Below are 138,247 nucleotides of genomic sequence, written 5' to 3'. Positions count from 1 at the left end.
TTAGAGCAATTAAAAATAATTTAGGGGCGCCTGGGTGGCTCAGTCGGTTGAGCGCCTGACTTCGGCTCAGGTCATGATCTCGCGGTTTGTGGGTTCCAGCCCCGCGTCGGGCTCTGTGCTGACAGCTCAGAGCCTGGAGCCTGCTTCGGATTCTGTGTCTCCCTTTTTCTGTACCCCTCCCCTGCTCATGCTCTGTCTCTCTCTGTCTCAAAAATAAATAAAAACATTAAAAAAATTAAAAAATAATTTAAAAGTGAATGCTATATTTACCTTAATTTATGCATTTCTAGTGATGTTCCTTTATTTGTGTAAATTTAAGTTTCTGTCTGCTGTCATCCTGATTAGAGAACTTCCTTTAGCATTTCTTGTAGTGCATGGCCGCTAGTAATGATTGCTCTCATTTTTCCTTCTCTGAAAAAAAATCTTTATGTTTTTCTTTATTTTTGGATAGTATTTTCCCTGTGTAGAACTCTGGATTAATTTTCTTAAGGATGTTAAGGGTGACACTCCAGTGTCTTCTAGCTTGCATAGTTTCAGATGAGAAGTCTGCTGTTACATATGTCTTTTTTTCTTTGTCAAGTTTCTTTTGTCTCTGGCTGCCTTTAAGGGTTTCCCTGTTTTGGGTCTTCAGCAGTTTGAATACAATGTGTTTAAGTTGTTGCAGCTTGTTTGTTTTTGTTTTTGTTCCTGATAACTTCTGAACTTTTTGGATGTGTGCTTTGGTATCTTTTATTACTTTTGGAAAAATTTGCCACCATCTCTTGAGATATTTCTTCCATTACATTCTTTCTGTCTTCTCCTTCTAGTATTCCAGTTACACATACGTTAGACATTCGGTATTGTCTCACAGCTTGTGAATGCTCTGTTCTCTTTCGTTCCATTCTTTATCTTTGTTTTTTATTTTGGGCAATTTTTATTGATTCATCTTCCAGTTCGTTAATTCTTTCCACCACTGTTTCAAGTCTACTGATGAGCCTTCAAAGAATATTTTTCATCTCTTTACTGGCATTAAAACTTTTTATTCCAGCACTTTTAAAATTCCTAATATTTTCACTTGATTCTTTCTTATGCTTTTAATTTTTCTGATAAAATTTCTCATCTGGTCATGTATGTTGCCAATCTTTTCCAGTAGAGATAGGGAAGGATCTGAACGCAGCTTTGTGCCTTTCCTGTAGTGCAGCCATTTTCCTATGCAAGTTCTACACCATGAAGAACGCTTTCCCTGGCCTTTTGCTCTGTCCTCAATCTTTCTAGTGAGCACCTGGTGAAATATGTGGAGAAGACCTGTGAACAGGTGAAAATTCTCATGTCTGTTGTTCCTGTGGATTCTATACTCTCAGACTGCCTCAAATTCAGCTTTTCACAATCCATTAAAATTTTAGCTGAATTATTCTTACCAACTTGTATAGTGTCTGGGTTCTAACTCAGGTAAGAAAGTTACTGGCATGCTTATCTCTCTTTACATTTCAATTAAGTTGGTTCCACTGTAACCTCAGTACTCTGATGGGTTAAAGGAAAATTGTGATTTCTGCAGATATTCAGCTTTCGTTTTGTTAGGATGGGAGTGATGCTCCTTCCAGTTTGGTACATACTAAGCTGAATCCAGAAGTTTGGGCCATCAACTATTACTTGATTATGTTTAATTTCATGTCATCATGAAAGTTAGATCACCATATCTCTACCCTGACACACTTATGAATCTCAAGGGTAGAGATTTCGTTAATCATTAATCTTGGTTCATCGCATTCTCATTGATCAGCGCATGGTCTGCTTTTATTTAGTGACTTTTAATAATGCAATAAGCAACTGTGAACCTATCCCCAAAACAATATCTTGAAAATAAGCTATATCAAATCACATTGTTTAATACCTTCAACCCATCCTCCCTCCCTTTCCTGTATTCCGGATACCCATCCTGCTGATCATGCATATGATTTCTCTACTTTCCTTTTTATGTAGTTTTTTTGTAATTACGTGTCTCCCTAAAACTTGTGTTTAATTTTCGAATGAGTACATTAGGCTACATATAATCTTTTTGGAATTGTAATATTGTATTAATATTTTTAGTATCATATTGCCAACATTCTTATGTATTGTTGACCATCACTGTGGTTTATTTTATTCTTCACTTTTTAAAAGTGAAGTAAAGTGTGGAAAAATATCCACACTTCTGGAAATAAAACAACTTGAGCCTGGATTTTCCCACTTTTTGTTACGATAAATTCGTATGTTCCAGATTCTCTTCTAGGCCCTGGAGGAATAGAAGCAAACAAAAGATGTAAAAATCCCTGTCTTCAGGGGAAGAGAGATAATACACAAAATACAAAAATAAACATCAAAAAAAAAAAGTGCTATGGAGAAGAATAAAGGAGATGAAGGTGTGTGTCAAGGGATGCAGTGTTAGGTAGGGAGCTGAAGGGAAGGCCTCACATAGAAGGTAACATTTACGTAAAAACCTAAGTAAGGAATATATGCAGATATATGAGGAAAGACCCTAAGAGCATTCTACATAGAGGCCAGTGCCCCAAGGCTGAAGAACAGAGGGGGCAAAAAACAGGTCCAGTGGAGTGAGTGAGAGTGAGTAGGAGGAGGAGATAAGGTGAGAGGGTGACAGAGGCCAGATTGCGTTGTGCTACTTTGAGGACTTTCCTTCTCTTCAGAGTTAGAGGAAAAACTGCTGAACAGTTTTGAGCAGAGGATTGATATGAACCAAGTAACATTTAACAGAACAACCTTGGCACCTGTTTTGAGCATGGACTGAGAGGAAGCAAGGGCCCTTTTACCTTATATGGGTCAGTGAGGGATGAGTTTTCCTCAGTTCTTTAATATAAACATAAAAAAGTCAAGCAAGTAGAACTTCTCTGCAAAAAGGAACTTTTCATGGGAAATTTGCAAATTCTCTAAGTTTTCATTCCTTGCCGACGTATAGAGTTCATATTCTGAGAGGGACGCTCACATCCTTGTTGCACTTTGTTTAGGAAAAACAGGTATATAAAAAATGCTACACATCATTAATCGTCAGGGAAGTGCAAATAAAAACCACAATGAGATACCACCTCACACCTGTTAGAATAGCTAAAATTCAAAAAGATAAAAGATAACAACTGTTGGTGAGCATAGGGAGAAAAAGTAACCCCTGTGCACTTTTGGTGGGAACGTTAATTGATACAGCGATTATGGAAAACAGTATGAAGTTTCCTCAAAAAGTTATAAATAGAACTACCGTATGATCCTGCAATCCCACTTCTGGGTATACATCCAAAGGGAAAGGAATCGGTGTCTCAAAGAGATATCTGTCCTCTCGTGTTCACTGCAGCATTACTCACTATAGCCAAGGTATAGAATCAACCTTTGTTCATCAAGGGATGAATGGATAAAAAAATGTGATAATGTGATACACGTATATATATGTATGTATACAGTTGATCTTTGAACAGCATGGTTTTTAACTGCATAGGTCCACTTACACACTGATTTTTTTTTATTAATATGGTACAGTACTGTAAATGTATTTTCTTGTCCTCATAATTTTCCCAACATTTTCTTTTCTCTAGCTTATTTACCATGAGCATATAGTCTGTAATACAAATAACATACAAAATATTGCTACTTGACTGTTTATGTTGTCAGTAAGGCTTCTGGTCAATAGTAGACCATTAGTACAGTAGTTTCGGGGGAGTCAAAAGTTATACGTAGATTTTGGACTGCTTGGGGGATCAGTGCCCCAATCCCTGCATTGTCCGAGGGTCAGCTGTGTGTATAATCACACACACATGGAATATTATACACAAGGAAATCCTGTCATTTATAGAAACATGATTAAACCTGGAGGACATAAGGCTAAATGATTAAACCAGGCACAGAAAGCCGAATACTGCATAATCTCATTTATATATGAAATCTAAAGGAGTTGAACTCATAGAAGCCACGAGTAGAATGATAGTTGCCAGGGGCTGGGAGTGGGGGAAATGGAGAGGTGCTGGTTAAAAGGTATGAAATTTGAGAGATGATTCAGTTTGCTGTTACGCAAAATGAATATGTTCTGGAAATCTAATGTATAGCATGGTGACTTTGGTAATAATACTGTACTGTATATTTGAAATTTGCTAAGAGAGTAGATCTTAAATGTCCTCACCACACATACAGAAGAGTGGTAACTGTATGATGTGATGGATATGTTAGTTAGTTTGATTGTGGTGATCATGTCACAATGTATACACATATTAACACATTGTACACCTTAAATATTTACAATACTTATTAGTTACATCTCACTAAAGTTGGAAGAAAAAATAGTAAAAGATATTTACAGTCTATAAATCCTCTCTGGTGTGTCAGAGAGGAATAAAAGGAATTTTCCACGAAGTGTTCCATAACGCCCAGTAAACTTACACTCAACTATTTGATTTCACCATGTTTGCTGACTTACCTTACTAAAAAAAAAAAAAAAAAATGCTGTTGTTTAGAAAAGTTTGTTTCCTAGAACTCAGTAGAGTTTTCTCTAACAGAAAATTACTCATTTCCCTCCATTGGTTTAGAAATAACATTTATTTTATTTTTATTTTATAATGCTTATTTTTGAGAGAGAGTGCAAGTAGGGGAGGGGCAGAGAGAGAGAGGGGGACAGAGGATCCGAAGCAGGCTCCACACTGACAGCACAGAGCCTGACGCGGGGCTCAAATTCACAAACCGGGAGATCATGACCTGAGCCGAAGCCCACCGCTTAACTGACTGAGCCACCCAGGTGCCCCTAAATCACATGTTTTGAGAGAGATGAGCAAAGAAGTGTTGAGATAAGAATGAAAATCCACGAAAATTTCATCCAGAAAAATATCCATAAACATTTTTATATCTTTCAGTCTTTTTTACTGAAATATATTTGACACATAACATTGTGTAAATTTAAGGTGTACAACATGTTAATTTGATGCATTTACCTATGGTAATATGATTGCCACTATGGCAATAATTAGCACCTCTGTCACATTTCATAATTATTCTTTCTTAATGTTTATTTATTTTTGTTTTTTTTTTTTAATTTTTTTTTTCAACGTTTATTTATTTTTGGGACAGAGAGAGACAGAGCATGAACGGGGGAGGGGCAGAGAGAGAGGGAGACACAGAATCGGAAACAGGCTCCAGGCTCTGAGCCATCAGCCCAGAGCCTGACGCGGGGCTCGAACTCACGGACTGCAAGATCGTGACCTGGCTGAAGTCGGACGCTTAACCGACTGCGCCACCCAGGCGCCCCTGTTTATTTATTTTTGAAAGAGAGACAGAGACAGAGCATGAGTGGGGGAGGGGCAGAGAGCGAAGGAGACAGAGAATCTGAAGCAGGCTCCAGGTTCCGAGCTGTCAGCACAGAGCCCAACGCGGGGCTTGAACCCACAAACTGTGAGATCATGACCTGAGCCAAAGTCGGGTACTTAACTGACTGAGCCACCCTGGCACCCCATATTCTTTCTTTTTAGTAGTTGGTATTCAGCCTTTATATTTTCACAGAGTCAAAATCATAATGTCTCTATAATTTTGAGTACTCTTTTTACTCAACATTATAAACATTTCCCATGTTACTTAATATTCTATGACATTTTAATGACTGCATAACAATATTTCATCATATGATGTGGACCATCTACCTCCTGGTTATTGATATTTAGGTTGGAAGAACTCAATCCCTACTCTCATTAAGCCATATTTACACAAATAATCATAAAAAGTTTTAAGAACAGTAGGTATTTCGACATAAAAAACAGTCTTATGGGAGCCAAGAGGAGTCAAATATAGTCTGAGGTCTCAGGGGAGACTTCTCTGATGAAGTCATTTTTAAGTGACTCTGAAGAATTTTAAGAAATTATTACAGGAATGGGAAAGAGCACTCCCTGAAGAGGAAGCCATAGAAGATACATCATGTGGAAAGTCTCTGGATTGGGAAGGCGTGTGTTTGGGGAGTCAGGGAAGCTGGAGCATAGCTGTAAGGGGAAGAGTGGCAGGGGTGAAACTTGTGGAATAGACAGAGGACAAACCATAAAGAGCCTTTCAGGCTAAGTTTGAGATGTTGGACTTTATCTTTAAGGAGGAGGAGGAGGAGAGGGAGGAGTGGGGGGGGGGAGGAGCAGGAGATGAAGAAGAAAAGCCTCTGAAGAGTTCTAAGTAAGGAAATAAAATTACTAGACTTTCATTTTACAGAAATTGCTTGGACTACAGTATAACGAATAGATTGGTGGGGAGGAAAATACAGTTGCCAGAAAACTTGTTAGATGGGGAGACAGGATGGATTCAGGAGTCATGGAAATAGAAGGGTGGGCCGATGTGAGATGTATTTTGGAGGGAGGATGGTCAGGAGCCGGTGACTGGATGTAGGAATGAGGAATAAGATGTCAAGAAATCCTCGGTTTTTTGGTCGGATAATGGATGAATGATGGTGCAATTCACCACGAGGCAACACGGGAGGAACAGGTTTGAGGGGAGAGATCAGGAGTTTCGTTTTGGACATGTTGTGGTTCAAGTGCCTGTGAACCATTGAAATGGAAATGTCAAGGAAAAGAGTTGTATGTATGCGTCTGGAGTCCAGAAGAAATCTCTCTGCTTGAGACAAACATTTAGGAGTTATTGGTTTATGAAGGATATTTGAAGCCACAGGTTGTGACTGTCGAATGAGGGAGCGCGAGGACAGCCTAGGACAGAGCCTGTGGTGGATGCCATGCTGCGCAGTTAGATCCCCCTTCAGGACTGAAAGTCTTTTGCCCCTCAGGTGTTGGCTGACAGCCTTAGCTTCTAGCCCTCTCCAAGAACTGCCCTTGGCTGAAGAAAGCCACATTGCCCAAGGTCTTGCCCTCTCGGAGAAGGGTGCCCATCTGCATCTGAACTCAGGACAACTGAGAAAGACCATCATAGGTACTTGTGAGATTGTCTGAGGGCTTTGTTGAGATTGTATCACAGTTCAGGTTCTCCCCTGGTTCAGGTCCTGCTTCCTTCCCCCTTCCCTTCTTCATTGTGAGAACATTCTCTAAAATGTTTCATGCATTCAGAGCTCTCAGAATTGGATTTTGGGGGAGCCTCTTCTACAACCAAAACTTTCCACTCAACTGTGACTCATTTTACAACATAGACTGAGAAAACTTTTGTTGGAAGGCACAGGTGAATGGATCATTTAACAGGAAAAATTTCCTTGGAATGCATTTTAAAGACGTATACTTCTAGACAAAATTTGAAACTTTTAAAAGGTTTTATTCTTATCAACTTATCTCTAGGTGGATCCCCAGACTTAATTGGAAGGGTTCTTCATAAGTCATCCTGCTTGAGTTAAGCTGATGTCAATTTCCACCCCCAAGACTTGCCTCCTTTATTTAGAAATCCTTCTTCTGCATCTATTTCTAGCCAATCCGAGAGGAAATGTGGACTGGCCTTTCTGTCATTTGCCTTTCTGCCTCTCTATTGTCCATTTTTCCTTTAAATCAAAAGTAGGCAATGCCCTCTTCCCTTTTTTAAGAAGAAAGAGAATCTCATGCTTTTCATAGCTTTCTGACTGCTGTTGTTTGAAATTTAAATATAGAGCTCCTAGCAATAGTATGAGCATAGCTTCCTTTTATGCTGGCCTCTGGGAGATTCTTAGAACAGATTTCTAAAAAGCTTATATTCCTACCACACCATTAAATTTTGAATAACATTCTTAAACTGACAACTTAACAAGATTTATAATGAGACATTTAAATTGCTTTTATCATCTCTTTCATTGGAGATATATCTTATACATGGAAACAAAACAAAACATTAAATACTAAGATGTAATGAAAACCTATCACAGAAGCTCACAGATCCTTTGAAACTTATGTATGTAACATAATTATTTTCAGATACAGTCTCATTGAGCCCTTTGGGAAAAGACTCACACTGTATTCACTTTTCTCCCACTCTGAATCTTGACAAGCGTGTCTCAGGAAATGGAAATACAATGGGAAAATATGCATCAGGGAAAGTAAAGACTTGGGTTTAATATCTGAAAAATGTGGGAGAAATGAGAGGCAGGAAAAGGAGGAGAAAAAAATGTATGCTAATCATCTCACTTTACATGGGAGGAGATCAAAGGATTTTGTTCTATTCTTGAAGCTGGGAGATGAATGTTGATTCAAATATGTTTTTGGTATATTAAAAAATAACTGAAGACATAATTTTAAAACATTATGTGTGCCCTTCAAATTAGTAAAGAAAAAAATGTATGTAGAAAACCATGAAAGAAATAGCAAGGAACCATGAAGATTATGACAAGTATAAGACAATACATGTCTTCATAAGAGTTCATTTTAAGGAGTTAAGTTCCCATATTAAAAAGACGACTTGTAATGACCTAGGCAAGAAGTAAAGTCCAAGTTCAATCCTAAAACTGGGAAGAACAAATACAAACCATAGAAAGAGGAGTTTGTATTTGTAGTTTAGATAGAGAGGAATTAAAATCACGAAGCACTAAAAAGGAATAATAGGTCATTTTACATCCATAAAAGCAAAATTTACAAGAAGATGTGACATCATGAAGCTGTATGTCAGATAACATAACTTTACTTCAAGGAGAAATACCACAACAGTGATCAAAATAGCATCACCTATCTCTAATTTCCTGATAGATCAAGCAAGTGAGAAATCAGTTGGGGTACAGAAGATTTAAATGTTTTATGTAACAGATTTGACTTAATAGTTATATATAAAGAAATCTGTATTTGTACAGAAAATGATTTATTTTCTTATGCTCAGAAAATTTTAACAGAAATAGTTCATATGTTAGGCCACAAAGAAAACTTAATACATTCTGCAAATCAGAAAATTTCCAGAAAACACTCTTGGACTACAAACCATAAAACTGGAAATGGATCTCAAAATATACAAATTAGCAACAATGAAAAGTAAGCATTTGAAATGGAGCACCTGGGTGGCTCAGTCAGTTCAGCATCTGACTTTTGATTTTGGCTCAGGTCATGATCCCAGGGTTGTGGTACAGAGCCCCAAGTTACACTCTGTGTGAACATGGAGCCTGCTTAAGATTCTCTTTCTCTCTCTCCCTCAAAAATAAAAAAAGAGGGGCGCCTGGGTGGCGCAGTCGGTTAAGCGTCCGACTTCAGCCAGGTCACGATCTCGCGGTCCGTGAGTTCGAGCCCCGCGTCGGGCTCTGGGCTGATGGCTCGGAGCCTGGAGCCTGTTTCCGATTCTGTGTCTCCCTCTCTCTCTGCCCCTCCCCCGTTCATGCTCTGTCTTTCTCTGTCCCAAAAATAAATAAACGTTGAAAAAAAAATTAAAAAAAAAATAAAAATAAATAAAAAAAGAAACGTAAGCATTTATAAATAAAAATAAAGCTATTTACTGAGTGACTCTTGCGTCAGAGAAACAAATCTTTAGTTATGAAATAGTTGAAGAATGATAATGAAAGAACAGCAATAACCAGAGGTAAATTAAAATAATAACATTAATTTCTCATTTTCAAACAGGAAGAAAGCAAACCAAGAAACTAGATATTTGTTCCAGGAAGTTCAAAAGAGAAAAATAAAATATACTTAAGGAAATCAAGAAGAAGAAAACATTTAAGAAGTATAAATTAGAAAACTAAAAATAAAACTGATTAATATAGGAGCTAGGTCTAAAACAATGTGTATCTAATTATTGAATAAGTTGAGTAAATACTCACAAGTGTTGTTCTAAGCATCTTACAGATATTAACTCCTTATAGTGACCCTACACAGTAAGTATTAGTAGTGTCCTGTATTTATGATAAGGAAACTGAGGCACAAAGAGGTTAAGAAACTTACCCGAGACCAGAAGTCTAGCAAGTGGCAAGGCTGGGTTTTGACCCCAGACAGTCTGGCTCTAAAGACTGTATCTTTAATTTCCATAATATGCGCACAATTATTAAGGAAAATGATTGAAAACTCATAGAAACAATGAATAACAACTTAAAAATTTATAAGTGAAAAAATGCCTATGACATGCTAAACACATGGGTGATTTAAAAATATTCTTTGTAGGTAATTTATGGTGCAAGCCACCTACAATTGTCAGATAATATTTAAAGAATAATTATTTCTGTTTCATCCAGGAATGCCAATACATTGTCTTAAGAGTATACTGTTAGTTAAGGGTGATGTTGATAAAGTTTAAACTTTTCAGCATGCTACTGTGGTATTTATTTATTTATTTATTTATTTATTTAAAGCATCTATTCACCTTTGAGAGACAGAGACAGACAGAGCGCAAGCAAGGGAGGGGCAAAGAGAGAGGGAGACAGAGAATTTGAAGCAGGCTCCAGGTTCCGAGCTATCAGCACAGAGCTCGATGCGAGGCTCGAACCCACAAACTGTAAGATCGTGACTTGAGCCGAAGTCGGACGCTTAACCGACTGAGCCACCCAGGCGCCCCACTACTGTGGTATTTAGATATCTGTTATTTTGAGTGATCAACCCTCCTTCCCACTTTTTGGAAACACCCCCTTCCTTTTTTTCCAAGAAGCGCTTTTGTCCACTTCAACCATGTGGTTTGAATGGAAGTTGTGATCTTTTTCAAATTTTGTTTCCCTTGTCAAAAGTGGTCGCTGGACTCAACTAGGGCCCATCGGAGCCCTTCTCTGGGAATTTTGAACTTAGGACCTGAGAGGGTAAGTCCCAAATTCTTGTTTGGCATGATGGAGAAGCTTGGCAATACTTCTAAACTGAGAACAACTAACGTTTTGGCTAAAATAGAAACAGCCATTTGAAACAATGAGATACAGCTTTGGATTGGCTGAAATCCAAAACACTAACAACGCTAAATGCTAGTAAGGTGTGGAGCAGCAGGAACTCTCATTCACTGCTGTTGGGGCGGCAAAATAATACAAATACTTTGGAAGAGTGTGGCAGTCTTTTACAAAACTACACATACCCTTAGCATACGATCTAGCATTCCCTTTTCTTGGTATTTACCCAAATGAGTTGAAAACTTACGTTTACACAAAAACCTGCACACAAATGTTTAATGTAGCCTTATTCATAGTTGCTAAAACTTGGAAGTGATCAAGATGTCTTTCCCTGCGTGAACGGATAAATAAATTGTGCTATATCCAAACAATGGAATACTATTCAGTGGTAAAAACTAATGAGCTATTAAGCCATGAAAAGACATAGAGGACCCTCAAATGCATATTGCTAAGTGAAAGGAGCCAATCTGAAAAGGCGAACATACTGTATGATTCCAACTATATGGCATTCTGAAAAAGGCAAATTTATGGTCAGTCCTTGCGAGGGTTTTGGGGGGAAGGAGGGAGAGGCGAAAAGGTAGAGTACAAGGGATTTTTAGGGCAGTGAAACTCTTCTGTACGATGCTGTAGTGATGAATGTATTATATACATGTAATGGTAGATACATTATACATTTGCCAAAACTCACAGAGTGTACAATACAAAGTAAATCCTAATTTAAATAATGGATTTTAGTTAATAATAATAATATATCAATATCGGCTCATCCAATTTGAACCAATTTATCAATTGTGATAAACGTTCCACACTAATGTCAGATGTCAGTAACAGAAGAAACTGGATGTGTGTTTGCACAGGGTGGGTGGTGGCAGGAGAGGGTGTATGTGGGAACTCTGTATACTTCCTGCTCAATTTTTCTGTAAACCTGAACCTGCTTTAAAAAAAATAAAGTTTGTTGGAGCACCTGGGTGGCTCAGCTGGTTGAGTGTCCAACTTTGGCTCCGGTCGTGATCTCACGGTTTGTGAGTTCAAGCCCCACATCAGGCTCACTGCTGTTAGCCTGTCAGCACAGAGCCCTCTTAGGATCCTCTGTCCCCCTCTCTCTGCATCTCCCCTGCTCACACTGTGGCCCCAATTAAATAAATATTAGAAAAAAACCTTTGTTAATTAAAACTGAAACAAACAAAACAGCTGTTTGAAGGAGAAGAAGCAAGGACCCAGGGAGCTAAGGTTCTGAAAAGAAATTAATAATGGACTGGGGCAAACGCTCAATTCTCACTGCTTTTCCCCTTCACACTGCCAGTGCTTGATGATATGCCTAGAAACTTAGCAGAAAGACGTGGCCAAGAACTTTCATCAGTCTCTTGGGGCTAGAGAGCCAAACTTTGGAATTCGTGGCTACCAAGCTATCCAGGACTGGAAGGGACAAGACCCTAGAGAAAAGGGAACTGCTGGAAAGTGAGCCCAAACTTCTCTACCATATTTTCCCTCAAGGTGTTTTTTGATTTCAACGTCATCCTTGAAGCTGATAACCCAAATAGGGAATGGATATGAAGAGACTTAAATTGAACCTTTGAGGTTTCATGGTGCCACAGAGAAACAACAATTGGAGTTCAGTGTCTGCCATGGAGGAGGAGTTTTGATGAACACCCTGGGTTATCATTTGAGACCCCCAAGGGACTGTTCAAACCAAAAGTAGATCAGATTTTACAAGAACCGAAACCTGGCCTCTAACTCAATCCCTAATTGGATCCAAATGAATTTGCCCCTATTTAACTACCTGTCAGAATAAAATTAAATGGTCTTTTTAGGAAAATAATAGAATCTAGAGCCCACATATATTTTTCATACACAGTGTGAAATAATCAATAAAAAAATTAATAGGCATGTCAGGGTCAACCAAGGGATAATAAAAAGGTAATAGACCTGGGTCCATGTGTGATCTGGACGCTAGAATGATCAGACACGGACTTTGAAATATTTGTGAATAGTGTAATTAAGAAAACAGGTGATAAAATGCAAAACGTCAAAGACCTGACATCTACAAAAGGAACTATAAAGACTATCTTTAAATAACTAAAATTAAAACTCAATAGACAATTTGCCAGGAAATTGGGCAAGTTAAACGAAAAAAGCCCATAAAAATCCTATGAGCCAATTAGAAAAGTGGAAGATAGTTCAAACAGAAAATATCTAGATTAAAGCATGAAGAGGAAAAAGAAAAACACATGGACAATAGAGAAAACACATGGACACTTTCCCTTAAGAGATGTTGGGAAAAGGTCTGACATACATGTAATTAGCATCCCAGAAAATAAGAAGGAGGAAAACAGGGCCAATACATATCTGAAGAAGTAAGTAAAAGGAAATCAATAGAGAAAATCAACAAAACCAAAAGCTGCTTCTTGAAAAGATTAATAAAATTAATAAGCTTCTGACCAGGCTACCTGAAAAGAAAATGAAGGACACAAATTACTAATATCAGAAATACAAAAGGAGACATCATTACAATTCCATATACCCTAAAAGTATAATAAAACATACTATGATATGCCCGCAAATTTAATCATGTAGATAAAATGGACCAATTGCTTGAAAGACACACTCTACCAAAATTCACACGAGAAGAAACAGTCTAAGTGATCTATATCTCTTAAAGAAATAGAATCAACAATAACCTTTTTTTTTTTTAATTTAAATTCAAGTTAGTTAACATATACTGTAGTATTGATTTCAGGAGCAGAATTCAGTGATTCATCACTTACATATTACACCCAGGGCTCATCCCAATAAGTGCCTTCCTTAATGCCCATCGCCCATGTAGCCCATCCCTTTCAAAACAGAAAGCACCAGGCCCAGATGGATTCAATGGTGGTTTCTACCAAACAGTAAAGGAAGAAATTATACCAATTAACTGCAATCTTTTCCAGAAGATAGGAACAGAGAGAATACTTCCTAACTTATTCTGTGAGTCCAACATTGCCCTAATACCAAAATCAGACAAAGAGTTTACAAAAGAAGAAAACTACAGATGAATATCTTTCATGAACATAGATGCAAAAATCCTCAACAAATTATTAGCAGATTGAATCCAATAATGTATAAAAATAATTATACACACAACCAATTATACACACAACCATTTATCCCAGGTATGCAAAACTGGTTCAACATTTGGAAATCAACAGGCTAAAGAGGAAAAATTGCATGTTCATTTCAACAGATGCAGAAAAAGCATTTGACAAAATCCATCATTCATTTATGATAAAAACTTTTAGTAAGAGGGGAGGGAACCTCTTAACTTCATAAAGAACATCATCACAAAAACCTACAGGTAGTATCATACCTAATGTTAGAAAACTGCCCACTAAGACCAAGAACAAGGCAAGGATGTCTTATTACTGTGTTTTCAACATCATACTATAAGTCCTATAAAATGCAATAAGGCATGAAAGGCAATAAAAGGTATACAGATTGGGAAGGAAGAAATAAAACTATATTTATTTATAGATGACTTGATAGTCTCCGTAGGAAACCTGAGAGAATCAGCAACAAAACTCCTAGATCTAATAAGCAGTTATAGCAAAGTTGCAGGATACAAGGTTAGTATACAAAACTTAATTGTTTTCCTGTGCACCACCAATTAACAAGTAGAATTTGAAATTAAAAACACAATACCAGGGTGCCTGGGTGGCTCAGTTGATTTAACATCCACCTCTTGGTTTTGGCTCAGGTCATGATCTCACGGTTCATGAGATCGAGCCCCTCATCAGGCTCTGTGCTGACAGCATGAAGCCTACTCGAGATTCTCTCTCTCTGCCCCTTCCCCACTTGTGCTCTCTCTCTCCCTTTCTTTCTGTCTCTCTCTCAAAATAAACATTTTTAAAGAAACCCACAATATCATTTAGAGTATCACCAAAAAATGAAATGCTTAGGTATAAACTAACAAACTATATGGAATGTATGAGAAAAATAAAAATATAATGAATGAAATCAAAGGAGATCTAAATAAATGGAGAGATATTCCATGTTTATGGATACAAAGACTCAATATTATAAATGTCTCAGTTTTTCCCAAGACGCCAGATTTTCTATTGATCTATAGATTCAATGCAATCCCAATCAAAATCCTAGCAAGTTATTTTCTGGATATCAACGAACTAACTCTTAAGTTTGTGTGGAGAGGCAAAAGATCCAGAATAGCCAATACAATATTGAAAAAGAAGAACAAAGTTGGAAGACTGACACTATATGACTTCAAGACTTACTATAAATCTACAGTAATCTAAACAGTGTTTTACTGGAGAAAGAATAGGCAAATAGACCAATAAAACAAAATAGAGAGCCCAGAAGTAAGCCTAAATAAATATAGTCAACTGAGGGGCGCCTGGGTGGCGCAGTCGGTTAAGCGTCCGACTTCAGCCAGGTCACGATCTCGCGGTCCGCGAGGTCGAGCCCCGCGTCGGGCTCTGGGCTGATGGCTCAGAGCCTGGAGCCTGTTTCCGATTCTGTGTCTCCCTCTCTCTCTGCCCCTCCCCCGTTCATGCTCTGTCTCTCTCTGTCCCAAAAATAAATAAACGTTGAAAAAAAAAAATATAGTCAACTGATCTTTGATAATGGTGCTGGAACAACTGGATGTCCATATGCAAAATAATTAATCTAGATGAAGACCTTACACACTTCCCAAAGATGAACTCAAAATGGCTCACAGACGTAAACGTAAAACGCAAAACTATAAAATCTCTGGAAGTTAGCATAGGAGAAAATCTAGATGACCTTGGGTTTGGTGGTAATGTTTTAAATACAACACCAAAGGCATGAACCATGGAAGAAATAATTGATAAGCTGGACATCAGCAAAACTAAAAAATTCTGCTTCGCAGAAGATACTGTCAAGAGAATGAAAAGATAGGCCACAGACTGGGAGAAAATATTTGCAAAAGACATATTTGATAAGGAACTGTTATCCAATATACACAGAAATTCTCAAAACTCAACAATAAGAAAACAACAATAAGAAATAAAAACAATAAGAATAACAATAGAATAAGAATGACAATAGAATAACAACAGTAAGAAATAAGAAAAGAAAACTCAACAATTAGAAAACAAAGAAAAAAAACTGAACAATAGGAAAACTCTCATTCATTCCTCCTGGGAATGCACAATGGTACAGACACTTTGGAAGTTAGTTTGGCAGTTTCTTACCAAACTAAACGTACTCTTATCATATGATCCAGGAATTGCACTTGTTGGTTTTTACCTAAAGGAGTTGAAAACTTACGCCCACACAGAAGCGTGTAGAGCAGCCACATTCATAATTGCTAAAATGCGGAGGCAACCATGATGTCCTTTAGTAGGTGAATGGATAAACTGTGGTACACCCAGACAGTGGAATCTTACACAGTGCCAAAAAAAAAAAAAAAAAAAAAGATGATCTATCTAGCCATGAAAAGACATGGAAGACACATAAATGCATTTTATGATGTGAAAGGACCAATCTAAAAAGTCAACTTATTGATTCCAACTATATGACATTCTGGAAAGGCAAAATCACGGAGACAGTAAAAAGATCAGTGGTTGCCAAGCATTAGGGGAGAGGGAGGGATAAATAGGTGTAGCACAGAGAATTTTTAGGGCAGTGAAACTATTCTGTATGATAGTTTGATGGTAGATACATGTCATTACACATTTGTCCAAATCCATAGAATATACAACACCAAGATTAAACTGTAAACTGTCAACTCTGGATGACAATGCTAAGTTTGGATTTAAGACTATTATTTCATTATTTGTTTCTTGTTTTTTTTGTTGTTGTTGTTCCTCTTTTTTTCTTTCCTGCCTTTTTTGGGGTTATTTGAATTTTTTAGTATTCCATTTAAATTTCCTTATTGCAGTTTTGACCTTATCTTTGTATATTTTTGGTAATGCTAGGGATTAAAATAGACATAGCTAACTTCACTGTTTAGTGGGGATCAATACTTTACCACTTAGAGTATAGAAACGTTACCACCATAGTGGTCCCTTTATCCTCCCTTCTTTATGTTGCATTTATCTTATATATTACATCTGTACATATGGAAAACCTCATAAAGATGTCATATTTTTGTTTTCAACTGTCAAACATATTTTTCAGAACTCAATAGGAGAATAATAGTCTATAGACTATTACAGTAATAGTCTATAGTCTATAGACTAATAGAGTTATATTAAAGGGTTTCCTTGAGCACAATCTTGTCTTATTCACAACCACTCTGCAAGGGAGGAATTATTATTCCCACATCCAAGATAAAGAAATGGAGGCGGGGAGTGAATACAAATGTCCAAGATCCTCACAGTCAGAACTTTAGAGACCTTGAAGTCTAGGACTTTGCCTTCCCTGATTCCAGACACCAACCTGGAAAGTATACGTGTGGACTGCATACAAACATCTGTGGCCATGGATCAGGGCTCAACTTTCAGTTCCTGGTACTATACCAGCTATGCGACCTTAGCTGACCTGTGTGTTTATAGTGGCATTGTGAGTATAGTAGCTTCTCACATGCAGTGCTCACCATGTTACCTGCTCTGAGCTCCCTTCCTGTTGTTATCACATTCACACCTCATACTAACCCCATCATGTTTTGCAAATGAGGGAAATAGTCTGAAAGAGACTGGAAAAGTGCCCACTGCATGGGAAATACCCAATAAATATTAGTTCCCCTTCACTCCTTACCCCAGGTCAGAGCACAGTGTAGGTCCTGTACCATTTGGGTTTTCAGAATATTGCTCTGGAAGATCTTAAAAGGTGGTCCCTCCTCCTAATGAATATGTCTCCTTTCGTTTTTCTAAAGACTCAAGGATTGCTTGTTATATGGTTATTATTATTATTACTACTATGATTATAGCCAGAATCCCTCCCACTTCTTGAAACCATTTTGTCCCATGCCCTGGTTGTGGCCATGCATGAGAAACAGCAGGTGGTGCCAGATGACAGATGGTGTGGGAGCCCGTTCCCCGGTGGGAGGGGGCGCGAGTGAGGGAGCAGGCAGGCAGCTGCCAGGAGCTCTTCCCCTCTCGCTCGCGCCTCGCTCTCAGAAACTCCCAATCCAGACACAGGCAAGGCGCTGTCCTTTCAGCACCACGAGCTCGGGCTGAGGAGGGAGGACTCCTGGCCGTCCTCCTCCTCTTCAAATTGGCTTGAATCTGCTCTGACCCCCCAAGAGTGCATCACAGTAAGTAGGCATTTGTTTTTGCTATAACCACTGCTCAATATCCTCCGACCCTTTACCATCCCTTTCACCTCCACAACAACCCTATTTTGTCTAATAATGTTCCATCATCAGGATTGACAAGAGAAATTCAGTTGTCTGGGCTTCTAGGGTTGGGGTGGGAGTACCGTTTGACTTCCAAAGGAGCTTGAGAGAAATATATGCGATTTGTTTATTTAGTTGGCAATCTTGCAATGTGGGGGTTGCTAACTTTCCATGGAAGCAAAAAAAAAAAAAAAAATGGCCCTTCGCTATTGAGGAAATGGAGGCATTCCATGGTTAAATAAGAGGATCAGGTTCAAGCCAGTCCTTTTTTGTTTTAGGAAATTGTACCTCCTGTATAACCTACATATCATGTGAAAGGGTGCAGTATACATAGAGACATTGAATGTACTTATTGTATTTTAGGGAGATTGCTGAAGCAAAGCCAACATAATAAAATAGCAAGGTGGTAAGGTGTGGTGGTAAGGTGAAATTTATCATACTGCAGAGTGACCCAGAATTATGGGATTTAATTTTGCAGTACAAATAAGCTTTTCACTGAGATTATATGACTGTATTAGCTCTAGTGTCTTGGATTTTTTTTTTTAAAGCTTGTATATTGTTTGTGTAAGTCTGGGATTTTCCTTGAGTTTCCCGAATTTTAAGGCTGTTGAACCCCATGGGTGGGTGGCATATTTTGATGATTAAAGAAGTTTTACTGGATAATGAGAATCATGTCAGGAAATCTAGCAAAAGATAGATAGATGACTGATCTCTATATTGAAAGCCGAGTGGAGCTGTTGAGGACAGCGCTTTTTCTCTGTCGTCAGCCCTCTTTTTCCCTGCCTCACCTCCTACTGTAACTAGAACCCCACTGCTTGCCTTAGGTCTGGGAAGAAAGGTGTAAGGATGGTGAAGCTGAACAGTAACCCCAGTGAGAAGGGAACCAAGCCGCCTTCGGTTGAGGATGGCTTCCAGACCGTCCCTCTCATCACTCCCTTGGAGGTTAACCACTTACAGCTGCCTGCTCCGGAAAAGGTAAAGCAGATACTCCTCTCTCCATCGGTCCCTCATGCTTCCCCCACCTCAGGAAATAAAGCAGCAAAAAAAATCCCACCTCTCCAAACCTTTCATTCCCTCAGCCAAATATGTCCCCTTTCTTGTAAAAGGTAGTTATTCCTTTCAGAGACATGACATTTCTCATGTTATTTCAGGTTTATGGTAAGTGTTTACTCATTTTTTGTTCACATATACATACATGGGCAAGAAAATTAATCTTTCTTTTTTAAAGTTGTATCGTAGCAGATGAGTGCTAATAAGCTTGTAGATGGTGACAGAGAAAATTGTCTTGATTATTTGGGGGAGGTGTTTCAAAAATTCACTGGTATAGATTTGAGGACAGAGAATTGGATGCAGTCCAACAAGCATTTAGTTTGCACCTGCTGAGGCCCTATCCCTGCGCTACAAGTTGGTTACGAAAAGACAAATTACAAAATCCCCATCTAGTAAAATACTTAATATAATGCATCAGGGTAAATGCTATACCTGAGAATTTCACAGGTTGTGAGAGCACAGGGGCGGAAGCAATTAAATTCTGTTGGGGAGGAAGGGGGCTGGAAGGACAGATTAGGTAAACTGCAGAGGAGAACATTTGAATTTGGCTTGTAAAGGTGAGTAAAAATCTTCCAGATAGACTACAGGAGGAAAAGACATTTAAGACATAGGCAAAGCATGGAGAGCTTTGGAGAAATAGCATGACTAGAGTAGAGCCTCTTTGGGGGAGGCGTGGCTGGAAATGAATGACTGGCTGATGGCACATCTCCTGACATGGGAGTAGTCCATGAAGAATGGAGGTGGGCATTTGTACAAAGGTGGGCACTGATACAAAAGTCATTCCGTGGACAGAGGTGGGAGAAACATTATTGTTTAAGATCCAGTTGAGAGAACTTGGGGTTTTACAATGTGAGCTTTTGCACACTGTGAGAGTTAGATTTGGAGGTAAATGATATAGTTCCCTGGCTGAAGAGCAAACAATGGATCATTCCATCTGTTTGATTTTCTCATTGGCATCTCCAGGAGGGCATTGTGTGTCTTAACCAATTGGCTCTAGCCAATGAACAGAAGAGGAGCCAAAGCTAGATAAAGGGCCTGGCTGATTGGCTGGGGGTTGAGTCATCTGTTTTGAAAGTGCAGAGGTTGTCAATCTGAGAATGTACATGGGGGTGGCAGAGATAAAGGATCCTTGAGCCATCATGAGAGACTGATAAGGCTTTTAAAAATAAAATGTGAACAGGCACTTAACACGAAAGAAATGTGAAAGAACAGTATTAGCTAGGCATCTGCTGCAGGTATAGCAGAGGTTCTCAGTTTTTGACTGCGTATTAGAATCATCTGGGCGGGGGGGGGGGGCTTTGAAAATCCTGATACCTGGGCTACATACCAGAACAATTATATCAGAAGCTCTGGGCGTGAGACCCAGGCATCAGTATTAATGAAATCCCCCCAAGTGACTCCTGTGTGCAGCCAAAGTTGAGCATCACTGTGGTAGGTGCACATCTCCCCATGGGAGTCAGGGATTATGCACACAAATTTATAGGTGAAAAGGCGAAGGCTCAGAGAAATTTGGTTAGTTATCCAACCTTACAGACAGGAGTAAGCAGCAATGCTGGAATCCGAACCCAGATATGATGGAAATTAGAGAGGGAAAAGGAGATATTTTCTCAAGGTTTTGTGAGGCTTCGGGAAGAATCTTTACCCTTCTGCCAACAGCTATAGCCTGGAAGACCTGTATGTCCCTTAAAGGTGTGCAAGGAAAACGGATTGTGGTGAGGCCACCCCTCCCGCAATGCCTATAAACACCTGCAAATCATCCAGAGATACCATGGGCTCTGTCTCCCTTTACTCCAACACCATTCCATCCTCTCACTTTTGGGGGCTTTCTTCTCTGGTTTAGAGAGGAAAAGGAATAATAACCATTGAGTGTCCAATCCAGATGTACCGAAAAGCTGTCCCAAAGCCTGAAGGACAAATACATTGGGGACCTGAATGCATAGAAAGGGAAAGCAATGCATTCTGGAAGATGCAAATCCCTAGAGGGACACATCCTAACAGGGGCTCGTCACAGACATTTACGACAAAGTTTTCCTACCAGGCACCTCAATTTCCTCCTTTGTGAAGTGGGGAGGATCATCCCTACCTCACAATTGTCAGAACAAAGTTAGATATGGCCTCATATGTAAAGTACCTGGCATAAAAGTAACTATACAAGAATAATAATACTAATTTTCAAGTGCTTCCTAAATACTAGGTTCTGTTCTAAGCTGTATGTAAACACACACACACACACACACACACACACACACACACACACACTTTTCTTTCACCCTTTAAATAGTTCATAGGACCGAATAAGGGAATTGTTACTTTAATCTAATTTTTGAAGATGACAAAATTCAAGCATGGAGCGGTAAAGTAACTTCCCAAAGCACATAGTTAAGGGAGCATCCTGGCAATGTCTAGAGAACCCGGAACCCAAGCAGTGTTGTTCCAGAAGCTTCCACTTCAGCAGAAACCAGGAGCCAGCTGGCCTGAGAGTCCACCGACTTGGGCTTTGGCTTGAGCTCAGTTGCCAATCTAACAATGTGACTCATGTGACTTTTTTCTCCTCCCTTAGACCTCTGTCTTCTCTTCTCTGAGCAGGAAATTATCGTAGCGGTTGTCCATGCTGGCGCTTTGATTTGATAATATTCGCAGGAGTAAACACATTTCCCCCCGACGTGACAACGGATGCGTTAGGAGTGAAATTGCACTTGGGGTCCTCCACGTGCTGAGCTGGCAGCAGAGATGCTGAAGCCCGGCCCTGTCCCACCTTTTACTATTTTGCCCTGGCTGATGTCTTGCAGCAAGTTTCTTAAGCTCCCTCAGCCTCTTCATTGTAAAGCGGGGATACGGGTATCGGGGCTCAAGTCACAGGACTGTAGGGAAGGTGAAGCGAGTCCTGATGCAGTTTTTAGTTCTTTGGTTAGGTTCCAGTCAGATGGTGAGTGTTCGAAAATGGGCACATCAGAAGGAAGTATATTTAACCCTCATGTTGAATGACGTTGTTTTTTTTTCTTTTGAAAATGTAAAATGCAGAGTGTGCTTGGTGTGTGATAGTGAGAATCGTCTTTAGGTTTGTTCACTAAATGTGCTTTAGTATGAAGACGGAGTTTCAGGAGGAAACCTTTCGGAGGCTAACTGGAGAAACGAGCATGTCTGAAGCCCTGTCTCTGGGCTGGGAATGGGCCTCACAAGGCATTCACATCCATTATTTCAGTTAATCTTCCCAATGGCTCTGTTGGGGGGTGGAGAGTGCACCCATTTCACTGATGGGGAAACTGAGGTTCAGGCCAATAGAGTGACTTGCCCAAGCCTCAAAGACAGAGTGGGAGAGCTGGGGTCGGAATCCCGGTGCACCTGAAACCCCGATTTTTCCCTCTGCACTGTGCTGCCCTCAATAACAAGAAGCCTCCCACCCCCAAGAATGCTTCCTCAAACTCTCATCTGTGGCCCTGCTCCTCCTTGTGCTCCCTGGATCAGCAGGTGAGGTCTGGGCACCATCCTCCAGAGAGAATCCCAGCCTCTAGTGCTCCCTCTCTGCCCAATACTGGAGGGATTGGTGCCTGCCTCAGGAGGGGAGATGGGCCAGCATCCCACCTCCACACTGCACCTGAGGGAGCCTCCCTGGAGATGGGACCGGGCCCTTCTCCCACGGGAACGCTTTTCAGTCATCTCCACAGTCTACACTCCTCAAATCCTGGCCTTGGCAAATCCTTCTCTGCCCACTGGCTTCCGTTCCCACCACTCCTACTTTGCACTTTGAACCACCAGCAGGTCAGACCTACCTAGAGCAGTGGAGGGTGATTTTCCCCTCAGTGGGACATTTGGCAATGTCTGGAGACATTTTTGGTTGTGAAAACTGTAGGTGGGGGGTCACTATTGGCATCTAGTGGGTGGAGGCCAAGACTGCTGCTAAGTATCCTACAGTGCATGTGATGCACCCCCAAATGTCAACAGTGGCAGGGTTGAGAAACCCTACCCTCGAGTTTTCCACACTCTTCAGAGTGGTTCCTGCTTCCTCCTCCTTGCACAGGCCATTCTTTCTGCCCAGAATGCCCTTCTCACCCCTTTGCCTAATAAGCCAGAACTCATCTTCCTAAACCCAGCTCAGATGGCAGCTCTTCTGGGCACCTTGCCTAGCCACCCATACTTATAGCTATGGTTTTACTTATCAACATGGAAGGTGTTCACTCACTCAGTCACTCCCTCGTCCAGCACATCTTCTTGGGCACCTTCCATGTGCCAGGCACTGTGCTAAGCTACGCATAGCCAGCCATGAAAAGTCAGGCGGGACCACTGCTTTCACGGAGTTTCCAGTCCAATGGGGCAGACTTCAAGCAAGCCATCATACAAACAGCTGTGCAGGGACGCAAGCAGCAGGAAGGGCTCTTAAGGAAGGAATATGGGGCTGTGATGTGAGAAAGGATAAGGCGCAAGAGACCTGATTGTGATGCAGGCTGGTCAAGGGAGGTCCTCCTGGGGAAGGTCCCTGCTTGACACCTGGGGGATGGGTGGTAAGGGGAGTAGAGGCAGAGGGTCATGCATGTGGATAGGCACTGAGGGAGTTGGAGGAATAGGCAGGAGGCCAGGTTGGCTGGGCATTCTGAGTGAGGGAGAGAGATTTGAGAGATGAGGTGAGGTGGGCCCAAGTTCATGGGGGGCTCAGTGTATTTTCTGAAGGGGTTTAAAGTAGGAGAATAATAGGATCAGGTTTCTATTTGAGGAAGATTCCTCTGGCTGCTGTGGGCCACCCTAAGGACGAGGGACCCATGCTGGGTCTCCTGGTCTCCTCTTCCTTGTCCCTTCTCACGGATCCCTCTTACAAAACCAGAGTAGTTTTCCCAAGACAGAGGTGACTGGGTTTCCTGCACCATGCCTCCCATGAGTGGTGGAAGAAGAGAAGTGAGTGGCAGGCAGGAAGTCAGCTAGAAGGCCACTGCCACGTTCATGAGGGAGGTGGTGGTGGCACGCACTAGGGCAGTGGCAGTGGGAATGGGGAGGGGGGCGGACTTAGGTTGACTTGGTGTCTGGTTGGCACTGAGGGTATTTGCCCACTAGGGCCTGAGGGCCCTGGCTCTGCCTCATCGTGCAGCCTGGCATGCAACGGGCAGTGGGAAATGCTGGCTGAGCAAGGTCCCCTGTCCCTTGCATAGCCTAAAGCTGGGCTTTAGTTTCTCCACTTGACAGATGTAGGAATAGACTTGAATCCAAGCAGTTGGGTGGCTTCTGCAGCCCATGAGCACAAGCTTTCTAGAGGCTGGAACATCCGTCTGCAGATACCATATTGTAGGACATGCCTTTAGGGCCCTGCTGCCTTTGGTGTATCTAAGTGACCACAGTAACTCGGATGTCCCCACAACCCATCTGTGAGGTTGCAAGCATTATGGCCATTTTACAGATGCAAAAACAGACTCAGAGAGGTGAAATGCTGTCCTAGGACACCCAAAGGATCAATGCACCAAGACCTGCACACAGGTGTGCTAAGAGATGCCAACGAATGGGCGGCAGGTCTGCAGAAAGCGAGCCACAAATGAACACAACTCCACCTTGGCAAAGCCCCAGATGAATCATGTATTTGGCAAGCTAGCAACCAGGCTGTGGGCAAACGTTCCTTTCCTTTCTACTGATTTAGTAATCAGTAGTCTTTATATGTCCTGGACGAGGCTGGCTCACCTGCTTGTGGGAGGAAAGGAATGCAGACTTTTGGAGATCCAGTATTGATGTTTGGTACACTTTGTATTTTGCGTGGTAAACCACAGGTGCTTTGTAGCCCCAGAGGCCTGGGTTTGGGTCTCAGCTAAGCTATTTACTTACCGTGTGGCTTTAGGCAAGTTGCTTGGCATCTCTGGGCTGTGTGTGTGTGTGTGTGTGTGTGTGTGTGTGTGTGTCCTATAGTAAAATGAGCATAATTCCTACCTAACAGGGCTATTGTGGGGAAAAAGCATGAAAATGGTCTAATGGCACACAGATAGCTTCCTACCTTTCACTGGACATCCTGACTGTGTTTCCTGAAGTTCACATTTTTGGACGATGACTATAAAGATAAAAGATGCTGAGAAGGATGGGGTTTTCAAGGTGAGGGTACAGGGGGGCCCAACAGGGTGGACCTGGACGAATGTGGCCAAAGAAAATGCCTCTCCTGTCACTGAGTCCTGTGTGCTTTCTTGGCCTCTCTTGTGGCTTTATCAGAGGATTCTTCTTCTCTCTGCAACACAGGATCACGGAACCGTCAGCCTTTCCTTAGGGAGCAGCAGAAGTGCACGTCTCTGCAGATTTGAGGTTCACAGAGCCCCCTTATTCTATTCTTCAGACACTCTCAAGAAACAGTTTATAAATCACCCCGAATTGGGGCAAAGGCTCTGACCAGGCAATTCCATCAAATAGATATAAAATGACCCCTAAGCATATTTAAAATTACAATTTAAAAATATAATTTTAGGGGCGCCTGGGTGGCTCCGTCGGTTAAGCGTCCGACTTCGGCTCAGGTCATGATCTCACGGTCCGTGGGTTCGAGCCCCGCGTCGGGCTCTGTGCTGACGGCTCGGAGCCTGGAGCCTGCTTGGGATTCTCTGTCTCCCTGGCTCTCTGCCCCTCCCCCACTCGTGCTCTGTCTCTCAAAAATAAACATTAAAAAACGAAAAAAAAATAATTTTAAGCAAAATATAACTTTTTACCTATTAGATTGGCAAAAAAGAAAAAAATCCCCAAATGACAACGTTTGGTAACGTCTGGTGCTGTTAGCACGGGGCTAAGCAGAGCTTCTCGGCACACTCTCGTTGGTTACATAATGTGGTGCAGTGTTCTGCAGAGGGTGTGTTGACATCGCTTATAAAATTTAAACTATAGATACCACTTGATTGGTATGCTTCTTACCGGAAGGTAGTGACCTTAGGGGTATATTTTTTTCAAGTACGCCAAGGCTTATGTATTTAAAAAAAGGCCTGTGAACAACTGGAATGTTCCACGCGCTTGGACGGGTGGGATGAACTTGAGTGCACGGCTGTGGAAGGCTAAGTGGCTGTTGTGAGAACGAAGCATCCTTGCTTGTGTGATGTGGAAGGAGTGACAGACATCGCTCTGTTAAAACAGCTTTAAGGAGCACGGTATGGAGTCATCCTATTTGTGGAAACACATCTGTGTGTATGTTTTGCCCTTAATTTCACAAAACAGGTTTGGAGAGACTCACAAGACACCATTCAATGTTGAGGGAGTAGGGATAGGGGTTGGAAGGTGGCCCGTTTGAAGGCTTTCATTCTCTATTTTTCATACTCTTTTTTTTTTTTTTTTTTTACCATGAGCATGTACCAGATTTTCTGCTTCTAGAAAGTCACCCCCATTCTCCCAGATGGTGAGACAGTCTTGGAGCATGGAAGTGACTCGCACACTCACACAAGGAGCAAACCGGTGTCCCAGCATGTGGCGGAAGGCATTATAGCAGTGTGCTTTGAATCTGAACCCTAACTCTGTCACCTACTTGCTGTGCGACCCTGGGCAAGTTTATTAGCCACTCCGTACCTCTGTTTCCTCGCTGTTAAAAATGAGGACAATCATCTCTTCCCGTGAGAACTGTTTTAAGGGCGAAATGAGCCAATGTAAGTCGAATGTTCACCCGGCTGTCCAGCGCAGAGTAAATGCGAATGCAAGGCTATCGTTCTTGTTGCTGTTGCTATTCTTATCGTTCTCAGCAGCTGAGTCCCAGAATCAAGATCATCGTGGAGAGCACAGGGCTGGCCTCAGACCACAAGCAGTGCTGAGCGGTGAAGTGGGCTGGGCCTCTGGACCACAGAGGACAGGCTCAGAGGCAGACCTGCGGACCTCTACTCTAAGGATTCTGGCCCAGGCAGCTAGTTTCTGCTCGTAACAGGAGCTGGAAGCCTCCCCTTTCCCCGCAGAGGACTGGGTGGAGGGTCCGTCATCTGGCCACGTGCTATGCACTGCCACGGAGTTGGACACACGTAGTCTTATTGGACTACAGCTGGTGCATCTGAGGCCAAAGTGGCCCAGCCTCCATTCTGCCTCTGAGCAAGGAAAGGAGACCTGATCCTGTGGAAAGAGCCCTAGACTGGGAGTGACGAGACCCATACTAGAGTCCTGCTTCTGACCCAATCTTTCTGTGTCAGAAGGGGCAGCAAATCCCTTTCCCCCCTCTGGGCTCCCATCTCCCCTGTGAGAGAGGGGGTTGGACAATACTACCGCTAATGTCCTCTGAGCACTAACATTTTACTCTGTTCTGAGCCCTCGCCAAGCTTTGAGGGCCCAGAGAAAGAGACTCAAACCCCAAAAGACGGAGTATGGGTTAAGAGGTGAGCGGGGGAGCTGGGAAAAGGTTCCCAGCGAAGTACTCAGGCCCCATCTGATCAACTTCACCTTGTCTCTTTAGAGGTAGGACTCATTCATTCAACAGTAATTCATGGAGCTCCTAATGTGTGTCAGGTGCCATGAAAGCAGAATCGGAAGGTGATAATTCTTGAATGGTGACGTTCTTAGCGGGTGGTACTTGGAGCTGAGCCAAAAGCTTACATTCAAGGTCTGGCCCTGCTTTTTAGTAGCCGTGTGTGAGGTGGTGAGGTCATTTCTGCTCTCTAGGACTCAGGTCCCTCATCTGTAGAATGGGGATAATCACTCCTACTTCAGACTGACTGAGAGGGTTTCCTGAGAAATATTTGGCACAGTGGCAGAGGGTACCCACTTTAAGTCAACGATAGGAAAGAGTACGGGGATCTTGATTTTGAACCACCAGTTTAGCCACTTACCAGTCATTTGGTCATAGGCAAGTGGCTGACGTCTCTGAGGCTAAATTCTCTCATCTGAAAATAAATGGGAACACTAATGATTTTAAAGGGGTTACATGAAGATTGGGGAGAACGTTGTAAGGAGAGTTAAGGAGAATTAACCAACTACACATCACTAGGGCCCCTAGCAATAGTGCCCGGCACACGGTAGGTGCTCAGCAGATTCATTGTCCTGCTCTGAACTTCTCTCTTAGCTGCAGAGACGAGCTTCGGGGTGCAGCTTCGATCTATTTTCAGCCCGTGCAAGTCCAGCTCATAAAAATACAATCTTGCTCCTTGTCAACACTTCTGCACTTTTATTTATTGTTCTTGCCAATCCTGGGGCCTCTCCATGTGGGAACCTCTTCATTATTGATAATCCCAGGAAGTAGTATTTTAAATTTTTATGATCTGTACTTTGTGCCATCTGAACCACCATGTATTATCTGGCCTTGCCAGTGAAGGGGGAATATATCCAGACGAGGGGTCCTTTCGGGATGAATAATTTATCCCGTTTTCACAATGCCAATTATGTTAAATTATGTTCTTCATATCAGCCGCTGACAGGACAATGGGGACTGATGTAAAATATGAAAAGAAAACAAACTTGTATCGGTGCCCAAATCCACAATGGTATTTGAAAATCTGGAGGTTCATTTTTTCCCAAATATTTGTAAAACCCTACTTTAAATAATAAGAAAGAATTTGTCCTCTTCTCTCTCCATCTCCCCACCCTCCCGTCCCCATTTCTGTTATTAATCAAGGAGCTCAGGGCTCCGGGTTTTTTTTTACCATTTTTTTTTTCAACTGCAGAGAATAGAGCCTTTCTTTGCAAATTTATTTTCTCTTCTCTCTTTCTTTGCTTATGTAAGCTGATTCCTCCAAGGTACAATTAATGATTGGCTCACATTTCTTATGCTTTCCCCTTCATAGTACTAAAAAAAAAAGGCGACTGTTGCCATATCTTCTTTTACAGAAGGGAAGTGTTTCTGGCTTCCCTCCACGGGAACAGAACATCAAATTTCATGACACGCCCAATAGCCAGTTGATTCCAATAACTCTGTAGGGTTGTATTTCTCTTGTTCTCCACATCTTTTTAGTGTATCTCACTGTGGCCAGAGGCTTCTCCATTATTTGTATGATACATCTGGAAAGCCACTCTCTGGTTTTTAATCCTTCCTTGGCTTTTCACTGCTTTCAAGTTAACCTTCAAGATGCTTGGTGGCATTCAGAGCTCTGTTTCCCCCTCACTTCACCTGCTCTATGTTCTGGCCACTCAAAACCGCTCATTGTGGCTGCTCCGTGTGCCAGCCTCCTGAGTGTTTTCTGAACTTACAGTGGTATCTTCTGTTCCCTCGATCTAGAAAACTCTTTTCCCTAAGTTTGGGGAGGCAAGCATGGAAACAAGAAGCTGGCCAGAGAAACCATTCATGGAGAGATGATGATGCTCTGGACTAGGGTGGCGGCAATGTAACTGGACAGGTGGATTGATTTGAGAGAAATGCTTGAGAAGCCGGAGCTGGTGCTGAAATGGATTTGGGGAGTGAAGGCAAGGGAGGAGTCATGGGAGAATTCCTGCATTTGGTTTGACATGAGCACTAGCCTGGATAATACTGCTGTTTGGGGGAGATGACTTGAGGAAGAAATGTTGAGAGGCAGGTGGATCCACAAAGAGCTTTGCTGTGGACGTGGTACATTTAGGCATGTTGGCCCAAGGGCAAATGTCCAGTAGGGTAAGCTGAGTTCTAGATGAGGTCTGGATTAAGTTATAAGGATAAGGATGGGCTTGGAAGTAATAGGAGAGCAAATACTCAGAGGGGACTTGTAGGAGGGAAGCACGGCCGTGACCTCACCCTGAGAGATTCTAACACTGAGAGGTCAAGCAGAAGGGGGGGATCTTGAAGAGGGAACTGAGGAGAACTGGTCAGTGAATGGGAAAGAAACCAAGAGCGATACTGCCATGATCCCAAAAGAGAAGGGCGTTTCAAGGGGGAAGGAGTGAACAAGAATACTGAGAGGTCAAAGAAGAGAGCAGAGGACTATTTGTTCTAGGTACATGGGCAAAGACCTGCTTTTGATGTGGATATGGAGTTCTAATGAGCTAACACTTCCTTAGGGGCCAAGGTAAAATATTACACGGTGATTTGGGTTACTTTTAGAGAAAATGTAGCTTAGTTAAAGAGAGATGACTGAGGACCAGCATGGGTCACCAGTGTGACCCTTGGCCTGTGTTTGAACTCAGTGGCTTGAGGAATGGGATTCCAAAGCCAAAATAACTGTTTACATTAGCAAGCCACTCAGAGCAGGGGTGCCTGGGTGGCTCAGTCGGTTAAGCATCCAGCTACAGCTCAGGTCATGATCTCACGGTTTGTGAGTTCGAGCCCCGCGTCAGGCTCTGTGCTGACAGCTCAGAGCCTGGAGCCTGCTTCGGATTCTGTGTCTCCCTCTCTCTCTCTGCTCATGCTCTGTCTCTCTCTGTCAAAAATGAACAATCATTTAAAAAATTAAAAACAAAAAAAGAAAGTCATTCAGGGCATAAGTAGCCAGTCATAGAGATTCAGGGAAAAAGCAGGACACGGTTTTTAAGGAGGCCTATGACCCCCACTCTGTCAAACTCAGCACCTCCCATTACTGCAAGTGGTAAATGAGATACTTTAAGAAGAAATATGGTATATAATTATAAATACTATTATTATTTATGTATTTATTGTAAATATATAAATTATATAAGTAAATAATATAAAAATTTTTAATATATATTTTGAACTTGATATACGTGAAATCAATCATATAATATCTACAAAACATTTGTGTCTGATTTCTTTTGTTCAATGTAATGTCGCTAAGATTCACCCACGTGTGTGGCATTCCATTGTATTATGAATAAACCGCACTTTATGCATTCTCCTATTAATGGACATTTAGATTGTTTTCAGTTTGGAGATACTATGAAAAAAGTGGCCATGAACATTTTTATTGTATCTTTTGGTGGACGCATTACATTTTGAGGTGATTTTTTTTTTGCTGGTGCCCCCCCCAAAAAAACCCTGTTGATTGTGTGATGCTTACTTGGCCATCTTGCTAAATTCTAACAGTTTTCAGTTCATTTTTCTTGGAACACATTTTTATCAGATAGAGCTTTTTACCTCAAGTAACAGAAAACCTAACCCACATTGGATTAAGGTCCAAGGAGTATATATTTGTCCCTATAACTGCAGAGTCCAAAGTGGACTTCAGACAAGGTATGATCCAGAGGGCAGCATGTGATCAGGGCCCATCTCCGTTTCCCTAGGTTCCTCTGGGCTCCGCCCTCCTTCACCTGCTACCTTTGTCTTCATCTTGGGTCCTCCTCATTGGGACAGTAATCTCTACAGAAGTTTCAGAACTCAAGTCCTCAATACACCAACCAGAGGAGGAGCATGCTCTTTGAGGAACACCCATAAAGAGCAAGGAGGCTTCTTTCCCCAAGTCCCTAGTCAATACTGCCTCCTATACTATTGGTCCAAATTGGGTAACATGACCATTTCTGAGCCAATCAAAGTCTATGATCAATAGGATGGTATGCCCTGATTGGCTTAACCTAATTAAGGGACCGTTCCTACCATGAGGGAATGATCGGCCTGACCAGACCACATGGCTGCCACGCACTGGGGCAAGGGTGAGTTCCCAAAAGGACATCTGGAAACTTTTGATCTAAATGGATGCCAGAGACGCAACCACAAAATGTTTATTATGATAATTAGAATGACAGGGACTATAATGATTACTCATTATCTCAGTCCAACGGTAATATTTTTAAGGTTCTCTCACCCATCTTAAGGTATCAGAAGACATCTTTCTCAAGATGTCAGCTATGCATAGGGTCTTTTAAATTAATGTGGAATGATGAAAGTGGTTTTGGGTTTTTTGAGCTTTGGAAAAGATGTTTGTAGAAATAGTGGGGCAGAAGAAAGGATGAAGAAGCAAATGCTTCTTCACGTTTGATGTGTGATGTGTAGATGGCCGAGATCTGATGGCTAAAAATCTAGCAGCAAAGGGATCAACCCAAGAGATGGTTGATTGTTGAGATGGACTTGGCCATGTGGGAAGGCGCATCAGTTTTCTAGTGTCGGACAACAAATTTTCAAAAAGGAAATGGCTTAAAACAACACCATTTTATTATCTCACAGTTTTTGTATGTCAGAAGTCCAGGCACAGGTCAGCTGGGCTCTCTGCTTGGGGTCCCACCGGTCTGAAGTCAAGGTGTTTGCCACTCTGCCTTCTTGTCTGGAGTTTGGGATCCCCTTCCAAGCCCCCTGAGGTTGTTGGCAGAATTTAGTTACTTGTACTTGTAGGACTGAAGTCCCCATCTTCTTGAATGACCTGGCTGTCAGCCTGGGTCACTTTCAGCATCTAGAATCTGCCCTCAGGTTCCAGCTGCATGGCCTTCCCGTAACATGTCAGCTTACTTCTTCAAGGCCAGCGGGAGAATCTCTCTCCAGTCTGCTGTGATGGAGTTTTATAACAGCAGAATATCACCAGGGAGTAACTATGCCATCAGAGGCCATCATCCTATCCACACTCTTGAAGGAGGAGACTATCCTGCACACATACACTGGGGTGGGGAGCGGTGGGGTTAGGAAGCTAGAGGGCCATCTGAGAATACTACTTACCAGAAAAGGCAAAGGCATTTATTGCCCCAAGCCCTATGGTTCACATGACACAATGACCAGGAAATTCACTATGTCTAGAAATAGATACCAAGATGCATTATAATACACACACACACACACACGTATGTATATATACGTACATACAACATGAAAATAGGGAAAAGACATTGTAATTCCCAGCTTGTGAATATTTCTAAAAACGTGGATCAGAATGAGCAGACATCTACGTTTTCCACACCACTTTATAACCTGACAGTTGATCTAGTGATATCCAAAATATTTTGAATCATTAACATTTGTAGAATGGCCTCTAAGTTCACAAAGCACCTGCACATACCCAGAACATTGAGTTAGGTAATAATAGAAGCACCTAGCATATGAGCTATGCTTTAAGCAGTTGCTTCCTTAGTTACATTAGCTCCCGACTCTCATGTATCCATTGAAGTTCACATGAAAGCAAACAGCAAACTGTGTAGACCACGTGGTATTTCACACTTTTCTTTCTCTGGCCACATGGTTCACTTTGCAGAAAATGTCTTTCCTTGGCTTGCTCACCCAGTAAACTTCTGTTCATCTATCACCCCCTACCTTTTTTTTTTTTTCTTTTCCAGACAAGGAGGTCAGGAGGAGCATGCTTGAACAGCATTCCTCTTGAGAAGTCCTTGCATTGCTCTTGATGGGCTGGGTAGGGAGGACCTACGGACTGACAGGTACAGGACAGCTCCATTCCACATCTGCTTCAAACATCTAGGGAAGAAAATTTGTCAGCACTCAGAGGCAGTGTTCAAATAAACATTTGTTATTGAATGAATGGTGTGAGTGCTTATCCTCTACTAACTCATTTAAACCTTATAACAACCTAATGAGGTATTTATGGTCATCGCCCCATTTTATATGTGAGAAAACAAAGATACAGAAGGCTTAGCGGAGCTAGTATTCAAAGGGTATTCATACCCTTACACCTGCCTACAATACCGACAGTACCAGTATCTACCCCACAGGATAGAATTGAGATACAGACGTCAAATATTCAGTGCCTGCTATCTGCTATGTAGTCAATTTGCAAAGAAGGAGGCCTGCTTTTATTACCTGCGGGCAAAGAGGCGTCTGCTTTCCTGTCCTTTGGAATAGGAGGCTGGAAGAAAATAAAAAATTAACAGAACGATCCACTCCATCTCCCCAGTAGCCCTCACCTTTATTTGGCTGCCCCACTTCCCTATCTGAAGGAACCAGGGCTTCCTCTGTTGTTTGGAGAGAGGTGAGATACAAGAGGAGAACTGACATCTGTCAATGGGTTCTCGATGATGGGGAGGAAGAGAGGGGCTAGATGGGCAGGGCCCCGAGCCTCCTTAACTAACATATTGAAGTTACCCACACGGGAGATGTTCAGTAAAGTAGTCCTTTCCCCACCTTTTCCTTTTGGAGCTACATTTAGTCAATGGCATGCCTCACAGACTTAACATGCTTCACAGGAGAAACTTTTGCTCGAGTCAGTACAATTGACTGCTGTCTCCGGGAAAACGTGGTGGGAGTTTTCAGTGAAGATTCAGTTAATCTAAGCTCCGGCGAGAAGTAAGAGTGATCATGGTTAGAAGACAGCTTCCTTGTAGCTGTGTGACCTTGGGCAAGTGACTTAGTATCTCTGAGCTTCAGTTTCCTTGTCAGAAGAATGGAAACAGTAGTGGCATGTAGATAAATGCATATGAAGTACTCGTTCCAGTTCTGGCACATAATAAATGATTCCAAAAATATTACCCATTATCATCTCATTTAACCCTCAAAACAACCTTGTTCAATAGGGGTGACGGTTATGGCTATTGCCCATGTTTTACAGGTGAGGCCCTGAGTCTCGGACAGCTTCGGTGTTCTTCCTGATGCTATGGCACTCAGCCATTGTTATCGATTATCTGTCAGGTTCTTTTCTCTTCCGCTTTGCCCTACACAGTGGGACGCAGTTCCATAAATGCCTTGGCAGGTTGACAGCGTATCTTGATAAGATATTAACCACCTCTGCAAAATATTCAGACTTCAGAAAAATATGATCCAAGAGATTCAACAACCTTTATGTTTTTCTTGGTGCAAGCCCTTAAATCAAATTGCAGTGAAGTGTATGTAGAAAGGTTGAGCTTCAGGTTGTTCATCATAACTTATTTACATCACCCAGACTGTGGAAACCACCTAAATGTTCAACAATAGAGACCCATCGGACTAACTGTAGAGTACGCATCTGTCACATATTACGCTGCATCAGAAGGCAGAATACAATTGCGTATTTGTCTACATTAAAAAAATGTTAGTATATTGTTGTATGATAAAAGTAGGTTATGATTCACAAAGCACGAACCTGTTACATAAAAATATATATGTTTGCATAATAGCACACATATACATCATAGACGCCTATAGACACATATAAATACATCTGGAAAGGTATGACCAAAACTGTCACCTATGGTTGCCTCTGCTGCAATGGGGCAGTACGGATAATTTGAATTTTCTACGCTCTTGTGTGTTTGAGAGGGAAGTTCTTTATTTTCTGTTCTTTGTGCGATGTATAAAAACTCTAGTGACTGAGAAAAAGAAAAGCAGAGAAGTGTTTGAAGTCTCCACGTGTGCTAACACTGGCTGAACATTTCAGGTGATTGTGAAGACAAGAACGGAATATCAGCCTGAACAGAAGAACAAAGGAAAGTTCCGGGTGCCGAAAATCGCTGAATTTACGGTTAGTTTCTTGACGGGGTGACACAAACTGTAAAGGTAAGGCTGGCTTCCGCCAGCTCAAGTTTCTTCGTGCCAGTAGAGTAGCTGCTACTGAAGAGTGGGAAATGGCATAGGCTTTTTCTAGAGGATTTCTCGAGGCCACACTGTCCGGGGGCACAGAGTCTGATCAAATAACGAAAGCTGTGCCTCTCGAACACTACTTACGCTCTCTTCTGCACTGGAATGCTCAGATAATTTGATAATTGATACATGTGTCTCCTTTCCTCTTTCTCCGCCTGTCCCTGTCTCTCTGTCTTTCCATCACAATCCCCGGGAAATATGATGGAAATGTATTTTTACAAAACCCTCAAATTTCAGTCAGTGGATGGTTGCAACAAAATGCAAAAAAGACAAAAGGAAAGAAAAGCTGACTTCTTAGTGGAAAAAACCAAACGGATGACTTTCTATTTCTTGGTCCTCCTCACTCGGAGGACTGATAAGTATATATCACTGTGATAAGTTGCGTGAAGGAGCCATGAAGCACGCTGTGCAAGGAAGACCTCAGGGAAATAACCTGGAGAAGTCACTTAGGTAGCTGGGATGAGCACAGCTTGTGCAAAGGCCCTGAGGTTGGTCCCAACTCTCGAATAGGAATAAGGGCAATGAGGCGAGCCTGTCGGCAGTGGGTAGGGATCAGGCAGATATGAGACAGGAGAAGTGGGCAGAAGGCAGACAGTTCTAGGCCTTGTAGACTATATGCGGGAATTTGGGTTTTATGCTAGAAGCATAAAGGAAGCCTCTGAAGGACTTCAAGGAGGGGAGAGACATCATTTAAGTGGGTTTTAAATAAAGCACGCCGGCTTTTATGTGGCTGATGGACTGCAGCAGGCACGAGGGAGTGTGGGGAGACTATTAGGCTACTGCAATCGTCCGAGTAGAAAGAGACGGTGGCTGGAACAAGGATAGCAAGCAGATAGAGAGACACGGGAAGACCTAAAAGATATCTAGGAAGCAAAATCAGCCATGATTTTACTAGAACCAGTGGTTCTGACAATGGATATGGGAGCAGTCTGACTGGGTAGGAGCCCTGTCTCCACCTTAGACCAGTCAAGGGGCTGCGCCCAGCCAGCAAACCTCATTTGTCGAATGGAGGTGATACTAGGGTTGCTGGGAGGGTGAAGTACAGAAGACATGCAGAGCCCTTGGATCTGTTCATGGTAAGTACCCAACAAACCGTAGCTATTTAGTGTCAACCGTGACTGGGGATTTTGAAAGTAAAAACAGCTCTTGGTTGGTTATCTGGGACTGGAGTGTGTATATGGTAAACAAGCCGTTCCCCATCTCCCTGCTAAATCTGTGTTAGCGCAGCTGGGTGTGTGAGCCCGGGAGGGAATGTGGTCCCTCTGTATGCATCCCTCGGGAGGGTGAGAATTCCTTGGATGCTGACCACCTCCCCCACCTCTGAGGGCTGGGTTCTCTTACTTCGGGCTGTAGCTTTCCTGTCTGGCTCAGCCCGGTGAATATGGGCGTGGCCTGAACTGCAGCCCTTAAAAGAATGAGCACTGAGCTTCCAGGGGAGGCCGGGGCCATCCTGGAGCATAAGAACGCACTGGGCCAGAGAGTGAGCTGACCTGTGCCCCCCTCCCCCACAGCGGAGCCCATCAGAAATATGCACGGATTCACGAACCACAATGTGCACTGCAGTGCTATTTATAAAATCAAAATATTTGAAGCAATGCTACATTGTCACCAACTTCCTCAGGATTCTGTAAACAAGCCCCGTGTCCCTATGATGGGCTATTTTGGTAGTTTCTCAAGGTTTCCTTTTTCTGAGAGAGTAGTTAGTTTACTCTGAATTACCGATGAGATATTTGCGTCTTCTTTTGACTTTCCCCTGCTTTCCAAATTTGGTATGAGCATGCATTATTTCAGTAATCAGAAAAGAAGTAGAATTATTATTTATTTATTTATGTATTTATTATTTGTTATTTATTTATTTATTTGTTTATTTATCTTTACCAAATAGAGTGTTACAAGCTTCTGGTGGAATTATCCTTTATTTGGCAGTCATTTTAAAATGATGGTGATGAAGACACACAATAATTTGGGCAAATACTTCAGAGAGAAAGTTCAGTGAAAAAAGCAGAGATTAAAATTGTGTGTTTTCCAGGATTGGAACTATGGAAAAACACACACGCGCACACACACACACACAAGTAAACAGAGGGGGGAAAACGTGGAAGGAAATGTATCAACATATGCCGTCTGTGGCCGTGTTATCTGGGGTGGTGCTGGATGATTTTTTTTTTTTTCCTCTTCTCTGAGCACTTTTGGTATGTTGCCATTTAATCCTATTTAACGTCCACAAGCCCCCGAGAGACCGATGTATCCCTCCGTGTCTCAAAGGGGAACCATGGCTCAGGACAGTGACCATGACCGTGACCTGACCTGCTCCTCTAGCCAGCAGGTAGCAGGGCCGGGGCTCAGAGCTGGGCCAGACTGGCCTTTCTGTTCAGCCAGGTTGCCCACGGTGGTCACTTCCCGCTCAAACAGAAGTGGGTCAACTAAGAGAAAAGGAGGGGCTCAGTCAGGGTCTGGGCCTGCGGAAGCTCCCCATGCAGCTTGACTCGATTGGTCCTGGGAGTCAGGAAGGAAGGTATTGGGTTTGGGGGCACCTGCTTCGTCAGCACTGACTGTCGGGTGTGGGCGGGAGCCCCGTTTGTATATGTAAAGCAGTGAGCATTCACAAGCCTCTCTGCTTTCTCAAAGAGAGCTGCCCCTGGGTGGTGTGGAGGGTATATCTGTAGGGGTGAGGGGGCCTGTATCTCAGGGGCCTGGGAGGAGGCTTTGAAGGCAATTAGGAAGAGTCTAGGGTCTGAGCTGTTGGCTGCAGCAGGGCTCAGGGATCCGGTGGGCTGTTCTGAAGATGGGATTTATAGGACTTTTTCCTGGTAGAACAAAGGGCTATTGGGGACATTCCTTGGTGTCTCGTTTGGCTGGCTGGGCAGGGGCATGCTGTCCACTGGAGCAGGAGCTGGGAGATCTAGGCTGGGGGGATGCCTGGAGTGAGAGGTGCCTGGGGGAGATGGCCAAGGATGGTGGTCTGGTTGCCCTTGGATGTAAATGGCCTGGAACTCAGGATGGAGTTTTGTGCTGGAGAACCAGCACCGGAAGTCAGAGAGTTCCCAGCTAGTCTTAGAGAGTGTGGTGCTGGTAAACAGTGGCTGGGCTGCCTCCCCGCGGTCTTGCTCACCGGCAGGGGTGACGGTGGGGCTGGCCAGGAGACACCTGCCCCTCATTCCAGGACCTTCACAGGGGAGGAACAGCTCACTGCTTCACATTTCAAAACTGACCTGGACAGAGCAGCTGGGGGCAACATGAGAGAATGAGAGGACAGGACCGGGCGGGGGAGATGAACCGAAAAAGACTGGCTGAAAGAATCACCTGGAATGTTTGCCTTTGCTAAAACCAAGAAGGCTCTTGCGAGGGGTCACAGACTTGAGAAACTGTTCATCAGGCTATCTGAGACAACAGGAGCATGCAGAGAGGAGCCCTTCCTTCTTTCTTAGTCCTGGGACCTAGGTGTTCTTCTAAAGCTGATTTTGCCATGAAAGGTGCTATGGAGGGTGCTGGCACCGTGCAAGGTGCTGGTGCTGGGGAGGATGTTGGTGTTGTGGAAAGTGCTGGTGCGTCTGGCCATGCTGTCAGACCCGCTTGTCCCCCAGGCTGGTGTGAGAAGGAACTGAGTGTTGCATTTGGAGGCCAGCGTGTCAGGTGAATGAGAGGTGTTCTGGGTCTTTGGGGCTAGGATGACCTGGGCAACTGAGATCACGTCCCTGTCACCTCTTGGCTCCGTGACCTTGGGAAAGTCCCTTCACCTTTCTGAGCTCCTGATTCCTCAGTAATAAACCAGGCCACACAGTTGACATAGCAAATAATGTAAGTCCTTGGTACCCTCTAGACCTTAATGAATGATCATTTTATCTCCTTCCTGTTCAGATCCCCTTTCTTCCTCCTGGGTTCTTAGCTTCCTGCCTAATTAGCCAGCTTTTGTCTGCTGGCTGGAGGCAAATCTGGGCCTCCCCTTCCAGCTTTCCCCCTTGGGAAAGTGCAGGAATTGTTCAAGGAGAAGCCAGTTCAATGTCTGGATTCATGGGCAGTCTCTCTGGCTATCTACAGTGACCTCTGGAGCCACCTTTTTGCCTACTGAGGAGTGTAGGCAGATTTTTTGGTAGGCTGTTCCTCAATAGATCGGTTATAATAGGAATAATCCTAGTATTTGTTAAAATATGCTTCTAATCCACTTTTCAGCCTAATAACCACCAAGAGGTACTCCTATTGTTATCCCCATTTTGCAGATGTGGAAACTGATGGTCAGAGAAGTGAAGTGGCTCCAAAGGCCATTCAGTCCAGATGTGTTAGAACAAAATAAGAACCCAACCCTATCCCACTCCCTCTGCCACACCTTCGTGCCACCCTGGGATTGCCCTTGCCAATTCTGTGGCTGGCTTGCCTTCTTTCCTTCCTTGTTCTTCTCCCCCCCCCCCCTTTTTTTTTGTCTTTATCAGTATTTGCTCCGAGCTGGGGCCAAAGGCCTGTTGCCGGGAGACGAAGAGTGCATGAGACAGAATTCTCTCGCTCTGGAAGGAGCTCACAAATGTGGATTAGTCGAGAACATTCTGGCCACCTTCTCAGCTGTATTGTCCCTGTCAGATCAGCAACTCTGGGCTGCTTCCCCTGATCCTCTCAGCTGGGTTTGGTGCCTCCTCTTGGTTCTGCAAGTAACATGGGGGCCTTGAATGCCGCTGTAGGGTAATTGGCTGCTCTCGCATCCGCAGCCTGGCCCCCAGCCTCTGATCCCTGGAGGGCCTACCCACACGTCTCCCGTTCCCAGCACAGGGCCTGGCATAGACTGGGGGTCTGGTGTGTGGCAACTGGAATCCCAGTCTTTTGGAACTGCCTCAGTATTCGTGTCTGACCACATCCTGATTCAGGGTCCAGAAAGTCTGACTCTGGTGGCCGTGGCCTAGGCAAGCGCGGATTGGGGGCCGTCCAAGTGCGTGGGGAAAGATCCTGGGGATGTCTGGAGGACACCCAGAGCACGATCAGTGGGAGAAGACGGAATGGGAGGAATGCATTAGTGCAAAGGGACCAGAACTCAACGTTCCTGTCAGACAAATGGACACATTAACAGGAAGTAGGGTGGGGGAGCACTGGGAGTGGGAGGGCTAGTAATTCTTAGAGAACAGGGGCCTGTGGGTTATTACTAAAAGCAAGCAACAACAAAGAAACAACACAAAATACACAAAAACCCATCCACTGATCCACTCAATTCTTTGACCCACTCAGTTCTCAAGGCTGCTTACAGCGGAAGGGAACTGAGCTACGAGTGAGTAGCTCCCCGGGGACGCTGCTAAGCCAATTTGCCTGCCAGGTTTTCCTTTCCTCCTTCTCCTTCTCTTCTGTGTGACCAAGGGACGGGGTCTCGGCCCTCTGTCTCAGGCCTCTGCTCCGCTCGTGCACCAACATAAGAAAGGACATAGTGCCGTGCCAGGACCCGCCTGCCAGGGTCGGTGGCCACGTCTAAAAGCTGGAAGAGTCCAGGCCTCTTTCCCTCCTGAAAGTCTCCAATAACTGTACTCTCTTCTCCGTTCACCCATCCTCTCAAGGCCCGGCCTCGTCCTGGGTCCCCCTGCCTCCTTTCTCAGGCGCCTGTCCTCACCGCCCCACAGAAGGACTCTTCCGAAGGAGCCCATCCCATGAGGGCTTTGCCACCTTGAAAACCCGTCTGCAGTTCCGCTGCTCGCCTGCCTCTCCCACAAGCTCTGACTGCCCAAAGCGCTCCCCCCACTGCCTGCCTTCCTGTCTGTTCGTGCTGTCCCTTCCAGCCAGAATGCCTTGGCTGCCTTCACCATTGCACACATTCCCTACTCATCCCTCAACACCCAACCCGAGTGGCCCCTGGCCCGTGTGGTTCTGCCAGCTTGCCCGCATGGTCTATCCTTCCTTTTGGGTTTCTTGCACCTGCTGTACGAGCCTCTGTTCTAGCACCAGTAACATGGTGTGGACGTCGTTGAGTTACCTGCCGCGTCTTGCACTCACTGGGGGCCACAATGGTATCTTCTTCATCTTCGGACCCCAAGAGCCTAGCCAGTGTCTGGCCACCTTAGGAACCAAAAGATGGCTTCAATAACTGAGTGAACAGATGAATGAGTAGACCAAAAAAAAAAAAAAAAATCCCCCTGGCTGACCGAGAAATTCTGCCTTTATTAATAACACCAGAGCTCTGCCTGCCTCATCTTCAATATCTTTATTTAAAATCAGGGCCTCATCTTTGCTTCTCAGCTCCTTGACAATGACACATTCTTATAAATGTCTCTTTTTGACGCCACATTCCGAGGGAGGTGAGACCCCATTTCTACCTTTGCCATTTGCTTCTGCCAATTTTTCATCAAAACCCCAGGGGCTGCTTTCCTCGGGAGGGATTCTCATCTTTGCTGACAGGGGCAAATGGAGATACGATGCTTTACTTTATTATCTGTTGTCTTGGTTTTTATGGCTCTCCTATTTTTTTATTGTGAGGAATGTCATAGGTGAGTTATTAAAAACATTGCCTGCTGGGTTAAGAGCAGAGTCATTATCTGGCACGGGAAGAATCTGCATATGAGTACCCGGTGGAGAAAGGCCATGATAGTATTTGATGTTTATGCTTGCGTTTTTGGCTAGGGTGTTACTGAAAATCAGAATAAAGATGCTGGCCTATGCTTTTGTCTGGGCACTTTCTCTGAGCCTGATGGAATTGTACTGTTTAGGGTAGCTTTCAGAAATGTGTGGTGTTGTTAATTGATCGTTGAAAACCAAATGTGGCTTTTCTGTTTTGTTTTGTTTTTAACAAAAACATCCATGGTGCTGTCTCAGAAGGAATGTGCTCAGGGTTTCAGGGAGGGCCGGGGCGACAGGGTTGGTGGGGGGCAACTCAGTGACCACTCGGTAGTCAAATAACTGAAGCCGCTTTTAGTGCTGGCTTCTCATTCTCGTCGATGCAAACAAGCCTTGGTAAGTAAGTGCTACAAGAAAGCAAATGACTGGGTGAATACATCTGATGGCCAAGAAGACTGCTAGAGTGTTGTGAACATTCTTCTTTCCTATGGGACTCCTGCAGGGTGGGCTGGAGCTGGCTCACACCCTGTCCTGAGAGCCAGTTATGAAAAGTCTGCAAACCAGTTGTTAAACTGTTGGAAGCTCATAACGAACCATGGAAATGGGCAAACATGACGAATCACGCCCCGTCCCCAAGAGCGTGACGAAAGGCCACACGGAAGAAGGGGGAATACATGGGTTGGGGATTTGCGTGACTAAAGCAGGTCATTTCACCTTTCTGAACCTCTGTTTCCCTATCTGCAAAATGGGCTAGTGATGTCCACAATCTAAGCCTGGTGTGAGGACGGAGTTAACGTAAACTAACACCGTACCATGGGGGCCCTTGTAGTTACGCAATAATATATTTCTGGGGAGTCAGTCACGTGACCCGATGGGATGCATCCACCTAGGCTGGGCCTCCAAGGCAAAGCCGTGCCTCGTTCCATCTCGGTTGGCCCTCCGTCTCAACTGACTTTGTCTTGGCACACCTGTCCCTCCTCACTCACCCTGTCCACAGTGCCGGCTTTTGAACTTCTGTCTCCATCTCACCCCCTTCCACCCAGCATGAGCAAAATCGCATCAGATCATTATATCTTGCTTGAGGAATCTTCAGTGGCTCCCTACTTCCTACAGGCCAACAGCACGGCATTGCAGGCTTGTCCAGAGATGGTCCTTGCTGCTAGTTCCTGTCCCTCTGCCACTGACCTCCTGCACGCCCAGGGCTTCAACTTTCACATAGTTCTGCAAGTCTGCCGTATGTATGCCCGTTCTCACCTCCAGGTCTTTGCCCGTGAACTTTTCACTCGACTCTACACCACGTGCTCTGCCTTGTGGCCCAGCTCAACTGTCACCTCCTCCAGAAACCAGTCCTCGACCCCCCACGTTAATTCTTCACCTGGGAGCCCCACGGTCCCAACATTTCCCTCGGCCCCTGTGCCCGCCTCTGCTTCGGCAGAGATCTCTTGCTACCTGGCTAGGTTGCTGAACGTGCCGCCGAAGGCAGGACTTCATGAAGTTTTCTCCAGTCCCACATTGGGGTCATAAGAGGAAGGTGTTCGTGGAAAGTAAAACAATATTTAAAAATTATTGTTTGCAATTAATTAATTAATAACAATAACTTCCATTTTATTGAGCTTCTGTATGTGTCAGGTAGTTTGCTAGTCACTTTCCATGCTATCTTCACAATAACTCATGAAGGAGAGATCAATTTTCAACGTACAGAGGAGAAGACTGAGGATCAGAGATGTTAGTTAAGATACTCAAGATCACACAGCCAATAAAGGGTAGAATCAGGCTTTTCTGACCCACTGTGATGTGTGTGTCTATGGATGTTTTCCTTCTTTCTTTCTTTTTTTTTGTTTTGAGAGAGAGAGAAAGTGGGGGAGGGGCAGAGGGAGAGAGAGAGAGAGAGAGAGAGAGAGAGAGAGAGAGAGAGAATCTTAAGCAGGCTCCACGCCCAATGCAGAACCCAAGTCGGGGCTCAATCTCACGACCCTGAGATCATGACCTGAGCCAAAATCAAGAGTCAGACGCTTAACTGACTGAGCCACCCAGGCACCCCTCTATGGGTGTTCTTGAGTGTATGTGTGAGTGTCTATATGTGGTCTTTTGTCTATACCCATCTTCCAAATTGGGAAAACCTACACATTTTGGGAATTGGCTAAATTAAACTAAACTGAGAAGTGTTGTTCTGTTAGAATGCTAAATTTTGCTGCCTATCCTTGCTGTTTGCCAAGCATTAGTCTAATTTTGCTTTGGCTCTTTTCTTCTTTCTTTTCTTTGAATACACTGTTTGGCCAAGCCCTGAAATGCATTGATCCAAGAAGGAAAAAGAGAAGCAGAAGTTCCCAAGGGAGAAATGCCATTTTCCTCACTGCTTGTCACGTGGCTTTGCCTCTCGGTCCCATCACATGGTGGGAGGGTTCGTCTCCTGACTTTCTTGCTCTCTGGGCCTCCGTTGCCACAATGCGTGATTATATTAAATGTGATTTAAAAAAAATTGTGATGTTTAAGCTCCTGGAACTGTCAGAGGTAGACAGGTCCTAACAAAGTGACTGTATGTGCAGCTCATGTGTCACCACCATGTTCTATAATTATAAGAAAATTAGTTGTCATAGCAACTGCCACACAGGCCTAGCTTCCTCCTGGAGGTGCTGACAAGCCCCTCAGCTCCACGATCTGAGAAACTGGGAGGGAATTCAGTTCTCTGGGAACAGTCAACTCTTACTTGGGTGTTAATCGTGAGCTCATTCTAATTCTCCACAACTTGAACTCAGTCGCGTTATGCAATCTGACGGGTGCTGGTTTGAACTTAGTTCTAGAACACTCATTGGCTGTTTGACCTTGGGCAAGTCACCTCACCTCCATGGGCCTCAGTTTCCTCTTTTGCAAAATGGGGATACCCATGCCCACTTCCAAGGATTGTTGTAACGTTTACGTTTTTTTTTTTTAATTTTTGTTTTTTTAGTGTTTATTTTGAGGGAGAGAGAGAGACAGGGCACCAGCAGGGGAGGGGCAGAGAGAGAGGAAGACACAGAATCTGAAACAGGCTCTGAGCTGTCAGCACAGCGCCCGACGCGGGGCTCGAACTCACAAACCGCGAGATCATGACCTGAGCGGAAGTCGGACGCTCAACCGACTGAGCCACCCAGGCGCCCCTGATTATGTTTGTGATGTGCCTGTCAGAGGCTCTGGCACACAGTAGCCCCTGGTATATATTAGATATCTTCCGCTTACCCTCTTCACTGTGAACAAGGGGAAAACAAACAAACAAAAAATGCCGAATTAGAGAGAGTGGATGTTTTACTAATAACATAATTATAATAGGGGCACCTGGGTGGCTCAGTCGGTTGAACGTCTGACTCTTGACTTTGATTCAGGTCGTGATTTCACAGTTCGTGAGTTCGAGCCCCAGGTTGGGCTCTGTACCGACAGCACCAAGACTGCTTGGGATTCTCTCTCTCTTCCCCTCCCCTGCTTGCATTCTCTCGCTCTCTCTTTCCATAAGTAAATAAACAAACTTAAAATTTGTTTAGATAACAACAACAACAATAATAATAATAATTTTGGTCGCATTTGTGGCTAGAAAACCAAATCAGTAAATAGAAATTCTAGGATGAATCATGTATATCAGGGAAAGAAAGAGAGAAGGCAGAGAGAGGAGAGACAGAAAGTATAAATGAATACACACGTAGATGAAGCTGACTTGAATGAAAATTCTGCCGATTTGTTTTTAACTGCATTTCTTTGAAATCTCTAGTGTCCAAAAAAAATCTCTAACCTGGGTGAGGATGCCTGACTTCTAGGCTCAGTCTCTGGACCTCAGTTTTCCCATCTGTAAAATGAGGAAGTTGGGTAGGATTGTCTCCAAGGGCTCTTCTGTCTTTGATGTTCTTACAGTGGTTCTTGACCAGGGGTGATTTTGCATCCGGGGGACACTTGGCAATGCGAGACATTTATGGCTGTCTCGGCTGTGGCCTGTGCGTGTGTTTGTGTGTGCACCCGTGTGTGTATACTATTGGCATTTAGTAGGTAGAGGCCAGGGATGCTGCTAAACAGCCTGTATCGCACTGGATGACCCCTACAAAGTATTATCCTGCACCAAATGTCATGGGTGCCAAGGAGAAGAAGCACATGTTTATTGGTCGAAAAACAGGAATCATACCACTCTTGCCCCACTGAGATTTGTCAGATTTGTTGAGTTATTCAGTTTCTTATCCCAGCCATCTCCTGGAGATTTGAAGCCCTGGAAAAATTAGTTAAGGTAAAGACAAAAGACTTCTCAAGGTCCTAGGGGTTCAATAAAAATGAGATGGCCTTGGGAGCTGGGAAAAATACTGCCCTTTGAATTTTCTTTTCCCTTGGTACTGCCTAACTCTAAACAGACCAAATGTGATTGTTTCATGAGCAGAATGCAATTTTAGACCCATAAATAGCTTTATTATTATTTCTCTATAGAGGCTAAAAATAAGTCTCGTATATATTTCAACTGCACCCTCACTTCCAGCTTCAACCTTTGATTTTGACTTTCCATGTCACAGCAGATGTGTGTCTCCTTCTCAAAATCATTGTGATCACTTTTTACTCTTGCTTGAAATCATTTTGGGGCTTTCCCTGGCCTTCACAGTGATATCTGAACTGCTTAGTTCATTGCACGCGGTCCTCATGACCTGTCTTTTGCTCATCTCTTCAATCTCCCCTCCTTCCTGCCTTCAAGTTCCTCCTGCCAACCTATATTACTCACAGGATCTTGGGCACACTCTGGCCTATCTCCTCCACTCCTCGGCTTAGCTGTTTCCTGCACCCTGAATACTTTTCTCTCCCCCAGGGTCTAGTGCCCACCTATTTATCTCATTGACCTGGCTCAAACATCACCTCCTGGATGAAGACCATCCTAGTAGCTTGTCCTCCCTTCCCCTCTGTCAGATGTGGAACTGTTTCCTCTGGGATTTTCCTCACTCGAGAGAGCTGGTCAACTTCACCTCCTTTGTGCAGCTATTTTCTTAACTGCAATTTTCCAATGCCCTGTGAAAGCCTGGGCTCTTGAAGACAGATGTCACCCCTGCCTGAGTTCTACATCCCCTGTGGCCTTGAAAACAATAGGTGGTCCGTAACTTTTCTCTTTAAATAAGAGTAACACATCTACATGTGCAAAGTTCCTACAGTATAAGAAGCATAAACTGAAAAATGTCTCCTTTTCTCTCCCTTCCTAATCCTTCCCACCTCAACTAGCCATTGTCTATGTCTATGCTGTCCAAATTGGAAGCCTCTAGCCAGATGTGGCTATACTCACTGAAATTAATCAAAATGAAATAAAATTCAAAATTTAATTCCTCAGTCACACAAGCTACATTTCAAGTGTTTAATAGCCACAGGAGTCTAGTGGCTACCATATTGGATGGCTCAAATTTATTGGACATTTCCATCATTGCAGAAAGCTCTATTGGATGGTCCAGGAATGGTTTATGTTCCCATCTAGAGACATTTTCTACATGTCAGCATATATAGATTTACATATGCATATATACATTTGATATCCTTTTTGTTTTCTCAAATGGGACCATTTTATATATATTCTCCGGCACCTTGCTTGATTTCTCTTAATAATATGTCTCAGAGATCTTTCCACATCAGCACATTGAGATCCTTTTTTGTTCTTGTTAATGACTGTCGACTGAGGGTTTTCATAATCTTTCAAAATCAGTGCCCTATTGTTGTTGTAGCTTTCAGTCTTTTGTCGTGAGAAACTCTACTGCAGTGAACCTCCTAGTGTGCGTGTCCACACACACACACACACACACACACACACACATCTTTCATATATTTTTCAAGTATATTTGTAGAATATGAGAATCTTTATCTTACAAGCTTTGCCAAAGAGTCTTTGGGTCTTCAATTTTAATAGGTTTGGCCAAGTTATCTACTAAAATGTTTCCACCAGTGTATTCTTCCTCCATCATGCCTGAAAGTGTGTTCTTCCCCACATTGCTGATTTTAACAATCTTTAAAAGCTTTACCAATCTGATACATAGTAAATGGCACCTCACCTTTGTTTAGGTTTGTGTATCTTTCATTATCAGTGGGATGGAGCCCCTTTCTGTTTACTAATTGACTGTTTGACCTTTGTTTCCTTCCTGGAAAACATCCTATTTGGTTGGACCACTTGCTGTTCCTTCCTACTGATGGGCGTGGCCTCTTCCCAAAGCTGAGAACTTAGTCATTCTCACTTATTTGGTACTTTCTCAGTTGACCTTTGCCTTTTGGTTTTGTGTATGGTGTAACTTATTTATTAAGCCTGCAGGATTTCCTACTTTTGCTTTAACTTAAATTAATCACCAACTCCAGAAGGCATAAGGGAAAATACTGATACATTTGATTCTATAAAGATCAAGGCCTTCTCCCACCCTGAACTCATGTTTTCTTCTGACACTTTTATGATTTTATTTTCTATGTTAAAATCTTGATCCATCTGGAATTTGCAATGAGTAAGGTAGGAATCCAGCTTTCTCTCTTTGTGAATGGCAGTTTGCCACTCGTTCCACATTCATTAGTTAACCTTTCCTCTCCCGGACTTGTCATGCCACTGTTTTTAGATACTGCATTCCCGTAAATATTTGAATTTACTGCTGGGCTCTCTCTTCTTTCATTGATTTTATAATTGTTTGGTATTGAAAATTGAGACAATACCAAGTTGTCTCCATTACATAATTTTATGACACATCTTACAATCTGTGTAAACTGTGCTTCCCTCATTCCTTTGATTTTTCAGAGACACCTTACCCCCTTCTAGTGTGTTTCCTTTTCCAGATAAATACTAATATAATTTTTAGGTTCCAAAAAAACTCACGCTACTTTTTCATATTAGTTACAAGAATTAATAGATTCATTTGAGGAGAAGCTACATCTGTAAAGTATTGGGTCTATGTAGCTACAAATTTAACCTTGCATCTGCCAAAGTCTTTTTTAGAGGTTCTAGCTGAACTTTAAAATCATCTTTACAGTTCTGATTAAGTTTATTCCAAAGTATTTTATCTATTTTTTTGTTGATATTGTAAAAGGGACCTTTCCTTCCATTATATTTGCTAACTGGTTGTTCTTTACACTTAATAAAAATCCTTTTGAATTTTGTACATTTCTTTGCCCACCATGTAGTTGTTACTAACTTCTCCTGTTTTTAATACTTTGTTTAAAAATGTAACCCTTTGTGTTCTCTACATATGTAATTGTACCATCTGCCACTAATGCTAATATTGCTCTCCTATCTGATATTTAGTCTACTTGTGCTCTTTCCCCTGTAGTTTGTTTTTAGACTCCTCATGTCATTTTCTTGTCTAATTGCATTGGCCAGTACCTTCAGGTCTGCTATTCCTAACATTTCGCCATTTATATTTTCATGGATTTTTTTTTTCCCCAAATGCCTTTTCTGCATGTATGGTTTGTCTTCTTTGGCCTGGCATTATGGTAAATTATGCAAACAGATTTTTAAATACTAAGCCATTCTCACATGTCTGCATTTGGTCACGGTATACTCCTGAATTCTGTCTGATAATATATTATTTGGAAATTTGGCTTTAATAATGTTGTGAGGTTACGTTGAGTGATTTTGTGTGTGTGCTGTCCTTGTCAGGTATGGTATTATTATTATGTTGTCTTTGTAAAGAGAATGAACATGCCTTTTTCTTTCTCAGTGCTCTAGAAAATTTGAAAGAACAGAGAAATCATCTGTTTCTTTGAACTTTTTTAAAAAAGAATTAAAACATAAAGTCATCTGGCTTAGTATTATTTGGAGGGTGTAGGTAGTTTTCAGTAAATATGTGAAAAATTAATAAACAAAATTTATTTGTACCCAGCTACCTCTCTAAAGCTTTTTTTTTCAATATATGAAATTTATTGTCAAATTGGTTTCCATACAACACCCAGTGCTCATCCCAAAAGGTGCCCTCCTCAATACCCATCACCCACCCTCCCCTCCCTGCCACCCCCCATCAACCCTCAGTTTGTTCTCAGTTTTTAAGAGTCTCTTATGCTTTGGCTCTCTCCCACTCTAACCTCTTTTTTTTTCTACCCCTCCCCCATGGGTTTCTGTTAAGTGTCTCAGGATCCACATAAGAGTGAAACCATATGGTATCTGTCTTTCTCTGTATGGCTTATTTCACTTAGCATAACACTCTCCAGTTCCATCCACATTGCTGCAAAGGGCCATATTCTTTCTCATTGCCACGTAGTACTCCATTGTGTATATAAACCACAATTTCTTTATCCATTCATCCGTTGGTGGACATTTAGGCTCTTTCCATAATTTGGCTATTGTTGAGAGTGCTGCTATAAACATTGGGGTACAAGTGCCCCTATGCATCAGTACTCCTGTATCCCTTGGGTAAATTCCTAGCAGTGCTATTGCTGGGTCATAGGGTAGGTCTATTTTTAATTTTTTGAGGAACCTCCACACTGTTTTCCAGAGTGGCTGCACCAATTTGCATTCCCACCAACAGTGCAAGAGGGTTCCCCTTTCTCCACATCCTCTCCAGCATCTATAGTCTCCTGATTTGTTCATTTTGGCCACTCTGACTGGCGTGAGGTGATATCTGAATGTGGTTTTGATTTGTATTTCCCTGATGCCTCTCTAAAGCTTTGAAAGCTTTTTTTTTTGAAATGCACCCATTGTCATTCTCTTAATTGTAACCCCCTTCAGCAATTTTTTTCTAAGTGGCCCCATTCAGTCAATAAGTATTTACCAAATAAACACCGTGACCCAAGCCTTGGGGTAGGTGGTATGGGTGATTCATGGAAGTACCAGACCTGGCCCACAATCTAATGTTCCGGAGATGATGGCATACAGCTAAAACCTCCATTTGTGTATATTTATTTGATTTTAAAGCAACATCACTTATCACTGAATATTAATAGAGCTCGGGGCTCTGTATTTACAGTTTACCCTTTAGGCACACATGAATTATTTTTGGCTCTAGATTACAACATCTCACTCCAAAGAGACAGCAAATTGTCTCTCCTTTCGTGTTGGAGCCTGCTGTCATCTCTGACGCTGGTCTGCAGAGTAGGGCCACACTTATTTTCAGCCGTGGAGCTCCCAGTGTGATTCACCTCTCTTTACTTCCCTGAGCTAGGTTTTGTTTTGTTTTGTTTTGTTTTTTGTTTTTTTGTTTTTATCTGTAAAATGGAGACACCAATCTTGTTTAGTAATGCTTAGATGAGAAAACATTTGTAAAGCATCAAAATGCAGTGGGCACCCAGCAGACCTAGGTTTATTTCCCCAGATACCTAGCTCCGTACTAGGCCCTAAAGAAGCCACTCGTGGAATATGTGTTCAGGGCTGGACTATTTTTAGAGCCCTTGACTGGTCTTCCCACCTCCCAATTTTACCCCCTCCAATCGAATCTCCATCCAAACTGCCAGAGCAATATTTAATGTTCAAATGGAAGCATGTCAGTGGACACCAGATATTACACACATGTTAGCTCTCCTGTCTTCCCAATAAACTCTAGTCTGACCCCATACTCCTTCTTGAGCTTGCCTCTATTTACCCATCAAGCTTCCTCTTTCACCGTCTGGTAACATCCACATCCCCACGCCTTTACACACGCTCTTCTCTCTGCCCACGTCACTCTTCCCGCTCTCCTTCCAGGCTGGCTTCCTTGCGTGGTGCTGTCTTCCTCACAGCTTTCCTTCTAAAGGGCTCTTTTGACGGTAGAGATCATGCAGCTGTCCACGTCCCTGCGTCCCATGTGCCTGGCCCTGGATCTGCCACGGACTAGGTGTTCCGCCCACATCTGTTGTCAGGTGCATGATTAGTCTTTAGGTTACATGGTAACATATGAATGAGATTTTTCTCCGTTTCAGCTCTCAGAGGAGCCCTGGGGAAATAGTTCTTTAAAACACGAAAAATGAGGCCAGGAAAATCAATTGCATTTCTCGGCTGCAGGAGATGTCGGAAAAGCGTGACTTTCCCGAGCCTCCCAGGGCACGGCACCATAATGGGGAGTTGGAGGCACCTTTCATTTAACGTGGATCTCAAGCAGGGCCCAGGCTGGAACTCACCAAACCATTCAGCCACCCACTGCTCGTGAAATTCAGGAGCAGGCGTGTTTGAAAAGCCCCGAGACGCCTTGCACAGCTCCTTTCTTCTTTTTAAGTAATAATGAGCTGGCTGGGCAGCCTTGCCAATGATTTTACAGTTAAACACCCACACTCCAAGATGCCTCCTTCAATAAGTGGATGGGGAAAAAGGCCAGAGAAAATATAGGAGGGCGAATATTGATGGAGTGTCTTCTGGGCTCCAGGCACTGGGCTTGCCGTCTTTATCGTCGCCTGGACCTTCATAACTGCCCCGGTAGGGGGACAGTACTGTAAGCACTGCCTTTGTACAGAGGAAAACACAGAGGGTGAGACAGAGCTGATTTGCCCAAGGCCACACAAGTCAGACGAAAACCATTTGTGCATCTTCCGAGCGGTTTGTTTTTATCTTCTGGACTCTAAGAGATCTACTTCCTTTCTTTGGTCAGGCTGCTATAAACCCTGAGTCGATTTTTGCCCCTCTGCTCCAAGTATGGGCACTGTGATAACACCTGCCTCCCATTTATCCCATCTTTGTTCCTTCCACTTACTTCCTTACTATTTTCCTCATCTGTGAAATGTGGGTAATCCTAACAATACCTGTCACAAAGGATTGTTATGAAGACACAGTGGAGAAGCCCTGTAAGGGACTCAGGGCAGAACTTGGCACACTGTGAGCCCTCAGTGAATGTTAGTGATTACTAGATCACGTAGCATGTAGGTTGCTTTCGATCACTTCTGGGAAAAGATGGGCGAGGGAGGGGTGTCATAAAAATAAGACGAATGAAACTAGTTAGGTGGCATTTACTTACTCCATACGGATTTATTGAACACCTACTGCAGCCAAGCACTGGCCAGATACAGGGGCTGCCAAGATGAATCCTCAAGGCTGGGGACTCTCAAGGAGAAGACGGCACAGGCGAACGTCGCACTGACTGTCTCAGCCACGGAGCCTGTTGTTAACAACGTTCTACTCTCTGCATCTTTTGCCCTGCTTGATTTCCACGTCTGGGAAGCAGCCCTGACCTGAACCTCACTCCCAACCCTTTGGTTTTCTGCAATCCTGCAAAGAGCGGCGGATAGGAAAGGACATGACCCTTCACTCTGGGTCACAATGCCCAACTCATCCTACCGGGAGGGACTGCCGAGAGGGGAAAGCCTGAGGTCACAGCCGAATGAGCACACAAACAGGAGCCCAGACTGCAATCCCTGCAGGGAACTCGGCAGAGGGAAGGTAATTTCATTAGGTTCCAAGCCCTTGCTTTAGTGTGCTGCTGGGGAGAGGTCTCTCTGCGGCCTTGCAGGCTGGCTGTGTGCACTACTTTGCGTGTCTACTGGGTGATGGGCTCGTGTTTGTAGAGTCAGAACAATTTATGAGGGACATGCACTTCCATTATTGGGAGCCAGGGAGAACGGGCGAAGTGCAAGGGCGCGATCCGTGCCCCAAAAACACCGTGCAAAAGTTAATTAAGGCTCTGACTCACGAGACCATTTCTGATGAAATTAAGAGGTACAGCTAAGCGTCGACCATTTCAATGACAGGAAGTGAAGCAGTTGCTTCTACGGGTGACCGCTTCGGGAATGTATTTCAGTAATAACGACAGTGATGATACTCAGCGTTGTTGGAAGCTTTACCTCCAGTGTCTTTGCGAGTCCTTCCAATGTGGCTGGTAGGTAGCTGGCATGATAATCCCATTTTTGCAGATGGGAGACTGAGGCTCTGAGAGGTGGCGCTACTTGGTTAAGGTCACACAGCCAGGAGATGGTGGGGCAGACACCGGATCCCAGGCCAGTCTGGTGCTTGAGCCTACCTCCTTCTCCCACCTCCCACTGCTTCCCTTTTAAGCCCCTGCTTCCCCGTCTCTGCGAAGCCAACACTGAACTTCCGTGCCACCTGTATGTTGATCCCTTAGAAGCCTTTTGTTTCCTTCACACCAAATTAAAATCATAATCGTGGCAGCAGTAAATAAAGCGCCTGACCTACCTACCTGCTCACAGCCCATTTTGCCTGCACGTTGGGTCAGATTTGTAGCTACAATCACTCCTTGTGGAAACAGCAAGGCTTGTGTGACATCTTAATTTACTGAGTTTCACCTTGTGCAAAAGAGCCCTGGCCAGATTTGTGAGCGTCTCCTTGTCTGGACCATATTTACAAAATGCTGGTGAGTGACAAGGTTGCTCCGGGACTCACCTTGCTCAGCAGCCCAGGCAGGAAGAAGGCCCAGCCCAGCACATGTTAGAAAGAAGGCCTTGACCTGGCCTTGCCGTGTGACCCGGGTAAGTCCCCTCACCTCACCTGGGTAAAACAGGGACAGTCATATCTTCATCAAACAGTCGTTGTGCGGACTCAGTGGAGTGATGCGTGCAAAACCCAGTGCCTGGCTCGTAGCAGATACTCAATAAATGTCAGGTCCTTCTTCTCCACACCCCCACATCCCCCGCATCCACTGTGGTAGAAGGTGCTAGGCCTCTTTGGAGGTGTTTTGTGGACACATGCTCCAGAGCCCTTTAATACCACCCCCCTGCCCTGTCCAGTAATTGGTCATACGTGCTCATGGTGCCACCTGGGAGCTGGCTTTCCACTCAGCTCCAAACCGCTCACGTGCGTCGCCTCACCTTGGACCTCATCCCTTCCCTCCTAGAATCCTTCCAGGGGCCAAGTCCTCGTTTCAACCTTTGTCGCTACCTGACCCTGACCCAACCACTTTTGGAAACTTATTTCCTATAAAGTAGGGCTGAAAAGACCAATTTTATAAGGTCTTTGAAACATTTAAGATGAGTAATGAAAGAAAACATAATTTTGCACCTGCGGCCCCTAATTTGAAAATTGGGATGTTTCACTTGAAGTTCAGAATCTCCGTCTTTTCTTGAAAAAGCAGAAAATCAGATGTAATAGGTCCTCATTCCTGTCCTTGGCGGCATTTGCCTGGGTCTGAGCTGCTGCTGTCCCCTGTAGATGTGGCCTTCCCCCCCCCCCAGTTACCCCGTTACCCCCATCCTATTGCCTCACCACCAACACTCTTCTCTCATTTATGTTGCTTGGCTGTTCTGTACTTGCACATAGTAGATGACCAGGAAATGCTGACTCCTTGCATCTTAATAGGTTGTTTGGATCAAGGATGCACTTGCTTATATCTCTATTCTGTGTTTGTGTTTCATTCGTCAACTTAGAAAGGCACAACCTTGTGAAGTCAGCCCTCAGCCTTTCCATCCTGTAACAGCCTCCCTGTCAAAGGTCTTCACGTCCTCTGGCCCAAGTCGAACAATGGTTTGTACTTTGGAAATGAAAAATACTTCAGGAGGCCAGAGGTTTGTCTCCCACATAAGCTGGGCCCCCAGACCCTCATTTCTTCTTTCTCATGATTATGCCAATAGCAAATTAAGCTGAGAAAAGAATTGCTTTGGAATGTTCCAGTTTAAATTGTGCTTTTTCTCTTTCAAGGGCTCTACAAACATTAATGAATTCCTGGCTCTACTTGGGTCCACACTTCTACACCTCTTCCATAGGGGGTTTCCCTTTCCGGGTTCTGAGAAAGACCCTTGAATTATTGCTCACATAAAGTTTCAGGCCACAGATGTTTCATTTTCCTTTTCCTTTCAAAAAGCAATTTACTTAGTGGGATTCATTGGGGCCCAGGAGAATAGGCTTTTTTTTTTTTTTCAACGTTTATTTATTTTTGGGACAGAGAGAGACAGAGCATGAACGGGGGAGGGGCAGAGAGAGAGGGAGACACAGAATCGGAAACAGGCTCCAGGCTCTGAGCCATCAGCCCAGAGCCCGACGCGGGGCTCGAACCCACGGACCGTGAGATCGTGACCTGGCTGAAGTCGGACGCTTAACCGACTGTGCCACCCAGGCGCCCCGAGAATAGGCTTTTTTAATGGGTTTTTGGGGGCTTCCATGGGGAGCTGGCCAAAGAGTGTAATAATACAATCCTTTTGGTTTAGGGATGGAGAAGACCTTTGTATTCCAAACAGCCACTCTAATAGTAGCCATTCCAGAGGAAGCTCAAGGAGTGGAAGATCCCAGCCTTTGAGATCATACCTGAGTTCGAATTCTGCTTCTCAGTTCATTATTTGAGTTTACTTAGGAGAGTGACTTAATGTCTTTGGGTCTTATGTTCCTCATGTATTTTATTTAAAAATTTTTTTTAAATGTTTATTTATTTTTGAGAGAGCATGAGAGAGAGACAGAGCATGAGTGGGGGAGGGCCAGAGAGACAGGGAGACACAGAATCCGAAGCAGGCTCCAGGCTCTGAGCTGTCAGCCCAGAGCCCGACGCAGGGCTCGAACCCATGAAATGCGAGATCATGACCTGAGCCAAAGTCGGATGCTCAACCGACTGAGCCACCCAGGAGCCCGTTATGTTCCTCATTTATAAATGATAAGACCTACCTTATAGGGTTGGTTTTAAAAGTTACAAATAAGAAATAAGGTTAAAACATCTATACTGTGTTTAATAATTCTTACTGTCCCTCTTAAACCTTTGCAATGCAATCATCTTGGATATGGAAGCCCAGCCTATGAACAAAGCCAACTCCTTCTCCAGGAACTGACCCCAGCAGAGGAATTAAACAGAATATGAGCGTGAACAAAACGAATGCTCACTCTCGAGGCCTATCACGCCATTTTAGGGTCAGCAGTTCTGTCCAAGAGGTAACGTGACAGAAATCATTCTGCCATTTGCTGAACGTGTGCTGCTTCAGAGCAAAGCTAATCCGATCTGGATCACCTCACGGCACCTTTCAGTGCTTCTGTGGGCTAGGAATCATTGTAACGCCCGTCTTAGAGATGAAGAAACTGAGGCTTAGAGACGTCGCAGAACTTGTCCAAAGTCATGCAAAAAAAGCAGCGGGGGGGGGGGGGGGGAGCTGAAAGTAGACAGCACGTCTGTTCTGAGTCTGCTCTGGCTTCAGACCAGCCCTGGCCTGTAGTGATGGCTGTCTTCAGTCTTGGCCAGGTATTTCATAAGACCCAAACAATTTCTTTCCTTCTGACTAGGCAAACAGACCTGCAAAAACATCATGGGTCTTTGTTTTGGTCACTCTGCTTATCTCTCCTTCACAGGTCTGTGCTTCAGTCCAAGGAATCTAAAAATAAGAGAATGAATTCATTAGCATTCAATGAGTGCAGTTTGTTTGGCATGAAAAACAAACAGACAAACCATCATTCAAAGCGTGGGACTGTGGGACAGTCAGAGGAAATAAGATTTTAGATCCTGAGGTATGTTTATTCCTCCCAGATCCTTGGTGAGGACTAAGAATGGGATGGACATCTCTGGGCACTGACTCCGTGACAGGCACTGTACTCAGTATTTTCACATAGTGATCTCATTTTACCCTTACCCCAGGGCTTCAAGGTAGTTATTATGATCCCAATTTCCAGATGAGAAAGCTGAGGCCGGGGACGTGTAAATGGGACCACCATTCCACTTTTCTCTCTTCATCAGGACAGAACAGACTGATGGAAAAATATTCCACCTGAGGCCACACTGAAACATATCCGGCTGACCTGAGAATATTTGGGCCTTGAGGGAAGGCTCAGCTTCTAGGTATTACCTGAAGTTGACAATGGTGAGCATCTTGAATGGGCCGAGAGGCTGTGGAGTCAGTCCACATACCCACATCTGTAGATTGACCAGAGCTAGGAAGAGTTTTGGGTGCCAGAATCTTTCCACTCTTTCCTTCCGAGGCTCCCTGCCACGGATGTCTGTACATTAGGAGGCAAAGTACTCCTGGTGAACACCCGATAACCTGAGAGACAGCTTCTCCCATGAGCAGAGTGGGCTTGTATCTATTGGTGGGAGGCCTAGAGAGTCACTGGCTTCTCCTCTTGGTTTGCCCACCCTCACCCTAAAGAGGGATCTCGTACTACAGTCGGAGGAAAGGGCAATCGAAAGCATCTGAGGGAAGATGCTTCACCAGAGGGAGGAAACATGAGCTGGAAGATAGGAGAGAGAGAGAGTTTGCTCCCAAATCCTAACGTCAGGCTGACCCAGTGATCACCCACAGGGAGAGGAGGTACAGACTGGAGAAGAGATGGCTCAGACTCCTCCTGTGTAGGAAGGAGGGGACCCTTACCCTGTCATGATCCACGAAGCAAGAAAAGAAGAGATATTCGTGGGGCCTGAACTCAGAGGGGCAGGGAGGGCAAGATTACGGGCTGGAACCTGGGGCCCGTCTTTGAAGACATAGCGTCCATAGATTTGCCTGCTGGGCTCTGAAAAATAAGATCCACGATGCCTCTCCTTTAGGGGAACCAGAAAGGGGGATAGTGAGGGGCGCTGTATCAGAGGTCCCCGGGACCACCTCTAGATTCATTTGAAGGGCTCGCAGGGCCCAGGGTATGGCTGTATTCGGCACTATGCTTTATTATAGCGAAAGGATACAAAACGCTGTTGGTAAAGGAAGGAGGTACATGGGATAAAGCCCAAAGTCCAAAGCCGAGCACGAGCTTCCAGAGTCCTCTCCTCTCGGAGTCACACTGGACACACCCAATTCCCCCAGCAATGAGCTGTGACATGCGTGAGCTGGTGTCTACCAGGCAACTCGTTAGAGACTCAGAGCCCAGGGTTTTTCCTAGGAGCTGGTCGCGTCGGCACCCCTCGCCCAGCACGTACCCAAGTTCCAGAGCCCCCCAAGGAAGGCCGGTGTTCAGCACAACCCATGTGATGTGTACAGTTTAGGCACAGTGAGCCACTCTTCTTAGCTCTGGGAATGGCGGGGCCCTCCTGATGCGCAGGCTCCCAGACACCAGCCAAGCGCCAGCCTTGCAAGTAGACCTTTCCAAGGGTGACGGTCTCTGTAAAGATTCCTCCAAGACTCCTCCGGGCCGGATGGGTACATGTGTTATGTGTGGGGGGCGGGAGGGGCGAACAGGTAGAAGATGGGGTACGGATTCCTTCCTCCTTGCGGACCGAGGTGGCAAATGGAGGAGAGGAGCCGAGCTGCTGCCTCCCCCAAGCACAGCTGACCCCCGCCCGAGGACCCTCTGCCGTGTGGCTGTTGTAGCAATGGCAGGCCTGCTTTCGCACCCTTGCAAGATTTATGGGAAGACGTGGGGTAGCTTATGTGGCTTAGAAACGCCCTACTGGCGTTCCCAGCAATGCCACACTTCGGAGCTCGGAGGATGATTTCTAATTTCCCAAACCAGTTTTGCTGACCTGATTCTCTCTCTCCTTTTTTTAAAAATCAACTCTTCCGCCAAGAAAGGGGATTGAGGAATGAAAGTAGCTTAATGGAATGGGCTATTTGGGCTGCAGGGCTGGTGTTTCCATGGAGATACGGCTGCAGGCTGCGTCTAGACGCAGTCGGCTGCGATGCAGGGAGACAGCTGTGTGCATCTGAGGGTGGCCGTGATGTGCACGGAGGGCTTCCTGGGTGGAGGAGACCCGCCCTGCTCTGGGGTCTGGCTCTGGCTGTGGCTGAAGCAAATGGGTGTGAGTCCTTCAAAGCTGACGCGTATGTTCTTTGTGGCAGGGCTGGAACAAGAACTGGGCAGGTCACTGAGGCACAGCCCCTGCCCTGGAGAAGCTCGTGGTTCCGGTGGGGTGGGTTGTTGGGACAAGAAGTCGTGCAAACACAGAGCAGTAAGTGACTGTGGCCAGGACCCAGCACATGGAGCTTCAGAGAGGTGTCCCTCCGGAGGGATAGGTCCAGGATGGCTTCCTGGTGTGTGTTGTGAGATACCCTCCAGGGGGAAGGGAGTGGAAAGTCATGCCAGTAGCAGGAAGTCTAAAACTTTCAGGAAGTAGGGAGGGAAATGGGGAGGGCGAGAGAGAGGGGGAGAGAGGGAGTGTGTGTGTGTCCGTGTGTAGGTCTCTGTGAATCTCTGTGTTTGTGTGCATATGTGTGTCTGTGTTGGTGTGTGTGTGTGTGTTTGCCTGCGTGCGTCAGTGTGTGCGTGTGCATGTGTGTGTGAGGGTTCCTGGGGCCGTAGCAGTTGGTGATGTGGGCCAGGAACACAGGGGCCAGGGCAGTGCTGAAGAAAGAAAATGTGTTTTGGATCTCAACAGATCCGGCTTCTAGATCTCGCTCCGCTACTGATGGGCTGGAAAATTCTGGCAACTTACCCAATGCCTGCAATGCTCAGGCTCATCGTCTGAAAAGCAGGAGCATCAACCATACGCACTCTCTGGGATGCCGGCTGGGACTGAGCGAGCTCGTATGCGTAACGTGTCGAGTACTTGCCAATCGAGGATGTGAGCTTCTTGCTCTCTTCTCCTAGAAGCCGGACAAAGTTTTGGTCTTTGCCTTGCTCTAACTACAGTTTCCAGGCCATCCGCCTCCCGACCTGTTGGACTTGCGTGGAAATGCTGGTTTGTGGGTGTCAGGGCAGATGGAGGGAACCAGAGTCTCTGGGTGTGAGGCCCAGAAGCCTGCAGCCGGTCAGTCTCCTTAGACGGTTCTGATGCTCAGTAAATCGTAGACGCACTGTGTCGGGACAGGAGGTCAGGCCCGCCGAGGCTGAGATGGGATCTTCAGCCCCACTGTAAAATGCGCTGAGGGATAATTTAGGAAGATCCTTTTGGGGGCCAGCAGGGATGGTGGATTGGGAGGGGAAGGCAGGAAAAACCAGAGAAGGGATGCCCCCCATCAGAGGTGCCTTTCTGCCCCATCGACAAGAATCACCAGTAGGACCTTCAGGCCCTTGGAAGCCCAAAGACAGATGCCATTGCCCTGCAGGGTGTGTCAGTCAGGGAGGACGGGCCACAAGTGAGGGCAGCCCAGGGGAACACCCGATGGTCCTCACGTCGAGGAAACACCCGGACCGAAATCAGCTCTAATCCTGCACGATTATAACAGTAACAGTGACGGCCACAAGGAGCGTTAGCATTTACATGGTGCTTTTGCCTTTTGCATTATTCATCTTGGTTGTACCTCGTGATGGTTTTGTGTGGATTAGGGTAATGACTCAGAGCCCTTCGGCAGGTGATACAGCGGAGGTCTGCCTTGGGCAAGGAGGAGTCAGACTCGGTATGTGAGGATGCTTTCTATGTGATCACAGGAAGTTGGATGGGCCACAAATGGGTAAAATGGGAAGAAGTGGAAGGAATCGAGATTTATGCGGGGATGCGTGTTGATAAGAATAAATAGCAAGTGTGTAAAAACAGACTTGAGATGATGGCGCGATTGTAATGGGTGTTTTCCTCTTGGATTTCCAATGTTGTTCTTATTATAATGGTGCCATGCGCTTTGAATAAAAATAAACTGTAACAAAGTTATAGATTTATCAGCAGTAGAACATATGGTAAGGCAGCTGTGTTTCTGAGTTAGGCAGACCTGAGTTTAACTCTTCCCTCTGCCTTCACATATGTAAAGTCATTGCCATCTGTGAAATGGGCACATTGATAATACCTTCCCCACCGAGTTTTGAGGACATGAAATGTACGTGCTCCATGGGTGCTAACTAAGGTCATTATCACAGGCGGGGCCCATCCCGAAGGCTTCATGCATTACCACATGCTGTCTTACAATAGCCAGTATGAGGTAGCCATCAGTATCACCCCCATTTTAGAGAGAAGTAGGTCAGGGATTCCCAAGGGCAAGCAACTTGCCCAGGGTCACACAGCAGGTTAGTGACAGAGCTGGGCTTTCGGTCAAGACAATCTGGCTCTAAAGCTCTACTCCAGTGAAGAGCTTGGTGCTAGGGAGAGGGCTAGGGGAACCAGAATGTCACCGGGGCAGAATTTATGGAAGCTACCATCCCCTCGCACTTTCCACTCAAGGCCTATTGTCAGGATCTTTGGGACCGAGCCAGGAGCAAGGCACCGGGTGGCCTAATTCCGTCTCTGGAGGTTCCAGCTGTCACACGCAAAAAGATGAATGTGTGTCGGGCAGCTCCGTTTTTATGTCCCCACAAAGTTTAATTTCCCCGATGTGAGTGGTTGGATTGCTTTGAGGTTTCCAGGGTTTGCATTTTTCATAAAAAGGGCGGTTTATTGGGCATTGTGATGCCGCGAGGCTCTAGTACATGAATGTTAATGAAATTCATGGTTCCTGCCATAATGAGGATCTTAGATCCTTGGCAGTCGGTGGAAGGGTTCTGTTTTTCTCCTCTGTCTTCCTAACTCCTGGGATTTCCACGTCTAGGTGACATACCCCTAGCAAGTTTAGAGTCCGCGCTGTCTTGTTTCGTTGCACTATTCCAAGCCAAGGCAGCAGCAGGACAGAAACGTGTTTACCAAAAGGCAGTGGTTAGGGCGGGGGGAACTGCAGGATCAAATATTCCAGACTTCCAATCCGGCTCCGCTACTCAATTACCAGGTGGCCTGGGGCCAGCTACATTGTGCCTCTGTGCGTTTGTTTGCACAGCTGTCAAGTGTGGGTAATAATTGGGCTTGTAGGTTTACCGTGAAAGATTTTAAAAGATAACACACAAAAAGTGCTCGACACAGTACCCAGCACAGTACTGCACAGGCGGTAAGTGATTGCTGTTGTTGGTTAAGCTCCCCCCCTCCCTGCCCTCCCCGTGCACCAGGACAGCCCCAGGCAACGTTACAGGCGTCATCTTATTTAATCCTCCCAGGGGTCCTGTGGGCTGGGATTTTTGCCCCCATTTAACAGATGAGGAAACGGGCTCAGAGAGGTGAAGTGTTTGCCCCAGATCACACAGCTCACCAGAGACAGACGCAGGGTGAGAACCCTATTGGGTTGGGGTCTCCCACCCCCTCCAAAGAACTTCGTGGACACTGCCCAGAATGGTGGGTCTGTCCTCCCAGCCATCTGAAGGAAGCCTCTCATCTTTGACCGGCACAGCAGACAGACAAGGAAATCACTTCAGGGGCAACCAAGAATTCTTCCAGCAGCAGGCAAACGACTGCAGACGACCTCGTGCAATGATTGTATCCAGTCACCCTGCAAGGCTGCGGAACAGTTAAGAAGGGCCCTGGAAATTCGCTGCTGGCAGTGCTTTGTGCCAAAAAATGAGAAACGGGGTGTGGGGTAGGGAATGTGGGATATGCATTCGCATCCGCCTGGCCCCCTACCCCGTGCCAGCTCGTGAGCTGGAAGCTGGGGCCAAAGAGACAAACAAGATCAGGTCCCTGCCCCTGTGACACACACTCAAGAGAACAGACAACCGTGGTACGGGAGCTGAGCGCTAAGTGGTGCAGGAAAAAAAAAATGTAGTGAGGGCACAAGTAGGCAAGGGAAGGCTTGCCAGCAAAGGCAACATGCTGTGAGTTGGGTTTTGAAGCATGACTAGGAGTTCACTAAAGGGGGAAGGGCTGAGAAAGCGCACCAGAGCCACACACGTTGAGAAAAGTGACGGCCTTCCCGAGTGGTCGGAGCTTCTGAAGAACACGCCGAGGAACGTGGCAGGTGACAGGGAGAAATCAAGGAGCTCTCCCAGGTCCAGCATGGCCGGCCACTGTGGGAGGGCACTACAGTGGCCGTGGCAGAACACATTACCGCAAACCATGTGGCTTAATGCAATAGAAATTTAGTCTCACGGTTCTGGAGACCAGAAGTCCAAAATCAAGGCAGGCTTGCGCACCCTCTGAAGGGTCTTTCCCTGCCTCTTCTGGATTCTGGTGGCTTCAGCTGTCCCTCGGCTCACCAGGGTATCATTCCAGTTTCTGCCTCTGTATTCAAATGACCCCTCTTCTCCTTGGGTGTTCGTCTTCCTCTGTGTGTCCCGTAGAAGGGCACTTACTCTTGGATTTAGAGCCGGCCCGCAGAGTCCAGGATGATTTCATCTTAAGATCTTTGACTTAATTGTACCTACAAAGACTTCATTTCCGAATAAGGTCACATTTACAGGTTCCAGAGATTAGGACATGCACGTATCTCTTGGGGGGGGCCACTGCTCAACTCACTCCAAGGCTTCACGTTATCTGATGTAATCCTCCAGATTCTGAGAGGCAGAAACCATTGTTGTTCCCCTTTTACGCAAGAGGAAACTCGCCAAAAGGGTAGCCTTTATGAGAGCAGGGACCTCCCCTGTCCTTGGCGTCGGATGCCCAATGTGTAGAATTATTTTTGGCACATTGTAGGTGCTCAGCTGATATTTAGCGAATAAATGCCTTATGGGGAATATCTCATGGGCTGAAGAGCCCGGGCCAATACTTTATTGAGTTAGACTCCAGTCTGTATTGTTTAATTAACTGTATGAGTCCGACAATGAGGTAGCCTCTCTGTGCCTTAGTTTCCTCATCCAAAAAAAATGAAGATGTATCTACCTCATAGGGCTGTTGGGCGGCTTACAAGGATAAATCCATATCCAGTGCCCAAAACAGTGCCTGGCACATAACCAGTGCTTAGTAAATAGAAATGCGAAGTGTTATTCCACACTGCCGCTCAAGAGGGGAAGCAGACCAGGGGTGGTTAATTATGGCGCACTGAGAAAAGTGCCAGGGAGCTGTGAGCAGCCAGGGGAGGGGCTAAGAAGACTTTTGGGGAAGACTTTGGGGAAGAGGAGCTACCTGATCGGGGTCATACAGGGCCAGCAGGTGCAAGAGCGTAGAGGTGGGGGAGTCAGGGTGCAACAGGCAGTGGGAGGAAGGGGGCTGAGCCCCAGGGGGGGATGTTGAAGACAAATCAGGAAAGGCCTTGTCTTCTGACTGAGGTGGAAGATACCGGGCTGGTTCTGGAATGGAGAGGTCAAGGTGCCGTTTAGGCGCCTCAGTGTATTGTCTGCACCTAGCTGCTACCAACTGTGGGAACTCGGGCAAGTCACTTAACCTCTCAGAGCCTCAGTTTATCCGTTGGCTAAGTGGGGATAATAATGCTACCTGTTGCCTACAATTGTGCCAATATTCACAGACAGTGAGTTCCCAATAACTCTTAGCACCTATGATTAGTATTGCTATTCCTACCACTGTTACTGTCATTGTATGGACATATGGCTCATGGTGGGTGGTCGTTATGGCCCCTGTCTTGGCACGGCTTTGCCAGAACTGTGAGCTGCATACCCTGTGTTGAGTTCTTTGTCTTCTCTCTCTCTGACCTACGCTTGAAAGTTTGAGGAGAAATCTCAGGCAGGTGTTAGCGGATTCCAACCCAAATCCTGATCCTTTTCAAGGTTAAGGTGCTTTCGTTTGAGCGGGTGCTGGGGAGCTGTAGTGGATGGGATTGAGAATAGGGGATGGAAAAGACCAGAAGGCCAAGTGCAGGTAATTCAGCGCTCCATCCAGGATACACGCAACGTGGTTTGGACCAGGTTGCACGTCTGTCTGCTTGTGTATGTCTGGGGAAGAGTGTGTGTGTGTGTGTGTGTGTGTACGTGCGTGTGTGTGTGTGTGTGTGTGCACCCGTGCATTGCACGGTCTTCATTCGATTCAGCATTCCAGTTCAGGAGATGTTTACTCGTCCCCCTGTGTAGGAGTCATGGTGCTGGGCACAGAGGAAAAGATGAGATATACTCACTGCCTGAAGCATTCCCTGGGAAACGGAGGGTTCAGAGGTATGAAGAGGTCATGATGACAGAGTAAGCACCCTCAGAGCAGCCTCAGAAGACCCTGCCCAGAGCCGGGCAGAGAGGGGACAGCGGGGCTGGACGGAAAGGCTGAGGAGCCATTCTCCCTGACGAGGAAGGACACACGGGAGTTCCGGGCTGAGAAGCACAAGGACAGGAGAACTCTGTGGGGCTGGGCATGGCTGGAGGGGACCGTGTGGAGCCAGGGAGTGGTGGCCGGAGCTGGAGGCTGGCAGAGACGGGCCAGACTGGCCCTGGGAGGCGAGGCTGAGCAGGTTGTTAGCTGCAAGCACGGGGATGGATGTCGTGGGAAGTGCCTCTCCTGGACAGGACAAGGGTGACCTTGGTCTCAAAGCCCTATGGTGCCTCATCTCAGCGGCCTCTCCTCTTGTCCCCTGCCTCAGCTACACTGCTCCTTCCAGGCCCACTGGGACCCTAGACTCTCTCTGTGGGTCTTTGGGCTGGCACCTCGTCCTGGGCCACTCTCTTAGGTGGAGCCCCTTCTCCCACCCTGGCCCACCCTATCCCTGGTCCGCACAGTTCCGGGTCCTGCTCAGGGCTCGTTTCATAATTATTTCTTTGCGATTCGCTTGTTCAGCATCTGATCCCGTCTCCGCCATAAGCTCTGGAGGCGATGACCGTATGGCAGCAGCTGGCCCGCTGTGGGCCCTGCATCAATGTGTGTGTGGAGCGGATGCCCGGATGAACGCGCGAGGGGCGGGCCCGGAGACGGGGAGCGGCGGGTATTCCCAGCGGTGAGGATGCCATCTCTGCAGAAACCCAAATCCAGCCTGGATTTATTTCTAGTCCCAGGTTGTTGCATCGAGAAGTGGGGCCGAGGGCTTTGGGGCCTCTCTGAGGCTAGATGATCGAGTCAGTGACTCCTGGCGTGTAGTTAGGTTTTCACATTCCGAGGTGCTCGTGGGGAGGTGGGAGCTTCTCTCTGGGGTCCTCTCTGGGGATCCCCCTCTGTGCTGGGAGTTTTACTGTAGGGACCAAAGCACTAACGAATCTGCCAGAAAGGGATAGGCCAGCTGAGGACGGCCGGCTCCCCCGGATGCCCCGTGGAGACCCCTCCTCAGGGAGTAGCTCATCCAGGTACCACAACGGGAACTTTGGTCTACTCCTACTCCCCATTTCCCTTCCGACAACCAATGCTGCTCAGCTCACAAGAATCCAGACCAGCCCTAATGTCACCCTTCGTCCCCAGAGTCCCCTCCCTCCTTCCCTTTCACCTCACTCTGCTTACCTCCCAGGAGCTTCTCAAAACATCCACCCCTCCACCCTCACGGCCCCAGGCCCGGTCTCAGCGCTGGGGGCATGGCCTCACGCACCAGCTCTCGCTGGCCTCTCTGCCTCCAGCCCCTGCAAACCTGCCTCCGTGTTGCTCACAGAGGCATCGTTCCAAAACATAATTTGTATCCTGTCACTTCCCTCCTTAAGACCTTCAGGGGCTCCCTGTTCCCCTGGAGATAAAGCCCAAGTTGTAGCCTGGCCCTTCCTTATCAGTTCTCTTGCCACCATCCCGTTGCGCCAGACCTCTCTCTTCCTCATTTGCATCCTCTGGGCCAGCCACGGTGAACCATGTGATGCTTCCAGAACAGTCCCAGCTTCCACCCCGTGGCAGATACGACTTCTCTGCTCAGAACCTTCTTCCTTCCCTATCCTGGCGTTCCTCCCTGGAGTCACTTCCAACGTTGCCTCCTCCAGGAGGCCTTCCCTGATCCACTCCCCGGCCCCCCACTCCCAGACTGGTTAGGCCCAGAAGTCCCCTGGGCTGCTGCCCTCACGGTGCCAGCCCTTGCACGTGCCCGCCCCCATCTGTCCACCTCTCCCTCACCCAGCAGGCTGTGAGGCTCCGAGGGAGGGCCTGTGCTTCATTCACAGCCCTGTGTTCCCTGACAGGCTTTTAGGAAATGACTGGCTTCCAGCTGCAGAAGTTACCAAGATTCAGGACAGGGACACACACTCTTCTTTGGTTCAAATGGCCTCTTCTCACCCTAGTTCCGGGGCTATGGAACATGTGGAAGGAGTTAGACTCGCTCAGCAAAGCCCCTCGGGTGGGTGGCACTTCTGGCGTCCTTCTCAGCACCAGACCCTTGTCTCTGGCAGTGACATAGGGCACCCTGCCCAGCGCCCCCGTGCCACACTCTTCCCTACACTTCTTGTGCACGACAGCCACCTTGGGGCTTGGACTCGACCATCAGAGACGCTGGGGTGATTGGTCCGGGGCAGGTCCAGAGCATCAGCATTATTTCAAACACTGCCCAGGTGATTCTAAGAATGGGTAGCCAGCTTGAGAACCACTCACACCTAGTCATGCTACGGTGGCGGTCCTCGTCCCTGGTTGTGCGTTACAACCACCCAGAGAGTTCATAAGATTGCCCATGTCCTGGACCCACCGTCCCTGACCCAATACATCAGAATCCTGGCCTCAGCACTGATTCCTACAGGACCTTCCCTCCCACCTTCCTCCCCTCCCTCCTTCTCTCTTCTTGTTCTAGAAACACTTGTTGTGGGGCGCCTGGGTGGCGCAGTCGGTTAAGCGTCCGACTTCAGCCAGGTCACGATCTCACGGTCCGGGAGTTCGAGCCCCGCGTCGGGCTCTGGGCTGATGGCTCAGAGCCTGGAGCCTGTTTCCGATTCTGTGTCTCCCTCTCTCTCTGCCCCTCCCCCGTTCATGCTCTGTCTCTCTCTGTCCCAAAAATAAATAAACGTTGAAAAAAAAAATTAAAAAAAAAAAAAAAAAAAAAGAAACACTTGTTGTGCTTAACCGGTCCAGCTCTGGGACCGCTATGGTAAATCACACCCTGCCCCTCCTAGATGGGGGTTGTTCACTCAGGGACATTAGGAAGGGAAGGGCCTCTGTCCCCTTAAGGGGAATGTGTCCCATGGGCAGGTGTGCTGGGCCCTGCTCCAGCTCCCGGTGCTTCCTCCTCCTCACCGACCTGCTGCTGACTTGGGGACGCGCATGCTGGGCTAGGCAAAGAGACTGTCTCTGCCCAGTCAGGGCTTGGGATCGCACATGGTCACATTAGGATGGGGGCTTTCTGGGGGCTCCCCAAGACCCCGCATCGGGTCAGCAGTGGTGGCGGGCGGGGGGGGCTGCACCTTGCCACGCATGAGGTCTACAGCTGCCCTTTGTGGGTGGCTGCGTCTGCAAGCATGTCTGGGTCTGTCTCACGCGCAGCTCTGGTGAGGGGATGCTAGCAGGACCTTAAGGTCCTTTTGAGGGACAGAATCAACCTGAACTCTGGGCACGTGTCTTTCAATCGGGGTAAAATTCGCATATAATATTAACTGAAGCAAAGAACTCGGGGCCATTCAACGCATTCACAGTATTGGGCAAACTACCACCTCTCCCTAGTTCCAAAACATTTTCGTCACCCCAGAAGGAAACTCGGTTCCCATGAGCTGTCACTTGCCACTCCCCTTACCCCCAGGCCCTGGCAACCACCGATCTGCATTCCGTCTCTATGCGTATGGACAGACGATGTGCTTCTTCATCCATCACTTGATGGACATTGGGGCTGTTTCTGCCTTTGGCTATTGGGAAATCTGGGCATTGAAAATTCTTTCCGTCTACTTCACACATCCGCTGACCAGGTATTCCTAGGTCCTTAACATTAGCTAGTGACCTTGTACTCATCAAGTACTATCTTCAGAGTGTGTAAGGGGGTGTATGCGGGTTTGGGGCATCTCTCGCTTGCTCCAGGTTCCAGCCTCTGCTGGTATCTCCAGCTCTCTCCACATCTTACCCGAGTGCTTCTGGTCTGATCTCTGCGCTCCCCCACGCCAACCTTGGGCAGGAGGCTGCTGAGGGTTCAGCGTGCACCCGGAGGGGGTGCACAGTGCACTGTGCTGACGAGAGTTTAGAAGTGACTTTCACATGTCACCATCTAGAGCTACCTTTTCCTCCATCCTTTCACCACTTCTGACATCAGATGTGCGGTGGTGTTCCCACACCAAGTAATCCTCCAATTCTCGGTGGACGCTGAGTAGACGTCCTAGAATTTAGCTGGACTCTGACGCTGGCCGCTGGAGTTAGTGCAGACCCCACCCCCCCCCAAGGTTAAGGGCTCAGTCCCACAAGACTGCCCCAGTTCAGATGCGGGTCCCAAGTCCCAGGTTGCATCTGTACTCCTCACCGACTCGCCGTTCACTGGGGGCTCCTACAACCTCCTCTCCGGTTTTGATAATTTGCTAGAATGGCTTACAGAACTCAGTAAAGTGCTTTACTTAGTATTACTGATTTGTTACGAAGGATACAAACGAACAGCCCCCAGGGGAGATACACAGGGCAAAGTCTGGAAGGGTCCTGAGCACAGGGCATCTGTCCCCGCGGAGAGTACAGGATGAGTCGCACTCCCCCCATATGGACGCGTTCTTGTTCACCAACATGGACGTTCTCTGAATCTCTTCAGTTAATACTTTTATAGAGGTTTCGTTACATAGGCGTTATTGATGAAATCACTGGCCATCAGCGATTGAACTCAATCTCTCCCCTCCCCCGGGGGGCGAGGGGATGGGGTCGAAAGTTCCAACCCTCTAATCACTTGGTTGATTCCCTGGCAACTGACCCCTATCCGTCGGGATTTTCCAAAAGTCCCGTCGTTAACATAAACTCAGGTGTGGTCGAAAGGGACTTGTTATGAATCCTAAAAAACACTCCTTTCATCTTTATGGATCTGGGCTATTTCAGGAACTGGGCACAAAACCCAAATATTGGAACAAAAGATGCTTCTAGTACTCTATCATTTAGGAAATTACAAGGGTTTTAGGAGTTCTGTGCCAGGAACTGGGAACAAGACCCAACTATATATTTTTCTTATATCATCATAGCACACTGTCCTAAAACTTTATATACACACGCAGCCACATAGACTTCCATCCCCTCTGTCCTTCCTGGTTTGGGAAGGAGATAGGATTGAGGACCCCTTAGGTTGATTTGATTTTTATCCTGAATCAAAGAAATCTTCTCTCCGTGAGAGGAATTCTGCCCTATTTCTGGGCCAACTGACTCAAAAGGCCACCAGCTTTTAAAAATAACATGAAAAAACATTCTGCTTGTGACACGAGGCACCCAATGTCGTGGGGGTTACCCTACCACTTTGTACACGGAGTGGGATGGGGTCAGCGCAAGCCTGGAGGGAACCCTGAAAGTAGACATTTACTCCTTTCTGATAAATCCTCACGGTGCCCTCAGTCTGTTTAGCGTTGTGTTATTTTTTTAAAGCTTGCTTGTAGATAATGGTTAGGAGCTGGGCTTTCAGTGTGAGTAATTTAGAGACGGTTAGATGCTTCTGAGCAGAGAAGGGACGTGCCCTGACTTAGATTTTGAAAGGACCTCTCAGGTTGCTGTGCGTGACTGCGTTGCCTGGGTCGAGGAGGCTGCTAGTCAGGGGCTGCTTTGGAACTGCACACGAGAGAATTGTTGCTGGCTTGGCCGGGTTGGAGATGGCCGGGGTGGTAAGAAGCTAACGGATTACGGATATGTCGGAAGGGAGAAACAGTAAGTTCCGCTGTAGATTGGATGTCAAATGTGAGAAAAGGAGTCAAGGATGACTCCCAGAGTTTTGGACTGAGTGGAGCTGGGGAAAAAGGCAGGAGGAGCAGGGGGTTGGTTTGGTAACGCGTGCACGGTGTGTCTGCGGTGCCTATGGCACGTCCAAGTGGAGGTGGAAGGGCCGTTGTGTCTGAGATGGGAATTCAGTAGTGGTAGGGAGGGTGGTGGTGGAGGAAGGCGGGAGCGCCGGAAGGGACAGGTGGCTTAAGGATCACCACCCCCCTACCCTCCGTGCACGTGCACACAATTAACAGGAAACGTAAACGGGGAGAATCACGCTTGGGCCGAGAAGGGGCTTCGGAGAGTATCTAGCAGACGGGGGAAACTGAGGCCCAAAGAGTACAGGCGCTTTTCTCCAGGTCACCCTGCAGGTTAGTGACGGAGTGAGACAGAGTGCGTTCTCTGGGCCCCAGGCCCCTGCTCTTTCTGACGCGCCACGTGGCCTACAGCTCCGGAATTCGAAGGCGGCTGTGCGGCGGACGGAAGGCAGGGTGGGCTGAGGCTGGATGACTCCCAGTTTTGTGTTCCTCCAGGTCACCATTCTCGTCAGCCTGGCCCTCGCTTTCCTCGCCTGCATCGTGTTCCTGGTGGTTTACAAAGCCTTCACCTATGACCACAGCTGCCCAGAGGGATTTGTCTATAAGGTAAGGGGATTCTGGCAAGTGAGTGGCCCCCAGGTGACTGCCAGCTTCAGTCAGAGGGTTAATCAAGCTCACCCAAACTCAGGCAACCTCCCTGCAGACTTTTAAAATGGAAGATGCGTCACGCAAGGAGTTTCACGAAGGACTTGGCTTCCTTCCGGCAGGCCGTAGAGTTCTTCCTCCCAGATAGTGCTCTCCAGAGTCGGGAGTCCGGAGGTGGTCCCACTTTGGGGTGCAGGCCGGCGGTCAGGGAGAGCTCACTCCTGCTTGAGATAGGCTGGTCCCTCTACAGAAAGCTCGGCCCTGGCTCACCAGTCTTCCGGTTTGATGTCTGATTCCCAGGTCCTGTGGTGGCCCCGTAGAGATGCGAGCACAGGGGGTGGGTGCTTTTGACGTCTCCCTGAGTCCTACTGGTGGGCCCTTTGCCCTGCACCCCGCTCTGGGCTCCTTCCCTTGAAAAACCGAACCAGCTACGTGGCTTTAGGGCATCTCCTCGCCCCTCTGAGCCTCAGTTCTCTTGCCTGCAAAATGGGCTCCGGGAATACCTGCCCCCAGGATTTTTGTGAGGCCTTAAAGGAGAGAATTTAGGTAAAACCAGTTAGCAAAGGACCTGTTAGATGATGGGCTCTCGACAAATATCAGTTGCACTAAAGACAGAATCTGCTTTACAGCAAAATCAGGTGATAGAAATATTTATAAATTGCCATTTACCGAGTCCCTATTATAAGTCACACCCTTTCTTTGCTATTTGCATAAACATTACCTGAGTTGTAATGTGGCCTGGCCCAGGCCAGGTGACATCGCCTGGCCTCTGGCTGAGAACCCTATGTGGCGATGGCCCCCAGACGGGGGGGCCCCGGCGTAGGTTGGGTTGGAAGCAGTCTGCTGAGCTCCCCCTGACTCTGTCTCTCTCGTCCTCAGCACAAGCGCTGTATCCCGGCCTCTCTGGATGCTTACTACTCATCCCAGGACCCCAATTCCAGAAGCCGCTTCTACACGGTCATCAGCCACTACAGTGTGGCCAAGCAGAGCACTGCTCGGGCCATCGGGCCGTGGCTGTCGGCGGCTGCTGTCATCCATGAGCCCAAGCCGCCCAAGACCCAGGGCCATTAGAGGCCCACCCCCAGCCAGAATGGGGGGTGCGGAGGGGGACCCCCCCATTGGCTAAGCCAAGCTCCAGTTACAAGACACCACTGTACTCCTGGGATATGGGGGTGGGGGCGGGGCCGGGGTGGGTAGGGGGAGGGAACTCACCGAAAATATCGTGCACTGGAGTTGTCTGAATCGATATTTCTTTTTGTCTTTTGGTATTGTTGATTCGTCCCCAAGTCAGGATTATGTACAAAGGCATGTTTCGTGTTGATTGTTCCCATGTAAGATATTTTCAAAGCCACTGCTTATTACTTGTTAGGAAAATTTAAAAACAGGAAGGGAAACAAAATGAACAGAAAAAGAGTCAACTGGCTGGATCTGGAAGACGCTGACGGGCCGTAAAGAGCACAGCCTCTGGGCTTCTTAGCAGAGAAACTGTAGTTTCAGCATGGGGTTTGGAAGGTACCGAAAATGTGAGTGATGCAGGCTGGGGCTGTGTGGCTGGCCTCTGGTCTGCAGGAGAGGACTATGGGAAGTTAGGACCGGCCTAGCTGGAGAGAAGGGCTGATTTCGGCATTGGTAAGCCCGGAACACACACGACCCAAAGTGAGGAGCTCCCACCACCGGTGTGTTTGGCCAAATTAGCACAAATTGTCCATATGGGAATCTAAGCTAGGGCTCGGGCTGACCCAGGGAGCCCGGGGATGGATACAAGCAAACTCTGAGCAGCAGGCAGACGTTCTCTGTCTTTTTCTAGTGTTTCTAGATCTACACGTGGGTACTGCCTATGTTTAAGGGACAGCAAGGGTGGAGAGAGAGGAGAGGAGGAGAGGAGAGGAGAGGAGAGGAGAGGAGAGGAGAGGAGAGGAGAGGCTGCGGGAAGAAAGAAGGCACAGGACAGGCAGATATAACATTCGGCCAACCTAGACCACATTTTAAAATTCGTGTTTGTTCTTCTTATGATAAGGGTCATAACCAGGAGCCTCAGGTGACAGCCAGGGAGACGTAAAGATAGGGGCTGCAGCAGTGCCAAATCAGTCCTCAGAGAAGCTGAAAAATGTGGACCGTCTTTTGCCCACCTGTTGCACTGACAGCCGTTGGACAAGCACCCAAAGTCCCCAATCTAGTTTCAGAAGCTCCTGGCTAGGGGGGCAGCATCTGGCATTGGCCGGGCCTCCTGCTGCCTGGGACCACATCAGCCTGTGCCTGCTCCCACCCAGCTCTCCTGCAAAGGGTTCCGGGAGGCCCATGCTGTGGGAGGTGGCTCCAGGGCCAGAACTGGCTGGGAGAGTTGGTTATTCGAGATGCAGTACCGTTTCCCCATGAAGCGGTGACAGGCCGTTTAACGGGCATTTTCTCCTGGCTTGCTATGTTGCCGAAAACTTCGTACCCAACAGCCGGGTAATAACACTGGCATAGCTCAAACTATCCTGCCAAACGCGATCATCTGACGTTCCTCCTCCCACCACATCCCCTCCAGTCACCTGTAAATTCATTTGTCATCGAAGCGGAATAACAAATTGTCCCTAGCAACACCGCTGAGCGCTTTATAATTTTGTGGTGTATTTTTGTCCGTAGGCAGCAGAGGCTGAAGTATTTTTTGGTGTAACTCTTGAACTTTTCTGACAGGAAACAAATAAAGATAGATGTGTCTGAAAAGTCTTGACCTCCCTTTGCCACTTTCTTTGTCTTCGGGCTCGGTGAGCCTGGTGGGGGAGGGAAGATGCTGGGGCCAGAGTGGGCTCTGGGGGCAGAGTATCCTGTTAGGCTGGGGCTGGAAATGGGCTGTGGGGGGAAATCTCCGGCGGGCGGGCCCGGAAATGATGCTATGGTCAGAAGCTGGGGCTAAGAGATACACCTGGTCCCTTGTCTTACAGTGCAGCGTCCTTCACCCCTTCAGTATCAGCTGAGCACCCGTGGAGGGCCAGGCTGTGCCGGGCACGGGGCATTCAATGATGAATGATGCATAGTCACCGCCCTGACGTCTGGAGACAGACCCGGATATGGGCACAGATATGGCACAAGGCAAGTTTGAGGATGCCACTGAGATAATACCATTGGCTGTGAGCCAACAGCTTGAGGAAGGAGGTGATGAGTGATCACTGGGGTCCTTTGCCTAATTAGCTGTAGGGTTTATTATAACCACGGCAGGGAGGAGCTGGTGACCCCCATTTTACAGAGAAAGCGACTGAGGCTCGCTCAGAGGGATAAAGACCCTAGGGCCATAGCAGATGAGCTGGGATCCGAACCCAGGTGCGTGTGATTCCTTTGTCCTCCCCCCCCCCCCAGCCCGCTTTTGTAAGACCTTGAGCAGCCCTGTCAAGGTTATAGTTCATTCCCCCCAAAGTCAAGTCACAGCTATCACAAAAGCAAACCGGCTCATTCTCCGCTGGGGCTTGGCATCAGTGGGTAAGATTAAGAACAGCCAACACGTGGGGCTGTTGTTCACCTGGTAGAACATGCAAATCTTGACGTCAGGGCTGTCAGTTGGAGCCCCACGTAGGGTGTCGAGATTACTTAAAAGCAAAAAATCTTAAGGAAAAACAAAAGAATAGCCAGCACTTGGATGCCCCTTGCTGCGTGCCGGGTGCTAAGCATGTCATATAACCCTCCACCAGCTCCATGAGGTAAGGACCCCCCCCCATCGTCGACGTCACTGTCGCCATGCTGACATCGTCCTCCCCACTTTGGGATGGAGGAATGTGGAGGCACGGAACCGTGCACACCCTGTACCAGGCCATGGGGTTAAGAAATGGCCGGGCCACGATTCTGACCCACAGGTTTTGGTACTGGGGTCTTAACCACGGTGCCCCTCGGCAGTAACTGCTCATCCCTGTACTTTGCTTGGTGGTTCGTGGTTTGTGTTCACGGCTCTTCTCAAACTTGGATGACCAGATATTGGAGGGAGAGACCGGGATTGACTCTGGGCAGAGTTGGAAGCTGAGGCTCCAAGCCCATTGCTAACACTGGGGATTGGGGCCATTCATGCATGCCTGGTGGGAAGGAGAAGGAAGATAGCAGGCCTCCTGCCTTTGGGGCTACACAGGCTGCTAAGCTCCGGCATTAGACAACCCTACCCGCACCCACAGAGCCCTGGAATTCAGCCTCTGTTCAGGGCACCGTGAAGCCAGGGCAGGGATCTGGGTTGGCATCCCACTCATCGAGGCAGGCTGACCATATGGCCAACGTGTAAACACCCGCTATTTTTTTCAATTACACAAAGTCAACTGAAGACTTAATGAACACATGTTCAAACATTCTGTCATAAATGGATTTGCCACTCCATCGCCTCAAAAAATAAGCCAAAGTCATCTTTTTTCTGGAATGAAGAGACTGTGAGTGTGTGACCGGAAAGAAGGGAGAGGATGAGAGATAGGAGACGGGGGATAGACACTTCTGGTTTTAGGGGCAACCCTGGGGCCATGTGCTATTCTTGGTGGAGTCACAGCTTTCCCAGCAGAGCAAAAAGGAGGCTACCTAACTCCTCCCACAATACCTAAGGAATGGGGAGATTAGTTCTAGAACAGTTAACCAGAGGGGTTTGTCAGGGAAAAGCAGCTCTGGGTTTTGGAGGATGGGGTTTTGAGCACTGCTAGCTGATGGAGAGTTAGGGGAAGACAGGAAGTCATGATAAAACAGCACCTCGGTTCACAGAATAGGCTCCGTTTGTGGCTTTTGCACACTTTTTAACCTACTCACCGACATTGGGAACCGCTCCCTGGAGAGGCACGCAGTTGACAGGGAGATAAGACAGAAGGGAAGGTGTGAAGGAAGGGTGGAGGGGAGAGCGTGACAGTGTGGGTGTCAGTCAGGGGTCCTTGGGGGAACTGGCTTTAGAAGTAAGCCTTGAAGGACGAGTTGCATTTTGATGGTGAGAATTTATGAGTGTGGAGAGAAGACACCACTGAGCAGAGTGCTCCCCAGTAGCAGGAAGAGCACCACAGAGGTGTAGGGGAGAGACAGCTCTGGGCTACTCCTCACAAATGCTCCTGGGATGTCTCCTCCTTGCCTGTGCCGGATGCAAAGATTAAACACGCACAGGAAGTAGGGGCTGCTCCCCTGGGGCTCCCGACCCAGGCTGGGGGGGAGGGGAAGGGACAGGCATGAAGAGACAATTGCTGCACCTTGGGGAGAGGCAGTGATGGCACCAGGATATTCCCAGCTGTCAGTCACTTCAGGAGACATTTAGGGAGACATACATTTTTCTGGAAAATCGAAAGACTACCTGTCAGAACTGCTGTTGATCAACTTATCCTGCTCCCCTCACCCCTACGTTGTGTTCTAATCTGACTGGGGCATCACGTGGAAGGAAAAGGAGGAGGAGGAGGAGGAAGAGAAGGAGGAGGAAGAGGAGGGGGAGGAGGAGGAAGAGAGGAAGAAGAAGAAGAAGAAGAAGAAGAAGAAGGAGGAGGAGAAAGGGAAGGAGAAGAAGAAGAAAGAAACCCCTGACAATTTTTCCAAGAAGCACACATCACCATCTCTTTAGAAAAATAGAGCTCCTGAACAGTTGAGGCGGAAAAAAAAAAAAAAAAAAAAAAAGACTGGTTTCCATGGCAACATCAGTGTTGTTCCCCATAGACCAGACTCAAATCTGGCACAGCCGGGTGTTTATCTGATTCTGCCCTTTTGTCAGAGTTCATTAGTCAAAGTTGCCCTCAAAGATGGCCACCCCCTCTCCAGACACTCTCTACCTCTCTCTCTCTTCTCTCTTTGTCTTTCTCTGTCTCTGCCTCTCTGTCTCCTTCCAAGGGAAGGATGTCCAGAGGCTGTGGACTGAATTGCTGTAATTTATATTTCAACTCAAGGTCCCTGGTGAGTGCTGTGTTGGGTGTGGGTGGGCCTGTGGGAGAGGGGAAATGGAGTCCCTGGGAGGGGCGCTGCCCTTCCTGGATCTGTGGCCTTCCTCCCTCTCAGCTTCAGCCTCCCCATCTTTAAAATGGAGACAATAATGGTACCTAACTTACTTTGCCAGAACTCAATGAAATATTTAAAGATTTACCTATTTGCATTCAACAAATTATAGCTACTTTATCTGGAATAACCTCCCCAGTCAGCCTCAGTTCCCTCATTTGTAAATTGGAAATATTTATAAATAACCCCTCCCCCTAATAAGATTGCTATGGCTTAAAATAAGGCAGTTCTGTGAAGTGCCCATAACACAGAAATTGGTTACCTCCCACCTGCCCTTAGGAAGTTCATGGGCACCGCCCCCTCCTTCCAGGCATCCTTTACATGATCACCCCAGATGCCTTAACACAGACCACATGTCCTCATTTTCCTCATGTCTTCCAATAATTTTTTTTATTAAAATGATTTTTAATGTTTATTTTATTTTTGAGAGAGAGGGAGAGAGAGAGAGAGAGAGAGAGAGAGCAAGTGGGGGAGGAGCAGAGAGAAAGGGAGACACAGAATCCAAAACAGGCTCCAGGCTCTAAAATGTCAGCACAGAGCCTGACGCAGGGCTTGAACTCATGAACCGTGAGACCATGACCTGAGCTGATGCTTAACCGACTGAGCCACCCAGGTGCCCCTCCGATAACTTTTAATTTATAAATTCAGTCACACAAATATATCATTTTAATGATAACATTAATTTAGGCAATTTTGATCAAACTCTTTACATGTATCAAAAAAAATAACCATCCTACAGATTTTATTCAGATTTCACAAGTTTTCTACTAAAATTCTTTTTCTGTGCCAGGATATGTTCCAGGACCCCATGTGGTAGTTAGTTGTACCTGAGCCTCTGTCGATTTGTGACAGTTCCTCAGTCTTACTGTCTTTCACGACCTTGATACTTTGAAGACTGCGGGTCAGGTATTTTGTAGATTGTCCTTCAGTTTGGGTTTGTCTGATGTTTTCCATGGTTACATGGAGAATATGGATTTGGGGGAAGGATGACACAGACGAAATCTCCTGTTTTCAGAGCATCACCTCAGGGGGTGGGTGATAGTGATCTTACTCCTGGTGATGTTAACCTCGATCTTCAAGTTTAGGTGGTATTTGTTGGGCAGGTTTCCTCATTGTGATGTTACTATTTTTCTCTTTAATTAGTAAAAATTTGGGGAAGATACTTGGAGAATATACAAATACCCTGTATCTCCTTAAACTTGCACAAACTATTTTTAGCATTCATCAGTAGATCCTGCCTGCAGCAATTGTTACTGGAGTGTTCTAATAGTCGTTTTTTATTTCCCTCATTTCTTCTACATTTATGAATTGGGATTCTTCTGTAAGAAAGGGTTGTCCCTTCTTCTCATTGATTTGCTGATTCAATCATTTATTTATATTATTATGGACTCAGATATTTATTTATACTTTGGGTTATCATCAAATACTATCATTATTTATTTTACTGCTCAAATTGTTTCAGGTTTGTCTTTGGGAGTGCTTTCAGGTTAGCTCCCATGTTCTTTAAATATTTTTTTTTTTTTTGGTACTTCCTTATTTTCTGGCACCACGGATGTTCCAGGCCCATTGTGTGTTTTCCCTTTCCCAGATCTGGAATCAACCATGTTTCGAAGGAGCCCTGGTTCCCTCTTTGAGGAGTGGTGTTTAGAAACCAAGACCTGGGTATTGTGTGAGCTTATTGCTAGAGGGGTGTCATTGTTTCCAGACCTTCTCAGCAGGCAGGGTTTGGAAATCATAAATGTATCATAAATCATGTATACACCTCTGTCTCTCTTTTTGTCTATCGTCTACCATTTATCCATCTATAAAAATCAAACACGCATAAATTTATTTTGCTAACTCTGTTTCTCATGCAGAACCAAAGGGTTCATTCTAGCGTCCCCCACCCCGCCCCCCGCTTGCTTGCTCGCTATCTCTGACAGTGGAAAATATGATGTCATTATCTACTATGTATTTACTTATTTATTTGTCTCTAGTATACAGGTAAATTCATTTTAGATACATGCATTTTTTTGACACTTAGCATTTCTAACATCACTAGAGAGTTTTTGAATCGTTAACTTTGCGTTTGAGAGTCTGTCACTTTCCTTTGTGTTTAATTGTAAAGACTCACAGATAGAGCCATTTGTTTTCTGAACGTTAACACTTTTGGAGGTCAATGCCTTGTGTTATAGTGAAGCTCGGTTTCCCAAGGCCTCACCAGCGAGAGTAATGATGGGATCTTATTAACGACAATACCTTAAATGTCCTGAACACATGCCTCCATCTGCTCATGGAGGATTCCAGCTCCTCTTAAAGACCTTCCTCCCTGGCCCAGGTGGAGTCTCACATGTGCTTGAGACCAGATGTGAACCTGCTGGGTTCGGCTGGTCTGCTGAGCCCCACGGATGCCCCAGACGTTCTTAGACACTGCTGGACAATGTCACAGATACCTTAGAGTCCATGTGGTTTCGTTTCCTCAGGCTCTGGTGAGATAAGGGAAGACAGTGTTCCTTTGAATTTCTCTCTATTACCAGGGGCCCAGCGCACGACTGCTTGTGCCTCTAGAGCCCTATAGAGCTTTCTTTATTCCTTTATTGTACCCTCAGCATTCCTACCTCCTCTGTGCCTTACATGGGACCACTGTGTGAATCCACAGGGATTGCACTGAAAGACAAATGGGAGTAACACGCTTGGGTGGGAAGGAGATGACCGCCACCCTAACTCCTCCTATCTGCACCTATAGCAGGCTGTCAATCAATTGCATCTCTCTTTCTCCCTGGGCCCTGTTGCAGCCAAGGAATCTCTCCTTATACCAGTTTGCCATACTTCCTCTATTGCTCAATTTGTTATTGTTGGTGACGGACATTGCTGGCTCTCCAAAACATGCCCTGACCCCATGGTAGAGCGTGGAGTTATCCCTAAGAGGGCCCTGACGGACTGATGAGGGATCGTCTGTCCCAGCCCACCTTGTTTCCAAGCTTGATGGCAGACTAGTGTTCACCATTCAAATGTGAGTGAAAGCGATGTGTGCCACTTCTAGGTTGGCACGTAGAAGCAGGTGATGGGGCTTCTCTACTCTCTTCCCTCCCGTTCCCCCCTCCTCTGCAACATCTTGAAGCCAAGGACTCTCGGGCTTTGGAATAATGGAAGGAGCCTGGATTCCTGAATCTCCATGGGGAGGAGAGCCACCTGCCTATACCGGGTTATTACATGAACGAAAAACAACTTTCATGATGTTATTAATGGAATTTTAGGTTTCATTATAGACAGCAGTGTCCAGACCAAAACGCAAAGAAGTCCATTTTCCGTCTGGACCCCATCTCTTGTTTCAGGTTGATTGTAACAGTGGTGAGGCCTTACACGGGGCTGAGCTCATGGCCAGCTCCGTGATCCTTCAGATGAGCAGTCTCCAGAAAACTCCTCAGCCTCCGACCTCTCTCACCCATCATGCACATTCTAGTTCAGGCTTCAGGATGCAGTTCAGGCATCACTTGTTCTGTGAAGTCTTCCCATCTCTCCCAAACTGGGTTGAATCCTCCCCTGCATCACAGAGGTACACAATCTATTTTTATGATCAAATGACTTGTCTGTGAACTCCTGGGCGGATGATTAAATCAATGGATGAAAAAAGTCTCTGTGTCAATAACTCCTCTAAGTGTCCGTCCCCGGTGCACATCTTCTCCCTGAGAATCACACTCACATACACCTCTTCCTGCTGATCTCTAACTGAATACCCTTGCCTGCACCTCAAACTCAGTATGTCCCTCAAAACCTTCATTGTATTTTACCCAAATACGCTTCACTTTTCACAGCCCTTAAACTGGGTGATGACTTCATCAACTACTTAGCTTTCCAGACTGGAAACCGAGGTATCACTTTAGATGCGTCCTCCCCACCCCGCCTCCGCCGCCGCCCAAATCAACCAACATTTGGTCAGCTGCTAAGTTCTGCCCATTCCACTTTCAAAGTATGACTCGAGTATGCCCCTTCACCTGCCAGAACCTGAGATCATGACCTCCTCACCTCTTGCCGCACAGCCTCACTGTCTCCCTCCACCCTCTCAAGGGCTTGCATTGACCCTATCATTCACCTGCCTCCAGTCTCTTTTGGGCTCTTCCTGGCCCTCAGGATCAAATCCGGCTCCGAAAGCCCATCGCAGTCTTAACCCTGGCTCCTCCTACCCCCTCGTGTCTTCTGTGGATGACCCTCCCTTCCTACCCACACTCAGTCCCACCAAACTGGCCCTTCATGGATGGCACCCACAGCCTCAAATGCCCTTTCATCCGGGATAATGTTTTGATTTGATTTTTTCCCCTTTCTCCTCCTCACCACGCCTGAGTGAAATAGGCAAATGTCTTTGTGTTCATTGTGTGGGAAAGGGATATGGCAGGGAGTAAAGCAGAAAGTGCCTTCCTGACCTTCTTGCTTTTGTTTCCAAAATCTATACCACCGAGGGGAGATAGTTCCTGCATACAGATGAAGTGTCTTGAAGAAACATGGAGAAAGATTTGTCTTAGTCCAGAAAAAAGGATCCTCTGAGCTGAAGGGAGCAGACGACAGAAGAGATAGTTCTGTGGGTCATGGAGAGGAGGGAGCCCTGCATACCGCTTACCCCCACCAAGGGTGACCCCCTCCCAGAGGAATGGCTATGGTGGCATGTCCAAGAGGATGGATGGGCCTTCAAAGACTGGAGGCAGCTCAGAAGACGCCTGAAAGAGGCCATGGAGACAGGCACACTTGTTGCTAAGAGATGCCTGAGATTCCAGGACCAAATGCCTCAAAGGACTGAGGTTATGTCTCTTGCTAGCCTAGCAGACTGGGGGCTCAGATAAGAATGTAACTGAGTTTGGGGGAAAAAAAGAGGGAGATCTTGTCCACTTGAATTTACAGAGTGAGGTTCACACTCTTTTTAAACAATTTTTAAAAATAGTTATTGATTTATTTTGAAAGACAGCAAGCAGGGAAGACACACACACACAGAGAGAGAGAGAGAGAGAGAGAGAGAGAGAGAGAATCTCAAGCAGGCCCCATGCAGCCAGCACAGAGCCCAGTGTGGGGCTTGTACCCATGAACCATGAGATCACGACCTGAGCCGAAATCAGGAGCCAGACGCTAAACCAGCTGAGCCACTCAGGTGCCCCAAGGTTCACGCTCCTTCTGCCCTTCTCACCATTTCCATCTCTTCAGTGTTTATGTGCTCACTCTGCAGGAGATTTTCTCCGAGTTAGCCCGTCTCCTGGGCCCTCACTGCATCTCGTCTATCCTTCTAGTGTATTACTTATTTTAGAATTGTTGATTCACTCCGTAGAACATGTGCTAGGTGTTATCATTATCATTTCAGTTTACGGATGAAGAAATGGAGGCTCAGAGAGGTAAAGATGGGGTTTGAACCTGCCCTGCTGCTCCAGCTCCTGGGTTCGGACCTTTGAACCCCGGTGTGCTGCCACTGGTGTCTGCCCTCGCCAGTCCGCCGTCCTCCCCCCTCCTCACAGCCTCTGCCCTCCGGCTTGGAGGCTCCCGGGTCCTCCTCTCCTGCAGGACAGAGAGCATCCACTGACTGTCTGTGGGGCTGAGCTTTTCCCCTGGCAGCTTTTTTTTTTATTTTTTACTTTTATGTTTTTAAATAGACGTCACGTCCAGCTCGGAGCGCAACACGGGGTTTGACCTCGCGACCGTGAGATCAAGACCTGAGCTGAGACCGGGAATCAGACACTTACCGGACTGAGCCACCCACCCAGGCATCCCTCCCCCTGCAGCTTTAAAATTTTTTTTTCTTTTTTCAACGTTTTTATTTATTTTTGGGACAGAGAGAGACAGAGCATGAACGGGCGAGGGGCAGAGAGAGAGGGAGACACAGAATCGGAAACAGGCTCCGGGCTCCGAGCCATCAGCCCAGAGCCCGACGCGGGGCTCGAACTCACGGACCGCGAGATCGTGACCTGGCTGAAGTCGGACGCTTAACCGACTGCGCCACCCAGGCGCCCCTTTCTTGCTCTTTTAATATCCTGATTGTCACTCAACCTGCAGTCCCATCTTCTGGAAAATAAAGCCTAGAAAGAAAAGGGGTTGACCTCCAACTTATTCCAAAGAACAAAGCAAATTCATCCCCTGAGCTCTACTGATATTTTCTTTTGTTTTAACTTTTTTTTAATGTTTATTTATTTTTGAATGAGAGAGAGAGTGCGCGAGGTGGGGAGGGGCAGAGAGAGAGGGAGACACAGAATCGGAAACAGGCTCCGGGCTCCGAGCCATCAGCCCAGAGCCCGACGCGGGGCTCGAACTCACGGACCGCGAGATCGTGACCTGGCTGAAGTCGGTCGCTTAACCGACTGCGCCACCCAGGCGCCCCCCCCCTGCAGCTTTAAACAAACACATGTGATTAGGAGGATGTATCTCTTCATGTTGGCAATTTATTCCGTTCTATGCAAATTGTCCAACTAATTGATAAAGAAAAAACAATGCAATTCGGACCAGTGAGCTTTTGAAAGAGAAACTGAAGGAGCAAATCAGTGGCATCCAAAGAGTCCTGGGCTTGAGTCTGAATCCCAGCTCCACTGGCTTCTGCTCTTGGGACGTCGGGCAGGTCATATCGCCAGTCTGAGTCTCACTTTCCTCATCTATGAAGGGAACGTGCTGGTCCCTACTTCACAGCGCTGCTGGGAAGGTCATTTAAGAAAGTATCCAAATGGTTTGGGAACTCCAAGATGCTATGGAAGGAGCGGTATGGGAGGGAAAAGTTCTTGACATGCAATTGCAGAGAAGCCCGTCAGGGGTCTTTGCATTCTCTTCAAGTCTGTAGAGCATACGGTCAACACCGCCGGAAACTCAGGGAGTCGTGACGGTACTCAGGTCTCGTAGACTCTGGTGCGGCTGAAGTGTGTCCGCCACCAAAAAGGTATGCTGAAATCTCAGCCCTTGGCACCTCAGGATGCCTTATTAGGAAATAGGGTCCGTACAGAGGTAATCAAGTTCAAATGAGGTCATTAGGGGGCGCCTGGGTGGCTCCGTCGGTTAAGCGTCTGACTTCAGCTCAGGTCATGATCTCGCGGTCTGTGAGTTCGAGCCCCGCGTGGGGCTCTGTGCTGACAGCTCAGAGCCTGGAACCTGCTTCGGATTCTGTGTCTCCCTCGCTCTCTTCGCCTCCCCCCACTCATGCTCTGTCTCTGTCTCTGTCTCAAAAATAAATAAATATTAAAAAAAGAAAAAAAGCGGGCCCTGATCCTGTATGACTGGTGTCCTTCTAAAAAGGGGGAAATTTAGATGCAGAAACACGGGCGCGGGGAAAACACCTGGTGAAGACAGAGGAACAGAGTCATGCATCTGGAAACCAAAGCTGCCCGCAAAGCGGCAGAAGCCAGAGAGAGGCCTGGGCACCTTCTCTCTCATGGCCCTCAGAAGGCAACGACCTCGCCAGCTCCTTGACCTTAGACTTCTAGCTCCAGAGCGGTGATTTTCAGCCCCTTGGCCTGCGGTTTGGGTCAACAGCGGCCCTGGCCGACTCATCGAGGCCCCAGAGGCTGTGCTCTTTTCTCTAAGCTGCACGCCACAACCGTTCGCTGTGTGCTTGTTCTAATAAATGAACACGGGTTTGAGTAAATCTATCCGATTCAGCGTCAGTCCCCTGAGCCATGTGCCAGGTCTCTGCTAGGAACTGGGGAGCCAGTGACTCCCGAAATGCAGACCCCCACCACCTTCAAGGTGATGGCGACGGATGCCAAGCACAGCTCCAAAGCGATGCCCTCCATTCTTTTAAATTTCCCGCAACCACTGGGGCAGTGCCCAGGCCTGGAGTAGCTGCTGGGGACTTGCAGAGGGGAGCCCCCGGCCTCTGCCACAGCCTCTGGTGTCAGGCGTTTCACAGCGTGGTGGTGGGGACAAGCACCCCCAGATGCTAACAACCTCCTCGCGTCCACAGGCACACATCCACGGCCGCCAGCCCTGAACTGGCCAGGAGAGAGAACATAGGAGCGAAACGAAACTTCATTTGGACTGGATGAGCTGGAAACACACTCTCTCGCTCACGTCTTTGCTGTTAGCTCTCCAACGCCTTTGCAATCAGGAGCTAGATAGAATAGCATCAGCAATTTGGGCTTGGCATCAGCAATTTGGGCTTGGCATCAGCAAAGGTACTTGGCACGTAATTGCCTTTGGAAGGAACACGGAAGGAAAGCTTTTAAAGTCATTGTTGTGCTTTTAAAGTCATTGTTGTCATTTTCTCCCGAGTGAGAGGTGGTGCTTTTCATTAGTTGTTCTCTGACCCCTTTCCTCAAGCAACCCCGGGGGAAGCCCGGTGGGGCTCGGTTCAGGCCAGCTCTAGGCCGGGCCGGTCTCCTCCGCCCCTGCCCGGCGATGCCCGGCTGGCTGCTGCCGCAGGGGGAGAGCAGGCCTTCCAAGGGAAGGACGACAAGGGCGTTGGGGACTCAGCCTTTGCCATTGGCTTGGGCTTCGGCCTGCAGCACCTTCTTACAACTCTGGGAAGAAAGCCTCTTTCAACTGAGGCCTGGAAGTTATGTATGTCCGAGAGGTGGGCCTGAGAGTCTGCTCCTCTGTGATAGGTCTGTCTTTGATCCAGGCCTATTAGACAGCTTTCCTGTGGCCGATTGAATCTTTTGCAAATACATTTCTTTTTCCCAAAGCGAAGGGACGGTTTTGTTAGTTTTATTTCATTTCTTCCCCCTGCAACAATGAAGCAGGGAGAAGTCAACACGCCAGATTTCCTTCTCAGAAGGGCACGGTGTTTATGTGGAAGAAACACCTTGAGCAAGCAGCTTGGATGGATGACAGGTGACATTCCAAGACACAGGGCTTCAAAATATTTCACTCCAAGTCCCCTGAAAACCATAATAATTTAAAAAGCTTCGTTTTCCCCTGTACCTTTTCAGGTTGATATGTAAATCACAAGTTTAAATAGTCGTAAAAGATGCTGCTTACTATTTATTGTATGCTAAGTATCTGCTTTAAATATATTTCCTTTGGAACGTTGAAGCTGCACATTTAAGCTTTTCAGTTTTGAAAACCCGTCTGCTGCCTTGTCTAAATGGCAAGGCCATTTATTTAAACTATCAGCCAAATCAAACTGTCAGGAAGCATCTGACTTCACCACTTCGTTGAAAAAACTGAACCCTGACACGATCGCCCTTCTGAACTCCAGTTCTAAGTTGGACAGACAGACACACAGAGAGAAAGACAGACAGGTAGATATACAGACGGAAATAGACCAATAAACAGTTGAATAAAGCCAGAAGGAAGCCCCGTAAGGAATTTCTTCACTGAAGGTCTTTGCTTTGCTACGGGACTCTCCCCCTAGAGCTGTTGTCTCAAATCTTTCCCTCTATTTGGGCCTGGCAACCTTGGCCCCCTGTGGCAAAGCATTACAGTACTAATTATGATGGAAGGGAGGCAAGCCTTTCTTCTGTTAGGTGCAGGACAGGGTTTTGTAAAAGGGGAGGTGGGAAAGGAGAACAGAGACCCTACAAGCTGGTGGGGAGCCCATTTTGGAAGGTTGTGCTTTTGCAAGCTGAAAATCTGGCAACCGGTTCCCTAAAGCACATCCAAGTCTTTGTGCACTCCCAGGGCTCCGCTCCCCCAGTTGGAAGATTCCCAGATAGTATAAGGAGAAAAAGGGATTGATGACAATTTGCGAAGAGGTTCACAGACGCATGGAGAGGGCTGGAGACCCCAACTCCGGGCTCAGCTCCCTGGCCAGCGCTCAAAACCATGTTGAAGGGAGTCCCGAGAAGGAGGCCAAATGCAAGGACTCCATTCACGGCAACAGCTGTAGGGCAGGGAAGGAACGGAGAAGCAGTGCTATAAGAGTCTCCTCTCTCAGCCCGTACTATCCCTCCCACCCCCACCAGGTATGAAAGAGATCAGACATTTTCAGAGTTAAGAAAAGAATGCACTGGCATGACCGTTAAAATAGTCCACATTTGTAAGTCTTTTTGGTTCCAAGAAATGACTGTCTAAAGAATGGAGCCCTCTCTCTCTGAGCTCCGTCTTGTGTCCTGGTCAGAGTTTCGGGTTATTCGAGACAGACACGGAAGATCAAGGTTAGGCTGCATTATAAGTTTTCTTAGAAGAGACATGTTTGTGATTTGGGAGGTGCTTGTCCAGCCTCTGTCGCCCTGCCCCAGAATATTGCAAAGTCCTCCCAGTCAGTCACCTGCCTCCCGGTCGGTCTCGTTTTCTTCTTCCAGCCCGTCTTCCTCAGAGGCCACCAGAGCGACCTTCCTTTTTCGGAATCTTAAGAAATTGTTGGGGGGGAATATACACTGATGCTACCACTTTGGAAAAAGTTATGGAAGTTGTTTTGTTTTTTTTTAATGGCACGAAACATAACCCTACTGCGCGGTCAGCAATGGCACTCTTCAATATGAAGGCACATGTCTACGCAAAGACTCATGTAAGACTCTCCATAGCAGCATTTTCCACAATGGCCAAAACACGGGAAAGAGCCCAGATGTGCGTCAGTGGGAGACTGGGTAGCGGAACCGTGACGTCTCCACATGATGGAACACCACTAGGAAACCAAAGGAAGGAACACTGGTCTATACAATAACGTCGATGAAAACCGGAAGCATGATAGTGTGTGAAAGTAGCTTGCCTCCGAGAGTACAGGCTATATGGGGCACCTGGGTGGCTCAGTCAGTTAAGTGTCCCGCTCTTGATGTTGGCGCAAGTCATGATCTCACAGTTTGCAAGTTCCAACACCATTAGCACATAGCCTGCTTGGGATTCTCGCTCTCTCTGCCCGTCCCCCCACTCACCTGTGCCCTCTCTCTCCCTCAAAAAAAAAAAAAAAAGAGTGCAGACTATCAGATTCATTTACATAAAGTTTTTCAACAGCCCAAACTAATCTGTAACGATAGAAGTTAAGACGGGGGGGGGGGGGGGGGAAAAGAAAAGAAAAAAAAAACCCTTTACAGCACTCATAGAAATAAATAAACATATGATTTTTCTATTTATATCATTAATGGGCAATATATTAATAAATATATAAATAGTGAAAAAACAAAACAAAACAAAACAAAACAAAACAAAACAAAACGACAGTGGCTGCCCCTGAGGGTGGGTGTGTGTGGAGATCGAGGGGCAAGGAGCACGAGGAAGGTTCTGGGGTGATGTGAGTGTTCTGTCTTGACGCCCTGCTTGCGTTTCACAGGGGCATCATTTGTCAAAACCGTCAGCAGGTACTTGGAAGATTTGTGCATTTCGCCGTTATGAAATTCTACCTCACAATACATAAAAGAACTGTAAATGGATATTGACACTGGTTGATGACACGCATGCTGAAACGTTTGGGAGGGAGTTACTTTGAAATGCATGAAAGCTAAGGTAGGATAGGGACCGGATGAAGGGTGGAGAGATACGTGATTAAGGAAACGCGGCCAAGCGCGGTTACGTCTGGGTGGTGGGCGTGGCTCCTCCCCGTATGGGTCCTTTAAGGTAGGCTTGTCTCCAACGTCATTCTATGCCAGGGCTCAGCACAGTGCCCGCTTGAGCGGCTTCTCAGGCATTTTGCTCATTGGGTTCACCATAACAATCTGATGAGGCATGGCTCACCCGAGGTTTACAGATGAGAAAACAAAGTTTCCACCTGTCAAGTCAGATAGTTGGTAGAGGTAAGCCTGGGTTGCAGCCCGGGGCTCCGCCGGGGTGCATATTCTAATCATCTCCCCGAGCCCATTCTTTCAGAGGGCAGTAGCTATTTTAAGTTCCGCTGGCCACGTCCAAAAGTGTTCCCTGTTCTCCAGCCACGGACCACGAGGACTTCACAGAGGCTGGCTGACTTTTGTGTAGTATGCTTTGCGCCCCTGACCTGCCACCTGCTCTTTCTCTCCTAAACATTTTGACTTTCAGACAGTGACTCTTAACGGATTGACTCGTGTCCCCCACGAGTTCATGGGTTTAAGTCCTAACGCTGAGAATCTCAGAATGGGACCTTATTCGGAAATAGGGTCTTTACCAATGACCAACTTACAAGGAGGTCATTAAGGTGGGCTCTAATCCAAGGTGACTGGTTTCCCAGTAAAAGTGGGAAACGCGGACACAGAGACAGACATGGCCACAGGAAGATCGCCACGTGAACGTGCAACAGAGATCAGAAAGATGCGCCTACAAGTCTAGGAATGCCGAAGATTACCGGCAAATCGCCCAGAAGCCGGGAGAGAGGCGGGGAATACGTTCTTCCTCAGAGTCAACAGAGGGAACCCACCCGCCTTGACCTCAGACTTCTGGCCTCCGGAACTACAAGACAATAAATTTCTGTGGTTTAAGCCACCCTTCTGTGGTATGCGGTTACAGCAGCCTTAGCAAACTCACATCGCATTCTTAGTCCCAGGCCATTTTATTCTGGGACTTGTTTTGAGAGCCATCTCTCACATGCACTCCAGGGTGCAATACTGTACGTTTAGCTGAGTCCTTAAAGACGATATGGCTTAGGGGCACCTGGGTGGCTCAGTCGGTTAGGCGTCCGACTTTGGCTCAGGTCATGATCTCAAGGTCCGTGAGTTCAAGCCCCGCGTCGTCGGGCTCTGTGCTGACAGCTCAGAGCCTGGAGCCCGTTTCAGATTCTGTGTCTCCCTCTCTCTCTGCCCCTCCCCTGTTCATGCTCTGTCTCTCCCTATCTCAAAAATAAATAACGTTAAAAAATTAAATAAAAAAAAAGACGATATGGCTTAGAAATATGCTCCCAGAGAAACTTGACTGATAGCATAATGAGGGCCAAGGGAAGACCAGATTTCATTTATAGAGATGTATTTTCCAGGTGACCTTTCAGGGATCCATCTGTATATGATGTCCTCCCAGAAAGTTGCTGGGACTGAAAATGAAACTGCTTAATAAAACTACAAAAGTATCTCTACATTATGCTACATATCAACATGTCTGTAGAAAAAGTAGTCATGCTCATTAAACAGTGAGGCTTAAAGGGTTAATGGCCATTTTTTCCCCCCACCTAAAGGGAAAGGATAAGTCACATTCTTTTCCTCTGTCCTCTTTTGCTTCCTTCTTTCCCTTCCTCAGCCAGCTCCTATAACATGTCCAGGACCTGTGCTAGCTGCTCGTGACGTATATGGAATAGACTGCCCACACAAGATCATGTATCCATTCCCTGGTGCAAAAAGCAGGCATTGAGCTCTGGACTACATTTCCCAGACCCCCTTGTTTCTAGGAAGGGTTCATATGATTGAGTTCTGGACAACAGAATATGGGAGGAAGTGGATGTATGCCAATTTCCTGTGAGCTCGGTTCTAATTTTATTTTATTTTATTTTCTTTTTATTTTATTTTATTATTTTTATTTATTTATTTTATTTTATTTATTTTATTTAAATTTAAGTTAGTTAATATGTGGTGTAGTATTGGTTTCAGGAGTGAGTTTAGTGATCCATCACTTACAAAAACCCAGCGCGTATCCCACCAAGTACCTCCTTAACACCCATACCCATTTAGCCCATCCCCCCACCCGCTCCTTACCAGCAACATTGTTTGTTTCTGTATTGAAGAGTCTCTTACGGTTTGCCTCCCTCTCTGGTTTTATCCTATTTTCTTCCTTTCCCTATGTCCAATCAGTGTAAGCTCAGTTCTTAATAATTAGAACAACTGTCCCTTAACTTGCAGATACTTCACTTTGTTTATGATGCTTTAGTTTGCAATGATCGGAAACCTATTATCAGTACATAGATGAAGGGGAAAGAAAATAAAAAGCCTATCAGGGGACAGAGAAGGGATTCATTAGAACCTGGCTTTTAACATACTGCTGCTACAGGGAGGTGTTTTAGGGAGATTGGAGAAAAGGTACTAACATAACATTGAATCACACTAAGAAAGGTACTGTTTTGTATATCTCTATAATCTGATACATTAATAAGGAAGTCTTGGGGTGACTGGGTGGCTCTGGCGGTGAGTGTCTGACTTCGGTTCAGGTTATCATCTATGGTTCATGAGTTCAAGCCCCTCATTGGGCTCTGTGCTGACATCTCCAGAGCCTGGAGTCTGCTTTGAGTTCTGTATTTCCCTCTCTCTCTTGCCCTTCCCGCTTGTACTCTGTCTGTCTGTCTCTCTCTCGTCGTCTTAAAAATGAATAAACAGTAAAAATACAACAATAAAAAAAAACAAACGACAGGATGAGTAAGATTTTTTGCCGTATTCCATTTCAACCAATCACTGGAACATGTGCTATGTAAAGAAATCCTACAAACCAATTAAAGAAAATACAGAACTCAGGATATAGGGCAACGAGATGAACATTTTCTTCATAGACGGGGAATCCCAATGGCCGAGCCATATGCGAAGAAGGGCTCAGTCTCACCATCAATGGGGGAAACGGAAGTGAGAACAACACTATGACGATCAATTTGTATGATTAGTGTGGCAAACATCGGTAAGCGAATAATTCCAAGTGCTGGTGAGGATGTGGGCGACCAGAGCGCATGGGCTTAGAAACAAGAGCCCAGCTCGGGCGGAGTCCTGGAGAGTGATCTGTAGCACGTAGCAAAGTTAAGGATGCATGTGCCATGTGTTGGCAGTTAGTACGTCGCTGGGTATATAGCTCAGCTTGGTTCTTTCCAAGGTCTGCAGGGGAAACATGTACTAGGATAGTCATTGCTAGGATCTGTGTGGAAGGGGAGGCGAGGATCTAAGGCAACCTGGGTGCCCATTAGGGGCAAACACAAGTCAGAAGTGTGGTGGGTGCACACTGCGAAATACTACACAGGAGCCAGGTGCCGCACGACAGGTGCATATCCCGCTGCATGGAAAGATCTCCCTGCAATGAAACAGAGAGAGAAGGGAAACCCTATGGGGTTCACAGCACAATACTATTTTTTTTAACGTTTATTTATTTTTGAGACAGAGAGAGACAGAGCATGAACGGGGGAGGGTCAGAGAGAGGGAGACACAGAATCTGAAACAGGCTCCAGGCTCCGAGCTGTCAGCACAGAGCCCGACGCGGGGCTCGACCTCACGGACCGCGAGATCGTGACCTGAGCCAAGGTCAGCCGCTTAACCGACTGAACCACCCAGGAGCCCCAGCACAATGCTATTAATTTAAGTTGAAACACGTTCCCTCCAAGGCAACACGACTTGGCTGGCAAGAATCAATGCACAGCTAAGGCCATATGAGACACATCAGACTGGGGGCCAAGAGGAGTAATGTTAACAAAGAATCGGGAGGAAAGAGAGAAATGTAAAATAAAGAAAAAGTAAACAATCAGCAAGATGTCTGACCACTGGCCTGGGTGGTGTTTAAGTTAGGTGGTGTGTATGGGACACGGCTGGGACAGAGGACCCAGTTAGGGCACCATGATAATAGTCCAGATGAAGGAAAAGAAGCCTTGAACTAAGTAAATAGTAAGGCTGGAGCGATGGCAACTGACTTTTTATGAATATAATTTATTGTCAAGTTGGCTTCCATACAACACCCAGTGCTCATCCCAACAAGTGCCCTCCCCAATGCCCATCCCCCACTTTCCCCTCTCCCCCACCCCCCATCCACCCTCAGTTCTCTGTATTTAAGAGTCTCCTGTGGTTTGCCTTCCTCCTCTCTGTTTGTAACTATTTTTCCCTCTTCCCCTCCCCTATGGTCTTCTGTTAAGTTTCTCAAGATCCACACAGGAGTGAAAACATATGATATCTGTCTTTCTCTGGCTGACTTATTTCACTCAGCATAACACCTTCCAGTTCCATCCACGTTGTTGCAAGTGGCATGATTTCATTCTTTCTCATTTATGGCAACTGATTTAAGAGAGATATGGGAGGAGGCAGAAATGATGGGGCATGTGACAAATTGGACGTGGGGGATGAGAGAGAGGGAAGAGTCTAGAATAGTTCTTTGTTTCCAGACACCTAAGTGAACTACCCTGGCCTTACTAGGACAGGGAAACCAGAAGGAGAACCAGGTTTGGAGTGAAAATAACGAGTTCCTTTCTGGTTGTCAATACATGATGGTCCACGACGAAGTGTCTAAATGTTTTATTATGGCTAAACATTTGGGCAGCACATTTGAACAGATTCCCTGCCTAATACTACACATGTTGCCGTACTAAATTAGCCTTAAAAAAAAAATGTTTAGGATGACTTAGTAAAACAAATTTCTGGACTCAAGAAGAAAGAAAATAATATTTATACTCCAGTGAAGGTTGGAAATTGGACAGGCCCAGGCCGAATAAGAGATTTTCATTTGAAGTTGAAACCAAAATGCCAGGGCTCATTTTTAAATCTTAGGGTTTGAGACTTGTGCAAAATATTTTTTCCGCGGACTCCAAATCGTGAAGAACAATATTTTAGAGCTTTCATGGTGTAATGCCTGAGTTTACTGAGGGAAATAAATGCTCATGCCGGTGATCAAAAGTTCAGTTCCCAAATTCCCAATCCATGCGGAAGTTGGCAGCAGCTGGGGATGAGGGCTCGGGGGGGACATGAATTTGACTGTTTGCAAGGAATCCCCCCCGCAAGAATGGCTTTGAGGAAGATTCATCCTTGGGTGATATCCTGGACTCCACAAGGGTCTTGCTAGATGTTGGCGGGTAGCAGAGAGGAAGTTGCGTGAGAAGCAGGGGAAGGGGGCTGAGCTCGCTGCTAAGAGGCCCAGGTTCCAGTTCTGCCACAAACCCCGGGGGGGGCCTGGGGCCAGGCACCTCCCACCTACTGTCCCTGAGTCTCATGTTGCCTCATATACGGGATGAGCCTGTTCAACACTTGACTCCAGCCCTTTCTGCTGTACCCCAATCTTCTGCGTGCTACAGCTGTGTCCAAAATTCACTCCCATGTGCGCCGTCCTTTACGAAGACTTTCCTTGTCACCACCTCCTTGGATTCCTCGTCACGTATCCGTAAGGCAGAGCATATAGGGCTACGGCTCACTTTTTAAGGGAAGAAAGTGTAAGGCACCCATCTTGCATTCTGGTGGGGGAAGATGGGCAGTGAGTATACAAACAAATGAACAAGGAAACGCGTGCTAAGGGTGAGTGCTAGGCTAGAAACCAAAAAAAAAAGTCTAGTATGGTGGCAAGTGGTCAGGAAGGGGTGACTCAGATAGTGGCTCAGGAAAGGGTATTTAGACAAGGCTCAGAAAAGGGCCCCCAGCGCGACACAGCTACAAAGCAGGATGGCCAACTGCCTCTGTCTGACCAGGACTGTTCCAGTTGGAACTCTGTCATCCTCGCCACAGCCCAGGGAGGCAGGTGCTGTTACCATTTTCGGCTTGTGGATTCAGAAACCGAGCCATGCAGAGGCCATGGGACTTGCCTAGGGCCACTCGATTAATGAGAAGCAGGGTTGACTTTTGAACCCGGACAGTTGGGTTCCAGAGCCCATGCTCGCAGCTACTGAGCTGTGTTTGCAAAGGTGCAACAAGCTGTCTGGGACCTGTCTCAAGCCCCCAGCCCCCTCTGTGGGGGCCTTTTCTCCACGTACCAGGGGAAGCCCTCCGGCTGTATTGGGTATTCCTGCCTGGGCATGGGACAGGACAGGACAGGTCGATGGAGACCATCACACAAGCATCTCTGGTCCACACCCTCCAAGCCACTGCTGGGGTGGGTGAAAGGAGTCAGGCTCCAGCAGGGCTCGCGTCGTGAATTCTCTGGATGTTTGGAGAAGAGAATTTTCAGCCTCTCTTGCACCCAGCTGTCTCCAATTCACGAAATTTATGAAGTTCCAAGATCTCACCAAACATACCTGTTTGTTCTGTCAGTCATTCATTCGTTCACTCATCCGCTAAGTCACTCGCTCGTCGATCGGTTATTTATTGAGCGCTTACTGTGTACCGGCCGTCATACAGAGGGCTTTGGAGACGTCATCTCGTGCAGTCCTCACAGCCCGCTTGTAGGCATCGGTATCTCCATTTACAGGTGCAGACACGAGGGTTCGGGGGCTTAGAAGCTCATCCAGGGTGGTGGAGGTGGGGTTCCAATCCAGGTCTGCTTGACATGAGCACTTTCAATGAATGGGCCCTTGAGATAAACGGTGACCTGGCCCCAGCCCTCTGAGGATGGGACAGCAGGGAGAGGCAGTACCGCAGGCACAGCTACATATTTGCACAGCGGGGGTGATTCTCAGTGTGCTCGAAGAATTCTGCTGGGGCGGGGGTGATCTGGGGGGGGGTGCAGGAGAGGGTTCAAGAGATCCTGACCATGAGCTTCCCTAAGCAGAGTGAGGCAGAGGACGTCTCTGATGGTCTCTGTGCTCCTCCCTGCCACGGGTTCCGGCAACCCCCCTCCGGCTTTGCCTGTGACACGTCTTCTGTCTGGAATGCTCTTTTTCTCCCTTCCTCCCTTCCAGCCTGAGCCTCTTTCAATTTCAGTTACTTAATTCGCTCACATGCTCATACAGGCATTTGTTCAATAAAGATCTACCAAGCACCTCTGCTGTGTCAAGGTTCACCCACGTTTGGGCATGCAGCCATGAACAAGACAGACTGGGTTCCTGCCCTCAGGGAGCTTACATTCTAGCAGAGGGAAAGGGGACTCGACTTTTGGAGGAGTATTAGAGGGTGCCTGGAGCTGGAGGAGGGGGACCAGCCATGTGAAGAGCTAAGGGCAGGGCGTCTCAGACAGGGGAACCACAGGTTTGGAGGTCCCCAACAAGAAGAGGCAGAGAGGGTTCTGGTAGCTGCAGAAGGCAGAATTCATTGACCCCCCCCCCCCCCGCCCCCAGCCGAAAGAGAATTAACCAGCTCTCCATCTGTGTTCCCACAGCATTGTGCTTGCTTCGGTTCGAGTTTGTGCCATATGGTAATTATTGATTCAGGTCTCTTTCGTGTCTCTGTCCGCTCCCCCCACCCTCCTGCCCCACGGCCCTCGGAGTGCCTCTACGTCAGGGACCATCTGTAACATGTGCTTGGTAATAGTTGCAAGCCTTACAAACCACACAGGGTCGTTGGGGAGATTAAGGATATCATCCATATGAAGCCTTTAGCACAGTGTCTGGAACTCGTAAATGCTCAATAAAAGTTAGTTGTTATTATTGATGGTAACCAAGTGTCTGCCCGCCCAGGTGCGACACAGACAAAGGATGAAATGCCGTTTAAGAATGCCCAGGAACGAAGGAAGCAGGCAAGCTGGGCCAGCAGTAAAGCCATTGAAAGTTCACCTCCGACGAGCGGGGGTTTCTGCTTTCAGGACAGTGTGCCTACTGTGAATCCCAGTCCACAAACCTGGTGCAAAAAAATACAGCCTCGCTTTCAGTCGTTTGTATCAATCCTATCTTGAGACTCCTTTCTAGAGTGGTAGGCGCAATCAATCTTCCCTCACGTTTTCCTAGGGCGGTACCTAAGATCTGGAGAACTCAGATATTGCACAAGGATAAAGGAGATACTCCTGGTCTTTGCTAACAGCCATCAGGACTCAGGATTCCCCTCAATGGACCCTTGGTTAGCTGCCAACATGGGAAATTTATTTATTCAATAAATATCCATCCATCATATGTCAGGTCCTAAGTACTGGAGATACAGACATGAAAGAAACAAAGTCATGCTCTCACATCAGGTACTCAGGTAGTGTTGGAGCTGGAATGAATGAAAGGAGTAGGTCCCATGTCAGCTGGAAACATTCCCAGTCTTGCGCAAAGGCTTTGAGGTGGCCTGTGAGGTCGGAGAACAGCCAGAAGGAGACGATGGGGGGGGATGAGGTCCAAGAGGGGCACAGGTAAGACCTTGCAGGTCACAGAGGGAATCTGCATTCGGCACCAGGTGAACTGAGCGCTTGCTTTAGGATGGCGAGCAGAAGGGGACTGTGTTTTTAAGGGATCACCCTGGCCGCCGTGGGCAGAAAGAGCTATGGTGGGGTAAGGATGGAAGTCAGTTAGGAGACTATTGTAGTAGGTCAGGTAAGAGACGGGGGTGGTTGGATCCAGGGTATGAGGAGGGTGAGAGAAGTAACAGAAATAGGAATCCTGGTGAGACAATCCCTTTCGTACTCATGTTTTGAAAGATCAATGCAAGATTTGCTGATGGGGCATGTGTGTGTGTGTGTGTGTGTATGAGAGAGAGAGAGAGAGGAAGGGAGAGATAAGGGAGGCAGAAAGAGGGAGTTAAGGCTGCTTTCTTTCAGTTGTGATGAATCTGCCGGATCCCTCATTTGGTGTCTCCTCATCGGATGCCTAAAAATTATTTCATTGCTTCCGCAGCCCCCGGTTCACCAGCACGTCCGTGTGAGGCTGTCCACAGCCTTGTTTCCAGGACATATGCATCCCTTTCCCGGGCTCCTTGTGGGAAGCCAGGGGTGGGTGTTCTCTCTCTGGGATCCACAAACCTCTTAGGGATTTTGTCATCCTTATGGGGGGAGGGGGGGCGGGCTCAGCCTGCCGAGAGATCAGGGCTCTTTCTTTAGGACCCAGCCAAGGTATCTCGTTTCTCCTCTCAGATCCTCTCTCCAGGGAGACACATGCCCAGTCTGAAGAAATCGGTTCTGATCCGAGGGGTAGCAAGCTGCAAAGGAAGGGGAGACCTTGTTCCTGCAGCCTCATGTTTCCTCCTAAATATTTCGCCGGTGGGTGACACTTCCTTCTCCTGAGGGTTTAGGTTGTCAAAAGTTGGAAGCTAAAAACCAGCAGAAAGCCCCTTTTCTCTGCTTTAGGCACGCTTTTCTGTTCTTGAGGCAGGGGGGGAGGGGAGGGCCAGGAGCAGGGAAAGTGACAGGGGTGGGGGGTGGGGGGGGTGGGGGTGGAGGGGCGGATATCAGCTACAGAGTTTCCAAAGATTATCCAGCTCAGAAGCAAGAGGAGGAGTCTGGTTTGGATCTGAGCACGCTCGTTCTGAAGCAGCTATGCTCATCCACTTGGTTATTGGATAAAATACCCTCCAGCGTTTTGCCACGAGGCTGTTGTGCTTTTCTGTTCTGGAAGAAAATAAACTGTTCGTGCCGCTGCCTCGGAGGAAGAGGTTGAAAAGGGCAGGAATCAAATGGTGAGGCGGCCGTAGACAGAGGTCTACAGGGCTGAGGTTGAGAGCTTATTTAGGGTGAAGGCAGGCAGGCTGGTTCATTGTCCCTTGTATCTTTCCTTTTTTGGAGTATCCCAATTCCTGCAGGAAGAATGATACTCTGTAAAGTGAAAAGACTGTAGTAGTAATAATATATAATTGATGAAAATAATGGTAAATAAGTAAAATGGATGATATGAGAACAGGCTTTTCGAGGGAAGAAAACTTAACAGACGAGCCTCCGTATCTTCCCCCGTTTGGAGCCTTTTAATACCACCCTCGACCTTGACTTCCACACCCCGGCCGCCTTCCCTCTGTGCTTGGGGCGCAGGCAGAGGCACCAGAGGCTTAGCTGTCTCTCCTTTCTCTGCCCCCAATCTCGGTCTATAAACTCTGCACCAAGCTTCCTGCAAGGGCCACCCGGTTGGTTCCCCGGGCCAGCTGTGTCCTTCTCTACAATCCCAATTCCCCTGGAGCAACGTGGAGACGTCTCCCTGTCTAGGGGAGGGTCAGTAGAGGCCCGAGTCTGTGCTACCCCCCAAATGACCATTTAGGCATGTCACTCTGATCCTAGCGTACCTGCTGCCTGCACACCGCCAGCCGGTGACCCCTTCCCCTTCCCCTTCTTTCCAAAGGAGATTTCTGGGGAACGTGAGCTTCCTTTAGTCAACCAGGGCCAAGTTGGCTTGGCCGGAGGAAGGGGAGATTCTGTGGGGGAATTGGAAAACAGACTAACCTAGCCCTGCCACATGCTAGTCACTCTGTCTCTATGAGCCTCTGTATTCTCATCTATAAAATGGGGATAAAACTCTCTCCTTGAAAAGTCAGCTGTGAGGGTATAATGAGCCAATGCTTGCAAACCTTTGTAATTGGAAGGTGCCATTCAAAGGTGAGTTGTTGCTCCTGAGAACGGATTGATTAGTTCGATGTGTTCATTTGTTTGCTTCTCCTGGATCAACCAATTACTTTAGAGGCTGAGCGGTGACCTCATGGGCATGGTGACCACTGCAGCTTCACCTTACCCCTTCCCTGTGTCTGACCGGTGGTCCAGACCTTTTCAATCTGCTGGGGAGTTCCTGGGAAGTATATTTTCCACGGTAAGAAGGAGGCATGTGGCGGTAAACTCTTTGCTCCCTCCCACCGCTGCTCTCTGCCCTCTGTCTATGAACGTGGTCAAGTGAGGCCATGATGCCTGGTGCTGTGGCAGCCATCTTGCAACCATGAGAAGGACAAGAGAGTCAAAGAAGGACAGGAGAGTGATGTAGCTCGCTCACGTTGTGGAGTTGATACACCAACCCTGAGCCACTTACCTCCTGACTTCTTCCAATGCGACAGAAATAAATGGGCTTTGCGTGGGAGTCACAGTCAATGGGCTTTTCTGTCACTTTGGCTGAAGGCCACCCAGTTGCACGCTCGTTGTGAGTGATCTTGAGTGGCATCATCTTCAACTTCTCATTAGGCTCAAGTTCTTGTCCGTCCTTATAGCCAGCCCATCCTTCCAAGGTCCAAGAAGGAAGCAAAGAGAAGCCTGCTGGTTTTTCTCTTTTCTGCCTCTGTATGACCCTCACAAAAGCCTCGTCAGGTAAAAAAAAAAAAAAAAATCACGTCTACATGGCAGACTCCGGCCACACTTTCCTTCTCATTGTACCTCAGACATCTTGCTAATGTCTGCCTCAAGATCTTTGTCCCTGTCGCCCTCTCGTCCAGTCACATGACCCTGCCTCGGTGCAAATAGAATCTCCGTATGTGCCCGGGGAGGGTCTGGTGAGCATACGAGCCTGTCTTCTTCATGGTGGCCTTATGCCAACCCACCTTCAAGCGTTGACCCTCTGTGTCCTGCTGGGTGGGGACAGCTCTGTTTTCTGGGTATATTTTTGAATGCAAGCACGGGACTCACTGTGAGGGCATGATTGGTCAACAAACTGAGACGGAAGAAACATGAGGTAATCAGACACTAAACTTGGAATGAAAATACTAGTCTGGAAGTTGATGTCACAGTGAACAGGATCCCATCTACCAACATGCGTCTTGCGAACATTTGTTGAGTATCCGTGCTGCGCCCAGTGATGAAGAAATGGCCACGGGCCACCCACATGGTGGCATGAGCCCAAACGATGGATACGATAAGCTCAGTCTTCACTTCCTAGCGTGACGCTTGTGTGAAAACGTCCCCTCTGACTCTCAGCTCTCTCATCTGTAAAATGAAGATAATCATTCGTCACGATTCAGCAATCTTGCACACAAAGGCCCCTAGAGTAGTAGCTCTCTCTTGGGTGTTCAGTTACTGAGCTTTCCCTTTCATTTAAGAGTTTAGACTATCTGCTCTGGAATTCTCGTTTGAAATCCCAAGGTTTCGCAGCAAACCACAAGAGAGGGAGCAAAGCGGGTCAGAGTTTAGGTGTCCACAAACTCACTTTGCATTCACAAAAAGGGAAACAGTGTCTGAACCTAGGACTGAAGAAGGATGTAAGGTCTTTGATGTTAACATAATCAGTATGGAAGAAAAAGGACGACTCGTTCTCTTTACTGTTGACATTTAGGCAAAATTGGATTTGGCCATGAGAAAAAAGAACCCCAGAAGGTGAGCTCCAAGCTTGGTCCTTCTGAGCTGCACTACCGAAATATCACTGAGTGGGGGTGGCTTATTAGCAATAGTGACTTACTACTGACAATTCTGAAGGCTAGAAGGCCAAGTTCAAGGTGCTGGTATGGTCACTTTTTGGCAAAGGTGCATAGCGTGTGCCTTTTTGTTATGTTCTCATGCGGTGGAAGAGACAGGGATCTTTCTGGAGCTTTTATAAGGCACCTGTCTCATTCCTGAGGGCTCCACCCACTTGACATAGGCAAAAGGCCTCACTTTCTAATGCTATCATTTTGGGGGGTCAGGAATTCAACGTATGAATTTGGGGGAACACATTCAGACCACAGCAGGCAGCATGATTTTGCCCTTTGCTATTTTCTGCTCTTCCCCTCCTCTGAGTACCTGTTCCCCTTGAGGCTTCTGGGAGGTCGGTGATATAAGGCAAGGAAATTGGCTTTTGATGTCAGAAGGACCGGGATTGATTCCTGGCTTTGCCTTACATGTGAAAACTTCTATAGATTTTTCACAGAAGTGGCCTTCCTGCCATCTGACCCCTTCACACTTCTGCCCAGAAGCTCTCAGAGCTCCCCACTGCTCTGACAATGAAATACACGGGTCCTGACCTGATTTCAGATACCGCTCCCCCTCCCCAGCCCCACCTGCCTCTCCCGGTGGAACCCCGGGAACCCTGTGCTCTAGAACGTATCCTACTACAAAGGCAACCTGTCATTCAACACTCGGGTCCTTTGTACCCACAGCTTCCTCGTCCACCTGGCTAACTCCTACTCATCCCTCAAAGCCCATTTCAAATCTCTCCCGAGGGAAGCCTTCCTCGACACCACTGAAGCAGCATTCCTACCTCCTCTTGTTTTGTCCTTACTATTCCTGTTCACCTGTTGTCATGGCACTGAGAGCACTGAACTGGGACCATGCCCAGACTTGTCTGTTGTTCCTCACCAATAGGAAGCTGCACGCGGGGCGCCTGGGTGGCGCAGTCGGTTGAGCGTCCGACTTTGGCTCAGGTCACGATCTCGCGGTCCGTGAGTTCGAGCCCCGCATCGGGCTCTGTGCTGACGGCTCAGAGCCTGGAGCCTGCTTCGGATTCTGTGTCTCCCTCTCTCTCTGCCCCTCCCCCGCTCATGCTCTGTCTCTCTCTGTCTCAGAAATAAGTAAACATTAAAAAAAAATTAAAAAAAAAATAAATAAGAAGCTGCACTTACTCACCATTTATTTATAAATTCAGTCAATAGACGTGTATTCAATCTCTCATAGCCCAGGCCCCAGGCTGGCACCGAGAAGCGGGTGGGAACAAGACAGACAGGGTGCCCGTTCTAGCAGGAAAGGACGGATAGTAGACAGATGGGTGAGTGAGAAGCGTCTGATGGTGATAAGCACTGGAGAAAGAAATATTTCGGCAGGAGACAGAGTAGAGGGGTGGGGTGTGTTGAGAGATCTGGTTGTTTCTCAGTATCCCTCATAGAAGGCACTGGAATGCTTGTTGACAGACACAAGGAGGATGGGGAGGGAGGATGGGAGCACGTCCCTCTTTCTGATGCACGTGGCCTCGTGACTAGTGGCAAGTTCCTTAGTGGGGAGTCATGGACTCCAAGTGCGCTCCTGGTCAATATTTTTCCAGAATGAAAATTCTCAGGTTGGACCTGAGTCGTAATAAAGCTGACGGAATCTTCTCTTTCTCACCATAACCACTGTGATTAACCCCCGGGTGGGAAGACCGAGGCACAGGTGCTGGAGGGGAGCAAATGTGGGCTCAATTTCAGAGAAAGCTCCGGAATGGTTAGCGTGACATCCTCATCATAATGGCAATTACGATAAAAATAACCCTCACCATCCACATGCAGCTTGCCATTTCAAAATTACATCCACAGCCGATATCATATTTGGATCTCTCCACAGACCTGTGAGATCACAAGCCCTATTTATGGAAAAGGAAGCTGAAACCCAGAGGAGGGAAGCAGCCTTCCCAGGGTCATATGCTGAACTGGATGTCCAACCCAGGGCTCTAATCCCAAAATCTGGGTTCCAGAAAGGGCCGTCTTGGGAAGTGGTAAGCTCTCCGTCAGGAGAGGTATGCAAAGAGAGGCTGAGCTCCTCGGCGAGGAGACAGAAGAGGTGGGACATGTGGCTTCCTGTGCCCCTGCTCAGATGCCGATCTTTTCAGCCTAAGACAGCACCGAGAATGTATCACCAGGCACTCAAAGCATAGCCCCCCTTCCTTGCCTCCTGGAGATCAACCAAAAAGCAAGCCTGCCCTAACTGAGGGGTACTTGAGCCTTGTGGGGTTAGGAGGAATGTCTGTGAAAAGTAGCCCACATTTTGGCAGCTGAACCCTTTGAATTTTCCAGTTTGATGTGCCTCACACAGATAATGGAATGTTAGTCTAGCACCTTCTGGCATCCTTGCACTGATAAGACCCAGGACAAAGGGCCAGAAGAGATGGGTGTCTTGGTACCCATCTGAGAGGCCACCATTTGGGTCCCAGCCACAGACAGCCACCTCTTGGGACATCTGGAATGGTGTTGGTGCAGGAACTGGTCAAACAGACGTGTCCAAGGAGGGTGTTGGGGGCAGTACTTTGAATCGGGAGAGCAGAGCCACGGAGGCGGCCCCTCTTCGGCTTCCCAGTACCGCGGACCATCGTGACATCTCAGTGAGGTGACATCTCAGCGAGGTGGGCACCAGTGCCTCCCGAGATAACTGAGTGGCACTTTCTCTCACTCCAGGGTCTTTGACCTTGCTCTGATCGGGAGGCCTTACCACAAATACAGGGCAGTGGACGGTGTGGGGATTGGGGAGCTTGTCAGCCGCCCCATGTGCTAGCATCCCACAGCAAAACGGGACCCCTGGCTTCTGGGGGATCCTTGAGTCCCCATGTCCCTGAAGTGCAGGTAGGAGAGTGTTCTCAAGATGTCCAAAAGGAGTGCCTCTGACTTTAGGGCAGGCGTTCAGTTCCTGCCACAGCCAGAGTTCGCCCTTCTGGAAGCTTCTGAGGTGGGAGGTGGGAGGTGGGAGGAGTGTGTCCACTCTCAAAGCTCCTCGTCGCAGCGGCTGTTACGTCAGACAGAGCGGGTTTGTGTCCTGACCCCACTGCTAGCTCACTGGGGACCTTGGCCATAGCACTCTGCCCTCTGGGCTTCGGTTCCTTATCTGTCACCGGACCCAGCATTCCTACATGTGAGGATATGTGTACGTTAGGCACTCAGCAGAATAAGAGCTTGGTCCTGAGAGTGGCTGCCTGTTATTATTACTGACGTTCTTTATGATTATTGTGATTCCGGACCGTATCACTTGGAAGGAAAAGGCCGGGAATCACTAGGCTGAAACGCCTCCCTAACAAAGCAATGGCATTGACCTTCAGTGATCCCAGCATCCAGCTTCTTGTGGCAGGTGTAATCAGCCGGGTACGGGGCAAGCCTTTGATGTTTGGGTCTCACTTCAAGGTTTTGGAAATGAAAAAGAAACCTTTTATGAGAAATAAAAAAAATAATAATAATAAAAATAGCTGCTATGTACTGAATGCTTAGTACATGCCAGGCCTTGTGCTAAACAGTTTTTTTTTCTTTAATTTTTTTTTTCAACGTTTATTTATTTTTGGGACAGAGAGAGACAGAGCATGAACGGGGGAGGGGCAGAGAGAGAGGGAGACACAGAATCGGAAACAGGCTCCAGGCTCTGAGCCATCAGCCCAGAGCCCGACGCGGGGCTCGAACTCACGGACCGCGAGATCGTGACCTGGCTGAAGTCGGACGCTTAACCGACTGCGCCACCCAGGCGCCCCTCACTTCAAGGTTTTGGAAACGAAAAAGAAACCTTTTATGAGAAATAAAAAAAAAAAAATAATAATAATAATAAATAGCTGCTATGTACTGAATGCTTAGTACATGCCAGGCCTTGTGCTAAACAGTTTTTAATCATGAACTCATTTCATCTTTTCAATCATTTCATCATGCACCTGTTGGTATCGAACCATCTTCTAGCTGAGGAAATGGCGGCAGAGTGAGGTGAAGAGATTGACTCCAGGATACTGGATTAGTTATCCATCGCTGTGTGACAAATTGCCTCCCCTTGTCCCGACTTGATGGCTGAAAACAAATGTTTACTATCTCAGTGTCTGTGGGGCAGGAAGCTCAGACTGGATTAGCTGGCTGGTTCTAGGTCGGGTCTCTCCCGAGGCCATGATCAAGGTGTTGGCAGGTGCTTCCAGCAGGAGGAGCAGGGGACCCACTTCCACGATGGCTCACTCCCGTGGCTGCTGGTAGGTGGCCTCATTGCCTCGTCACAGGACCTGTGCTAGGACACTCGCGCATCCTCATCACGTGACAGCGGTCTTTCTCCAGAATGAGTGACCCAAGACAGAGGACAAGGCAAAGCTGGGGCACCTCTTAGGACCTGGTCTCAGAAGCCACGCCTTGTCATTTCCCCTTTATTTTTATTTCCCTATTTCTTAGAGCAAATCACCAAGTCCCGCCCACGTGCTGGAAGAGGGGCATTTGGTTCCAGCTTGAGAGGGGCCGTCAAAGAATTTGTGCCCATGCCTTAAAACCACCGCAGTCACAGCACTGCCTAAGTTGCTTCACTGGGACGCGACCCTAAGTCATCACGGTCCGCAAGCCTGGGGTCCTTCTTCCTCTCCGGGTCACGTCCACCCCTTCAGGACTAACGTGACGCTGGTGGTCGGTGTCACTGGGGTAATTGAGGATTGAGTGATCTGAACGTGACTGGAGGGTCCAGAATCAGGGAAGGGCTGCCCCTGACCTAAAACCCAGGACGTGTTTTTCCTGGAAGACTGCTGGGTTGCAGTCACTAAGGTGCCCAGCTGTGCTCGGCTCATCTGTCACCAGCGAGCAGGAAGAAGCTCCGTCACCCACAGTCAAGAGGGAAGGGTGTGCCTGTGTGCGTGCATGTGTCTTTGGGGGTGAGGGTGTAGTGTATGTGTGTGTGTGTGTGTGTGTGCGTGCATGTGATGAGCAGCAAACACGGGGACTAGATTGTGTGAGGCCTTGCAGGCTCTGGCTGAGTTTGGGGCTTCGGCTTTGGTAGGTGGAGCCATATAGGGGTCAAAGCCAAGAGTGCCGTGCCGAGGTCCCATGGGGCCTTTGGAAGGAACTGCGTGGGGGAGTGTGGGCTACGCTGGGGCGAGGAAGCCATGGCCAGGACTGGGCTGGACAGAAGAGTTGGGAGGACAACAAGGGAAGGGAAAGGTTGCTGGGATTTTGTGACCCATTGGCCTGGAGGTCGGGGGGGGGGGCGGTGGATAGGAAGGGCCCAGGATGGCAGTTACTTTATTAGACACTGCCTGGGGGCATCTGTGTCATCACTGAGAAGAAGGCCCAGGAGGAAAAAGAGCTGGATGAGAGAGAATGAGGAGGCCAGCCCTGATCATCCCGAGCGAGGGGCCCACAGCTCACGTACGGGTGGGCCAGGAACGCTTGCCCATTTGGCTCTGGAGCCCTGTGGAAAGGTGAGGGTGGCGCGCAGGATCTAGGAGTCCCTCTGTGACATAGTCAAGGGCACGATCTTGAGGACACAGACTTGAACTTTGGATGGCAGTCCTCTCGGGGCCTCTGTGTCCTCAGCCGTGAATGGGGGACAAACATTGCCCTCAAGACTGTGCACACGCATCGCACGGCAGAGTGTTCTGGCATACGGTTGGCACACAGCCAACTCCAAGTCCCCTCCTTGCTCCGGAAGGCCCCGGGGGGATTGTGAGGGGGCAGGTCTCCGCGGAGAGAAGGAGGGAGCTAGAGTTGGGGGCTGGGCCCCGCCTACAGCCAGATTCTGGGCGTATCCGTTGCGATGCAATGATGCAGATGCTGATGCTGTCGCTAGGCAACCGAGCTGCGGCACAAATCCTCTGAGGCCGCTGTGCCCCTCACCCCTCAACCCAGAGCTGCTGACGGTGGCTAATTTGCAACTGGCTGTAAGAACGGGGAGGGGCTCACCCGCAAGTCCAAGGGTATGTCAGGGCAGTGGGTGTTTATGTGCACGGTAGGGACAAAAAAGGCAGCGACGGGAAACAGTTTCCGTTTATCGAATGCTTGTCCTACGCTCGCCTCTGTCCACGAATTAGCTCATTTAATTTGTATAACAGCCCCAGGATGCAGGTTCTAACCAGTCCCACTTTACAGATGAGAAACCCCAAAGTTAGAGAGGGAGAGCGGCTTGCTTGAATCCACCCAAATGCTCAGCGGCGGGGCTGAGATTTGAACCCGGGTCCGTCTGATTCCAGCGCTCAAGAGAGGACGTGAGATTCAGCTTTGATTTCTCACCTGACTTATTTTCAGCACTCCCTGCTTCATCCACCATCCCTGCAATTCCTTCTCTGCGAAGCAGCCAGAAATCACAAGTGCTCCTGCTACGGTCCCCCCGTGCTGCCCAGGGCCCCCAACACACTCCTGACATGAAATAGTATTGCTGCGTGTGGCCTCACGTGGCCCAGCCCTCCCACGGCATCGCTTCCCCTGCCCACTCATGCCTTCTGCTCCTTCTTCTTTGTGCGTGCCTCTTCTCGAAGCTTCATGTTCTGTTGCCTCAGAGCAGGTGACATCCCCCCTCCAGACCTCGGGAGTTCTTCCTCCTTCGGGTGTTAGCTTGAACCCTCTCCCCTCCCCAGCGGCCTTCCCCACGGCCAAGTGCAGGGCCCTTTTGCTCCCAGGTCACCCTGCTTACCCCTCTCTGCCACTCGTGTGACTCTTCTCCAGCAGGCCCTGGGATTTCCTAGCTTCCTCCCCACTTTGTTGACTCTAACACCTGACTCGATACGTAGGTTCTGAATGAAGGAACGTCTGAAAGGCAGACGTTTGAATCTGTGAAACGACATTCCTGGGGTCTTTGGTCTCATGTTCATTTGGGGGAAAAGCAGAGCATTGACGTTAATCTGCCTCTGTTTTGCGCCAGACTCCGTCCCTAGGTAAACACTCACGCCTCACGAGTGGCCCATTTTGCAGATAAGGAACCAGAGGCTCAGAGACAAGAAGCAACGTGCCCAAGACAGCACAGCTTGTAACTCACAGCGCCGGGATCCCAGCTCGAGTCGATCTGGTCTCACAGCTCTGCTGTGAGGTTCCGGGTCTCTGAAGAGCGTTTGAAAAGAAGCGGCACAGAAAGATGAGCCCCGACGTTTCCACACATCCACGGTGCTCGCGGACATCTTCCGTTCGGAGACGACACCTGCCAGAGAATGAAAAGGCCAATGGAGGGTGGGAGCAGAGGAGCGTGGAGAATAGCAGGGTGAGGGCCTACGGGCAAAACACAGAGAGGGCAGCCTTGCCCCCTATCCGGCCCGGCCCTCCCCGGGGACACCGGGAACACCCTGCGCCTCCCACCCACCGTGCTCAGTGGTTGGATCCCAACCAAAATGCGCTGTGCAACGATGGGTCAATGGGCCTGGTGCCGCTCTCCTTGCCTCTGCACCCTCAGCGGCTCCGGGCACTCCGACCCTGCCACCCTAGCAGCGGGGCAGGGCCTCCCCGGCCGAGAAGGGGCCTCAGCCAGCCCTGGGCTGCAGCAGGTATTCTCAGAACGTGGAGCAGGAGCTGCCTGGAGCCTGGCGAAGCATCTGGAAGGCTCTGAGACAGAGCACTTAGAGGAGCTGTCTGTCCACGATGGTTTGCCTTCCAGCTACTTCTTGGCACACTCATGCCTGCCCCAGGGCCCTTGCTTTTGGATTCTTCCTGTAACACCCCACCCAGTCTTTGCACAGCTGACATTCATGCCTCAGCGCGTGTCATGGTAGCCGTGAGGACTTTCCTCTTCTAGTAACTGTTACATCACCCTATTTATTGGAATCTTCCTTATTGTCTTTACTGTCCCCCCTCCCAACTATGATATAAGCTCTCTGAGAGTAGGAATAGGTCCTGGTTACAGCACCTAGGACAACGTCAGGCACTATGCTGGCAGGGCTGATGTACTCTATAACCTCAGAGAGCATGATTCCCATCATAGTCTATAGGAAGGATGCTCTGGAATAGTGCAGTGCACAACTTAGGCAATTGTATTTGGCAGCCCTGGGGATATATGCTAGTGAACAAGAAAGAAATAGTTCCCTATCTCAAAGACCCTCCAATTTAAGGGGACGATTTCAACAAGCAGAGCCTTTTATAATAGTAAGTGCCGGTCACAGACAGTTCACATTTATAAACCACATTTTTCTTAACAGAAGCCACTGCCTTACAGATTAAGAAACTGAGGCTCAGAGAAGTCAGATGGTCTGCTTTAAGGTCACCTATCACTCATATGTGGAACTTGGGAAACTAACGGGGACCGTGGGGGAAGGGAAGGGAAAAAATAGTCACCAACAGAGAGGGAGGGAGGCAAACCATAAGAGACGCTTACATACGGAGAACAAACTGCGGGTTGGTGAGGGGTGGGGGAGAGGGGGACCAGGGGTGATGGGCTTGAGGGGACGCTTGGTCGGGATGAGCACTGGGTGTTGTCTGTAAGCGATGAGCCACGGAAATCTACCCCTGAAACCAAGAGCACGCTTTACAACACTGAATGTTAGCAACTTGACAATAAATTATATTTAAATAAATAAAGGATTAAAAAAAAAAAGGCCACCTGTCTAATAAAGGACCAGAGCAGGACACGAACCGACTTCAATCTGGTGGCAGTTCCTGGTCCTTCGAAAACACAAGCTAGAAGGGTCACTGTCCTCACAGAGCTCGCCATCGTCTTCGGGGGAGGGGGCGGCTAATCTTGACTGGAGTTTGCACGTGCCCATTCATGATGACAAGCGGCAGTGGATGTGCATTTTCTTCTCATGCTTGAAACCTCACGGCACTGGGGACAGAGACCCAAGGAGGGAAGGGGACTTGCCCAAGGTCATGCATAGTGAGCGGTAGCATTAGGAAAGGGAGCCCCAGATTGTCTGATCTCCTACTTCCTCCTCCTTTGTGGGGCTGACCGGACATGAGCACAATTAACCGTGGCAGTTGCTGTAACCGAGGAACGAGCTGAGGAGCGACGAGGAAAATGTCCACCTCTGCTCAGAGTAGGACAAGAGTGGCAGAAAATGGCCTCAAAACGAGCAGAGCCTCCAGGTGAGCTGGTGGCCCTCCAGGGGACGGGCCTGGAGAAGTTAGCTCCAGGGTAGTGACCATCATTAGAAGTGACCATCATTAGACGTCCAGGCCGGCCGTTTGCTTCCCCCAGGACTCCGGGTGCTTTAAATATGCATCTCCCCACCCTCCTGGGCCCTCATCAGACATCGGCGGGGATCAAAAGGAGGGTGATTTTCCAGCGATTTGAGCCCTGCTGAGGGTTCTCATAAGCCCTGTTTCCATTTCTTTCCAGGGGTTTCCACCATTTACATAAGGGTCCTCCAAAGGTAAGAGCGGGCACCTAAGAGAAAGAGGACAGTTACGTGACTCCGCCTCCAAAGGCTTCAAGTACTCGTGAAGTTCTCTCTGCGGTGAGATTGTCGGCACTGATGCTAGGCTCCTGCTTTCAGGGGACTTCTAATCATCCCCTCCCTCCATGACGTCCCAGCTGCCTTCTTCCATCTCATCTGAGCAAATGGCGGCATCGTGCACCTTGGCAGAGAGCAGAGAGCTGGGAGCATTCACGCCTCCTTCCTCCAGCGTCCCGCATCTACTCCGTCTCCACATTCTGGGCATTCTGCCTCCCAGTAAAGCCCAGCCCTGCGCATGGCCCCCGTCCTGCAGGCCTTTCCCTCCAAAGTTCCTTCGAGGGGGTGAGCCAGCTGTGACTCCAGGAGGAGCTGCTGGGAGGGGGCCCGTGGGCATGAGGAGAGACTGACTAGCTCTTTCTGGGGTGGGACAAAGGGGTGACATTTGAGCCTCACCTGGAAGACTGGGTGAGGAGGTGGTCACCGACGACAAAGGAGCTGCTGCCTGAAGGCCCCAGAAAGTTCTGGAACCAAGCATCTGCTACCCCAACCCCACCGCCCCTGCCCCAGGGAGGCAGAGAAGGCACAGCACAAGGTTCTACGTGTGGAAAGAGGGGATGCCCTCACCCCAGTTTCCTTGTCTGTGCAGTTGGGGGGCTCATATCTGCTGCCTGTGGGAGGGTTGAGGGGGTCATGGCTGACCGTATCCTGTGGGAGGTGAGGAGACTTGGGTGGTCGTGGGGGGAGAGCCCGGGGTTGGGGGTGTGCACCTGGAGGGGGGACCTGGGAGCCCAGCTGCAGGGTTTGAATCCCCTCCACCACTGCCCAGTGAGTGGCCTCGAATGAGCAAACTGCCTCTTCCCACCGTTTCCGTAGTGAGGCCATGCAGAGAAAGCTCCGATGTGTCTGTCATCCTGGAGAGGACAGATGAGTTTGCGCCCGGTCACGGACTTGGGCTATCGCCAGCACTGAGGGCGTGGGTGCCTTCTCAGCACACCCCGACCCCACCTGGGCCACTTGGTGGGAAGCATGACATAGCTCTCGGAGCCCCGGACTCCTCACCTGTGCACGGGGACATTGACAAAAACAGCATCGCCTCCCGCAGTCGTAGTGAGGGTACAACGAGAAAGTCTATGCAGCGCGCTCCGGCCACGGGACGGCTTCAACGCCCGTCCACTCTTCTCGTCCCTTCGCTCCCCTTGCTCCGCGGCTGAGATTGGTCCGTTCCCTGGCCCTGCTCTGCCTTAAGTGGGCTTCTGATGGCCCCCAAGAGTCTCCTCACAAGTGGCCCAGCCCCTCTGCCTCAGGGAACGACAGGAGTGGCTTGTGGTCTACGCATCCAGCCCTGGTGAGTCTGGCGGATTCCAGCCCAGGCAGCTGCAGGTGTCCTCACCAGCTCGTGCCTCTGGTCTTGCCAAGCTGAGGCAAGGCCTCTGACCTGTGCATACACGTGTGCACACACACACACAGGGGTGGGGGGGGGGGGGATTCGGAGAGGGGCTTGTCTGGGGCAGAGGTTGCTGGATCCTCGGGTTAGGATTCGATCCTCATCTGGGCTGCTTCAACTCTTCCCCGTGCTCCCACGGGGTTGGGCGGGCACTTGGTTGGTTCCAGTTACACACGGAACCTGGGACCCCCCCCCCCTTCCCTGGCTCCCTGCATTTCTAGCCTTTTCTCCTCACTTCCTGGTGGCTGTGGCTGCCCTGGGTTCTGCCCTCTCGTTCCTCAGGCCATGAAGATGGTGTTTTTTGTTTGTTTGCTTGCTTCTTTGAATCAGAGCTATGGTTACCTCAGACCACTCCAAGTTCACAGCCCGTCTTCAGACCAAAGCTGCAGACGTGAGGATTTCACGGGGTGCTAGTCCTTTCTACGGTTTGGCTCCCTCCCAAACTGGCTGCCTTGACCCCCACCCCCCCGCCCCACCTCCAGAGTCCTGGGGGCGGCTTTACCTTCAGCGGAGAGTCCCTTTTGTCTTGTGTCCCTTGTCTGTGCTTATTGTTTCTTTTCTTTTTAATTTTTTTAAAATCTTTATTTATTTATTTATTTATTTATTTATTTATTTATTTTAATTTTTTTTTTCAACGTTTTTATTTATTTTTGGGACAGAGAGAGACAGAGCATGAACGGGGGACGGGCAGAGAGAGAAAGGGAGACACAGAATCGGAAACAGGCTCTAGGCTCTGAGCCATCAGCCCAGAGCCCGACGCGGGGCTTGAACTCACGGACCGCGAGATCGTGACCTGAGCTGAAGTCGGACGCTTAACCGACTGCGCCACCCAGGCGCCCCGTTCTTTATTTATTTTTTAGACAGAGAGAGACAGAGTGCGAGCGGGGGGAGGAACAGAGAGAGGGAGACACAGAACCCGCAGCAGGCTCCAGGCTCCGAGCTGTCAGCACAGAGCCCGACGTGGGGCTCGAACTCCTGAACCGCAAGTTCGTGACCTGAGCCGAAGTTGGACACTCAACCGACTGAGCCAGAGGACTGATGTCCGCTAGCAATTAACTCACCATACTCTAAACAGACTAATGAGCTGCGTTTTAAAGGGAAAGAAAAAGTTCCTTATGGACAAGTAGAGGGAAAGGACATCGAAGGGAAAAGCATCCGCAGGTACAAAGGGACGGAGGTAGCAAATGTGACGGGCTCAGGTCTCCCCTACAACGGCTTTCCTTGGATCCACATACAAGAGAAGAGGCTCCCAAGCAGATACAGCTAGGTTTTGGCATCACTACAGCCCGCTTTTCCCCTAGAGAGAAGAATTGAGATAATGAATGCATTAAATTCTTCCGCATTCCATCGCACGCATGCTCTTGGGCACAGTCCGTTAGCCGGGAGCCCTGCAGGGTAATGACACGTTCCGGGCCCATCGCTTGAGACAAGGTCCAGAAATTTATTTCTGGCACCCGGATACTATCAAAAGGAATACATCGTTTTCTGTCTCTTTAAAATTCCTTGCAGACTTCCGTGACATATACACGCGTTTATCCAGAAACAGGATGGCGGCAAGCTCAAAGTCAATGATTGAGATGAAAATGCGGCCCTCTTTGGACCACCCCCCTCTCCCACATCTCTCCACCCACCCCAACATGGCACCCGCCTCAGGAAAGCGGTCTCCCCCGTAATCGATGCCATGGGCTGGAAATGTGACCAGAGGCTGTTATATTTCATCCCCAGAAAGCTCGCCAACGTGCCACGGCAGAGTGAAAAGCAGGAATAAAAAAACCAGTTAATTTCACCTGACTCATGCATTTCTGACCTTCGTGAAAATACTTCTGAAGGCTAAATTTTTAATGGGTAAGAAAAAAAAATGGGTTACTCTTTCTGCTCATTTTTTTAAAAGTAAAGGAAGAAGTAAACCTAGCGGGTTGTTTCCACTCCACACATATCCGCCTGTAGTATTGGGGACGAGTGAAGTCAGAATGGCTTCACAGAAGATGAACGTGATGTTTTATTTATGGAAGTGTTGGCTCACTTTGCTTTTACCAGTTAGGATTTACTAGGAGATGAGTGGGGTGCGTGCGTGTGTGTGTGTGTGTGTGTGTGTGTGTCTCTTCCCTCCCTAACCTCTTCCTGTGACAGCTGGTGCTAAGACTGCAGAGACCTACGTAGGTTACGTGCCCGGCTCCTGGCCTCTCTCTCTCAACAGCAGCCCAGCATGTGGCCTTCGGCCCTGAAGGCAGGGTACACAGGGTACTCCGTGGGCTTCCGTGGAGGCTGCTCCCCTCTCGGCACCCTGTGGGCAGTGGAGGGATGGGCATGGAGGTGTTGGGGCCACGTGCCATTCCTGGCTGTGTCCATTTCAGCCAGCGTGTCCCCGGGTCTGTGAGGTGGATGCGGCATTGTTTAGTGGTAACACTCTGGGCTGTGAAGGTCAGGCTCATCTCTGACCCTTCTTGGCCACGCAAGTACCCAAGCATGCTTCTACCTCAGGACATTTGCACATGCTGTTTTCACTGCCTTGGATTAGGAGTCTCATCCTCTCATCTCATCTCTCCAGTGTCAGCTCTTCATGGAGGCCCTCTCCTGACTACTTTCTCCCTCCTTCCCAGTTTTGTTTCGCCTTCCAAGCACTTGTCAACCTGTGACCTATTTTATTTTTATTTGGTCATTGTATGTCTCTCCCCACAAGAACGTTAGCTCCACGAGGGCAGGGACTTTGTCTGGCCCACTGCTGTATTGTCCTTTGAACAATGCCTGGTACGTGTAGGTGACATTGAGAAAAATACCTCAGTAATGGAGGCCCTGTCCACTCTCCCTACTCACTGTGCCCTCCTGTCTGGGGACATTCAACAAGTCCTTGAAAATGTGAAGCATCACCTCTCTGGCTGAGCTTCCCATGACCTCCCCAAATCAAGCAGCTTCCTCTCTCCTTGGACCCTCCACAGAAAGGCAGCACCCAGGAGTGCCAGCTTGGGAGTCAGATGTGTCTGCCTTCAATTCTTGGCCCCCTGCTTGGTCACCGCTCTGTGGTCCCGCCCATCAGAGCCTCGTTTTGTGCGGCTGAACATGCACAAACGCCTCCTTCTCGGGGCTGTTGGGAAAGAAATGAAATAAGTTGGGCAAAATTTCTGGCACACGGTAGGTGCTCCATATATAATGGACCAGTCCTCGTTATTACGATCGCCTCCTTTGTGCTCCTTCTTCTCACAGTGTGTTACCACCTTCGGTCTTCACGTCCACACCCGGGCCCCCATGAGGGTACCTGGGTCTTCTGCATCATGGCCCAATGTCCGGAGCAGGAGGGAACACTCTCCAGCCTGCCTCCGGTTTCTACAAATAAAGTTTCACCGGAACACGGCCACCCCCGTTTGTGTATGTGTTGTCTCTACCACAACAGCAGCATTGAGTAGTTGTAGCACAAACCGTACGGCCCACAAAGACTTAAATATTATTCACAGTCTTGCCATTTACGGGAAAAGTTTGCTGACTTCTGTCCAGAACAATGCTAACACCTAATAGCTAGGTGCTCGTAAATACTTTTCAAGAATGAATAAATGGGGGTGCCTAGGTGGCTCAGTTGGCTGGGCGTCCTACTTTTTGGCTCAGGTCATGATCTCGCAGTCCGTGGGTTCGAGCCCCGCGCCGGGCTCTGTGCTGACGACTCAGAGCCTGGAGCCTGCTTCGGATTCTGTGTCTCCCTCTCTCTTCCCCTCTCTCCCCACTACCCTCTCTCTCTCTCTCTCCCAAAAATAAAAATAAACATAAAAAATATTAAAAAAAAGAATGAATGGGGGTGCCTGGGTGGCTCAGTCGGTTGAGCGGCCGACTTCGGCTCAGGGCATGATCTCGCGGTTTGGGATTTCAAGCCCTGCATCGGGCTGTGTGCTGACAGCTCAGAGCCTACAGCCTGCTTCTGAATCTGTGTCTCCCTCTCTCTCTGCCTCTCCGCCACTCATGCTCTGTCTGTCTCCGTCTCAGAAATAAATAAACATTAAAAAAATTAAAAAAAAGAATGAATGAATGCAATATAACCATATCCTATAGCTTGGGCACCATGGACTGTGGTAATGGGTTAGCTTAACCGGAATTTTCCTCTTGTTAAGTTTTTGGATTTTTTTTTTTTCTGGCAAGTAGGCTCTCTCCCTTGAGTTAACTGGTATTTAAAGCTGACACCCTGATTATTAACTTCATCAGAATGTGGCTGCCTGTGTGGGTGGCGAATCCCTGGAGAGAAGAAAATAAGAGGGGAATAAACGAGGAAAAGAGAAGTGGAGAGGCACAGAAATGGCCCATCCCCCCCTCCTTCTCTCCTGCTCTGGCCTCGGGCAGGCCCTGTTTACATCAAGCCTGGACTGGTGCAGTAGCCCAGCCCACGGCCTGGCCCAGGGGAAGCTCTCAGCAGACTTTTATTGGGTGAATGAATGCGATGGCTCAATGTGGAACATTGGAAAGAGCACCGGAGTGGAACCAGAGACTCCAGCCTTCTCTGGCCGAATGACCTCACACAGGCCAGTTTCTCTCTCTGCTCCAGTGGGAACACAGAATCCTTCCCCTGCTTCCCTCCTAGAAGTGCACAGTGCATGGCTTAGTGGGGACCGGAAGGGAGAAAATTCATTTATGGAACAGTTACCATGTGCTGGGCATCGAGGAGGACATTTCATATACTTTCCTCAATAGGCACGACAAACCAGTGAGGTAGAGACGACCGGCCAATTTTACGGATGGAAAACTGAGGCCCGGGAGCCTAGGCTGATGGTCTTTTCGTATCTCTTTGAGCTTTCTGATCTGGGCTTCTCCCAGGCAAGGGGAGTGACTTCCAGGCCTGAGGGGGTGACCTTCCTATCTGTGCAATGAGCGAGAACACATGGAGAGGAGTTGACAATGGACTAAGAGCATGCATAATTTATCATCTTAATTTGATGAAATAATACAAATACAAAGGCATGAAATTGAAATCATGCTACCATTTAGTGACTGTCTATTTTGTGCCAGACTCTCTGGGACCTGCTTTGCCGTGCATTTTTATTTTGTTGTTGTCGTTAACCTCATCGGATGGTGGGAGGGAAGCCATTTCATCCCCATTCTACAGATGAGGAAACTGAGACTCAGATGTTAGGTGACTTGTCCGAGGTCACAAAGCTAGTCAGGACAGGGACTGGACTGGAACTGTCATCTGGGGTGACCCAGACCGCTAGGCTACTGCCTCTCGTTCTGCTACATATTTGTGGCTGAGAAAGAGTTTGCTTTGTTTTCTTCCAGAAAGAGGTCCCTCCCCACTTAGTGCTTCGAGAGTATTGATTATGATAATTATAATATTGTGCAAGTTAAGTTTTCAGGGCAGTCAAGTCCGACACCATAAACACAACCCAAGCAGCCCCACTTTTTGAAAGAGCTGATAATTACGTTGCTGTAATTACACACCCTGTTTTCACGGAGATACAAAGGGGAAAAAAAATGGGTCTCTTAGGCTGAGGGAAAGCCCTTTACCCATTGTCAGAAACAACTATTTTAACCAAACTGGGAAGATGCAAAATGTGAAAATATGCCTTCGAGGGCTGGAGTACCGGGAGCGTGTGGCTAATGATTTTACATCTAGAAGGTTGTTTTCTTTGTCGTTGCTGGGTTTTTTTTGTTTGTTTTTTTCACGTTTAGTGACTAACTGAAACACAAAAAGGGTTAGGCAAGGCTTAATTTAGATTGGATTTCACCGAATCCAGTTGGTGCTAAAGGCAGGTGTTGGGTTACACTGTGGCTCGGGGTACACTGGGCTGTGGACCCGGGTGCTGCTCTCCCCAGCAGGTGCCCCACCTTCTTCAGGTAATAGAGCTTTGTGTGGGGGCACACCCCTCCCCTACTCAAAGTTCTTTGCGTGTGAAGAGCCTGGGACATAACAGGTGATCTGGGCAAGCAAGCTGGCCTCAGGTTCTGAATCCGTGCAGTGGGCAAGGTGATCATGCCCGCACAGCAGAACTACTGGGAGGGCTAAGAATGATAAAACTCGTCAATGTCCGGCATGCAGCAAGTGCTCAGAAATGGTAGCTATGATCATGATTATTACCACTTATCATGGATTATGAAATTAAGGCCTATTCTTGAAACTGTTAGACGCACGTAGGTTCTTACGAACCCCTCTGAAGATTTCAGCCATCAGTGCTCCTTGCCTGGGGGCTGGGTGCATGCCTCAGCCTCCTCATTCTGTCCTCTAATCGTAGCGCCTGGCCTTCTTCTCAGTGTCCGTTTTCCTTCAGCCTCTCACAAGTTGGGCTAAAGGGCCAGTGGCTTTTCCAGCGTCCTCCTCTCGTGCTGACAGTGCCATGAAGGGCATTCACCATTTGGGGAAACAATGTCCATGCAAGCCGGCCAGCAGGTGGGGTGCTGGGGGGTGTGTAGGGCAAGGGAAGTACTTGACAAGGTGTCCTTACAGGTGAATATTCCTCATTGAGCTCCTGCTCTGAGCCGTGGCTGGGGCATCTGCGAAACGCTCTCCTTGGGGCTTAGCCCTCATGCCTGGACCCCCGAGGGCTCCCCTTTTTCTCCTGTACCATCCTCTTGGCTGGGCCCAGCTTCTCCCTGTGCTGCACCTTCAGTCACACTTTTATTAATTTTTTTTTTCAACGTTTATTTATTTTTGGGACAGAGAGAGACAGAGTATGAATGGGGGAGGGGCAGACAGAGAGGGAGACACAGAATCGGAAACCAGGCTCCAGGCTCTGAGCCATCAGCCCAGAGCCCGACGCGGGGCTCGAACTCACAGACCGCGAGATCGTGACCTGGCTGAAGTCGGATGCTTAACCGACTGCGCCACCCAGGCGCCCCAAGTCACACTTTTAGGGTGACCAACTGCCCTGGCTTATCTGGGGACTGAGGGGGTCTCTGGGGCTCACAGGACCTCATTTCCCTTCTCCCTCTTCCTGGTGTGATGCTGACTCCCTTCCCAGACCCTTTCATACTGCATGTGCAAGGGTCCTGTATCTCTCTCCCTTCCTTCCCTCCCTGCCTTTCTCCCCTGCTCCTCCCCAGCACCCCAGGAAGCCCCAACCCTAAAGAGAGACAGGATCGGAGCCTCTCCTGGGATTGGGACTGGCTCACATCTGCTGTCCCTCACCATGGTCCAGGTCCGGCAGCCTGCACTGTTTCATCCTGTTCCACCCTGTGCGGGAGGGACGGACATCACTGCCATCCTACAGACATGGAAGACTGAGATCTAGGAGATCTATTTCTAGGAAGACATAGCCAGGGTCGCCCAGCAGGTGACTTTGAACCTGTCCTGCCCCCAGCACACATCCACCTGCTTACCCATGCACCCTGCCTCCCGGCTGGGAAGGAATCTAGGGCCACAGTCACAGCCACAGCGAATCAAGACATGGGAACCGCTGTCCATAGTGACTCAACCGTTTTCCATTCCCTTTCATCTCCGGCAGCTCCACCGGATGTCGGCTGCATCGCACTTCATTATTCCCTGATTAGCTGGTTGTAAAATTCAAAAAGCATTTTCGGAGTGTCGGCGACACGCCTGGCAGAATACTAAATGTTTTACCTACCTCATTTAACGTCTGCTTTAGGGGGGCGCCTGGGTGGCTCAGTCGGTTAAGCGGCCGACCTTGGCTCAGGTCATGATCTCACGGTCCGTGGGTTCGAGCCCCGCGTCAGGCTCTGTGCGGACAGCTCAGAGCCTGGAGCCTGTTTCAGATTCTGTGTCTCCCTCTCTCTCTCTGACTCTCCCCCGTTCATGCTGTCTCTCTCTGTCTCAAAAAAAAAAAAAAAAAGCGTTAAAAAAATGTCTGCTTTTGTAAAATCCCACAACAACCTCAGAAGGTGGATGTTAAAGAGCCAATTCTACAGATACAGAAGGAGGCTCCGCGGCGCTAAGTAAGGGTCCACATGGCACAGCTGGTGGCCGTGGGCCTGGGTGCTGGTCTCCCCTAGTCTCTGTCCCCAGGGCTTTGGCCTGAAAGCCAAACTGGGGCCTCGACTGGGGCGTCCATCTCCAGCAAATATTCCCCTTTTTAAATCATCAGGAAAATGATAGACTCTCCCAAGCACGTCTTTATCATCCCCAAGCTGCTTTGACCTAGTACTAAGCGCAAAACCCATGCTCAAAACGAGCCTTTGCATTGATGTTTCCACACAATTACCAAAAACCGTCGGCGAGGCTTGTTTCCTTAGTGGAGGGATTAGTTACAGGGTTCTAGAAGTCCAGAGGGAAAGGACGGTTGATGGGCACCCGGGCTCTGCTGGGCATGCTGGCTCATGTCTCCTCACCATCCCAGAACTGCAGCCGCAGAGTGTGGTTATGGCCATTTCAAAGATGAGGAGACCGAGGCCCGGGAAAGTTAGTTCTTGTTCCCTGGATCCCACCGATCACGCAGGGACTGCTTTTCTTTTCTTCTTCTTACACACACTTTGTTTTCCATGCTTCAAAGCCGCCTTGACCAGAGTTGTCACCTCAGTGCAAAGGGGGCCAATTAATCAGTCTCCTTCCTGGGCGACTGTATTTGGTCAGATCCTGTGACAAAGTTCTCCAAAATTCCTGCTGGGACACAGAATGACAGTGACTCAGGTTGGCAGAAGTGCTTCTCATTAGCCCCTTTGGGAAGGCTGGAGCAACCGTGGCTTTTTCCTCAAGAAATCAAAATCAATACTTTTGGTGAGACCAAACCCCGGGGAAGAAACTCCCTGAGCCCTGGAACTCTGCAGGAAATTAGAAATTCTCCTTGAGTTTGGTTGTGGAACGGAGATAGAGAAAATCTTTAGTCTGACGAATCTTCAGCCAAAGGTGTGCAGGGGGAATTTATGAGATCAAGCTTGCGGAAAAAAACGCAAATTCCGTGACTGCTGTCCCAGAAGCCACAAACGGTGCTGGCGGAAGAGGCCTGACTTGTCCTTGACATGGCAATTGGCGGATTACATTATTCAGGAAATGCCAACTGAAGGCCCAGAGGAGAAAAATGGCCCAAGGCCCACCAGCAAGGTGGTTGAATTGTTGAAAACTTCCGGGGAGAAGAAATGAGACTTGTCTCACAGGAGGGAGAAGGGAGTCTGCCCCTGACCCTGGGAGGTCACAAATCAGAAGGAAGTGTCCACAATTGCCATCTTGCCAGGAATAGTCATCCGGTGACTACTGAGTGCCTGTGGGGCCAGGCAGGCTTCTGGGTGCTGCAGACAGGACCGACAGGGAACAAAGTGTGGCCCTTGCCCTCCCCCATTCCAGCAGCAGACAGAGATTTTGATGTATAAAATAACGCCATAAGAACCGAGGAGCGGGAAGGACACGGTAAATGGGTGCTCAGAGCTTGCTGTGTGCCTTTTTGCTTTTCCTTGGGGGGGGGGGTGGTGCCTGAGGTTCAGTGGCCTCAGTATGCACTTTGCACACACTTTAGATGGGGGGGGTGTGTTCTGATTCCCCAGTTGGGCTGGATGAATCAGGAGCCGTGGTAAATACAGCTAAGGAATCAGAAGACTAGAGCCCAGAGGTGAAGGCTATCCCAGAGACGGGGGTCATCGGAGTGAGGACCAAGTTCAAGGGGGCCAGACAGAGACTTGGAACTGTCTCCTGAGGGAGTGGACTGTGCCCGGGGACAACAGACAGGCAGGGGTGGGGACAGCTTGTTTAACTCCCCATAGCTCCACATCTATTTTGCTGGCATCCAAGGTCTTTTGTATGGTGGACGATGGAATTCTTCCTTTTTTTTCTCCTGACCAATTATTATTGAATGCGTAAAATCAAGAAATGCACAAACACATTTTCAGCATGAAAGATTAAAGTAATCTAGAATACAGAACAAAATGGGAAATTTTCTCACCTGCCCTCCCCGTTCTAATTTCCTCCCCTGGAGTTTCCACTGTGAACAGGCTCACATCCATCTTCTGAACTCTGCTGTGCCTTTATGTTCCAAAATGTCCTGCACCTTAAATCAGAAGTGGAATTACACTAGGCATATTGTTCCATGACTTACCTTGTTTCACTTTACAATATGTATTGGAAATCTTCCATGTTTGTGAGTATGTTTTTCATTATTTTTTAATGAAATAATTTTTCCATAAATTATTTATAATTTATATATATATTTATATATATTTCTAAATTATTTATAATTCATATAATTATGAATATATATTATATTCATAATAATTTATTTCCATAAATTTTAAAATACCATCCTCCCTTTCACCTACAGAGAAAGACGTCTTGTTTATTGAGTCGTCCACGTGTTATCATGAAATAAATTCTAAAGGCTCTATTGGTTGGTTTTCATATTCTCTATTTTGTTGTAGTAATGGGTTGTCTATTTCAGAGGTGCCGAACTCATTGTTTTAACTACTGTAGCTTTACAGTATGTTTTAATATGTGGTATGGCAAAAGTTCTATCTCATTGTTCTTTTTGAAATGTTCCTTAGACTTCTTATGACAGTTTTGATGTCAAGTTCAGAATCTACTTCCCAAGTTTCATTAAACATCAGGCTGAATTTATGATTGAGATTACATTACATCTGAAGATTATGTGGAGAGAAAAGACATCTTATCATTTGTCTGCCATCCAGGATTATGGCATGAATCTCCATCATATAGGACATTTCGCAGTTGCTAGCATTCATTTAAGTAGGGTTAATAATTTTCTTCATGTAGGTTTTGCACAGTCCTGTCAGGTTTATTCTTGGATGTTGTATGTATATTTTTTTTTGGTTTTTTGTTACGAATGGAAACCTTAGTTACATTTTAGAGTTGATTTTTATGTAAGTAAAGGAAATTCTTAATTTTTAAGTGTTGCCTAATCTCTACCTACTCCCCCTTCATTCATGTGTCTTGTTAGTTCTCTCATTTTGTTAGCTAATTTTCTAGGGAGATAATAATATTGCCTACAAATAATGACAATTTTCTTTGTTTAGAATTTTGATGTTTGTTAAATATCAACTGTTCCGTTATTGTTTTATTTCAGCAGAAACAGGTATTTAATTTTGTTGTGCTTTTGTGGCACCTATTAAAATAGTCATATATGCTTTTCTTCTCTTATCTGTTAAACTGGTAAAATATATTAACAGATTTTTCTAGCATTGAGTAGGTATTGAACAGTAAAAGTATCCTTGGAATTATGATACTAATATACTAGATTTGATTTGTTAATATTTCATTCAGCACGTCTATATGTATTCAGCACGGCCTACTATTTCTTTTTTTAATATTGTCAGGATTTGCTCAGAGACTAAGGAGAAATAATTTCTATCTTAGTCTATGTTTTGGAACAGTTTATATATCATAGATAATTTTTGTTTTTTTGAAAATTTGGCAATATTCATCATAAACCACTTGAGTTTATTTTCTTTTTAAGGGACAGATCTTTGGTTACATTAAAATTTTCTTCTGTTTATTGATCTATTTAGGTTTTCTAACTCTTCTTGAATCAATTTTAATAATCTATATTTTCCTAAAAAGTCATTCATTTCATGGAGATACTTACCTTCATTGCCATGAAGTTTTCCTAGTATTCATTTTTTTTAATGTTTATTTTTGAAAGAGAGAGAGAGAGAGAGCATGAGTGGGGCAGAGGCAGAGAGAGGGAGACGCAGAATCTGAAGCAGGCTCCAGGCTCTGAGCTGTCAGCACAGAGCCTAACGCAGGGCTTGAACTCATGAATCATGAATCATGACCCGAGCCGAAGTCAGACACTCAACCAACTGAGCCACCCGAGCTCCCCTTCCTAGCATTCTTAAATGCATTTTTATGATCACTCTCATTTATAGTTCTTTGACTTCTTTCATTTCCAAAGATATTTTGTAATATCTTCTCTCTGATTTTCTCGATAAGAGTTGCCAGAAATTTGTCTACTATATTGGTCTTTTCAAAAGATGGTGTTGGGTTGTATTGATCAAATCTACTGAGCTTATTTTGCTTGTATTCTATTTTATTAATTTCTGCTGTCATCTTTCTTAATTGCTTTATCCAGTTTAGAGAGTGGGTTATTTTGTTCTTTTCTGCCTTTCTTTTTTTTAAATTTTTTTTTTCAACGTTTATTTATTTTTGGGACAGAGAGAGACAAAGCATGAACGGGGGAGGGGCAGAGAGAGAGAGGGAGACACAGAATCGGAAGCAGGCTCCAGGCTCTGAGCCGTCAGCCCAGAGCCCGACGCGGGGCTCGAACTCACGGACCGCGAGATCGTGACCTGAGCCGAAGTCGGCCGCCCAACCGACTGAGCCACCCAGGCGCCCCATCATTTGTGGTTCTTAATAAAAGTGCTTTAGCCATAGATTTTTCTTTAAGTGGGTGAACTGGCCAGAGATGTCAATGATCCCAAACAAGATAAGACTAATCCTGTTAATTTTTGAGCCTGACTGGATAACCATGCCGGGAGCCTGGTCATTGGTCCAACATTAGATCAGACTTGTTTATGTCACACAAATCGTGTTCCAACAACTCCAAAGAGTTTCATACGGGAAAGTAGCTCATTCCAGGACCACCTCTTGCTGGTTAGTTCAAAACACGTTTTAGTCACATCTGCACACTTGCCTCTTTCCACCGTCCGTCTGTGTGTTTGTGTGTGCACGAGCCAGTGAGCCACTTAAAAATCCCTGAGCAGGTCCCGCGTGCTGAGATCACAGTCACGCACCAGTTGTAGTCCCTGTCCTCAAAGTGTTCACAGTCCAGGGGGAAGGGGGTAGATATCTGAGTAGGTAATCTCAGCAAACGAAGAAAGTGCTAGAAGTCTAAATATTTTAAGGGCTCAGTTGGGGGCGGGGGGATGGACTTCAGTCTGCATGGAGGTGGAGGAGACCAGAAATTAGGAAAGACCTTCCGGGGGGAGATGACACAGGCTGAAACTGCATATTCAAACAGGAGTTCATGCGGTTCACAGGGAAGGGTACTGTTCCAGGCAGAGGAGTCAACGTACGTAGGGAAAAGAGGTCAAAAGGAACAGGGACTGTTTGGTCAGCCAGACGGAGTCAGTCTGGCTGGAGCATTGGGCTCATTTCGGAGGGCTGATACTGGACCCTCAGGCTGACGCTAAGGAGATTGGATTTCATCTTGTGCTGTCCGGGCAGAGGTGGGAGGACAAGGCCCGAGCGTGTTTGCATAGATTCTGAGGCCTCGGGGAAGGGGGGATCGGGATGAAGAGGTGGAAGTTAGGTTGACCAAAGCACTCAAGTGGCCCAGCTGGAAGAGGGCAGGAAAGTGGACTCCAGAGACATCTGGAATCTGGGCTAATGCCAGGTTTGCATCAGCACCCCTGGGGGTGGAGAGCAAAGAAGGCATCCTCCAACCCTTCCCTTCCGCCACAGCCCCCTGGCTCCTAAAACAGATGCTGATGACATAATCGCTGTTGCCCAGGAGGGCTTGCTCGGGCGAGTCGTCTAGTGCTGAGCAGGGCCCCTCCCCAGACAGGGCCTGCATCCCTGCCCCTCCCCTTACAGGGCTGTTTGCCTGTCTTGAGCTCAGTTTCCCCATCTGCCAAGAGGCGGTTCGGTGGGTTGAACGTGAAGTCCTTACTGTTACCGCGCTGTCGTTGTGGTTCGAGCATCGGTATACATTTTCCGATTCTCCGCCTAGGCCGTGGGGGACGTTTTATTAGTTTTGTTGCCTTTTCCCCTTAGAAAAGCAAAGCCTTCGTGGATTTGATGTCATGAAACGGTGTGTGTGTTTTATTTGCGAGGGAAGAAAACGCCCCTGTTACACAAAGGGCTTGTGCTCAGCAGCAGGGCCCTCGCAGACTCAGTGGAAGCCTGACATGTCTCCCTTTGTTTGCTGCTCCCCCTCGCAGCCTAATCGCATTCCTGAGGGTGGCAAAGGAGAGCTTCGGGTTGCCATGGGAACCGGGTGCCAGCGAGAACCCGAGAATTCCAGCCCTTGAAGGCTGCACATTTATCCCTGTTGCCCAGGAAGCAGGGCTGGCTGCGAAGACTGGGGGTGGGGGCGGTGGAGATGATGCTTTAGGTCTTTCCACGGGGCCCCCGGGGGGCAGAGGAGGTACTAGGAGGCCCAAGCTGTAGTCTGGGAGGACCCAGGACCCTCTTCGGAGCCATCTCGGCTCCCCTTCCTTTGAATCACATCCAAACCCAAATATAAGCAGGAGATGGGGGAGGAGCAGGATGGAGGGGAGGAAGGAGGGAATTCTCTGTACAGCCTCTGGCAGCCTGCACCCACACCCGGCATCCTGAGCAGACCCGGATTGTTCTGGGCTCCCAACTCGCCACGGGGACTTTGCCAGGGGCTTGTCTGAGATGCCAACATCCCCACGATCGCCGATTATCTCATCACCACCTAAGCGTCTTCGCAGTTGACAAAGCCCTTTCAAATGTGTAATTCATCAGCTTTTCAAAACAGCCCCGCAAAGGGAGGGTTGAGCCGTGCGCCCATTGCACAGATACAGACGGGAAGGCTTAGAGAAGCCTTGCTCAGGAACGCAGAGGTGAGCCCTTAGTCCCGGTGGCTCAGGGATCCATCCGTCTCCAGGGTAGGGAGGTGGGGGCCACAGGGAGAGCGGCGAGAGGCTTATAAGGTAGCAAATAACGCAGCAGCCTCCACAGTGAGAGAGGTTCAGAAGGAGGCAAATTGCCTCGGCTGTTTGACCAGAAGTTCCCAGGGGAGATGAAGTAAAGCCCAGAACGCTCCGCCACCCGAAATGAGCGATTATGCTTTGCATCTAGGATGCGAGTCCTGTGCCGGGAAGTCTCCACATGTCACCTTGAAAGGCCTCACAAAACCACCTGACAGGGATGGGTTTTCTTTCTTTTCTTTTTTTTTTTTTTTTAACGTTTATTTATTTTTGAGACAGAGAGAGATAGAGCATGAATGGGGGAAGGTCAGAGAGAGAGAGGGAGACACAGAATCCGAAGCAGGCTCCAGGCTCCAAGCTGTCAGCACAGAGCCTGACGCGGGGCTCAAACTCACGGACCGCGAGATCATGACCTGAGCCGAAGTCGGACGCTTAACCGACTGAGCCACCCAGGAGCCCCAGGGATGGGTTTTCTATACCCACTTTACAGGGGTGGGAACTGAGGCCCAGAGAAGCAATTTGGCTCACGGAACCTGGGAGCAGGAGCAGTCCGGATGTGACTGAGGGTTCTGTCTGACTCTACACCCTGGGTTAGGCCTCCACCCGAGGGGCAAAGAGGGGAGACCCGAGGCTGACACCCTGTGACCGGAGGGGACCCCTGCATGCCAGCACTCCGTCTCTCACACACATTCTCATACACTCTCACACTCTCTCATGCACGCGCACGCACGCACACACGTTCATACGTGTGCACTCCTACGCTCTCGCATACAACTCTCACAGCGCTCTTGCACATACATACTCACGCTCATGCACACCTCGCTCACCCACTCACACACGCAGCCCTGTTTGGGTTTGCCCGTGGTGCTGACGGTGGCACTGAGGCCTCCCGGCCACTCTTGAGGTTCGTATGCGCCCACACCCCCCGGACACCCTCCTTTCTCCGTGCCCCTCTGGCTCTAACTCCCAGCCCCTCTGAAGACCCTCCTCTCCAAATAAGCCGTCCAAGCATCAGCCAGCAAGGCCCCCACCCTGGTCTGGGACTCACTCCTCAGTGCTCCGCCAAGCCCTTGGAAAGAGCTAGTGCCGTCTCCTGTACTTGGGTTCCTGCCAATCCCCAAGCACCCATCTGCTTATGGGATCTCACCCGCCATCCCACCTGCTATAACCACTGCCCTGTGCAGAGCCCCCCTGGCCTGGGCCGCTGCCCTCTGCTGCGACGCTGGCTGCCCTGCCCTCCCTCTCCTGCTCCGTCCTCTCAACGACCCCCTCCCTGGCTCTGAATGGCATGCCCTGCAGCAGAGATGTTCAAGTTCTAGGTCACAACCCAACAGTTACCATGAAATCCATTTAGCATAAGAGATCAGCAGTTTATTTTTATGTTTTTAAATGTTTATTCATTTTTGAAAGAGAGAGAGAGAGCGTGAGCAGGGGAGGGGCAGAGACAGGGGGAGACACCGAATCCGAAGCAGGCTCCAGGCTCCCAGCTGTCAGCACAGAGCCCGCCACGGGGCTGGAATCCACGAACCGGGAGATCATGAGCTGAGCTGAAGTAGGACGCCCAACCGATTGAGCCACCCAGGTGTCCTGAGATCCACGTTTAAAAATACGTAGTATGGGATAGAATCGAAAGTACAAGATATTTTGGGGGCGCCTGGGTGGCTCAGTCGGTTAAGCACCTGACTTCAGCTCAGGTCATGACCTCGCAGTTCATGAGCTCGAGCCCCGCGTCGGGCTCTGTGCTGACAGCTCGGAGCCTGGAGCCTGCTTCGGATTCGGTGTCTCCCTCTCTCTCTGCCCCTTCCCCACTCACGCTCTGTCTATCTGTCTCTCTCTCTCAAAAATAAACATTAAAAAATTAAAAGAAGAAGAAGAAGAAGGAGGAGGAGGAGGAGGAAGAGTACTGTCTCGCAGAGCCTGGAAGTCCAAGGCCAAGGGGCTGGCATGTTGGGTCTTCCTCAGGCTCTCGTGGAGGATGTCTTCCATGCCCCTGTCCATATTCCATGATTTGTGGGCCACAGCTCCTGTTTCCTAGCTTCCCGTGGTTCACCGGCATCCTTGACATTGCCTTCCCTGTGGAAGCACCACCCAGTCCCTGCCCTCATCTCTATGTGGCCTTCTCCCCAAGCGTGATGTGTCCAAATTTCCCCTTTTCATAAGGACACCTGTCAGATCGGATTAGGGACCCACCCTACTTCAGTCTGACTTCATCATTTTAACTACTTACATCGGTAAGGACGCTATTTCCTTAAAAAAAAATTTTTTTTAATGTTTATTTCGTTTTAAGAGAGAGAGAGAAAGAGAGAGACGCCACATGAACGGGGGAGGGGCAGAGACAGAGGGAGACACAGAATCCGAAACAGGCTCCAGGCCCTGAGCCGTCAGCACAGCACCCGACGCGGGGCTCGAACTCACAAACCACGAGATCATGACCTGAGCTGAAGTCAGACGCTCAACCGACTGAGCCACCCAGGAGCCCCTGTAAAGACCCTATTTCCAAATAAGGTCACACTCCGAGATACTGGGAGTTAAGACTTCCACATATGAATTTTTCTGGGATGCAGTTCAACACTTAGCACAAAGTAATACCTAATTGCAAAGGAGGCTGGGAAATGTGGTTCAGTTGTGTGCCCGCAAAACCAAGAAACCGGCTTGGTCCACAGTCAGCTGCCTCCATTACACCCTGGGAGGTTTCAAGCAGAGGAGTGACCGGATCTGACCTGCCCCCCACCCCCCAGAACTGGTCACTCCTCAAGGGCGGGCTTGTTGAGAGACGCCCCTGAAATTGCCTGTGCCACCCAGAGACCACGTTTGGATAGGTGCTCGGAGCGTCCCTTGAACTCAGCTGGACTCGGAGCTTACTTGTGGGTGGGAAGGGAGCAGGTGGTACAGAGTTAAGAGGAGGGGACACTTATAAGCAGAGTGGTTAAAACGATCCAGCAGCTAAAGCCGTATATGTGTATGCTCGTGCGTGATAACTGCTCTACGATTCTGGCCCAGAAACCCGAGGCGATTCTGCTGACTCCGACGGAAGCCAAAAGGAAACAGCTATAGGATGAAAAGAAAACGCGTTCTGCGAATTTACTTTCGGTAGCTCCCTGGCGCAGGCATCCCCGGATGAGGACGAGGGATTCGGGTTTAGGGTAGACAAGGCTTTCACTTGAACGGCTTACATCTGACAGACCCAGCTCCTCGCCAGCTGTCCGTCCTGCAAGCACGAAGTCAGGAGGAAAGAAAGACCTTTCGCGGCTGACAGACGACCCCCGCGCGGCAGAGGATCTATCTAACGTCCTTCCAAGGCTGTAAAAGATCGGGGTGGCTCTTAGTGAAAGATCTGAAGGCTGACTTCCTACCTGGGAAGGAAGGACTTACTCAAGTCACACAGGCTGCATGGCTACATTCTCACGATGTGTGACGACGGCTGCCCTTTTCTGGGGGCGTCCTGTGTTCCAGAAACGGGACTAGGTGCGCCCTGACTGGCTGAATCTCTCAAACAGCATTGACAGCGTTTTCCCATCTCTTAGAGGAGACCCCGGAACGTCAGAGAGGTGTAGTGACTGGCTCGAGGCCCCACCCCGGGGACTCAAACACAGATCTGCTGACATCAGAGCCACACTGCTGCTCTTCTGCAGTTCTCCCAGGACTATTCCGGTCTCCTCTGGCTTAGGCCTTGGTCCTGGGAGTCTGTCAACTGTGGTGGCTGAGAGCACCCTCCCCCCCCTTTAACCAGACATCCTAGGTTTGAATCCTGGTCCCTCTGCTTCCCGGTGGGCGAGTCCAGTCACTTCACTTCCTTAAGCCTCAGTTTCCTTACCTGTCCAATGGCCTTAATGATAGCAGTCACTTCCTAGGGCTGTTATAAGCATGAATTTAACCTGACACAGAACCGAGCAGCACACAGTCAAGTGAAAACACCGGTTTCCAGTTTCTCTGGAAAACTGGAACCCCCTGGCGACACTGGAAGTACTTTTGCACGTGGTGATAAGGTGATGCCAAAGGGCAGCCGTGCCCTTTAGGGAGGCCTGGGCTCAGTACTTCGCCAGAGGCCCCACTCTGCCCTATCGTCTCACACCCAGCAAGCTTCACTGTTCACTACTCCGCGTGGTCGCTGCGGAAATTGGAATTTGTGACTCCTGTTTTAGGGCTTAAATCGCAGCGACAATAAGAAACGTATTTTCTTGCGGTTTGTGAGTTCGAGCCCCTCGTCGGGCTCTGTGCTGACAGCTCGGAGCCTGGAGCCGGCTTCGGATTCCGTGTCTCCCTCTCTCTCTGCCCCTCCCCTGCTTGTGCTCTGCCTCTCTCTGTCTCTCAAAAATAAATAAATCTTAAAATAAAATAAAAGACAAAAGAAACAAACCCTGTGCAAATTATTGGTGATTTTTTTTTCTTACCAGATATGCATCAGTCCCCATGGGATGAACCATCCAGGACCTCGGGCTTCCAGAAACAGCACTCCATGGGCTGTCAGAGAAATGTGAACACCGTGCAGAGGTAGGTGGGAGGCCCAGGGTGTCAGAGGAAATCACCTCAGTCATTTGTCCCATTCTGTTTACGGTCTGAGTGATTTTGTGCAGAGCGTTGCAAGGAAGATTTAAAAGAACTGAGCAAAAATGTTCTTGCACCATAAAACGCCTTTCCTGTCCTGGCGGCAAGAGGAATGAGGCCATAAAAATGCTGTTCCGGACAGACTAAGTCTGCAGGTAAATTTCAGACCCTGAATAAACATCCCTTCCTTCCTCAGGGACAATGGTGAAAGAGGAACTCTCTTCGAAGAGCTGTGAAGGCACTCGGTGCTCGTCTCTTTTTAGAGCAACCCTTGGAGGTGGCGGCTCTGATTCCCATTTTGCAGAGGAGGAAACAGAGACTCACAGAGGGGAAGTGACTTGTCCAGAATCCTACAGCTGGGAGGACACCACACAGTAGGACCGGAATTGAGATGTGCTCACTAGTGGGAGGGCTGGAGCCTTTCCCTGCTACCTGACCCCGAGGACAGGGTACCCCCGGGTTCCTCTCTCGATCCTGTCTTCTTCAGTCTGCCAGTGACGTGGGATGGGGGAGGGGTCATGAGAACACGTTTATGTCATTGGTCTCCCGGGACTGTCTCCATGGCCCTTGACCTTCCTTCCTGGGTCCAGCTGTTCACCAGCTACCCATCCCACGACTAGCCTGACAGTCTGACTCCCAGACTCTTAGCCCTGCCGGCGGGTGGGGGTGGGGGGTACGGAGATCACCGTCTTTGCTGCCTGATCGTACCTGACTTCCTGATGTCTGAAAAACCTCATTGTGTTTCCTGTAAATAACTCCAAACCTGAGGTCTCTCCGTTTCCTCTCTCCAGCCCATCAGTTGTCAGATGTATGGATGTGTTTTTCTTTACAATCTTACAATCAAATGCTTTAAGGTAACATTCCAGGCCTCTACAATGAGGTCACTGCCCGTCTCTCAGATCTCGTCTCCCGCCTGGTCCCTAGGTGAGCTCCAGCTCCATTTGGACTCCATGCTGTTTTCTAAAACATCTCTCAGGGGCCCCTGCTTCTGAGCTTGGCTTATGTTGCTCCCTCTGCTTAGATCTCCCTTCCTACTCAGTCTCGGCCTAATAGGACCACGTTCATTCTTCATGACCAGCCTTTAAAGTCCATCTTTTAAAGGCTCTTCCTCCCTAATCCATGGAAGCCTGCATTGGAAAGAGGAAAAGTGCAGGATTTGAAGCTCTGCTTTGCAGCCTGGCTCTGGAAATCACTTTCCTGAGCCTCGGTCCCTCCATCGGTAATGTTGGGATGATAATTTCTCGCTCCTAGGGTTTGGGAAAGGTGAGATGGTAGTTTTCTTCTCCCTAGTCTTCTTAAACCTCTGAAACACTACAAGCTGCTCGATAGCTAAGTCAGGGTGAGGAGAAGGTGCATTCATCAGAAGGTTCTTGGCAGTAAGTGATAGCAGCTCAATGCCGACGGATGTAGCAAAGAAGAAATGTATTGACTTATGCAATGAAAAGCACAGGGGTAGGGCTAGCTTCAGGCACAGCTGGATCCAGGGACTCAAAGGCTATCACCAAGTTGTTTCCTTTCTCCTACTTGTCCTTTCTCTTCTTGTCTCCCTATTGTTTTTCTTCTGTCTTAGCTCTTTTTGGTTTCCCATTTACATTCTTTCCATATGGGGACCCTGCACATCTCCTGCTCACATCCTGTTGGCTTAGCAACCCTAAGAGAGCCTGTTTTTCAAAACTCCAAGCCAAAAGCCCCAGGACTGACTTTCACTGCACTGGCTGGATCACATACCTGTCTTTGACCCAATCACTGTCAAGGTCCACTCTTAGAGCAGAGAGGTGTGGTCAGTGTCACAAGAACCACACGGACTGAGGACGGGGCAGGGCTGGTTTCCAAAGCGAAATCAGGGCCCTGGGACTGGAGGAGAAGGGAGTGGACACTGGACAGGCAGAGACAGACGTTCACAGACAGACACAGTGCATGGAAGCAGCATTGGTGCAGTTAATTACACGTGTAGACAATTGTGCAAGAACATTCTGGAGTGTACTTTCTCCCACTGAGGATGTGAGGGAAGAGCCCACCTTCCAAGCTTGGGTCCTACATGATCCCCTGAACCATGCCTGTGGGACCAAGGTCACCTCTCCTCCCCAGTCTCTTGCGACAGCCTCACTGTTTCCCATTGCCCCTCACACCCTACCTCCCTACTGTCCCTACTTCTTCGGGACACAGTCCTGGGTTCAAGCAACACAGTCCTGGGTTCAAGTTCTTTGGGGCACTCGCCCACCTTCAGCAAACTTCTGGACCTTTCTGAAGTACTGCTTTCCTTATCTACATGTTGAGAGCTCCGATAAGAGAACGGCCAGTTATCCAACACCCTAGAAGGAAATCATAACAACAGTGGTTAACACTTACTCCATGCTCACTTGGGGTAAGGCACCTGTCACGTGCTCAAATCCTCTCACCAATTCTGGGGGGAAAGGACTGTTATTACAACTGCCCTGTTCTATAGATGGGAAAGCTGAGCCCGGAGAGGCTAAGCATGCTGACCCTCGCCAGGCAACTAGTAAACGCTTTGGCTAGAACTTGAACCCCGCCTGTCACTAGAACCTACATTCTTTATCCCTGTGGCCATTTATTCAATCAACATGGGTTAAGCTTCTACTATGTATCAGGTGCTGTTTTAAGTGCTAGGGAATATGGCAGCGAACAAAACCAACACAAATCTTTGCCCCCACAGAATCTGTGTCCTGGGAGTTGGGGGGAGTGGGTAGCATTCATGAGTGAGTTTGACAATGTTTATGTTCGTGTTGTGAGAGCGGCTGTGGAGGGTCACGTGGCAAGGACGTGAGAATGGCCCCTAGGAGCTGAGAGAAGCCTCCAGCCAATGGCCAGCAAGGAAATGGGGACCTTGGTCCCACGGTCACAAGGAAATGAATTGCCTTAACAGCCACAGGCCTCTGATCAGACCCCAGCTTACACGGAGACCCCGAGCAGAATCTCCAGCTAGGCTGGGCCCGACCTCTGCCCTACAGACTTGTAAATAATTCGGGATGTAGCAGTGGACAGCTAATGCAGTCACGGTAGCTACCTCTTGAGGTTGTTAGGGGGACAATCTGCACACAGAGTGCTCCCTAAAGGGGCTAGAAATATACATGATATTTGTCATGAAATATACATGATATATGTGTGTCTATATATTGCCAATAAGTGCCAAGAAGAAAACTAAAGCAGGAAAGGCAGTGATAGAGAGTTCTTGGGAGCGTGTGAGCGTGTGCATGCTTGTGTGTGCGTGTGTGTGTGTGTGAGTGAAGGGGGTGTCCATTTTTTTGGTGGGGGGGTGTTCATTTTTGAGTAGGGTGGTCATTTTACCAGAGAACATTTGCGTCATGATCTGAAAGAGAAGGAGAGTAGAGGAAGTGGAGCAGGAGGAATGAAGGGGAGGAGGAGGAGGAGGAGGGGAGGGAAGAAGAATGAGAAGGGGAAGGAATGGGGAGGATGGGGAATGGGGAAGGAGAGGGGGAGGAGAGGAGGAGGAAGTGTATGGATTTCTGGGAGGGAATGGTCTGGGGCAGAGAGAACAGTAAGCTGAGAAACGGTAGTGTAGCCAGGTTTGACAGATTGGATTGGAATCTTCCCCGGACCCTCCTGCACCATCTCCAAGCCCCCGGGGCTACATCCAGCCCCAGCATCCTGGGTAATTTCCTTCCAAGCTCAGTGGCTGCTTGGGCCCCTAGCCAGCCTGTGGGCCCTGGCAGGTGCAGAGAGCAGCACAGCGAGCTGGTGAAGGGGGCAGTGGACCTGCACGGTGGGAGCAAGGGTGGACAACAGCAGATAGGTGGGGGATCGGGGTAGCATTGCATTATCACCCTGCTTCCGGCTTTGCCATCATGACCCCGCCAAGTAACTCCCAGGCATCTCTTTGCGGACATTCATGCTCAAAGAGGCTGAGGTTATCCTGACACCCTCAGAGGATCCAGGGGGACTCTCCCCACTGGTAGTCTCCTCCACCCACAGAAGCCAAGGCTAGCCCAGGCCTTTGACCCAAGGGCAGATCAGGAGGCTGAACCCTCATTCTCTCTGCCCATCATGCACCATTAAGATGCTAAGGAAGACATCGTTTGCTTTGAGGGGAATCTGGCCCGATCCCTCCTCCCCATTCCTGCCCACTGCCTACTTCGTCCTCTGTCCAGAGTCTTCCTTTGGAAAGAGGGGACAGCTGGGGGAGGGGGGAGACACCCTCTCTTTAAAGCATTCAGGCGGCATCCTGCAAGGAAGCTACCAGAGAAGTCATTGTAGCCCCTGAGAACCCCACACCCCACGACACGCCCAGCGCACTTACAGGCTGACTGTGGTTTGTTTCTGAGGCGAACATGAGAAAAAGCAGAATTTCTGAGTCTGAAAGAAATCTGAGACTCTAAGAGAATCACAGTTTTCGTTGGCCTTGGCTGGGTCCCTTCTGGAATTATGCCCAGCATGGCTTAATTACACCGTTCAGCTGTTGAAGTGCAGTGGGCCCGGGGGTGGCTAATCCACCCACAGAAGAGATGACAGGATTCCGGGAAGGAGGAGGCCAGGGTCCCCTGTTCCGGGAGCGTTTCTGAACAGTTTGCTCATTCAGAAACCCAGCCTCCCCTTTTGAACGTTCTTAGATGAGAACTTACTGCCCCCAGAATAAAGTTCAAACTCTGGGGTGGCATTCCAAGCCCTTTGTGAGGGGGCTCCAGATCCCCTCTCTGCCCTTCCCCACGCTACCCTCTCGTTCTGTGGTCCGGCAACACTGGGCCTGCCTGATCCCATGACCATAATGTTGTGCATACTATTCCCATCACCTAGAGCTCTGCCCAAGAACGCCTACCCTTCCTTCAAGTTCCATCTCAAATGTCCCCTCTTCAAGAGACTTTCCCTGGCCACCAAATGGTGAGCCTTGGTGCTGTGTGTTCCTACTGCATGGGATGGTAATGATTCACACATCTTGTATTCGCCAGGATTCTTTCCGTTGCCAGCATCAGAAGCCCAGCTCTGACTGGCCTTAACAAGACAGTTGTACCTTCAGGCATGGCTCGATCCAGGTACTGATGGGAAACGGATGAGAAATCGCTTCATCGTGTTGGGCCCATTCTCACATAACCATCAGTGACCTTCAGCTTATATTTCATCAGATAAGCAGTGCCTTTGGGAAAAGAAAACTCTTTTTCCTAAACCTTCCAGAAAATTCCCAAGCACTGTGTGCTTGCCGTCCTGGCTTGGGTCAGGTGCCTCAGCGGACTCAGTCACCATGCCTCGAACCGGCCAGGCAAAGGACACATGCCTACCCCAGGGAGATTTCTCAACGGGAAATCGAGGGCAGAGACCAAAGGAAGGAGGGTCGGTTTGCTAGAACAGAACAGAACAGAACACCAGTAGCAACCGTGACAACGAGGTGCCCCTCAGAGTTCGCTTCCCCCGTCCAGCCGTGAATGAGGCTGTGCCTGAGTCTAGGCACCCAGCAGAGGATTTGATTCCACCGAATGTGGAAGGACCAAGGGAGTGTGTTAATAAGAAACTTTTTGCGGAACAAAAGACCAATATCAGTGTTCTTAGAGACAGGGGCCCCGAGTAGGGTATTTACATAGTTTTCCCTAGAAGCCTGGGGCCACCATGACTGAGCTGTGTGCCTTCAGGCAAGTCTGAGCCTCTCTGTGCCTCCGTTAAAATGAGGAATATCAGGGGCGCCTGGGTGGCTCAGTCGGTTGTGCGTCCGACTTCAGCTCAGGTCACGATCTCGCGGTCCGTGAGTTCGAGCCCCGCTTCGGGCTCTGGGCTGATGGCTCAGAGCCTGGAGCCTGTTTCCGATTCTGTGTCTCCCTCTCTCTCTGCCCCTCCCCCATTCATGCTCTGTCTCTCTCTGTCTCAAAAATAAATAAACGTTAAAAAAAAATTTAAATAAAAAAATAATAAAATGAGGAAATATCAGCTCACACGTGGGGGCACCACGGAAAGAAACAATGAGGTCATGTGTACTGGAAATCTTTATAAATTCTAGCCTAAGGCAGGCGGGCGTGTTGGGGTATTGAGGGAACAGAGAGAAGGGGGGCATGTGAGAAGGAGGCCTTGGGGGGTGGTGAGGGAGGGAGTTGGAGGAGTCAGATAGCTCCAGCCGAGTGGCAAGGGCCTGAGCTGGGTCCTGGGGTCCCCACAGAAGGGATTTTGGCTTCTGTTGTAGAGCGATGGCAGCGACCGGAGGCTTTTAACCTGGAGAGTGACCATGAGATGACGTGTTGGCATTTAACGAATTTTTTTTTTTTTTCCACAGCCCTGTCACTTTGCTTCCTCTGTCCCTCACCAACCTCCTGAGGTCACTTCAAGATTATTGCCTCTGTTGCGCTGATGGAAACCAGAGCGAAGAAGAGGGGCCATGGGCCCATGGGTGAGGGAGGAAGCCCCAGGTTCCACAGGTCTCCGCCATTTGCACAGGGCCTTGCGGGTCATGAAATGCTTCCACATGTCGCCCCGTCTTATCTGCATGCAACCTGGAGGGCCGGGTGTGTGGGGGGCGAGTGGATTAGCTCCCTGAAGCCCCCAAGCCTACCACACCGTGGGCCCCGCCACGCCGTTGTCCCTTGTGCCCACGATTCACTCGCAGACCCCGAAAGTATCAGCTGCCAGACGGGCCCTGATCTACCTGGTTGACCTGACCTAATGCTGCCCGTATCAGACCATGCAGGGGAGGAAGACATTCTCCTTGACCCTCTTAGCGTCCCTGAAAAGTAAGCTGGCAAACACAGATCAACGGGAGAAAAGCAGACGAACCGTGTTGAACGTGCACATGGACACGGGAGCCTCCGTAAGAGGACGGACACTTGGAGACGTGACCAGAGCCTTTTGGACCAAGGCACAACTGAAGAATCGACAAGACCAAGGGGTTTGGGCTAGAGGAGTGGATGGTGAGGAAGGAGCTAGGGAAGATGAGCGTTGAGATTTCTCGGCCCCAAGTCCCCTGTTTCTGGAGGTGGGTGTGTGTCTTCTTTCCTCCTGGAGCAGGGAATCCGCCTCTCCCGTGGGAGTTTCATTACTGTTTCAGGGAAGAAGGGCAGGGGGTCGGGGATGTCAGAGTGAGCTTCCTGCTTCCCCCATTCTCTCAAACTCCTTCAACTTAAGACATTCAATATTCAAAGGCGCCATACTTTGCGGTAGCATGTCCCGAACCCCATCATATACCGTGGGGTGTTTTCACTTCCATTTCCCCAGGGGACCTTGGGTTATCCCGGTGGGCCCAGGGTAATTCCTGGGAGGACCCACGGGGGTGTGGTGACAGAGGCAGACTGGAGCGACGTAGCCACAAGCTGAGGAATGAGAGTGGCTTCTAGAAGCCTGAAGAGAGGGGAACGGATTCGCCCCCAGAGCCTCTAGATGAGCCAGCCCTGCCAACACCTTGAGGTTAGCCCCGGAACCCTGACTTTGGACTTCTGACCTCCAGAACGCTGAGACAATAAATTTGAGTTTGAAGCAGCCA

At 47.9% G+C, this 138,247-nt stretch overlaps 1 protein-coding gene across 1 annotated transcript; it reads left to right on the top strand.

The window, feature by feature from the left end:
- The first annotated feature begins 17,732 nt into the window (after positions 1 to 17,732).
- On the top strand, positions 17,733 to 74,258 carry NSG2 (neuronal vesicle trafficking associated 2). The gene is made up of 5 exons (XM_030327379.1): positions 17,733 to 17,927; positions 18,833 to 18,983; positions 35,105 to 35,188; positions 71,393 to 71,503; positions 72,422 to 74,258. The coding sequence occupies exons 2-5, from the start codon at positions 18,855 to 18,857 to the stop codon at positions 72,611 to 72,613; spliced, it is 516 nt and encodes a 171-aa protein (XP_030183239.1). The 5' UTR covers positions 17,733 to 17,927; positions 18,833 to 18,854; the 3' UTR covers positions 72,614 to 74,258.
- The last annotated feature ends 63,989 nt before the right edge of the window (positions 74,259 to 138,247 follow it).

Source organism: Lynx canadensis, chromosome A1 (genome assembly GCF_007474595.2).
Source record: "Lynx canadensis isolate LIC74 chromosome A1, mLynCan4.pri.v2, whole genome shotgun sequence".
In the NCBI taxonomy this organism is placed as follows: Eukaryota; Metazoa; Chordata; class Mammalia; order Carnivora; family Felidae; genus Lynx; species Lynx canadensis.
This window is presented reverse-complemented; position numbering and strand designations above follow the sequence as displayed.

Bases quoted from the DNA above. Each gene is read 5' to 3' on its own strand.
- NSG2 (XM_030327379.1), top strand. From the start codon at position 18,855: ATGGTGAAGCTGAACAGTAACCCCAGTGAGAAGGGAACCAAGCCGCCT. The intron at 18,984-35,104 runs GTAAAGCAGATA...TGAACATTTCAG, and splicing joins AGCTGCCTGCTCCGGAAAAG to GTGATTGTGAAGACAAGAAC. The intron at 71,504-72,421 runs GTAAGGGGATTC...TCTCGTCCTCAG, and splicing joins CAGAGGGATTTGTCTATAAG to CACAAGCGCTGTATCCCGGC.